A 144,179-nucleotide genomic window follows, 5' to 3' on the forward strand; every position below is an offset into this window, starting at 1 on the left:
GGTTCTCAAGTCACTATTTATATATTTGATCCATGATATACTTCACCATTGAGTGTTTCTTTTTGTAACACGGTACAACTAATCGTGGACTCGATTGGGGGTTCAACATCCTTTTCTTCCCCCCTCCCCTTCGTGAGGATCGTTTAAAGGCCCTGGCTGGGGTTTGCAGCCGCAAGCATTCACTGCTTGCCTTGGGGTAAGCCTCCAATCTTTATCACATCGTGGTAGTGGCTGTTTCATCTCCTTTTAACATTTGTCCACCTTTATATGAACTTTATTTGGTGCGGGCATATTGAGACTTTTTCATACAGCTTCCCATTAATTTGGGTCCACTGGTTTAATTTTCACATATATCAATCCTTGTTTATATTAATTAATCATCAGCGCAACTTCTTTTCCCTCTGTTTCTATTTACCATTACCAACCAGGGTGTCTGCAGCTGTCCAGGCATGCTGGGAGTTGTAGTTTTACAACAGCAGGAGACACAATGTTTGGGAAATACTAAGATCTGATCTTATGTACTAACTTTTAAACTAGTCTAAAATGCAGTTAAAGATAATGAAATAACAGTGGTGATTGGTGTGAATACTTACACTGATCAACAGTTTCTCCTCACTAGGTGAAAAATTACTCCCCACCATTTTTTTCGCTTCGCAGTGCAGCTTAAAGTACATGCGAAATTAGACTGGCATAGATCCAGGAAGTGCTCTCCGTTTCCGCGTGTTGTTCGCGCGTCTGCGCATGCACAAGATCGCAATAAATTCGCATTTGCGAAATTTCGATAAAATATCAGGAATATTCGATTTCAGAATGATACAATCAGAGTGCTCCTACAGCAGTTGTCGAAATTCCGCAATAAATTTTGCATTTGCGAAATTTCGATAAAATATCAGGAATATTCGATTTCAGAATGAGCCAATCAGAGTGCTCCTACAGCAGTTCTCGAAATTCCGCAATCAATTTCGCATTTGCATTTTGCGAAATTTCGATAAAATATCAGGAATATTCGATTTCAGAATGAGCCAATCAAAGTGCTCCTACAGCAGTTCTCGAAATTCCGCAATCAATTTCGCATTCGCATTTTGCGAAATTTCGATAAAATATCACGAATATTCGATTTCAGAATGAGCCAATCAGAGTGCCCCTACAGCAGTTGTCGAAATGTCGCAATTATTTTCGCATTCGCAATAGCGAAATTTCGCAAAAATTTCATTTAGAAAAAATATCACGAATATTCGATTTTAGCGAATATTTCTCAAATATTCGGCTATATATTCGTGATTTATCGCGAAATCGAATATGGCGTATTCCGCTCAGCACTACTCGCAACCTCCTTCCGAATTCCTCTTTCATGGCGGCTGGTATCTGTACCTCTCCTCTCCTGCTATCTGAACCTTGGATCCAGGTGGAGGTTGGATGTCTCCGACTGCAGGAAGCATCCCGCTGCTAGCCACCAATGTAACGGAACGTCCCACACTCCGATTGAGTGCTTCCGTCATATACCGCTTCCTATTAGTCTGGATATAGATATCAGGTATTCCAGCTACCCCCAACACACAACGAGATGAGACTTGTTTGTGTGCTAAACATGGATAGCCAGATTCATAAACACTTACGACGGCGTATCAGTAGCTAATTCAGATACAATGGCGCATCTTTACGCCGGTGTAGCGCATCTTATTTCCGCTACGCCGGACCAGTGCGGAGAGGCATGTACTGTATTCAGAAAGATATTACTCACCAAGATGCACCAGCGGGTCGCATTTTCGACGGCGTAAGGCGGCGTAACTGTAAGTGGGCGTCACCCCATGCAAATGATGGTCCGACCGTGTCGCAGAGAGATACGTCGGGCGTATCTTAAACGGCGCATGCGCTGTGACGTCACCGGACTGTCTGCCCCCATCTGCGCATGCGCACAACTGCGCCCGGCATAACCCCTAAGATATGCCAGCCCACTGCCTACGCCCAGTGCATTAATACGCCCAGACATGCGCCCGTCAAGTGCAAAATTACCCAAGCATTTTTTGTTACTGCTAGGTCTTTTGCATCTTGATTTTTGGGGGAAGTATGGCTGCAGCAGAGTCTTCAGGTGACCGGAGGATGTCAAATTTCAGCCCAGAGGAGAAGGCTGTTATTATAGATGGGCTCTCCCAACATGGTGCCCGCCTCTATAGGCCACAGAGTGGCACACTGGCAGAGCAGTCAAAACCCGCATCTATGCGGAGCTAACCACACAGGTTAATGCTCTCTGTGTGGCGGTGAGGGAGTCGAAGCATATCCGCAAAAAGATTAATGACCTGCGGAGACAGGTTAAAGGCAAATTAGTGCCGATGAAGAATCATGCCAGTGGCATAGGTGGAGGACCAGCCACAAGGATCACCTTGATGCCAGAGGACATGGTCATGGCCAGGTTCCTGGATAGGGAGCTGGTGGAGGGCCTGGAGGGCTTTCGATTCTGGGGATCAGCCCTTGAGGACAGGTAAGTGTGTTTTATCTTCTTTCTGGTGTGTAGCATGTGTGGGGGGGACATGTGACAAGTGTGTGGGTCCACCAACATGTGAATGTTTTGTTTCATCCACAGATGTGCAGGATGGAGTTGGGCCGTCATCGGCTGCAGGGCGACCCACCCCATCCATGGTGGAGAGTGCCCCTACCTCAATACTTGAGGAAGTTGAGGAGGAGCACGTCGGGGTAGAGAAGGATGCCGTTTATTTGATGGAGGAGACCCCCATACCTGGCCCCTCCCAAACCTCCCCCCCATGAGAGTTACCCCCTCACGGGTCTCAATCCCTATCAGGGATTCCCCATCAAGGGACGCCATTCCCCTCCAGGGATTCCCCATCAAGGGACACCATCCCCTCCAGGGATTCCCCATCAAGGGACACCATCCCCTCCAGGGATACCCCATCAAGGGACACCATCCCCTCCAGGGATACCCCATCAAGGGACCTCCCCTCCAGTCGGCCTCAAGCCTCTCCGGCCCCTAGGAAGGCTAGCAAAAAAAACGTGTGGAGTCCTTGAGGAGTTTGAGGACCATGTGGCGAGGGACCAGATAAGGCAGACCCGCCATATTGGGTGTCTTGCGGGGGATCTGCATAGGGTCGCAGATAGCCTGGCCTCCTCGGCCGAGAGCCAGGCTGCCTGCACTGTGGCTGTGCAGGAGGTCATCACCCAGCAGGCTGGCCAGAGTCGGGACATTAATGAAAGCCTGCAGGACATGGTTGGGAACGGGGCAGCCCTTCTGTCCTGTCTGGTGGACCTGCAGGCCACAACATCTGGCCTGGTCTCTGAGGTCCGGAGCCTGGCAGCTGCTGTCCGAGAGGAGGGGAGGCTGACACGGCACCAGCAGCGCAGCAATACAACCCGCAGGCTGCGACAAATTCATACCTCCACCGGCTAGCCGTGGCAATGGAGGGCAGCCAGGCAGCCAGGGAGAAACTGGGGGAGGTTCCACCACCAGCCCCCCCAGCCCCCCACCTGAGGCTCGCCCCAGGCAACTGCACCCAGGAGCCTAGGGACAAGACGCAGCCCATGACAGAGCCGTTGATTTTTTTAATATTTTCTTTGATAATGAGTTTTATTTATTTTTATACTCAGGTTATGAGTTTTCTATTTTCTTTTATACTCAGGTTATGAGTTTTATTTATTTTTATACTCAGGTGATGAGTTGTATTTATTTTTATATCCCTGCACACGGTCAGTAGTGCAGGCTACAGTGTGAATGGTGTGTGAATGTGGGGGGGGTGACACTCCTGCCAGTAAGGTTTGTCACCCTCAGTCGTTGGGGAGAAGTGATCCCCACGACCCGTGTGAATGGTGTATGAATGTGCAGCGACATAATTGGAGCCTTGGCGTGGCGTTGCTGCTCCCAAGTACCGTGCGGTGTACTTTGGTCTAATCCAATTTGATGTGGGGTGTGTGTGCTAGGGACCACAGTGGTGTGCATGCGTGCATTCTCATTGTGCCATGATGAATGTGAGTGTTTAACGTGAAAAGAAGCCTACCACGAGGCATCTCCTGACTGCTCTTCCCTCAGCAGACGGGGTACCCACGGGCAGGGGGGGACTGTGTGGTTCGGGGGTCAGGTCATCACGTAGGTCAATCTGCAGGCCCCTTCTCATGGCGAAGTTGTGCAGAATGCAACATGCCCCGATGATCTGGCACACAAAGTTTGGGGAATACAACAGGGTACCCCCAGACTTATCCAGGCATCGGAAACGGGACTTCAGGAGGCCAAATGTGCGTTCCACCACTCCACGGGTACATGCGTGTGCTTCATTCTCTCTCCTGGGGTTTGGGGGTTCCGGAATGAAGTCATGAGATGGGGTCCAAGTGCATATGCTGCGTCACCTGGAAGGGAAAAGACAGGAGGATGTTAGTCGTGCATGTGCCCCTCGTGATGTCTGCATCATGGGAGTGGACAGTCATGTCTGACACCCATGTCACTCACCAACCAGCCAGCTGTCCCCATACACGTTCTGTTCAAATTCTGTGGGGATGTTGCTTTGACGGTATATGAAGCTGTCATGGCTGGACCCTGGGTGTTTGGCACGGACGTGCCATATGAGGCATTGGGCATCTGCTATCACCTGTACGTTGATGGAATGCCAGTGCTTCCGATTACAGTATATGTGCTCTGTGTCACAGGGGGGCCGTAGTGCCACATGTGTGCAATCAATGGCCCCCACGGTGCGTGGGAATCTGGCAATTCTGTAGAAATCTGTCATTGCCTTCTGCCGCAGGTCCTCCTGGGTGGGTTTGATGAAGTGGTGGGACATGCGTCTAAGGATTGCGGGGATAACCTGGTGCACACATCTGCTCATGGTGGATTGTGACAAACCACTCCACTTGTTCTTTGAAAAGATCCACTGGCGAGGAAATGCAGTGTTGCCAGGACCTTGACCAGTGGCTGCACTGTATGTACGCGGTGTGTCTTGCAGGTGATGTCATCCTGCAGGGTTGTGGTTAATTCCATGATGGCTTCAGGGCTGAATCTGAAGATGTGATACACCTCCAAATCACCCATGCCAAAGACGTCAATGCGCGTTCGGAATATCCTCTCCCGTGCCCTCCTACGTGCCCATCGACGCAGTAGTGCTATGACCACTACTGCCCCTGGCATATTGGCATACAGATGTGTTGTCCTGCAAGTGGGGTTGCTCAGGTCGTCTGTAACGGTGCTGCTGTAGCTGCTCTCCAGCTGACCTGTGCAACTCTGGTGCAAAGTTATCCCTGCTTTTTGAGGGGTAACTTTGCGCCGGAATTTCCAGTTACACGCACCGGGCGTAGCCTGCGCCGGCCAAACGTACTTTTCTGAATCGGTGTATCTCCCTCATTTGCATATTTGAATACAAAATCCATGGGCGCGCCAAACCCGTCCAGCGTTATTTACCCAGACTAGGCGACTCAGATATGACCTTTCAGAGTAGACGTCCTGCCTCCGCTCACCTGCTATACAATACACATTATCATAAGTATAAACACAGGACATCTTCACACAATAGCAGGGTCAATTAGCATGTAACAGTATGTGTCCCCACATGATGAATGAGTCTCTTACAATTAACCCATTGAGTTCAGAATCAACAAACAGTAAAAAGTTATTTAACGATATCCTGGAATATATTGTGGATAATCATTACTGCCCCATCTCAGGTAGTCCAAGATATAATTTCTCAGTCATCCTATGCCCCTAGTGGACATAGGATGATTTTAGACATCAGATGGTTCGGGGATGTGCCAGGTGAGTCTGTCACAGCCCTATCCTAACTGACTTGGTTCTTTCCCCCCCAAAGTCAAACAGTACTCTCTATAGCAACAAGGAAGAAAAATGTAGTTCCCTATGGACTTCTTGAAAAGGGAAAACAAATCCCTATAAACGAGTTCTGCCAGTTTTTTTTTTCTTTACGAATAGAACCGAGGATTTGGCAAAGTAAGGGTTTTTCCCTGGTCATCAAGGGTAGTGATTGAGTAGACCCGGTCATCCTTTCCAGGCCTCTGGATAACCACCCAATCCGAATAAATGTGGCGACCATAGCTCTAGCATTCCCGACATCCCTCAAACCGGTGACGGTGAGCCCTCATGAAAGAAAAACTGACATTACGGAATGGCTTAGGCACTTTAAGATAGTCCCAAATGGCTTCCTGATACCATTTCTCATCATTTTCATCAATCTCCTTCGTGGTAGCTTCTGGCACATAAGGGAACTCCCACCCATAGTCAAAAGCACCCCTTTTCATTAGAATCGTCTGCAGCGTAGCAAGTTTAGGCAAAGTGAGTGAGTGAGTGAAAAACTTATATAGCGCTGCACATGCGAACTTAATCGCCTCTGGGCGCTATGGTAGACCATTTCTCCTTTGACCTCAAAAGAGATGGGTTTTGATCAATCTCCTAAAGGCCAAGTGGTTCTCCTCCAACCGAATGGAGGTTGGTAAAGTGTTCCAAAGTCGAGGGCCTTGGACAGCAAATCTTCTTTCTCCTTTGAACTTGTATCTGGTTTTGGGGATTTGGAGTAGATTTTGGTTGGAGGATCGCAGAACGCGATTGGGGTTGTAAGCCTTTAGTTTTTCGCATAGATATTTGGGGGCATTTCCCAAAATACATTTATAGGTCAGACAGAGCGCTTTGAAAGTGATTCTGTCTTTCACTGGTAGCCAGTGAAGGCTTCTCAGTGAGGGTGAGATTGATTCCCATGTTTTTTTCCCAGTCACAAGTCGCGCGGCCGTATTCTGAACGACCTGCAGGCGAGTGATTTGGTACTTTGGGAGTCCGAGGTAAAGGGCATTTGCATAGTCAAGTCTGGAGTTAACAATTGTTCCCACCACGACTGCTATGTCTTCTTTAGGAATAAATGGAATAAGTCTGGGAAGTAGGCGCAGCAGATGATGCGATCCACTGACTACTGACCCTATTTGTGCATCCATTGTCATGTAGGTGTCAAAGATGACTTCGAGTCTTTTGACTTTGGTGCTAGGGGTGATGATTTTACCCAGAATGGGCAGAGGTGTCCAGGTTATTGCAAGTTGATTCTTTCGATTGGCGTGAAACAGGAGAAGTTCTGTTTTCAAACTGTTGAGTTTGAGATAACTTTTTGTCATCCAGTTCTCTATCAAAGAGAGGCAATTCTCTAGACCGAGATGATGATCCTTTTTGTTGCAGATGCGAAAGTACAATTGTGTGTCATCTGCATATGAGTGGTAGAGCAGCTTTTGGCTGCTGATGATTTCAAAAAGAGGGCGGAGATAGATATTGAACAGCACTGGCGACAGAGGGGATCCTTGAGGGACTCCGCATGACACCGTGCGTTTTTCAGAGGTGAATGGTCCCAGTTTCACTACTTGTGATCGGTTTTTCAAAAAGGAGGAGAACCAGGATAAGTCACATTCCGCGACTCTGGCTACTTCAGCTAGCCGAGTCAGTAATAGTTTGTGGTTTACTGTGTCAAAAGCTGCGCTAAGGTCCAACAGTACTAGAAGACAAGATTCTCTTTCGTCTGCGGCCTCGAGAGCATCATCCCATACTTTGAGCAATGCTGTTTCCATCCCATGCCCTGGACGGAAACCCGATTGAAAAAGATCGAGCAAATTATGGGTGTCTAAATGCTGTTGCAGCTGTTGTACCACTACTTTCTCCATTACCTTGGAGAAGACGTTCAGGCCTGTTATGGGATGACGGTGTTCAGGGTCCTTGGGGTCAAGGGTGGGTTTCTTTAAGATGGGTTTGATTATGCCTTGTTTTAACAGGGCGGGCACTATGCCTTCCTTGAATGACTGGTTTATCAGCTGCTTGATAGGTGGTGCCAGAATATCGGCACATTCCTTCAGCAGTTTGGTAGGGATAATATCATTAGGTGCTGTGCTATTTTGCAGGGCGCTGATGATATTTTTTGTGGCGTCGATGGAGATGGGTTTTAGAGTAAACATTGTTGATTGCGGCTGATTTCTGTGGGAATCGGGCAGTTGACTAAGGGGGGGTTGAGGGGGGTACTGTTTTGCTGAATGCTTTCACGGATCCTTTCAATTTTGTTAACAAAATGATCCGATAATTCATTGCAAAATTCTTGGGTATCTGAATTAGGGGCTTCCAGACAGACTGGATTCATGGTCTGAGTGACTAAGTTGAAGAGTTCGCGGGGACGGTTTAGGGCATTGGTGATGATCTTGGAAAAAAGTATGGGAGTGTCCCAGTCCCGGCATCACACAAGCTTCCGGGGACCTTTTCAAAACAGGCATATTGGTTGAGGCACATCTTTTCCTCCTATAATGATTCCTGCATCCATCACAACCTCCCAATTCACACCCAGGGTTTCCGCCCGAGGTGTTGTGTTTCTCGAGTCCATGGGAGAATGTTTCCCTGAACTACGGGAAGCGGCAGCTTTAAATCTCTTATCCCATGTTAGTTCAGGTAACCCCAAATCAAACCAATGATCGTCACCGGCATCGGACAATGAATCCAGATCGGAGTCTGCATACTCCTCTGTGGGCAAATATGTACGCACAACTTTTATGACATTGTTCCCATCCCGCTTACCAGTTCCCTGTCTCCACGAGGGCAGCATCTTCCTTGGAGTCCGGTCCCAGCAAACACTGGGGGAGGCCTCGACCACAGCCGTGGGAAGCCTCCACGTAACCCACCTTCTTTCTGGCAGGCATGGCAGGTACGACCTCTGTACAAACATTCTCTGTAGTCACTTCTGCTGATGGACCAAAAACATTTTAATCAACAAGAGGCATGGCAGGTGTAGTTAGCAGTAGTAGTAGTAGTTGTAGTAGTTACAGGCCAAGGAGTAACATCCTCCAAAGTGATGGCAACTGTAACCCAGTCCAACCGATATACACGGGGTGATTTGGTGGGCTGGTCCACCACAAATAAACACTCTCCACACTGTAAGCATCGGCCAAAGGGTCGGATTTGTAGGCACGACACACCAAATGACTCCACATTAGTGATGGACGAACACCTTATGGGGCGGTTCGCGAACACTAACCGCAAACTTTGTCAAATGTTCGCGAACGGCAAGTTTTGCGGTGGGCCCCATTGACTTTAATGGCAGGCGAACATTAAAAACTTGCAGGTCATATGTGCAGCCACAAAATACTTACTAGCTGTGCACAAATAGTCCCACAACATGGACACTGACCTACCAAAAGTATTAAGCGAAAAACCGGATACAGAAGTAAGTGTCGGCCATCATAGGCCCCAAAAATTAGCCGACAGGCGTTCACCTGACAGCAAACAACTTTGTATTCTGTGGCTGGTGGTACATTAGGCATTCACTGGATACAGAAGTGCAGGCCCCAAAAATTAGACATTCAACGAACATAAAAGGCCTTTTATGCCGCTGTATTTACCTAAGACAAGGACCATGAAGTGTTATTGGTGGTGGCAGATATTTGTGGCCTGTCATGAGAAATTTGAATCAAACATGGTCTACTAGTCACATGTGTTGAATTCCACCGAGATCCATTCCTCATTCATTTTTATAAATGTGAGGTAGTCAACACTGTCGTGAGCTAGGCGAGTGCGCTTATCGGTCACGACCCCCCCTGCTGCGCTGAACGTCCTTTCGGACAGGACACTGGACGAGGGGCAAGCCAACAGTTCCATTGCAAATTGTGCAAGCTCTGGCCAGAGGTCAAGCCTGCCCACCCAGTAGTCCAGGGGTTCATCACTTCTCAGTGCATCCACATCGGCCGTTAACTCGATGTAGTTGGACAACTGTCGGTCTAGGCGTTCCCTGATGCTGGATCCGGAGGACAGCTGTCGATGGGTCGGCTGAAAGAATGATCTCATATCATTAGTGACCAACAGATCTTCAAACCGCCCTCTTCTTGCAGGCGCTGTTGGATTGGTACCGGCAACTGTTTCTCTGTGAGTTGAAATTCCTCTGCCAGTGCACGCAAAAGCAGAATTCAGCATTTCCCCAAAGCAAGGCCTGGAAGTGCTGCATTCTGATAGCCCTCTGTGATGGTGGTAACATTTCCACCATGTGTTGTTTGTACCGGGGGTCTAATTACGTTGCCACCCAGTACTGGTCCTTGCCCTTTATGCTTTTTATACGGGGGTCCCTCTTAAAACACTGGAGCATGAAGGCCCCCATTTGCACTAAACTGGAAGCAGTGTAGTGGCTTCGCTCCTGCTCATCATCCAGGATAATATCGTCCTCGTTCTCCTACCCCCATCCACGGACAACACCAGGGATCCCAGAAAAGTTTAAAGCATGCTCTTCTTGCTCCTCCTCATCCGCCCCGGCACCATCCTCCTCTGACTCCTCTTCAGACTCCCGTTGTCGACTTGTCTCAGGTGGAGTAGCCCCCCCTGGGAATTCATCCAGCATTGTGTCTTCCTCATCTTCCTGCTCCTGCTCCTCGACGGCTTGATCAATGACACGATGCAATGCAAGCTTCAGAAAGAAGGCGTAAGTTACGATGTCACTTATGGCGCCCTGGCTGCGACTGACCAGTTTGGTGATCTCATCAAATGGCCGCAGAAGTCTGGATGAGTCGCGCATGAGCAGCCACTGGCGCGGTGAAAAAAAACAAGCTCCCCAGAACCTGTCCTGCCGCAGAGTTCGTACAGGTAGTCGTTAACTGCACGTTTCTGCTGGAGCAGCCTATCAAGCATATACAATGTTGAGTTCCATCGCGTCGGGCAGTCACAAATAAGACGTCTGACGGGCAGGTTGTGTCGCCGCTGAATGTCAGCAAGGCGAGCCATGGCCATGTAAGATCTTCTGAAATGGCCTGAGATATTCCTGTCCTGGACCCCACTTTACCAACTGTCAAATTGAGCGGTCTTAGCCTCTGATCTGCCTGTGAACGCAAAGCTAAAAGGAGTGCAGGACCAGTGTGGCTCTTGTCTTCCAGGCACAACAGGCGTAGCACAGCATGGCTTAATGTTGATAAATGTAAAGTTATGCATTTGGGGGCTAAGAATATGCATGCATCATACATACTAGGAGGAGTACAACTGGGGGGATACAAAGTGAAGAAGGAACTGGGGGTTTTAGTTGATCATAAGCTCAATTATGGCATGCAATGCCAAGCTGCGGTTTCCAAAGCGAGCAAAGTCCTTTCTTGTATTAAGAGAGATATGGACTCCAGAGATAGAGATATCATTTTGCCCCTGTACAAATCATTAGTAAGACCTCATCTGGAATATGCAGTCTAGTTTTGGGCACCAGTTCTCAAAAAGGATATCGGGGAACTGGAGAAAGTGCAGAGAAGGGCAACCAAACTGATAAGAGGCATGGAGGGGCTCAGCTATGAGGAAAGATTAGAAGAACTAAATTTATTCACTATTGAGAAGAGAATAATAAGGGGGGATATGATCAACATGTACAAATATAAAAGGGGTCCATATAGTGAACTTGGTGTTGAGTTATTCACTTTACGGTCAACACTGAGGACAAGGGGGCACTCTTGTACGGAAAGGTTTCTTCACAGTAAGAGCTGTGAAAATGTGGAACAGACTCCCTCCAGACATGGTTCTGGCCAGCTCAGTAGATTGCTTTAAGAAAGGCCTGGATACTTTCCTAAATGTACATAATATAACTGAGTACTAAGATTTGTAAGTAAAGTTGATCCAGGGTAAATCCGATTGCCTCGCGGGGGATCAGGAAGGAATTTTTTCCCCTGCTGTAACAAATTGGATAATGCTCTGCTGGGGTTTTTTGCCTTCCTCCGGATCAACTGTGGGTATGAAATTGGGTGTATGGGATTGTACTGTGTTTTTTTTTTTTGTGGTTGGACTGGATGGACTTGTGTCTTTTTTCAACCTGATTAACTATGTAACTAATTATGTAACTATGGCAACGTCTCACCTGGCATGTCGAATAGGTTCTGGGGATCTTGGGCGGTGCAGCAGAAGAGACGGTAGCATCGGAAAAGGAGGAGTCAGCCGAGAAGGAGAGGGAGGATGGAGTAGGAGGAGGAGGAGAAGAGGCAGGCCTGCATGCAATCCGTGGCGGAAAAAAAACAAATCTACATGGGTGCCACGGGTTACATGCTTGACGGCCGTCAGAAGGTTCACCCAGGGGGCAGTAAATGTTATATACCTTCCCTGCCCGTGTTTGCTAGACCACGTGTCTGTGGTCAGATGTATCTTGGCACTGACACTGTGTGCCAGAGATACATTCACTTGCCGCTGAACATGGCCATATAGCTCTGGGATGCCCTTCTGTGTAAAATATTTCCTTCTTGGGACCTTCCATTGTGGTGTTCCAATGAGCCACTCAACCAAGTCTGGTGCTTCCTTTGACATAATCGAACGCACCTTGTGCCACTTCCAATTTGGCTCCGGCCTGGTGCTCCTGCCCTACCCCTACCACCCCTGCAGAAGGGCCTGCCTCTTCCTCTGCCTGTCATTTTTTAAATGACCCTGTGACAAAAGTGGAAAAAGGGGCACCGGAGGATAGGATGGTAACGGCTGCTAGTACCTTAAACCAAAAATAACTATCACCCGGAAAATAATTTAATATGGACTTTCTTTGTACTGATGACACAGATAGATACAGTAAAAAATTCATTTATTGTACATAAAAAAATATAGGCCCGAATTCACAAAGCACTTATGCCGACGTATCTCGAGATACGCCACGTAAGTGTAAGTATGCGCCGTCGTATCTATGCGCCGTGCCCATAAACTGAGATACGCCTGAAAATAGGCTTCATCCGACCGACGTAACTTTCCTACACCGGCATATCGTGGGCGCATATTTACGCTCCCATTGATTTTATATGCACATATGCAAATGAGGGGATATGCCGATTCACGAACGTACTTGCGCCCGGCGCATTATATACGCGGTTTGCGTAAGTCGTACGTCCGGTATAAAGTTATTCCCCATATAGGAGGCGCAACCCATGCAAAGGTATGGACTTAGGGATGAGCTTTATGTTCGACTCGAACGTATGTTCGACTCGAACATTGTCTGTTCGACTCGAACATTGTCTGTTCGTACGTTCGACGAATTTCGAACAAAACGTGTCGTTCGCGCCAAATTCGAGTGACGCGCAACGGGCCATAATTCACTGCGGCATTGCGCTCTGATGATTGGTCAAGCATGCACGATGACCCTGCATGCTTGGCCAATCACAGCGCGCAAAAAACGAAGAAACATAATTGGCCAAAGGCAGGGTGGCTTTGGCCAATTATGGCTCAGGGGATTTAGTACACGCCCCACACTATATAAGGCCGCCTACAAGGCGGCTGCGTGTAGTGTGTTTCGGCTTTGTTAAAGAGAAGTCAGTCAGTCAGTTAGAGAGAGAGAGATAGAGAGAGACACAGTGGCCCGTAATCAGATAGAATTGTCTATCTATCTGCGGGCGTAACGTATCGCAGATATGTTACGCCGCGGTAAATTAAGGCGCAAGTTCCGTATTCAGAAAGGACTTGCGGCCTTAGTTACGGCAGCGTAACGTATGTGTGTCGGCGTAAGCCCGCCTAATTCAAATGTGGATGATGTGGGCGTGTTTTATTTAAATGAATAGTATTGACGTATTTTACGAACGGTGCATAGTTACGACCACGCACACTCAGAGATACAACGGTGTATCCGGAGATACGCCGGCGTATCTCGTTTCTGAATCCGGACCAGTGTCTTTTCTACCAGATAGATAGATAGATAGATAGATAGATAGATACAGTAGATAGATATATAGATAGAGCAGGCAGGCTAGTGCGTTTAGTTAAATTTACAGTGTGTAGAGGATATATATACATCCTAGCGTTGAACATATATTTATACACTGTATAGCTTAGCTAGATCAGCTATTCCTATTGTTAGGCAGTAGATTGTGCTAGCTGCAGTGCTGTTGTATTGCTTGCATGCTGTTTAGTTTACACCTAAACATAGTACTCAGTGTTAGTGGACATGTGCTATTTAATTGCACATACACATAGTTGCTGTTAGTGCATGTGTGATATTTAATTGCACATACACGCAGTTGCTGTTACTGCACATGTGCTATTTAATTGCACATAAACGCATTAGCTGTTACTGCACATGTGCTATTTATTTGCACATAAGCGCAGTTGCTGTTACTGCACGTGGGCTATTTAATTGCACATGAACGCAGTTGCTTTTACTGCACATGGGCTATTTAATTGCACATAAATGCAGTCGCTCTTACTGCACGTGTGCTGTTTTTTTGCACATAAACGCATTAGCTGTTACTGCACGTGGGCTATTTAATTGCACATAAACGCAGTTGCTGTTACTGCACGTGGGCTATTTTATTGCCCATAAACGCAGTCGCTCTTACTGCACATGTTTTTTTGCCCATAAACGCAGTCACTCTTACTGCACGTTTGCTGTGTTTTTGCCCATACACACAGTCGCTCTTACTACACGTGTGCTGTTTTTTTGCCCATAAACGCAGTCGCTCTTACTGCACGTTTGCTGTGTTTTTGCCCATAAACGCATTAGCTGTTACTGCATGTGGGCTATTTAATTGCACATAAACGCAGTTGCTGTTACTGCACGTGGGCTATTTAATTGCCCATAAACGCAGTCGCTCTTACTGCATGTGTGCTGTTTTTTTGCCCATAAACGCAGTCGCTCTTACTGCATGTGTGCTGTTTTTTTGCCCATAAACGCAGTCGCTCTTACTGCACGTTTGCTTTGTTTTTGCCCATAAACGCAGTCGGCCTTAGGGAAATCTATGCGTAACTGATTCTCAATCAGTCGCATAGTTACGACCACGCACACTCAGAGATACGACGGCGTATCTCATTTCTGAGTCCGGGTCAGTGTCTTTCTACCAGATAGATAGATAGATAGATAGATAGAGCAGGCAGGCTAGTGAGTTTAGTTAAATTTACAGTGTTTAGAGGATATATATACATTATAGCGTTGTACATATATTTATACACTGTATAGCTTAGCTAGATCAGCTATTCCTATTGTTAAGCAGTAGATTGTGCTAGCTGCAATGCTCTAACGTGTTGTATTGCCTGCATGCTGTTTAGTTTACACCTAAACATAGTACTCAGTGTTAGTGGACGTGTGTTATTTAATTGCACATACTACCAGATGCTGTTACTGCACGTGTGCTATTTAATTGCACATAAACGCATTAGCTGTTACTGCATTTGTGCTATTTGATTGCACATAAACACAGTTGATGTTAGTGCATGTGTGCTATTTAATTGTACATACACGCAGTTGCTGTTACTGCACCTGTGCTATTTAATTGCACATAAACGCATTAGCTGTTACTGCACATGTGCTATTTATTTGCACATAAACGCAGTTGCTGTTACTGCACGTGGGCTATTTAATTGCACATAAACGCAGTTGCTGTTACTGCATGTGGGCTATTTAATTGCACATAAATTTAGTTGCTCTTACTGCACGTGTGCTGTTTTTTTACACATAAACGCATTAGCTGTTACTGCACGTGGGCTATTTAATTGCACATAAACACAGCCGCTCTTACTACACGTGTGCTGTTTTTTTGCCCATTAACGCAGTCGCTCTTACTGCACGTTTGCTGTGTTTTTGCCCATAAACGCAGTCGCTCTTACTGCACGTGTGCTGTTTTTTTTGCACATAAATGCATTAGCTGTTACTGCATGTGGGCTATTAAATTGCATATAAACGCAGTTGCTGTTACTGCACATGGGCTATTTAATTGCCCATAAACGCAGTCGCTCTTACTGCACGTGTTTTTTTGCCCATAAACGCAGTCACTCTTACTGCATGTTTGCTGTGTTTTTGCCAATAAACACAGTCGCTCTTACTGCACGTGTGCTGTTTTCTTTGCCCATAAACGCATTAGCTGTTACTGCATGTGGGCTATTTAATTGCACATAAACGCAATCGCTCTTACTGCATGTGTGCTGTTTTTTTGCCCATGAACACAGTCGCACTTACTGCACGTTTGCTGTGTTTTTGCCCATAAACGCAGTCGCTCTTATTGCATGTTTGCTGTGTTTTTGCCCATAAACGCAGTCCCTTTTACTGCACATTTGCTGTGTTTTTGCCCATAAACGCATTAGCTTTTACTGCACGTGGGCTATTTAATTGCACATAAACGCAGTTGCTGTTACTGCACGTGGGCTATTTAATTGCCCATAAATGCAGTCGCTCTTACTGCACGTGTGCTGTTTTTTGCCCATAAACGCAGTCGCTCTTACTGCACGTTTGCTGTGTTTTTGCCCATAAACGCAGTCGCTCTTACTGCACGTGTGCTGTTTTTTGCCCATAAACGCAGTCGCTCTTACTGCACGTTTGCTGTGTTTTTGCCCATAAACGCAGTCGCTCTTACTGAACGTTTGCTGTGTTTTTGCCCATAAACGCAGTTGCTCTTACTGCACGTGTGATGTTTTTTTGCCCATAAACGCATTAGCTGTTACTGCACGTGGGCTATTTAATTGCACATAAACGCATTAGCTGTTACTGCACGTGGGCTATTTAATTGCACATAAACGCAGTTGCTGTTACTGCACGTGGGCAATTTAATTGCACATAAACGCAGTCACTCTTACTGCACGTTTGCTGTGTTTTTGCCAATAAACACAGTCGCTCTTACTGCACGTGTGCTGTTTTTTTGCCCATAAACGCATTAGCTGTTACTGCACGTGGGCTAATTAATTGCACATAAATGCAGTTGCTGTTACTGCACGTGGGCTATTTAATTGCACATAAACGCAATCGCTCTTACTGCACGTGTGCTGTTTTTTTGCCCATGAACACAGTCGCACTTACTGCACGTGTGCTGTTTTTTGCCCATAAACGCAGTCGCTCTTACTGCACGTTTGCTGTGTTTTTGCCCATAAACGCAGTCGCTCTTACTGCACGTTTGCTGTGTTTTTGCCCATAAACGCAGTCCCTCTTAAGGGCACATTTGCTGTGTTTTTGCCCATAAATGCAGTCACTCTTACTGCACGTTTGCTGTGCTTTTGCCCATAAACGCATTAGCTTTTACTGCACATGGGCTATTTAATTGCACATAAACGCAGTTGCTGTTACTGCACGTGGGCTATTTAATTGCCCATAAATGCAGTCACTCTTACTGCACGTGTGCTGTTTTTTGCCCATAAACACAGTCGCTCTTACTGCACGTGTGCTGTTTTTTTGCCCATAAACGTAGTCGCTCTTACAAACTAAACTGCGTTCATGGGCAAAAACACAGCAAACGTGCAGTTTGCTGTGTTTTTGCCCATAAACGCATTAGCTATTACTGCATGTGGGCTATTTAATTGCACATAAACACAGTTGATGTTAGTGCACATGTGTTATTTAATTGCACATAAACGCAGTCGCTCTTACTGCACGTGTGCTGTTTATTTCACGTGGGCTAATTAATTGCACATAAATGCAGTTGCTGTTACTGCACGTGGGCTATTTAATTGCACATAAACGCAATCGCTCTTACTGCACGTGTGCTGTTTTTTTGCCCATAAACACAGTAGCAATTACTGCACGTGTGCTGTTTTTTCCCCATAAACGCAGTCGCTCTTACTGCACGTTTGCTGTGTTTTTGCCCATAAATGCAGTCCCTCTTACTGCACATTTGCTGTGTTTTTGCCCATAAACGCAGTCACTCTTACTGCACGTTTGCTGTGTTTTTGCCCATAAACGCATTAGCTTTTACTTCACGTGGGCTATTTAACCACTAGCCGACCAGCCACCGTCATTATACGGCGGCAGGTCGGCTCTCCTGGGCGAGAGCCCGTAGCTATACGTCCGCTCTTCGAGCGGCCACTAGTGGGCGCGTGCGCGCCGCCGGGGGCGCGCGCGCCCCCCGCTCGCCCCCGACTCCCGTGCGTGTGCCCGGCGGGCGCGATCGCCGCCGGGCACACGCGATCGCTCGTTACAGAGCGGGGACCGGGAGCTGTGTGTGTAAACACACAGCTCTCGGTCCTGTCAGCGGGGGAAATGCTGATTTTCTGTTCATACAATGTATGAACAGAAGATCAGTGTTTCCCCTAGTGAGGCCACCCCCCCCCACAGTAAGAACACACCCAGGCATACTTAACCCCTTCCCCACCCCCTAGTGTTAACCCCTTCACTGCCAGTGGCATTTTTATAGTAATCCAATGCATTTTTATAGCACTGATCGCTATAAAAATGCCAATGGTCCCAAAAATTTGTCAAAAGTGTCCGAAGTGTCCGCCATAATGTCGCAGTAACGAAAAAAAAATCGCTGATCACCGCCATTACTAGTAAAAAAAATATATTAATAAAAATGCCATAAATATACCCCCTATTTTGTAAACGCTATAACTTTTGCGCAAACCAATCAATAAACGCTTATTGCGATTTTTTTTACGAAAAATATGTAGAAGAATACGTATCGGCCTAAACTAAGGAAAAAAATTTTTTTTTATATATTTTTGGGGGATATTTATTACAGCAAAATGTAAAAAATATTATTTTTTTTCAAAATTGTCGCTCTATTTTTGTTTATGGCGCAAAAAATAAAAACCGCAGAGGTGATCAAATACCACCAAAAGAAAGCTCTATTTGTGGGAAAAAAAGGACGCCAATTTTGTTTGGGAGCCACGTCGCACGACCGCGCAATTGTCAGTTAAAGCGTCGCAGTCCCGAATCGCAAAAAGTGCTCTGGTCTTTGACCAGCAATATGGTCCGGGGGTTAAGTAGTTAATTGCACATAAAAGCAGTTGCTGTTACTGCACGTGGGCTATTTAATTGCCCATAAATGCAGTCGCTCTTACTGCACGTGTGCTGTTTTTTTGCCCATAAACGCAGTCGCTCTTACTGCACGTGTGCTGTTTTTTTGCCCATAAACGTAGTCGCTCTTACAAACTAAACTGCGTTTATGGGCAAAAACACAGCAAACGTGCAGTTTGCTGTGTTTTTGCCCATAAACGCATTAGCTATTACTGCACGTGGGCTATTTAATTGCACATAAACGCAGTCGCTCTTACTGAACGTGTGCTGTTTTTTTTTCCATAAATGCAGTCGCTCTTACTGCACGTTTGCTATGTTTTTGCCCATAAATGCAGTCACTCTTACTGCACATTTGCTGTGTTTTTACCCATAAACGCAGTCGCTCTTACTGCACGTGTGCTGTTTTTTGCCCATGAACGCATTAGCTGTTACTGTGGGCTATTTAATTGCACATAAACGCAGTTGCTGTTAGTGCACATGTGTTATTTAATTGCACATAAACGCAGTCGCTCTTACTGCACGTGTGCTGTTTATTTCTGATTTTGTCCTGTGCAGGCCATTAAAATGTCTGGAAGGACAACAAAGAGAGGCAGAGAGTCACGAGGGCAAGCAGGCTCTGCATCTAGAGGCAACGCTGGTGGTGGACACGGTGCATCCTCTTCAGCACGTGGCCGTCTGACATGCTCGTCCTTCTTTTCGGGAGCTGGCTGTGTTGAGCCTCAACATGCAGAGAAATTAGTAGAGTGGATGACCAAGCCATCCTCATCCTCCTCATCCTCTCTCACCCAGGCTGAGCTTAGTTTGTCTGGCAAAGCAGCTGCCAAGGCGTCCTCTTCCCTCTGCACAAAGGCATCACACAATCCTTCCCTAGTTCTACCATGTCCTCCTGAGGAGTTCCCCGAACTGTTTCAACACAGTGTTGGATACATGCTACATGAAGATGCGCAGCGTTTTGAAGGCTCCGATGACGGAACACAGATAGAGGAAGGCATTGATGTGAGCCCAGAGAGAGCGGGTGCCCGAGAGGGACAGCAATCTGGCAGTCATGTTCCCTCAGCTGCAGCATACTGCCAGGTTTTTGACAGTGATGAGGAGGGAGGGGATGATGAGGTCACTGACTCGACGTGGGTGCCTGATAGGAGAGATGAGGAGGAGGAGGAGGAGGAGGAAGAGGCAGAGGCACATCTCCAAAGAGGCAGGATGCCCTCCAGGGGCCAGCTTAAGGGCAGCACACCAACTGCATTACATTGCAGAGCTACGCCTGTGCAGGGCACTGCTGTGTCTCAACGATACTGCAAAAGTTATTTGGTGTGGGCCTTTTTTGAGACATGTGCATCAGATCGCACAGTTGCTATTTGCAACATATGTCTCAAGCGTATCTCGCATGGCCAAAACATCACCCGCTTGGGCACCACATGCTTGACCAGACATATGTCGACCTGCCATGCAGTTCATTGGCAAGCATACCTGAAAGACCCACACCAAAGAACAAAGCGGACCTCCCCTTGCCCCTCATCAGCTGGGAGCTCCAACCCCACTAGACTCTCAGTCCTCTCTGAAGCCTGCACTGATAGAACTGAAGGTGTAGAAATAGGTGTGTCACAACCTAGTAGTAAATGCTGGAAATCTACTGATGGTAGCAGACAAATTTCCGTGCCCCAGCTGCTGCAGCGCCGAAAGAAGTACTCTCCCAGCCATCCACATGCCCAGCGGTTGAATGCTAGCTTAGCGACATTGCTAGCACTTCAACTGCTACCTTTTCAGTTGGTGGATTCTGCCCCCTTCCGTGAGTTTGTGGAATGTGCGGTACCTCAGGGGCAAGTATCCAATTGCCACTTTTTCTCATGGAAGGCGATTCCCGCTCTCTACCGGCATGTGGAAGGCAATGTCCATGCCTCGCTGGACAGGGCGGTCAGTGGTAAGGTGCATCTTACCGCTGACTCATGGTTCAGCAGGCATGGACAGGGACGTTACCTCTCTTTCACGATGCATTGGGTGCTGGCAGTTGGGAAGGATGCAGGGCAAGGTACAGTAGTGTTGGAGGTTGTTCCGCCACCACGCCTCCAAAACACTACTACTGTTTGTGACACACCTCTCTCCTCCACCCCCTCCTCTTCTTCTTCCTCTGTGGCCTCTTCCTGTGCTGATGTTTCCTCTGAACCAGCCGTGCTCCATAGGCGTACGAGGGGCTACACAGAAATGCAGGCCAAGAGATGCCATGCGGTGCTAGAGCTGGTGTGCTTGGGAGACAGGAGCCACACTGGGGCAGAGGTTCTGTCAGCTCTACAGGGGCAGGCTCAGAGGTGGTTGACGCCACGCCAGCTTAAGCCAGGAATGGTGGTTAGCGACAATGGCACCAACCTCCTCTCTGCCCTGCGACAGGGAAAACTGACCCATGTGCCCTGTTTTGCTCATGTTCTCAATTTGGTGGTTCAGCGGTTTTTGGGCAGGTACCTGGGCTTACAGGATGTCCTGAAGCAGGCCAGGAAAGTCTGTGTGCATTTCCGAAGGTCATACAATGCCACTGCTCGGCTGACAGACCTCCAAAGGGAATACAACCTGCCCAAGAACCGCCTAATCTGTGACATGCCCACCAGATGGAACTCTACATTGACCATGCTGCAGCGGCTGCACACGCAGCAAGAGGGCCATCAATGGGTACCTGTGCCAATATGGCAGCAGAACTGGGTCAGGGGAGCTTGGGTTATTTTCCCCACGCCAGTGGGCCTTGATCAGGGATGCATGCACTGTCCTGTCACCATTTAAGGAGGCCACGAGGATGGTGAGCAGTGACAGTGCATGCATCAGTGAGACTGTCCCTCTTATTCACCTGTTGGAGCACACGCTACATGGAATAATGGACAGGGCCCTTGAGGCAGAACAGAGGGAGGAAGAGGAGGACTTCCTTACCTCTCAAGGCCTTCTTTATCCAGACAGTGGTCCTGCATGCCCGCCTAGCACACAGGAAGAGGATGAGTAGGACGAGGTAGAGGAGGAGGAGGATGATTGTATCAGCAGCATGGAGGTGGAGCCTAGCACTCAGCAGCAGCAGTCTTCAAGGGATCACTAAGGCCCCGTACACACGATAGAATCCATCCGCGGATAAATCCCAGCAAATGGGTTTCAGCGGATAGATCCTATGGTGTGTACACTCCAGCAGATCTGTTTCCGCGGATATTCATCCGTCGACTCGCTTTTCAGCAGATCGAATATTTGCTGACATGCTAAACAAATCTATCCGCTGCGAATCTATCCGACGGACAGATCCGTTGGTTAGTACACAATATCCGCGGATAAGAACCACGCGCATGCTCAGACAAAATAAGGGGATGGGAGCACTCGTTCAGGTAAAACTCTTGTTTGTTTGTGATATGGCACATTCGTCCTTTTAAATATCTAGTGTGTCGTTTATTGCCTCTTGTTTTTTCAGCGTTCTCTTGCTAGAATAAACCCGTTCTCTTGCTGATGCTATCTATCCAGATGTTGGAACTTTGGGCCAAATTCTCAAAAGAGATACGCGGACTTAACTAAAGTTTTCTAAATTTACACGGCGCGTATCTTTGCGCCCGATCTTCAAAACGAGTTAAGCCTAGATTTCCGGATTTTCAGTCCTACCTAAAATAGTTACACCTGCGCATCCCCGGGCGCAAATTACGCTAGTCTCGCCGCTGTTTTTGATAGGCAAAGATGCAAATGAGGGGGTTAGGGCGATTCTCAAAATTAAGTGTGTGCGGCGTATTTTCCGCCCTGTGCGCACCTGTTAGTTTCCCTGTGTAAATTTCCACATTATAAAAGCAGCCCTAATTTTACACATGCCGTGGAAGGGTTTGCTGAAGGTAGTGACTAGAGCTATAGTTGTGAAGGATCTGTCTGGAAAAATGCCTGGGACATCAATGATTCTGACGGCACTTGCCACCTTACAGGCACAAAGGAGGAGGAGGGCACAGAGGAGGAGGATGAGGGCACAGGAGAGAGTTTATCAGCCACGGCGTGATCTGTTTCAAATGCCAGATTATGAGGTGTATGGCAACTACAGGTTTGATAGGGAAGCCATCCTGGAGATCACCCAACTACTTCAGTAGGATCTTATCACCCCAACCAGATGCTCCCATGCCCTGACACCTCTACATAAAGTGATGGCAACCCTCCATTTTTTATCCAGTGGCTCATTCCAGCGTGCATCTGGAGGTCTGGCTGGGATGGTGCAGTCGACAATGAGCCAATGTGTCCATCAGGTGGTCCCTGCCATACTGCGGCGCATGATCAACCAATTTGTCAAGCCCACCCAGGAGGAGCAGCGTCTGCAAGCCATGACTGACTTTTACAGCATTGCTGGCTTCCCAAGGACCATCAGGCGATAGACTGCACCCATGTGGCACTATAGCCCCCCCCATGAAACTGAACACCTGTTCAGAAACAGAAAAGGGTGGCATTCCATCAACGTCCAGATGATTGTAGATGCCCATGGCCTCATCTGGCACGTTTGTGCCAAGTTTCCAGGGTCGTGCCACAACAGTTTTATTCTACGGCAGACCAAGATCTACCAAGACTTGGAGATGAACGTTTATGGAGACAGCTGGCTGATTGGTGAGTGACATTGGTGTCAGGTATGCCCCCCCCATGATGCAGACATCACAAGGGGCACATGCATGACTAATATCCTCCTGTCTTTTCCCTTACAGGTGACTCTGGATATGCGTTGGGACCCCATCTCATGACCCCTTTTAGGAACCCCCAAACACCCGGAGAACGGAAATTCAACGAGGTGCACATCCAGACCCGGTCAATAGTAGAGCGGACATTTGGCCTTCTCAAGTCCAGATAGAGAGGCCTTGACAAGACTGGGGGTACACTCTTGTATTCCCCAGACTTTGTCTGTCAAATTATTGGGGCATGTTGCATCCTCCATAATTTTGCTCTGAGAAGGGGCCTGCATGTTGAGATATGTCCTGACCTAACCCCCCACCCAGGCAATCCCCCCCCCCAACCACCTCTACCCGGTCTGCTGAGGGCCAGGCAATAAGGAGACAACTGGCTGAAGGCATCTTTGCCCAGTAAATGGACCTTAATTATCTTTATTTTTTTGCTTTGCCAACAAAAAATCACAGAGATTATGTGACCTTTAAACATTTACTTTGCACATAAAATGCACATTACTTATATGACAATGAGAATGTCTTTTTTTATACAAAACGCACATTAATTATCTCACAATGAGAATGCATGAATGCACGCCACTGTGGTCCCTAGCACAGACACATCACATTCACATCGAATTGGATTAGATCCAAGTACCCCCCCCCCCTTTGGTACGGGTCTGGTGCACATCCAGACCCGGTCAATAGTAGAGCGGACATTTGGCCTTCTCAAGTCCAGATAGAGAGGCCTTGACAAGACTGGGGGTACACTCTTGTATTCCCCAGACTTTGTCTGTCAAATTATTGGGGCATGTTGCATCCTCCATAATTTTGCTCTGAGAAGGGGCCTGCATGTTGAGATATGTCCTGACCTAACCCCCCACCCAGGCAATCCCCCCCCCCAACCACCTCTACCCGGTCTGCTGAGGGCCAGGCAATAAGGAGACAACTGGCTGAAGGCATCTTTGCCCAGTAAATGGACCTTAATTATCTTTATTTTTTTGCTTTGCCAACAAAAAATCACAGAGATTATGTGACCTTTAAACATTTACTTTGCACATAAAATGCACATTACTTATATGACAATGAGAATGTCTTTTTTTATACAAAACGCACATTAATTATCTCACAATGAGAATGCATGAATGCACGCCACTGTGGTCCCTAGCACAGACACATCACATTCACATCGAATTGGATTAGATCCAAGTACCCCCCCCCCTTTGGTACTTGGGAGCAGTAACGCCCCGCCACGGCTCCAATTATGTCACTGTGCATTCATATACCATTCAGGAACCTGGGATGACTTCTCCCTGGTCCTGGGGATCCCTACTCCACCAAAACTGAGGGTGACACCCTTATGTTATCAGGAATGCCACCCCCCCACATTCACACATCATTCACACACATAAACCAAATCATAAGTACAGTATAATAAAAAAAAAAAATCAAAAGTACCCCTGCAACTTACTGATGTTGCCGAGTGCTCCTTCTGGGCTGACCACGGGCACGGGCACGGGCACGGGCACAGCCGACTGGGGGATCTTCATGGGGGGGGTCTGTGCAGGGGAGGGAGTATCTTCACGGGGGGGTCTGTGCAGGGGAGGGAATATCTTCACGGGGGGGTCTGTGCAGGGGAAGAAGGAGCCTCCCCTGGTGTCTGTCCTCCTGCTGGCCTGCCCTCCAAGGCCACGGCTATCCTTGTCAGACAGGCAGTCATGTCAGCCGTATTAGCCTGGCCAGCCCGGGTATTGGCCTGCACAGCCCGAGTATTGGCCTGCACAGCCTGGGTCAGGGCAGTCACCTCCTGGGCCACGCCTGTTGTGGCGTTCTTCAGGTCCCACAAACACATGATATGCTTCTCTGCCACTGTAAAATTCACCCGAAAAACAATCAACAATACACACACAACAAAGAAAAAAAAAACAAGCAAAAAAAAAAAAACACAAACAGACAGCTACTATAAATTCAAAAACAAACAGGCAAAAAAGGGAAAGAAAAAACAATCACACACCAAAAAAGAAACACTTATCAAAAACAAACAGGCAAAAAAGGGAAAGAAAAAACAATCACACACCAAAAAAGAAACACTTATCAAAAACAAACAGGCAAACAATCAAAACAAATACCAAATTATCAAAAACAAACACCAACTATACTCTACAACTCCTCAACAACTTTTCTCACAAACAAATCTTACCAACAAACACTGACAAACGTTCAAAGCAGAAGCAACTTGCTTTAGGAAGGGAACACAGGGAAATACTTTTGCAAGGGAAGTGTGTTTGACTGGGGCTATTTAGACACAGGGCGATCCTCAAACTAAGTACGCTTGGCCTTTTACCTATCTCACTGATTGCGATGAGCAAAGTTCTGCACATGCCCAGTGAGGTCCAGATTCGTGCGCGCATGCGCAGTACGGCCGGCCCTTCATTTGCATGGGGTCACGGCTCATTACAATGAAGCACGCCCACTTCATTCCCACTTGCCATAACCACGCCTTACGCCTTGGAATTTAGGTTAAGGATGGCGCAATTTTGTACGCAAATGCGCTGAGGATACGGCACTTACGACACCAACTTAGGGCGCCGTAACTTAAATGACATAAGTTAGGTAATACTAAATTTGCACAGCTTTTTGAGAATTTGGCCCTTTCTTTTTGTCCTCCACATGTCAATGTTTATATTTTTTGGTTTTTAATTTAATGTTGCTTCTTTTTTTTTCCTTTTTTTTTTTTTTTTGTGCAATTTATGTCACCATTGTTTTTTCTTGCATTTTTTTTTTCTTTATTTTTTTTGTGCAAGTTATGTCACCATTGTTTTTTCTTGCACATTTTTTTTTATTTTTTTTTTGTGCAATTTATGTCACCATTGTTTTTTCTTGCACTTTTTTTTATTTTATTTTTTTGTGCAATTTATGTCACCATTGTTTTTTCTTGCACATTTTATTTTTTAGATTTTTTTGTTGTGCAAGTTATGTCACCATTGTTTTTTCTTGCACAATTTTTTTTTTTTTGTGCAATTTATGTCACCATTGTTTTTTCGTGCATTTTTTTTTTTTTTTGCAATTTATGTCACCATTGTTTTTTCTTGCACATTTTTTTTTATTTTATTTTTTTGTGCAATTTATGTCACCATTGTTTTTTCTTGCATTTTTTTTTCTTTTTTTTTGTCAAGTTATGTCACCATTTTATTTTGGCGTGTGTTTTTCCTTTTTTGTTTTCCCAAGTTGGTACGCCAAATGTACCCCCCCCCCCCCAAGGAGTTGGTGTCCTTTCTAAATGACACATATTATTTGCTAAAATGTTTCATGCCTAATCACCACAGTATTAAAACACAATAGACAAGGTATTTCAGTAAATCAAATAACCATTTATTTTGGCCATAAACAAAAATAAATTACCTAGAACGGCAGCACTTGATGAGAGTGCTCATCAAGTGCTGCCGTTCTAGGTAATTTATTTTTGTTTATGGCCAAAATAAATGGTTATTTGATGCAGACTTGTGTTCCAGACTGCACAGGCAACATAGTCAAGGAGAAAATGGCAAACCTTGAGGACCACATACCGAGAACTAAAAAGAACAACCACAAAAACAAAAACCAGGAGCAGCAGCAAGTGAGCCAATGGAGCCCAGGCTGTGGTAGTCCAAAAAAAAACAAAGTTTTTGGGGGATCAAATGGAAGGCCGGGAATCATCTTCTCCTGTTCCTTGTAACCCTCCTTGCAGCCTGCATTGCAGCAGATCTTCCACGGACCCATCCACGGCCCCTTGCAGGTCGGGATGATGTGGCAGCAGGAGGAGTTAGCAGGTGTTGGGCAGGATGGGCCGGGTCACTCAGCTCTGTGTCATTGGTCAGCCAGCCCTGGTGCAGCCATAAAAGCACCTGGTTCACCAGGTTCCTGGCACGCCTCTGACTGGCCTCCCCCGCTTGGGACAATTCGTGTGCCACATAGGCACTGTAGGCCTCAGTGGGGTTGAGGGGGGCCCTCATTAAGGCGCTAGCCTCCCGAATCATCTCGAGGCTCTCATCCTCCACTTGCCTCCTGCGCCTCATTAGGCCTGTTTGCCTGACCCGTGGGGGAGGGCCTTGCCTGGTGGTGCTGACCCTGGGCCTGGGGCCCTCCTGACTGGTGCTGGGCCCGGCCTCCTCCTCCTGGCTGCCAATGACCCCTTCCTCCTGGCTGGCATGCATCTCAGCATCAGTAGCCGAAATATCATGGCAGCTCCCTTCTTCCTGTGGCAAAAAAAGTGACATGTTTTACAATTTGGCACAAGCAAATCACACACATTTTCATGCTCTAGACTGGTTTGTTTTATCTTACTTTAAACTTGAATAGACTCTCCTTCTGATCCCTGCACTTGGCATCCATGACCCCTATTTTTATGCCCATGACTTTTATAGTCCATTTTTTGTTTTGGGATTACAATATCAACTCAATAAACAAACAAGAATTAGCAGCCCAATAAAATTGATAAAAATACTCTACCTCATCAGAAGTGGAGAGTCGCAGATTTTCATGCCTGCCAGCCAGCCCCTCACCGTCCTCCTCCTGGCTGTGGTGATCCGTGGAAGGTCTGCTGCGATGCCGGCTGGAAGGAAGGCTTGACATTGATCGCCGGCCCTCCATTTGATCCCCCAAAAACTCAAGCTCTTGGTAGTACCACAGACTGGGCTCCGTGGACTCGCTTGCTGCTGCTCCTGATCTTTGTTTCCGTAGTTCTCTTCTTTTGGTTCGGTATGCGGCCCTCAGGTTATTCATTTTCTTCTTGACCATCTCGCCTGTGCAGCCGGGAACTCATGTCTGCATATATGTAGCTATCTCATCAAGTGCTGCCGTTCGTCGGTCCCGCTTAGAATACAGGGGATGTTTTGAATTTTTGATGTTTTGAAATTATGTCTTTTCCCACGATGTGTTCCATTTTTTTTTTCTTTGTCAAATTTCAAGATTAACACTGTTAAACAAAAAATAATTAAGCATTAAAAAATGCACAGCATTCACATTGTAATAATATGTGGCCCCATATTTATCAAGTACTATGCAAACACAGTGTCTCCTGCAGCTAAAATGCTGGCCAGCTCTTCCCATTGTTGTGACCAAAAATGAGTTCACATGCAGACCCTTTTTGAAATAAGTTTGCTAAATACGTGTAATCTAGAACCATCCACAATTTTTTATATTTAGACCTTTCCTCAAGGCACTATTTCATGTGTACCTAGCATGCCCCTCATCATTCCTGACATATAAATACACTTCCTAATAACCTCTGGCCAACCAGCACAGAACAATACTTGCATGATCACAATACACCTGGCAAAAAATACAAATAGGTAGAGCATTCTTCACATCTAGATTTAAGTGATGTGTGAAAGCATTGTGAGAAGTAGATACCGTTTTGGGGACACAAGAAACATAAGTAGCGTTAAAAGGGTGCAAACAACAGACAAAACCCCAATCCCATGGCTCTCAAGTTTCTAGGCCTCTGCTGATCCCATGTTGTAATTTCTTACCTTATTATCTCTAGCTCCTCGTGAAGCACGATCAAATAATCTCCGCGTAACCTACGTAAGCACGTCGGTTCCCTTTTATACACTCCGCGTGTGCGTGACACACCGCCTTCGTCTCCATTGCCATGCCCCCTAATCAATGTTAACTCAAAAAATATGGCGTTAACTGTGTAACTTCTGTCAAATGTTCTAATAATCTCCGCGTAAGCTACGTAATCACGTAGGTTCCCTTTAATAGACTCCGTGTGTGCGTGACACACCGCCTTCGTCTCCATTGCCATGCCCCCTAATCAATGTTAACTAAAAAAATATGGCGTTAACTGTGTAACTTCTGTCAAATGTTCTAATAATCTCCGCGTAAGCTACGTAATCACGTAGGTTCCCTTTAATAGACTCTGTGTGTGCGTGACACACCGCCTTCGTCTCCATTGCCATGCCCCCTAATCAATGTTAACTCAAAAAATATGGCGTTAACTGTGTAACTTCTGTCAAATGTTCTAATAATCTCCGCGTAAGCTACGTAATCACGAAGGTTCCCTTTAACAGACTCCGCGTGTGCGTGACACACCGCCTTTGTCTCCATTGCCATGCCCCCTAATCAATGTTAACTCAAAAAATATGGCGTTAACTGTGTAACTTCTGTCAAATGTTCTAATAATCTCCGCGTAAGCTACGTAATCACGTAGGTTCCCTTTAACAGACTCCGCGTGTGCGTGACACACCGCTTTTGTCACCATTGCCATGCCCCCTAATCAATGTTAACTCAAAAAATATGGCGTGAACTATGTTACTTCTGTGAAACGGGCGAATAATCTCCGCGTAACCTACGTAATCACGTCTTATTCATTCTCTACACTCCGCGCATGCATGAACCGCCGCCCTCGTCCCCGCCCATGACGGGACATTTCCTGTTTTCCACGCCCCTAATCTCTGTGGGAAGGAAAGATGGCGATGTCACACAAGCGTGCACAGAGCTCTCAGGCCGCAAGTGAGGTGACAGAGGCAGGAACGTCGCGATCCAGGCCAAAACGTTATAAGGCCACTAATATGTCTTTCGACGAAATGGTGGAGCTTGTAGACATTATGCGGAGGAAGGACTATGATGGGCAATATGGGCCATACAAGACCCCAAACCGCAGGAAGGGGAAAATTATGGAGAAGGTGGCAAGGAAAATGCAGAGGATGTTCGGGATCACCAGGTCCAAGGAGCAGCTACGGAAGCGGTGGTCCGACTTAAAACTCTGTGAGCCACATCAATTGAAGAAAATCAAAAAAATTCTAAAAAAAGTAAGTTCTTTTTTTGTTTGTGGGGGGGGGGGACAATTTTATTAGTTTAATGTTTGGTCAGGTACATTTCTACATCTGTATCCTTGGCCTGGTTGTACTTCTGAACACATGTTGAAATAGTATTTTTTCTAAAAATATAATTTGCTTGGCCAACGAGTGTTAATAGGAAACCTTGTTCACATCAGATTGCTTCTCACCAATACGATGTTGGCCCAGGAACAACACACCTGGACATGCCTCTCTGGCCAAAAACATTGTTTGTGAACATTGTGTAAAAATATAATTTTGTAAAATTTGAATCCTAGAATGGGAAATGCAAACAGTGCTACTAAGCAGGTGTTTTCATATCTGTAATCCAGAGCACCTGTGTCTCCCCCAAAATATTACACTAAAATTTGTATGGTCTCAGAGCCAAAATTTTAAGGGGGGGACATCCATGTGTGTCACTTTGCTAAAAAGGGACTAAATCAGAGCTTGGCATAGAAGTCATCCAAAAATTTAGGTTTGGGGTGATAAGACACCAAAACTCAAAAAAAAAAGCCTCGAAACTTCTATGCAATGTGTGCGATTTCTGCTCTACAATATCTGTGTGCTGATGAGTATACCTTTTTTTTTGTGTTATTTATAGGGGAAAGAAGACGCCAGCATTTCGAGGAGGCAGAGAGGGCCAGACACGCAAGAAATGAACCATCTGGCCATGTGGAGGAGGAGGAAGGAAGAGAGGAGGATTTGGAGGAGGAGGATGTGGAGGAGGAGGAGGAAGGAAGAGATGAGGATGTGGAGGAGGAGGTGGAAGGAAGAGAGGAGGATGTGGAGGAGGAGGAGGAAGGAAGAGAGGAGGATGTGGAGGAGGAGGTGGAAGGAAGAGAGGAGGAAGGAAGAGAGGAGGATGGAGTAATTTTAAATCTGGTAGTTGTGGAGGATGAAGATGAAATTGAAGAAGATGATTTTGAAGATGGTGGATTGGTGGAAGAAGAAGAAGGAGGAGTCGTGGAGGATGAGGGGGAAGTGGTTCAAGAAGGAGGAGTTATTGAAGATGGAGAAGTGGTGGAGGAGGAGGAAATCGGCACATCAGGTCAGTGTCACCCCAGCTTTATAGGGCAAAACAGATGTAGATAGGGTTGCCACCTCATCCTTTTAATCCCGAACACATATGGATTACACATGTTCTGTGGCTAATGTAATGCAGATATGGCACCAGGTGAGTTAAATTACCACCTTTTAATCAGCCACAGAACCTGTGTAATTAATATGTGTTCTGGTTTAAAGGGATGAGGTGGCAACCCTAGATGTATATAGGCCGGTAAAATTGGTAATTTTATATTTTTGATTCATTTTGTAGGGGATGAAGATGCTGTTCCACATTTTTCTCGCGCAAGTGCGGGAATAATTATCCAGCAAGTGATGGAGTGCAGCAGTGAAATGGAGAATATGCGGCAACAGATGGTTCTCATGGAACAGAATGTGAGAAATGTAATTGTGGAGTGCTGCACCGAGCTGGACACTATGCGGCAAAGAATGGTGGTTATAGAACAAAACTATAAAAACATCATTGACATGATGGGCCGTGTCAAAGACTGAACACCCCCCCCCGCCCATCCCCCAACCTGTTTTAATTTTTGACTCAGCAACACGCCAAAATTTGAAGATGCACACACATGGGGGCTGATTTACCAAGCCTTTACTCCATGACTCATGGAGTAAAAGCAGGAGTAGCAGCCGTTTGGTGATTTACTAAAGAAATACGCTGCTAGTGCAGTGTATTTCCCTAGTTACTTATGTGCTCCGTGCGCCCAGGAGAGGGTGCATTGTGCACCAGTACAGACCTGGCGCACGGCACATTAAACTGTAAATTGCGGGGGTTCGGGCGGGAGTTTATTAGGGGGGGAGGTGGGGGGATGCAGGGGAAGTGAAGTGACATGTGTTTTGAAGTGTTTGGCGGGCCGAATTGAAAGGGAAAGTGTTTTTTGAAAACAGATCCCCGTACGCTTGCACAGTGCGCCTGAACCTCGGGAGGTTCATTTGCATACTGGGCATGCGCAGAGAGAAAAGTCAGGGATTCCCGTGCGCCTTGTCAGTACGCCGTGAAAATCTTGGTAAATACCAAGCGGCGTACCCGTGAATGCGCTGCGTGACGCGGCGCACGGGAATCTCCGAGCTGTTTTCAGCCCTGAAGGGGAACTCCGCGCCAAATTTCAAACTTGAAATCGGCGCGGGTCCCCCTCCAGGGCTACATTAGGCTCTTAGGCTTGGTCCGGAACGTGAGGGGTTAAACCCGCGCCGAATTGGCGCGGGGGTCCCCCCCAGATCCAAACCAAGCCCTCATCCCAAGCATGCAGTCTGGCCCGGACAGGAATGGGGGCGGGGACGAGCGAGCGCCCCCCCCCTCCTGAGCCGTACCAGACCGCATGCCCTCAACATGGGGGAGTGTGTGCTGTGGGGGAGGGGGGCACTGCCCCCCCACCCCACAGCACTCTTGCCCCCATGTCGATAGGGACAAGAGCCTCTTCCCGACAACCCTTGCCATTGGTTGTCGGGGTATGCGGGCGGGGCTAATCGGAATCTGCGAGCTCCCTTTAATAAGGGGGCTCCCAGATGCCGGCCCCCCACCCTAAGTGAATGGATATGGGGTACATCGTACCTCTACCCATTCACCTGGGGGAAAATGTAAAGTAAAATAAAACACCACACAGAATAAAATATTTTATTAATCTGCTCCGGAGCCCCCCCTTTCTTCTTTAGCTCTCTTAGAAGGGGGGGTTTCTTCTCTCCCGATCTTCTGCCGGGACCCTGGGCTTCTGTGATTTCTGCCGGGGGAGGGCGCCATCCCTCGGTCCTCTCCGGAGCCTTCCGCCGGATGCCCCCACCCCATTTAAGCTCTTTTTCATTAGGGAGGGGCATCCGGACTTCGGGGTCTTCTGCCGGGGGATGGCGCCTATCCCCCGGTCTTTCCGGTGCCTTCCGCCAGGGTTCCGGTCTTCCTGGTCTTCTGCCGGGGGTGCGCCAACTCCCCGGTCTTTTCTCTTCTGTCTTCTCTGCTCCCTCTTCTGCCTGGCTCCCCCGCGGAGCCAGGGCTTTCTTCCGTCTTCTTTCTTCTCTCTTCCTTCTTCTGCCTGTCTCCTCCGGGAGCACAGGGCTTGTCTCCGCTGTCTTCTTCCTTCTCTTCCATTGGATGTTGACACGACGAGGTTCCGCGCTGACATGCCGTGTCAGCGGCGGGCATGGACTTATATAGGGTAATGCCACCATGTGACCTCAACCCATGTGACATCACATTCCCTGGGCATGATGGGAATGTGATGTCACATGGGTTGAGGTCACATGGTGGCATTGCCCTATATAAGTCCATGCCCACTGCTCAGACGGCATTCCAGCGCCGGACCTCGTCGTGTCAACATCGAATGGAAGAGAAGGGAGAAGACAGCGGAGACAAGCCCTGTGCTCCGCGGAGGAGACAGGCAGAAGCGGAAGGCATCGCAGAAGCCCGGAGAGTGGCGCCCTCCGGCGGAAGACACCGTACAAGCCCGGGACACTCCCCCAAAGGCAGGAGCCTCCCTGGTGAAGGGGGTCCCGGTGAATTACGTCGCTGAAGACGGGGGTGGGGTGCCAGTGCACCCCCCCCCCGCAGAAACCGTCGTGGAAGCCCGGGACCCTCCCCCAAAGGCAGGAGCCTCCCTGGTGAAGGGGGTCCCGGTGAATTACGTCGCTGAAGACGGGGGTGGGGTGCCAGTGCACCCCCCCCCCCCCGCAGAAACCGTCGTGGAAGCCCGGGACCCTCCCCCAAAGGCAGGAGCCTCCCTGGTGAAGTGGGTCCCGGTGAATTACGTCGCTGAAGACGGGGGTGGGGTGCCAGTGCACCCCCCCCGCAGAAACCGTCGTAGTAGCCCGGGACCCTCCCCCAAAGGCAGGAGCCTCCCTGGTGAAGGGGGTTCCGGCAGAAGATGGCGAAGCCCGGGGCCTAATGGGGTGGTGGTGGGGGGCCCCGGCAGAAGACCCCCGGCTGACTAATAAATTAATTTATTCATGTGTGGTGTATTATTTTTTTCCCCAGGTGAATGGGTAGGGGTACGATGTACCCCATACTCATTCACATAGGGTGGGGGGCCGGAATCTGGGGACCCCTTTATTAAAGGGGTCTCTCAGATTCTGATAAGCCCTCCGCCCGCATACCCCGACAACCAACGGCCAGGGTTGTCGGGAAGAGGCTCTTGTCCCTATCGACATGGGGACAAGAGTGCTTTGGGGTGGGGGGGGCAGTGCCCCCCTCCCCCACAGCACACACTCCCCCATGTTGAAGGCATGTGGTCTGGTATGGCTCAGGAGGGAGGGGGGCGCTCGCTCGTCCCCACCCCCATTCCTGTCTGACCAGACTGCGTGCCTGGGATAAGGGCTTGGTTTGGATCTTGGGGGGGACCCCACGCTATTGTTTTTGGCGCGGGTTTAACCCCTTATGTTCCAGACCAAGCCTAAGAGCCTGGTATGCACCTGGAGGGAACCCACCTAATTTTTTTTGGGGGGGTCTGGAGTTCCCCTTCATGAACAGCGATCTGTCATTTACACATGTCAGTCCCACCCCCCCCTACAGTTAGAACACACCCAGGGAACATATTTAACCCCTCCCTCGCACCTAGTGTTAACCCCTTCCCTGCCAGTGGCATTTTTAGAGTAAGCAATGCATTTTTACAGCACTGATCGATAGAAAAATGCCAATGGTTCCAAAAAAGTGTTCGATGTGTCCGCCATAATGTCGCAGTACTGATAAAAATCGCTGATCGCCCCAATAACTAGTTAAAACAAAAAAAAAAATATTTTGTAGACGCTATAACTTTTGCCAAAACCAAACACTAAACGCTATTTGCGATTTTTTGGAACCAAAAAGATGTAGAATACGTATCGGCCTAAACTGAGGGTTTTTTTATTTTTTAGAATATATATTTTTGGGGATATTTATTATAGCAAAAAGTAAAAATAATTTTTACATATGTGGGCGGGACTTACGCAAGTCCCGCCCACATATATAAACATCGTTCAAACCACACATGTGAGGTATTGACGCGTGCGTTAGAGCGAGAGCAATACTTTTACCACTAGACCTTCTTTGTAACTATAAACTGGTAACCTGGAAAAAAAATAAAAGGTCGCCTATGGGGATATTCACGGAATTCATTTTGGCCCCATTGCAGGAGTTTTTCCAATAGTAAAGCGTGACATGTAAGGTATCTATTTACTCAGTGTAACATCATCTTTCACATTATCCCCAAAAATTGGGCTCACTTTTGTGTTTTGTTAATTTTTAACCACTTGAGCCCGGACCATATTTCTGGTCAATGACCGGGCAAGTTTTTGTGATTCGGCACGGCGTCGCTTTAACTGACAATTGCGCAGTCGTGCGACGTGGCTCCCAAACAAAATTGGCAACCTTTTTTTTTCCACAAATAGATTATTAAATGTGCGTGTTTACTTCTGTCTTTAACACCTCCCCTTCAGGCTGGAAAGCATCAGATCAGGGGAAACAAAAAAAAAAAAAGCTCTCATTCCATTGCAGCTTGGTTCCTACATGTGTGATGAACTGAGCATGCTCAAACACTTAGAAAAAAAATATCCTTTCTTTTTAAAAGGTGAAAAACACTCCTTGGATGCTCATAGAGCGTGGTTTGGGTTAATTGCAGGTGTGCCCAATTACAAGCTCACCCAAACTAGAGACTGCAATTTGTTCATGTGATTTCAATTGCTTCATTACTAGCACTGTTATAAAAAGCTTGGATCGATCAGTCCTCAGCTGCCCTCAGAAGGGGCAGGCTGGCAGAAATGCTGTTGCTAAACACAAATGTGGTTTGTTGCATGGGTTTTGTTTTATTTTGCCAATGGTTTTGGTTTATTTTTAAATGATGTTCACTTTGATGTATTTGTCTATGTGGCCTTATTTTATGAAAAATGTGTGAAGCTATGGTTATTTAGAATTTTGAAATGTATTTTTGTTTGTGTTTGTTTGTTTGTCTTTTTTCGCTTTCCTTGTTTTGTTGACCAATAAAAATTACTTTTGTTACTTTTTCATGCTACATATGTTGACAGCTGCAGCTGAAATCGGTTTGGGCCTAACAAATTATGTGTGTCTAAGCTTCTTTCCTGGTGTGCAATCATGAAATGTTTGCCATGTTTATTCTCCATGACTTTAAAGACAAAACTGGTCATTTTATTTTTTCTGCAGTGGTCCTCAGCCCTCAAGTACCCCCGACAGGACATGTTTTGGGGATTTCTCTTATCAAGAATTGCTGTCCAGACTGTATTTTAAAGCACATGTGCAAGATGAAGGAAAACCTGCAAACATGGCCTGTGGGGGGGTTTGCTATTGGACAGGCTTGACGTGCTGATTTACAGCACTGTGCTTAAATCTAGCACAAGGCAATCCTATTCAAATTGTGGGTGTTTGAGGGAAGCCAAGTGAGTGTTAGAACCCCTGCTTTGTGTTTTTTTATTTTTGTGTTGAGCTTTGTGTCCCTTTTCTTAAAATTGGCTTCACTTCCTGTCACACAGCTGAACAGGAAGTGAGGTTAAAACCCTACCAGTGTCATTTCTTGGGGACACAGGTCAATCTAACTAGTGTCCCCATTAAGCAAATTGCACTCCAGCACTGCTGTGTACACCCCAAATCATGGGTCTTCAAACTACGGCCCTCCAGTTGTTCAGGAACTACAATTCCCATCATGCCTAGTCATGTCTGTGAATGTCAGTGCATTACAAGGCCTCATGGGATGTGTAGTTCTACAACAGCTGGAGGGCCGTAGTATGAGGATCCCTGCCCCAAATGATTATTTAGTTTGGGGTTTAGTAAAGGCAAAGCCACTCTGCAGTACAAGCATAGTTGCTGAAAATCAGAGAGGAAGCACTGATGGTTTTAACATCCAATCCTGTAGAAGCAAAGTTGTTTTGTTTTCTTTCTTCCTTGCTTTGCACTTGTAGTGCAAAGTGGATTTGCCTTTTGGACCCCAAAGTCCAAGATCCCTAATAATTTGGGGTGTACACAGCAAAATGCTAGAGTGCAATTTACATAATGGGAAACTATTTAGATTGATCTCTGTGTCCCCAAGAAAAGATATTAGTAAGGTTTTACCCTCACTTCCTGTTTGGCTATGTGACAGGAAGTGAATGAATTAGAAAGGGTGAAGACACCTCACAAATGTTGTCACTATCAGGGGTGCAGACATCCCCAAAAAAATTAGCAGATAATACTTATTTGCAAATTAATAATTTTTTAGTTAACATTGGGTGGGGTGCTCTAACACACACATTCATACATATTAGCCACGCTCTATCCTGGCCTATTGGCATGGTTATATTTTCTTAGGGCTCTCAATAAAACTCTATGAAATTTGTGCTTAAACTAGAACCAGGGGCGGACTGACAACTCATGGGGCCCCTGGGCAATAGAAGATTATGGGGCCCCTCTGGCTTACAGATGACCACCACGCCAGGAGGTAGTGCAGAGGCGGGCAGCTAAAATCTTGGGATATTCACATTAAAAGCATGTCATTTTCGGACATATCAGGGACAGATCTAAAAAAAACACAGATTTTTACATACTGTCCCTGGTTTTACTGAGCCTGGCAACCCGGATGGGGCCCCCTAGTGGCATGGGGCCCTCGGGCAGTGCACGAGTGACTCAATGGTCAGTCCGCCCCTGACAAGAACTATAATCAACAAGTTTTATTTTCTTTAATTTTGGATAGTGAGGAAGGGTTATAGGCCCTGTCAGTTTATTTTGTATTATCTGTGTCCAATTGGGGAGATTTGCCTTCACTTCCTGCCCCATAGCCAAACAGGAAGTGAGAGAAAAACTATGCAAATTAACCACTTCCCGCCCAGCCTATGGCCGATTTACGTCCGGGAAGTGGTTACACAATCCTGACAGGACGTCCTGCAGGATTTCATGCCGCGCGCGCCTGTGGGGGCACGCAGCGCGGCGATCGGTGATGCGGGGTGTCAGTCTGACACCCTGCATCTCCGATCTCGGTAAAGAGTCTCTCACGGAGACAGACGCGAGTACAGGAGAGCCGATCGGCGGCTCTCCTGACAGGGGGCGTTCGCGCTGATTGTTTATCAGCGCAGCCCCCCCTCGGATCACCACACTGGACCACCAGGGATGCCCACCCTGGACCACCAGGGTGTGCAAAAAAAAAAAAATATAGAAAAAAAAAAAAAAAGCATTAAAAAAAAAAGAAAAAAGATGCCAATCAGTGCCCACAAATGGGCACTGACTGGCAACCTGGGAAAATCAGTGCCACCCCACAGTGTCCATCAGTGCCACCCCACAGTGTCCATCAGTGCCACCCCACAGTGCCCACCTATCTGTGCCCACCTGTGCCACCCATAAGTATCCATCAGTGCCACCCATAAGTGCCGCCCATAAGTATCCATCAGTGCCACCCATAAGTGCCGCCCATGAGTGCCCATCTGTGCCGCCCATGAGTGCCCATCAGTGCCGCCTATGAGTTCCCATCAGTGCCGCATAGCAGCGCCGCCAATCAATGCCACCTCATCTGTGCCCGTCAGTACTACCTCATCGATGTCCATCAGTGCCATCTCATCGGTGCCCATCAGTGCCGCCATATCAGTGCCCGTAATTGAAAGAGAAAAACTTATTTACAAAAAAATTAACCTAAAAAAATAAAAACGTTTTTTTGCTTTAAAATTTGCAGTATTTTTTTAGTTGTTGCGCAAAAAAAAAATTGCAGAGGTGATCAAATAACAAAAAAAGAAAGCTCTATTTGTGGGGGAAAAAGGACGCCAATTTTGTTTGGGTACAGTGTTGTATGACCGCGCAATTGCCATTCAAAGTGCGACAGTGTTGAAAGCTGAAAATTGGCTTGGGCGGGAAGGCGCGTAAGTGCCTGGTACGGAAGTGGTTAAGGGAATCCAGTGCCCCCCCAGAACTAGTGTGTGGGTCCCCTGAAAATTACTGGGCGGGTCATACAAAAACAGGGTGTGGCTTTGACAGGAAGGGGTGGGTCATTTTTCTATTAGGAGGTGCAGATATGTAGTCAGGCCTAGGGCAGAACAAAACCTAAATATACTACTGCATATTAGGGCTTATTTAGACCGGATCTGATTTACAGCGTGTTTTTATATTGTGGGAGGAAACCCACGCAGGCACAGGGAGAACATGCAAACTCCATGCAGATGCTGTCACGGGCGGGATTCGAACCAACGACTCTTTTGCTGCTAGGTCAAAGTGCTATACACTACACCACTGTGCTGAACGAACATGATTGCAGCTGAAAGCATGAGAACTTTTATTTTTTTTTTCAATACCATGCTTTCCAGCCTTATTGACCCCGCCTCTCTCCATAAAGAGGACCTGTCACACACTAGTCCTATTACAAAGGATGTTTACATTCCTTGTAATAGGAAGAAAAGTGATCCAAAATCAAAAAAAGTGTCAAAAAAGTGCAAGAATAAAAATATGAGGTAAAAAAAAAAAAAAAATAACGCCCCTGTCCCTAGAAGCTCGCACTCAGAAGCAAATATGCATGTAAGTCCCGCCCACATATGTAAACACCATTCAAACCACACATGTGAGGTATTGACGCGTGCGTTAGAGCGAGAGCAATAATTCTAGCCCTAGACCTCCTCTGTAACTCTGAACTGGTCACCTGTAAAAAAAAAAACAAGCATCGCCTATGGATATTTTTATGTCCCGAAGTTTGGCGCCATTCCATGAGTGTGTACAATATTAAAGCGTGACAAGTTAGGTATCTATTTACTCGGTGTAACATCATCTTTAACATTATCCATAAAAATTGGGCTAACTTTACTTTTTTTTTTTTTTTTATTCATGAACCGTGTTTTTTTTTTGGGCCAAAAAAAAGTAGTTTGAAAAATTATTGCGCAAATACCGTTGGAAATCAAATAAAAAATGACCGCTAACTTTATTCCCTAGGGTGTCTGCTAAGAAATTATATATAATGTTTGGGGGTCCTGATTAATTTCCCAGGAACAAAATATAATTTTTACATGAAGGAGAGAAGTGCCAGAATAGGCGCGGTATGGAAGTGGTTAAAGTGAAATAATAAAAGTGAAATATTCCTTTAAATTTTATACAGGGGGGGAGGGGGGGTACAAGCATGTTTCCCGTGCTTAGAACTGTCCCTGTACAAGATGTCATTTCTGAAGTGAAACAAAAAAAAAGGAAGTTTAAAGTACTCATGGCTATAAAGAATACAGTCATTGCTCATTAAAAAAAAAAAAAAAAAAAAAAAAAAGGGGGTCCCTCCAAATTAAATTACCAGGCCCTTCAGGTCTGGAATGGATATTAAGGGGAACCCCGCCGTAAAAACCCCCCCAAAAAATGGCGTGGGGTCCCCCCAAATATCCATACCAGACCCTTCAGGTCTGGTGTGGATTTTAAGGGGAACTCCACCCCAAATTGAAAAAAAAAATGGCGTGGGGTCCCCCCAAATATCCATACCAGACCCTTCAGGTCTGGTGTGGATTTTAAGGGGAACTCCACCCCAAATTGAGAAAAAAAATGGCGTGGAGTCCCCCTAAAAATCCACACCAGACCCTTATCCGAGCACGTTGACCTGGCCGGCCGCAGAAAAGAGGGGGGGACAGAGTGCGGCCCCCCCCTCTCCTGAACCGCACCAGGCCACATGCCCTCAACATGGGGAGGATGTCCCCATGTTGATGGGGACAAGGGTCTCATCCCCACAACCCTTGCCCGGTGGTTGTGGGGGTATGCGGGCGGGAGGTTTATCAGAATCTGGAAGACCCCTTTAACAAAGGGGACCCCCAGATCCTGACCCCCCCTGTGTGAAATGGTAATGGGGTACATTGTACCTCTACCATTTCACCCCAAAAAAAATGTCAAAGTGTTAAAAATGACAGTAGCCGGTTTTTGACAAATCTTTTAATAAAATCTTCTTTTCTTCTTTCCTTCGGGTTTCTTCCGCTGCTTCTTTCTTCTCGTCCACATCTTGCCCGACGTCTTCTTCTATCTTCTCCGTCCGTCCTTCAGCCTTCTGGTCCCGCATCTTGCCCGTTGTCTTGTCCTGTCTTCTTCTCCGTCCGTCCGCCAGCCTCCTCGTCCACATCTTGTGTCTTCTGCGGTCTTCTTCTCGGTCCGCCAGCCTTCTCGTCCGCATCTTGTGTCTTCTCCGGACCCAGCGTTTGAATTTGAATTGGCCGCCGTCTTCCCGCTCCTGGGACCCGCCCCCCTCTGACGCCACAAGTAAACTCCTTAGAAGGTCATGTGCGTCAGAGGGGGGCGGGGTCACATGAGTGTGACACGGCGGGAACTTCTTCTCCGGGCGGCGCGATTGAAATTGAATTCCCCCGCTGTGTAACGCTCTGTGACCCCGCCCCCCTCTGACGGCCATGACCTTCTAAGGAGTTTACTTGTGGCGTCAGAGGGGGGCGGGTCCCAGGAGCGGGAAGACGGCGGCCAATTCAAATTCAAACGCTGGGTCCGGAGAAGACACAAGATGCAGACGAGAAGGCTGGCGGACCGAGAAGAAGACCGCAGAAGACACAAGATGCGGACGAGGAGGCTGGCGGACGGACGGAGAAGAAGACAGGACAAGACAACGGGCAAGATGCGGGACCAGAAGGCTGAAGGACGGACGGAGAAGATAGAAGAAGACGTCGGGCAAGATGTGGACGAGAAGAAAGAAGCAGCGGAAGAAACCCGAAGGAAAGAAGAAAAGAAGATTTTATTAAAAGATTTGTCAAAAACCGGCTACTGTCATTTTTAACACTTTGACATTTTTTTTGGGGTGAAATGGTAGAGGTACAATGTACCCCATTACCATTTCACACAGGGGGGGGTCAGGATCTGGGGGTCCCCTTTGTTAAAGGGGTCTTCCAGATTCTGATAAACCTCCCGCCCGCATACCCCCACAACCACCGGGCAAGGGTTGTGGGGATGAGACCCTTGTCCCCATCAACATGGGGACATCCTCCCCATGTTGAGGGCATGTGGCCTGGTGCGGTTCAGGAGAGGGGGGGCCGCACTCTGTCCCCCCCTCTTTTCTGCGGCCAGCCAGGTCAACGTGCTCGGATAAGGGTCTGGTGTGGATTTTTAGGGGGACTCCACGCCATTTTTTTTTTCAATTTGGGGTGGAGTTCCCCTTAAAATCCACACCAGACCTGAAGGGCCTGGAATGGATATTTGCCGGGAACCGCACGTCTTTTTTTTTTTGTTTTTTACGGCGGGGTTCCCCTTAATATCCATTCCAGACCTGAAGGGCCTGGTAATTTAATTTGGGGGAACCCCTACACATTTTTTTGTTTGTTTTATGAATGAATCCCTTTAGAATTGTCAGAGCCGACAATTCATTATAGCCGCGTGTGAATTTTTAAATGACTTTTTTCCTTCTGAATGTCATTTTGTGCAGGGGGAGTTCTAAGTGCGGGAAAAATGCGCTATTTCACACGCTGACATTACACCCCCCCTAGGTATGAAATTTAAAGGAATATTTCACTTTTATTGTTTCACTTTAAGAATTATTAATTTCACTGCTCCCGAAAAAACGGCCGTTTTAAAAAATAAAAAAAGCATTGATACATGTTCCCTGGGACAGGACTGAGGTCCCCAAACACTTTTTAGGACAAAACTAGCAGATTAGCCTTTAAAATGAACACTTTTGATTTCTCCCATAGACTTCTATAGGGAGTTTGGCGCGGCTTTACATATTAGTTTCAATGCGCCGGCTGCTACGCTGGTTCATGCGCCCAATTAAGCCTCCACCCGGCGCACTAATTAACGCATGAACCAGCGCAGCGCACAGAGCATAGTAAATCAGGCCCAGTGTGTCAACATGTGCTATCTGCCATCACAGAATATCGAATATCTGTGCTTTGTGGGTACAACCCCCTCCTCGATTGTCAATTAGTTTTCGAGGAAGGGTTTGCTCCCAGAAAACACAGACATTGATCACCCATGATGGCAGATAGCACATGTCGCCCTTTTTCTGTCTTTCTATGTTGTAGAACTGACATTTGGCGAATTGCACTGAATGTGTGCATCTTCAAATTTTGGCGGGTTCAGGTGTGAAATCACACCATGACTGTTATTGTGAATGTAAAAGTGACACATTTGTGTTTTTAAGTTTTTGGACATGTTTTATTTTTTGTAGTAAAAAAATGGCTTCCAATCAACAAGCCTAAAAAATCATAAAAAGTTAAAAAAAATATTTTAATAAACAAATTAGTTTTAAAAAAAAAATGGGTATATATCCAAAAAATGTTACCAATCTTTTTTTTTTTACAAAAAAAAAATATATAATTAATAAATAATTATTCAACATTTAATTAAAATTTTATAAAAAAATATATAAAAATAAAAAAAAAAATAAAAAAATTTGTTAAACAAATATATTAAAAAAATGGTAGCAATATTTTTGATAATAATTACCCACAAAAATTTAGAAAAAAATAAAGAGATCAAAAATCTCAAACATATTTTGGGAAAAAAAACAAAAATTATTAAAAAAAAAAAAAACATTTGGTTAAGTTTACACTTGGTAAATAGAATATTTGTGTGAAAAATGGTACAATTGTACTACATTGTTTGTGAACACCAAAAAAATTTAAAAAAATTGTTTGGACAAAAAAAAAAAAATGAGAAAAAAAAAAAAAAAAAAAAGCCTTGCAAACTAAAAATGTTGGCATGTTTATTACTAAAAATCTTCTTAAAAAACAAGGAAAATGAAAAAGCTGAAAATAAAAAAAGCTTTTCCAAAATCCTAAAAATGAGTGGCTTTATTCTTTTATATGCTGGATACCCAGTTTGGAGATGAGTGAATAATGTGCAATTGTGTTTATTTACTAAAACCTGAACCATACATTTGGCACTAGAAGTGCACTATTTTTGGTGATAACCAGGAAGACAGATAAAAAGAGAAAAAGCAGTAATGACAAACAACTGTATAAAGTCCAATGGTCTAATTATTTATTAGTTCTGTGAATATTTCTTTCTTTTGGGGGCCGAATTAGAAAGAAATATGATCTGGCGTAGCAATGGCCCCCCGACCCATGAAGTACTCAACATATTTGTTGCGTACCTCACGAGCTGATTGGGTGGCAAAGCCAGCGCGACCAGTGTCCAGCCCAGGGAGAGGATCTGAGAGTAGTCTTGCCTCAGAAACGCTGTCGGGTAGGTACGTCTGGGAGTGCCTGCGTAAAAAGTTGTGCAAAATGCAGCAGGCCAATACAATGGTGTTCAATTTATATTCCGCCAGATGTATCGCTATCAGGAACAGGCAGAACCGGTTGGTGAGGATCCCAAAGGCATTCTCGACTACCCTCCGAGCCCTGGCCAACCGAAAATTAAACACCCTCCTCTCTGAGGTGAGGGTCCTCTGGGGAAAAGGCCGCATTAGGTGAGGTTCAAGCCCGAAAGCTTTGTCCGCTAGGAACACAAACGGAAGTCCTTCCACATTATCTTCATCTGGTGGCAATGCCAGACCCCCAGTTTGTAGACGATCGTAGAATTCAGTCCGTGAGAACACTCCCCCATCTGACAGCCGGCCGTTCTTCCCCACGTCCACATATAGAAACTCATACTGTGCCGACACCACCGCCATCAACACAATACTATGATAACCCTTGTAGTTATAATAGTAGGACCCCGAGTGGGGTGGGGGCACAATGCGGACGTGCTTCCCATCTATTGCTCCACCGCAGTTCGGAAAATCACAACGCTGGGAAAATTGGGAAGCCACAGACTGCCATTCCTGTGGTGTGGAGGGTAGCTGTGGGGACAAACAAATAAAGAGATTTAGTACTTTGGCACATAAACATTGCAAACAAAATACAAAAACCATCATTGTGCAACATCAACAACAGGATTCACATTTCCTACAAGCATTGTGAAGTGAGTATTTCTTTACAAAAATATAGGCCCACTTAATTATCAGACTCCACATCCCTCTGATGATAGAGCAATAAACAATTTTCGGGGGGGAGGAGGGGGGGGGGGGTCAGAGCTACAATGGATTAGCCAAAAAAACACCAAAAAATTGGCTAGGTGTGTTTGGGCCTAGGAAAGCATGCTGGACAGGTTTATGGTGGGTAAGGACAAAATATGCAGGTAGGCCCAAAACAAACATGTAAAGGTTAACAACATGCATGGGGAGAAAAGGGAACATCCAACACACAGCATATTACAATCTCATGGTTATTAAGGAAGAAAAAAATATTAGACTTTCTCACACATTTAAAAAAAAATACATTGTGAGGTTAAAATGAGTGAACTTACCTTAATATACTCCTCCTTCAAAACACGTATGATGGCAGTACACGTCTCCGGTATGATGACCCCAAGCGACTGGGGAGAGATGCCTGTCGAGAACTTGAGGTCCTGCAGGCTCCTCCCAGTCGCCAGGTACCGCAACGTGGCAATAAGCCTCTGCTCGGCCGTGATGGCTTGGCGCATCACAGTGTCCTGCCTCGTGATATAGGGGGACAGAAGTTCCAGCAGACGGTTGAATACGGGGTCCGTCATGCGGAGAAAATTCCTAAAGTCATTAGGATTATTCTCCTGGAGTTCCCTAAGCAGAGGCATATGAGAAAACTGGTCACGCTGGCGCAACCAATTCTTGGCCCAGAAACGCCTCCTCCCAATGTTCCTGGCCAATAAACAGGTTCGCTGGACATGGCCAGAAGCAATCCCATAACCAGCACCAATTCGCGAGAATCGACGCTGCTGCTCCATCATGGCTTCAAACCGGCCGGCTGGTCAGTCAAGAACACACTCCAACAGAAAGCACCCCCAATTCCAGCACAACCTGCTAAGCCCGCACGACAAACAGATACGAGCGCACAGTACGCAGAAACGTGCTGAAAGCCTGTGCCCGAATGCCAACTGCAAACCCGCAAGCAAACGCACTGAATCAGAGAATACCTACTATCAAAACGCGGAGACTGAAAAGCACGAATCGGCTCTAACCAAACCTTGACTAGCACGCGGTAACACGGAACTAGCAAAAGCGGAACAGAGGGCGGCGCCGTTGACTTTGGTCTTCCCCTTTATAGTGACGTCTTACGTGGTTTACGTTGCATACGTTCTGGTTCGCAGGGATTTTTTGGCGCTAGTGTGTACGTTCCAGCGGACCAACAGATAAATCCGCCGATCCGCTGAAACCGATCCGCGGATAAATTTCAGCGGATGGATTCTATCGTGTGTACGGGGCCTTAGAGTCCCAAGGAACCCGTGGACTTTTATGTGGCTGGGATGAGGTGGCTGCGGATCCTGTCGTCCTCAGTGACAAAGAGGACTGTGCCCCGAATGCCTCAGCAAACCTACGCTGCAGGGCCTCCCTGATCCTGCAAAGCCTGCGTAAGGATCCTCGTGTTCGTGGTTTCAAGGAGAGGGATCATTACTGGCTGGCAACTCTCCTTTATCCACGTTACAAGCGTAAGGTTGCGGAGCTTATCTTGCCATCGCAGAGGGAGCAGAAGATGAAACGTCTTCGGGAGGCCTTGCAGAAGGGTCTGTGCAACGCGTTGCCAGAACCTGGGGGATTACCAAATCCTGTTCCTGGACAAAGTGTTGCTGAGGCTTCGGTGAGTCACAGAAGGAGCGGTGGAGAAGGTGGCCATCTGACCGAAGCGTTCAGACAATTTTTTAGTCCACAACCCCAAGGTATGACCAGTTCCAGCAACCATCGCCAGCGTTTGGTTTACATGGTGCGTGAATACCTAGGGGCAAGATCAGACTTGGACACCTTCCCCACCGAAAATCCTCTGGCTTACTGGGTCTTGAGGATGGATCACTGGCCAGAGCTTGCACAGTACGCAATTGAGCTACTGGCTTGCCCTGCATCCAGCGTTCTTTCAGAACGCACATTCAGTGCTGCTGGAGGCTTTGTGACCGATCACAGGGTGCGCCTCTCCACCAACTCCGTCGATCGACTGACCTTCATAAAAATGAATCAGGCTTGGATCAACACTAGCTACCAAGCACCTGATGCTGATTTAACTGAATAATTTTTTGGAAATGACAGATCCCTTGGAGACTGCCTATGCTGATGCCGAGTGACTGTCCTGTTATGCTGCTGACTGAATATCCTTTTCCTCCTCACTGATCTTGCTGATAGCTAGTAAGAATTTTTTTCTGGGCTCCCCCACCAGTGCCTAAGGCCCAATTTGTATGCCCCTGTTTAACAGGGGCGTCTAATAACAATTTTTGATGCAATACTTTGCATGTGGCTTTTTGCTGTGCTCCAATTACAGTATCTGTGAGGGGTTGCAGTGTTGTGTTGTGCCTAAGGCCCAATTTTTATGCCCCTGTTTAACAGGGGCGTCTAATAACAATTTTTGATGCAATACTTTGCATGTGGCTCTTTGCTGCGCTCCAATTACAGTATCTGTGAGGGGTTGTAGTGTTGTGTTGTGCCTAAGGCCCAATTTTTATGCCCCTGTTTAACAGGGGCATCTAATAACAATTTTTGATGCAATACTTTGCATGTGGCTCTTTGCTGCGCTCCAATTACAGTATCTGTGAGGGGTTGCAGTGTTGTGTTGTGCCTAAGGCCCAATTTGTATGCCCCTGTTTAACAGGGGCGTCTAATAACAATTTTTGATGCAATACTTTGCATGTGGCTCTTTGCTACACTCCATTTACAGTATCTGTGAGGGGTTGCAGTGTTGTGTTGTGCCTAAGGCCAAATTGTTTTGCCCCTGTTTAACAGGGGTGTCTAATAACAATTTTTGATGCAATACTTTGCATGTGGCTCTTTGCTGCGCTCCAATTACAGTATCTGTGAGGGCTTGCAGTGTTGTGCTGTGCCTAAGGCCCAATTGTTATGCCCCTGTTTAACAGGGGCATCTAATAACATTTTTTTTCCATTTAAAGATGTTTATTAAGAATTTTTTTTAACAGAGTACAAGTATGTGAGTAAACACAAGAAAGAAAAAGTAAAAGGTATTAAAAAAATAAAAAATAAAAATAAGCAACAACAAATAGAAGCACATAGTCAGAGCGAAAGTTGTTATGCATCTAAAGTCATTAGAAACTTAAGAACCAATACATTCAGATATTCAGGCAGTATTAAGGTTGCTAGTCCAGATATCCCACAGATCGTCGAATTTACTACATTTGAGCGAGTTAATAGCTAAAAGTCGTTCGAATGTGTAGTTCTGGTGGACTTTTCTAGTTACATCAGTAAGATTGGCTACGCGGGTGTTTTTCCAATTTTGAAGTATCAAGGACCTGGTAGCTAGTAGGATGTGAGATACCACATGCCTCATAGTGTACGGAAAGTTTTCCAGACCAATATGCAGTATGGCTAGTAATGGGTTGGGGGGTGTGAGTATTCCCATAATGGATGAAATAAGTTTTAATACTTGATTCCAGAGGCTAATTAAGCTGGGACAGTCCCAGAGCATGTGAAGGAGGTGGCCTTTGTGTCCGCATTCTCTCCAGCACAGAGGTGAGGAGGTGGGAAACATTTTTGCTATCCTACAGGGTGTATAATGCCAATGATTTACAATTTTTATCATTAATTCCCAATTGTTAATACAGTGTGATGTGTGTTGTATAGTTTGAAATGCAAACTTCCATTGTTCATCTGTAGTATTAGTGTCTAGATCAGTGTCCCATTTCATGTGTACAGCTGATTTTTTAAATACCCTTTTTGTTTTGAAGTAGATTATAATATAATGATATACCCTTATTGTGTAGAGAGCCACTGGTAAGGCCCTGTACACACGAGAGGATATCCGATGGAAACGGTCCGCCGGACCGTTTCCATCTGACATTTCTGCTCCGGATTTTGATCTGATGGCTGTACACACCATCAGATCAAAATCCCCGCGGTAAACATCCGCGGTGACGTGGCCGCGACGATGATGCGGCGACGTGCGCAACCCTGGAAGGTAAATACTTCCACGCACGCGTCGAATCACTTCGACGCATGAGAGGGATGGGGATCGGTCGGACTTATCCGGTGAGTCTGTACAGACGACCGGATAAGTCCGACGGACTGGTTTCCAGCGGATGGATTTCTTAGCATGCTAAGAAATTTTTATCCGCTGGAAAACGGTCGGCTGGAAAAATGTCCGCCGAAAAATGTCCGCTAGGCCGTATACACGACCGGCTTTGTCTGCTGGAACTGATCCGCGGATAAATCCCAGCGGACAGATCCGGTCGTGTGTAAGATGTCGCCAAACTGCAGTTGGTAGGTAAGTAATAGGGGGAGAGTTCACTCGCATAAAGTGAACCACTCGCATGCATGTGAAAAGCATGTGATTGGGAACATTAAATTCCCTCTTTAAACAGTCCAGTGATTTTGGGCCTGTATTGTGGAGCAAGTCTCGCACTGTGGTTATCCCATGGGAGGGGAATGAATTTAGGGACAACATTGGTATATTAGCTTCAATTATGCTTAGAGGGAGTTTGAAGTCTATCTTTTTGCAGTTGCTAAGTTGGCGGGTGAGGAGGAATCTCCAGGCCTGCAAGGAGATGGAGATAGTGGGGGATGTTTTCCTGGTGTCCCAGGGTATCCAAGAGTCTCCCATAAGGACCGCTGGGAGATCCGGTATAGGAGCCAGGAATGTTTCAATTTCCACCCAAAGCGGTGTGTCAGTGGAGGAAAACCAGCATTTAAGTTGGTCGAGTCTAGTAGCCCACATGTAATCATGGATATCGGTTAGTCCCGCCCCCCTGCGCTTTTGTGGGGAATTGGGTTAGTCCGTGAGCATCTGGCTTTCTTAGTGCCCCATAGGAGTCTCCATTGAAGATTGGAAAGGGCCTGTAGGTACTGTGCTGGGACGGCCACTGGGAGCGCCCTGAAAATGTATAAGATCTGTGGCAAGATAAGCATTTTAAATGCTGCCAATCTACCCATCCAGGACAGTTCATGTTTGGCTATGTTACTGGTTTGGGTTTCTATTTTGCTAAGAAGGGGTTTTAGGTTAGAAACCACTAGCGAGCTAGTGGTACTAGTTAGGATGATGCCCAAGTATGGTAGACCCTTTTCAGTCCATGAGTATGGAAGTGATTGTTGTAACTGGAGGCAGTCTTTGGATGGTACTCACAGATTCAAGATGAGGGATTTGGCGAATAGGAAACGTCCCCGAATGATTTCAATACGTCATGTGCCATAGGAAGTGATACGAGTAGGTTTGTTAACAGCAGGATCACATAATCTGCAAACAGGTTTATAACGTGGGAGTTAGAACCAAAGTGGAAACCTTGAATGCTGTCATGCGTTCTGACGGTTTCCGCCAGGGGTTCAATCATGAGGTTGAAAATTGTTGGGAGCAAGGGACAACCCTGGCGGGTTCCATTGGTTATCAGGAACGGGGTGGAGAGCATGCTGGACGTGTATACCTGTGCTGAGAGACAGGAATATAGGGCTAGAACTGCATTCGGTATGTGACCACAAAATCCGAACTTGGACAGTGTCATTGACATGCATTCCCAATGCACTCTGTCAAACGCCTTCTCTGCATCTATGGAAAGAAGTAGAGAAGGCTTTTTGTTTTTTTTGAGCATGGTGAATTATATTAATAAGTCTCCTGGTAGCATCTGAGGTTTGTCTCCCCTTCACGAAGCCCATCTGGTCACTCTGGATAAGAGATGGGATGAAATCAGCTAGTCGTTTGGCTAAGATTTTGGCATAAATTTTTACATCTGTATTCAACAGAGAGATGGAGCGAAAATTGGGTGGTGTATTGGGTTCTTTGCCCCCTTTGGGGAGAGTAACTATGTATGCTTGTAACATTTCTGGGGGAAAAGACGCAGTGTCCGCTGCTTTAGTGAAGACTATTTGCATATGAGGTGTAAGGCATGAACTGAATGTTTTAAAGTATTCATTGGAAAATCCGTCAGGTCCGGGCGACTTGCCATTCGGTAATGAAGCTATGACCGCTGCTATCTCAGATAAGGTGAATGGAGAGTTTAGTGAGAGAATTTGGGTCTCCGAGAGAGAAGGTAGCTTTAGTTTCTGTAGGAATGCCTGGATATATTTGCAGTTGTGGGCTGATGCGTAGATGCTATTATACAGATTACTATAATACGTAGCAAATTGGTTCGCGATTTCTTGTGGGTTGACGATTTTGTGTTTAAGAGTGGGGTGTATCAAGTGGGCAATTCTTGTTCTAGTGTGTGCTGCCTTGATTCTATTGGCTAAATATTTGCCTGCTCTTTTGGCATTGGCATACAAATTCAGTTTCAGGCGCCTTAGGTGGTAGTCATATTGTTGGGATAGAAGTGTTCTTAGTGTCTCTCTTAGTTGGGAGAGTTTTTGGGATAGGGTATGGGCAGGTGCTTGTTTGTTCTGAGTTTTTAGGGCATGTATATCAGTTAGGATGGAGTTGATACGAGAAGTGTGACGTTTCTTTTCTCTCGCACCGATTTGTATTAAAATGCCCCTCATGTATGCCTTATGGGCATTCCAGAGGGTAAAGGGATTCACCACAGAGTCCTTATTGTTTATAAAAAAGGTGTTAAGGTGTTGGGAGAGTGATGCAGATATTTTGGGTTCTTGCAATAATCTGACATTGTTACGCCAGATGGGTGGGGAAGAGGAGACAACCTGATCGTTAATAGCAATAGTAACAGCTGCGTGGTCAGACCACGTAATATCATGTATCAACGCAGAGGATATTATTTGCAGCAACCATTTATCCATTAAGAATAAGTCAATGCGTGAGTACGAACAGTGGGCCAGATTCATGTAGATCAGCGGATCTTTAGATCCGCCAGATCTACCTGTTTTACGATCCGCCGGTGCAATTTAGCGAGGCTAGTGCATGATTCATAAAGCACTTACCTCGCAAATTGCACCGTCGGATCCTAACTCCCCCCGGCGGAATGCAAATTCCGCGGCTAGGGGGAGTGTACAATTTAAATCAGGCGCGTTCCCGCGCTGATTTAACTGTGCATGCGCCGCCGGCGAAAAAGCCCAGTGCGCATGCTCCAAATGACGTCGCTAGGACGTCATTGTTTTCGGCGGCTAGGTTACTTACGGCCATCCGTATTCCCGACGTACTTACGCAAACAACGTAACAAATTAAAAACATTAGCTACCCCTCATATTAGCAGGGGTAGCTCTCCGCCGGAAAAAACCGAACGCAAACGACGTTGAAAAAGAGCGACAGGCAGGCGTACGGACGTGAATCGACGGTTCTCCTCATTTGCATATGCAACGTTTAAAAAAAAGCGACGACACCTAGCGGCCAGCGGGAGATTACAGCCTAAGATTCGACTGGTGTAAGTCACTTACACCAGTCGGATCTAAGGGAGATCTATGCAGAACTGATTCTTATGAATCAGTCGCATAGCTCCGACCGTGGGATCTCACAGATCCGACCGTCGGCTCTCACAGATACGACGGCGGATCAGGAGATCCGCCGTCGTATCTCTTGATGAATCCGCCCCACTGTCTGTGGGAAAAAAAGTGTAATCCCGTGCATTCGCATTCAGACATCTCCAAACATCGAACAATTCCGTGTTATGTATAGTTTTGCTCAGATAAGAGGAGCTATTCGTTTTGTGTGTAGATGTATCCATTTGCGGGTCAACGATGAGATTGAAGTCACCACAGACAATAAGATTGCCATATTGTTGAGACTTGATCTTCTTCATTAGTCGACTAAGGAAACGGATCCGATGTGAGTTTGGAGCGTATAGAGATACTAGCGTGTACGGACGTGAATTGATATCTTCCTTCAATATATGGATCAAAAATGGTTTCTTTATGTTGAAAGGACAGGGTATTCCTCAATGCAATCAGCACTCCTCCCTTTTTGTGGCCCGGTGTGCACGCCAAAAATACATAAGGGTAATATTTATGTGAGCATTTTGGAGCTTTGGTTCCTGGAAATGAGTCTCCTGGACACACAGAATGTCTGCCCTGTGTTTTTTTGCTTCTGTCCACATGGATAGTCTTTTTTCAGGATGGTTCAGCCCCATAGCATTGATAGACAGGCAGTTAATGGGCATAGGAAGGGTTGTGAGAGGTCTGCAATGTCATGTAGTGTGTATACTCACTGTGACCATGTTCAATAACCGGGAGGGAGGTATTCATTCTGGTTTCATTCAGGGTGGAGTAAAAGTTCACTGCTGATCGCCGTGCTTCAAACAGAAAACAAGCAAAACATAAATCATAATAAAGAGAAAACAAACTCAATGATGCATATTCAAAAAATGCAATAAGAAAAGGATCAATGAACCGATCCATGTGCAGGCGTAACTGCTATGAAGAATCTAGGGGGAGAAAACAGGGATTACAACTGGGAACCCCTGTGTCCGGAGAGAAATTAGTGATTTCAGTTGCAATAAACTCACACTTTACCACCGGTGCTTTTTTTTTAAGAGCGTTTGCGAGAGACCACCTGCCAGTCCTCTGGTATCGGACTAGGATTCGGGGCTGGAGCAGTTGGCGGAGCGTGATCGGGTAGAATGTCCCATCTGCGTAATGCTGCGATACCTTCTTCCAGCGTTGAGATGAGGACCGACGTGCCATTGTGGGTAACCGATAATTTGGCGGGATATTTCCATTTATGGAGAATGTTGTGGTTCCGCAGAGCCTTAGTTATCGTCGCTAGGTTGCGACGTTGTTGTAGCGTGTGCTTTGAGAGATCCGGGAGCAGTTGTATTTCCGCATATTGCGGGTGTTTGTTTTCGGTTCTGCGGAAAGTTGTTAGGATTTGCTCCTTAATGTGGTAGTAGTGTACCCTGAGCAGCACATCTCTGGGAGTGATGTCAGGGAGGAAGAAAGGTTTGGGAATGCGGTGGATACGGTCCACAATGAGGTCTTGTGGTGACAGGGATGGCAGTAACGTTGAAAATAGTGCCTGAGCAGGTACGGTTTCAGGGATCCACCTGATCTTAACGTTGTTCCTTCTGGAACGATCTTCTAAGTCTGAAACTTTGTTTTTAAGCCACGATATCTCCTCACTGTGGTTGCTATGGGCATCCACCATTGTGTTAAAGGATGAGGTAAGGTCACTCATGCGCTGTTCAATGTGGTCCACCCTGCTGCCCAAGGCCTGTACTTCTCTTTGGCAGTGATTTATTCCATCAGTCATGTCAGCATGTAATGAGGCTTTCAGGGCTTTCATATCTTTAAGGACTGTTTCAGACACTGGCCTGTCAGAGGTTGGGTATTCAGCCATAGGGTCCTGATCCCCGTGTGGCTTTGTCACCTCAGTAGCACCATGCGCGCTTACCTCCATGACATGTTCCATCAGCTGCCTGTCAGGTGAGGAAATCCTTAACTTTTGTTCGGCCGGGCTCCTGGTGGATGGGCTGGCGGTCCCCGAGGAGGACCCGCTATGTAGTAGCTCCCCCTGAGGGTGGTTAGACAGGCCGGATCGACCGTCAGATGTGCTCGCTGCCCGCGGCACTGTACTGCTCTCTGAGGCGCCGGCGCCATTTTGTTGGTGTCCGCTCGCCGTGAAGAAATCCTTGAGCTTCTGGGGATTCTGCAGGTTTTTCCGCTGGTGAGTCATCTCGGCAGATGCAGCGGGTCTCGGTGGGTCAGCGGCTGCTCTTTGATGAGCAGTTGGCGCCGGTGGCGGTGTACGGCGGTGAGTTCTCTCCGGCGGCCGAGCGGAGCTCTCTAATCAAGCGTCCATGACAGAGCTCGGTCACCACGCCCCGTCTAATAACAATTTTTGATGCAATACTTTGCATGTGGCTCTTTGCTGCGCTCCAATTACAGTATCTGTGAGGGGTTGCAGTGTTGTGACACCGCCACCAGTGCCTAATTTTTCTGCCCCTGTTCTAGTACTTTTCTTTGTTTGATTCTTTTCTAATTTGAGTTCATTCTAGCTTTCTCCTACGTTATCATAGTGTCATGTTTATTTTCCTGTACTAAATACTCATCATTGTCAATGTAAACACCACAAATCTAGATTTTTTCTTTTAGGCAGCATTGATATAATAAGAAGCCACACATTGTTGAGTATCCAAAAATATTTATTGTGTCACACTTGAAATGTGTCATTTTAATTTTTTCAAAAAATATCTTAATTTAAATTCTTGAATTTTTTTTGTCAAGAAATATATTTTTGCTTTTAAATACTTGTCTACATCTATATATTTTTAAATTTTTATATATATATATATTATTTTTAAACCCTCCCCAGCACATCAATGAGATTCTTGAGGTTTTGGTCCACCTTTCGGTTTTTCTTTATAATCTTCTCTAACGCAAGGTTTGTTTCCTCTATTTCTGCCCTGCAGGACATGATCTCCCCAATTAGGATATGGGCACTGTAGGTGTCTAATCCGCCCCCAACAGCTCGAACACCTCCTGAAATTTGGAAAAAAAAACATGTATTACAATTATGCAGGCCTACATGTATTACCTGAAGCTGTGCTGTATGACACTGACCTGATGTGGTGGCATTTTGCACTTCCTGCACATCCGGCGAAGGCGGGGCTTGGCTCTGTGTGGGGTTGGTCGGGTCCACTGCTGCAGCTTAAATTGCGGCCTATGAGATTGTAAAAAAGGGATACATGAATCAAACGATTAGAGACCTGAAAGAGGAATATCAATCATTCTTTTTAAAAAGTGTGGTACAATTGTCTGTTTTTACAATCCTTCTAAGCTTAACACAGGATTTTATCCATTACCAAAGCTGCTGCATTTCTCTATCTTTGGCCAAGTCTCCTACATGGAAAAACAACAAGTATACACTGGATCACCTCTGTGTGACACCCTAACTAACTAGTTTGTTCTTGTGGCCGATCCTGACCTCCCTGTGGCCCGAAGCAAAATGACATGGCACATTAAAAATGAGAAGGGGGGGCGCTGACGACAGTAACATGTCACATTAACCACTTCCATACCAGGCACTTGCGCACCTTCCCGCCCAAGCCAATTTTCAGCTTTCAGCGCTGTCGCACTTTGAATGGCAATTGCGCGGTCATGCTATACTGTATAAAGAAAAATTATTCAGCGCTGGAATGTAAATATAAACTAAAAAATGCGAGCCAGCACTAAGGTAAATTCAAATAAAACACCTCACATTGACATAAAATAATAATAGTGCAGCGCAAAACAAACAATTTTAAACTATACATACAGAAAGTTAAAACATATGATATATGATATATAATTAAAAATTATATAATAGAGTCCATATAAAGTGCTCAAGTGCAAAAAGATGATCCAAATCGGAATATAATAGTGCAAAAATCCAAAGGGTGATATCCAGAAGGAACCTCCACCAAATAGCAGGAATGGCCTCTCACCTTACAACTTCGACCTGCAATTGGTCACAAAGCATAACCAGAGAACCACCTGTTCTCAGAGGACAGCAAGCAATGCAGCAGTAGAACCACGATATCAGTCAGACTCAGGATCAGGACATGGCAATCAGGGCATAAAAAACAAAGGAGAGGAAATCTAGTGCTCTCTGAAGCCAAAATACATTTATTTAAGAATAAAAAACGAATACACTCACTGTATAAGCACTCTCAAACGAGTGCAGCGAAACAGCATAAAACATCCATAAGAGCATGGGTTTCAGTCTAGGTCGGCGATCGCGGGTGACGTCACATGTGGCCCCTTCCCCTCGTACGACGTTACGTCCCTATGAGTGGGACTTCATCAGCGTGGGGTGAAAAAAGGCAGCATGCAAACGTCCCGCTGTCTAGGTATAAGAAGCCTGTGGCTGCCATGACACACCCACTAGTAATCAAGCCCTCCCATTAATCCTAATTAGACAACAAAGACTGTGCGCAAAGGAAGGCACAAACTGCACCATGATGGAAAAAAGTGACAGATTCGATCATAATGGGAAAAAGGAAACACATTTGATCGGAATACTATCAAAGGGCAGACTCCTAAATACCAAAAGTTATATATATGCAATAAGGATAGAAATCCTCAAAGGCAAAAAAGACCCCTTTAAAAAGAAATCTTACATAAAAAATATAAATGACGTCAGCCACGATCGCACACCCAAATTACATAAAATACATCAAAAACACATATGTAAATCCTTATATATTAACCCATTAAGGTCTCGAAAAGGAACACTACGTGTAACAGATAGATACTGGACATAAATGTTAAGAATATTAAAAATAAAAATATTAATAATATTAAAATATATATATATATATATATATATATATATATAAAATATAATATATACAAAATATAATTAAAAATATTTAAAAATATTTAAAAATATACAGATACATAAGAAAGGGGGGATTATCTATTGGAAATGAAACAATTAAGGTCAAACTCTACATTTAAACCAGCTGGCGAGGATACTTTAGTCTCATATATCCAATAAGACTCACGCCGACTCAATTGGCGGATGTAATGTCCCCCTCGCCAATGTTTTGTAACTTTTTCAATGCCCCAGAATTTTAACCCTTTGGGATTCCTCTGGTGACACTGCCTAAAGTGTTTAGATACACTGTGACACCTAATACCCCTTTTGATATTGCTGATATGTTCCCCCACTCTCACATGCAATGCCCGTGACGTGCGACCCACATACTGCAAGCCGCACTCACACTCAAGCATATAAACTACGCCGATAGTATCGCACGTAATTAATTGCTTGATGGGATACTCTAACTGGGTCACATTGGAACAGAAAGACTTCCGTTTCTTAATATGCTGTTTGACATGCTTGCAGGTCGCACAGCGACCGCAAGCATAAAATCCAGATAGGAAGTCAAAAAGTTTTGGCTGTGCAACAACTGGCGGGTCAATTTCACCAGGGGCTAGACTATCCCTCAGAGAGGGGGCTTTTCTATAGATGAATTGTGGCCGATCCGGAAGGGCCGGACCCAAAACAACATCGCCCTTCAAGATGGGCCAGTGTTTGGCCACTATTTTTTCAAATTTCTTATACTGAATGTTATAGTCAAGCACCAGTCGCAGGAATTATCTAATCGATTTGTGTCCAAAGGTTACTCTCGCCCCTTGATTATGCAAGAAATGGAAAACGTTAGGCTGTTAGAGAGGAGTGTTATTGTAGCTGACAAACCACCCATTACTGATAAGGAGCCATCTAACTTCAAAATGGTGCTTGACTATAACATTCAGTATAAGAAATTTGAAAAAATAGTGGCCAAACACTGGCCCATCTTGAAGGGCGATGTTGTTTTGGGTCCGGCCCTTCCGGATCGGCCACAATTCATCTATAGAAAAGCCCCCTCTCTGAGGGATAGTCTAGCCCCTGGTGTAATTGACCCGCCAGTTGTTGCACAGCCAAAACTTTTTGACTTCCTATCTGGATTTTATGCTTGCGGTCGCTGTGCGTCCTGCAAGCATGTCAAACAGCATATTAAGAAACGGAAGTCTTTCTGTTCCAATGTGACCCAGTTAGAGTATCCCATCAAGCAATTAATTACGTGCGATACTATCGGCGTAGTTTATATGCTTGAGTGTGAGTGCGGCTTGCAGTATGTGGGTCGCACGTCACGGGCATTGCATGTGAGAGTGGGGGAACATATCAGCAATATCAAAAGGGGTATTAGGAGTCACAGTGTATCTAAACACTTTAGGCAGTGTCACCAGAGGAATCCCAAAGGGTTAAAATTCTGGGGCATTGAAAAAGTTACAAAACATTGGCGAGGGGGACATTACATCCGCCAATTGAGTCGGCGTGAGTCTTATTGGATATATGAGACTAAAGTATCCTCGCCAGCTGGTTTAAATGTAGAGTTTGACCTTAATTGTTTCATTTCCAATAGATAATCCCCCCTTTCTTATGTATCTGTATATTTTTAAATATTTTTAAATATTTTTAATTATATTTTGTATATATTATATTTTATATATATATATATATATTTTAATATTATTAATATTTTTATTTTTAATATTCTTAACATTTATGTCCAGTATCTATCTGTTCCACGTAGTGTTCCTTTTCGAGACCTTAATGGGTTAATATATAAGGATTTACATATGTGTTTTTGATGTATTTTATGTAATTTGGGTGTGCGATCGTGGCTGACGTCATTTATATTTTTTATGTAAGATTTCTTTTTAAAGGGGTCTTTTTTGCCTTTGAGGATTTCTATCCTTATTGCATATATATAACTTTTGGTATTTAGGAGTCTGCCCTTTGATAGTATTCCGATCGAATGTGTTTCCTTTTTCCCATTATGATCGAATCTGTCACTTTTTTCCATCATGGTGCAGTTTGTGCCTTCCTTTGCTGACAGTCTTTGTTGTCTAATTAGGATTGATGGGAGGGCTTGATTACTAGTGGGTGTGTCATGGCAGCCACAGGCTTTTTATACCTAGACAGCGGGACGTTTGCATGCTGCCTTTTTTCACCCCACGCTGATGAAGTCCCACTCATAGGGACGTAACGTCGTACGAGGGGAAGGGGCCACATGTGACGTCACCCGCGATCGCCGACCTAGACTGAAACCCATGCTCTTATGGATGTTTTATGCTGTTTCGCTGCACTCGTTTGAGAGTGCTTATACAGTGAGTGTATTCGTTTTTTATTCTTAAATAAATGTATTTTGGCTTCAGAGAGCACTAGATTTCCTCTCCTTTGTTTTTTATGCCCTGATTGCCATGTCCTGATCTTGAGTCTGACTGATATCGTGGTTCTACTGCTGCATTGCTTGCTGTCCTCTGAGAACAGGTGGTTCTCTGATTATGCTTTGTGACCTATTGCAGGTCGAAGTTGTAAGGTGAGAGGCCATTCCTGCTATTTGGTGGAGTTTCCTTCTGGATATCACCCTTTGGATTTTTGCACTATTATATTCCGATTTGGATCATCTTTTTGCACTTGAGCACTTTATATGCACTCTATTATATAATTTTTAATTATATATCATATATCATATGTTTTAACTTTCTGTATGTATAGTTTAAAATTGTTTGTTTTGCGCTGCACTATTATTATTTTATGTCATGCTATACTGTACCCAAACAAAATATGCGTTCCTTTTTCCCCACAAATAGAGCTTTCTTTTGGTGGTATTTGATCACCTCTGCATTTTTTTTGCGCAACAACTAAAAAAAAGACAGAAAATTTTGAAAAAAATTACGTTTTTTTTTCCCTGTAATTTTTTTTGTAAATACGTATGTTTTCTCTTTCAATTACAGGCACTGGTATGGCGGCACTGATGGGCAGCGATGAGGTAGTACTGATGGGCACCGATGAGGTGGCACTGATTGGCGGCGCTGGTATGCGGCACTGATGGGCACTCATAGGCGGCACTGATGGGCACTCATGGGCGGCACTGATGGACACTCATGGGCGGCACTGATGGGCACTCATGGGCGGCACTGATGCGCACTCATGGGCGGCACTGATGGGCACTCATAGGCGGCACTGGGCACTCATAGGCGGCACAGATGGGGGCTTCCCTGGTGGTCCAGTGTGGCAATCCGAGGGGGGGCCGCGCTGATAAACAATCAGCGCAAACCCCCCCTGTCAGGCGAGCCGCCGATCGGCTCTCCTCTACTCGCGTCTGTCAGATGCGAGTCAGGGAGGGGCAATAAACGGCTCTTCCTGTTTACATCGTGATCAGCCGTGATTGGACACGGCTGATCACGTAGTAAAGAGCCTCCGCCGGAGGCTCTTTACCGAAATCGGAGATGCAGACTGACACCGTGCATCACCGATCGCCGCGATGCACGACCTCACGGGCGCGCGTGGCATGAAATCCTGCAGGACGTCCATAGACGTCCAGTCAGGATTGTGTAACCACTTCCCGGATGTAAATTTCCCATTGACCGGGCGGGAAGTGGTTAAAGAAAGTTGAGAAGTGGGGGGAGGGGGTGTTCTGCTGTCGGAAATTACATCTTACATTAAATTGAGAAGCAAGGGTGCTGACTTCTTGCCTCTTCTCCCATGCAGCCAGCAAGTTGAGAAGCGGGGTGAGGGGGCGAAAATGGCTTCTTACCAGACGGGGCCTCTAGTTATTTGGGGGGCCCTTCGCAGCTTTGCGGGGCCCTAAGCGGCTTGCATAGTGAGCCTATTGGGCGGATCGACCATGCCAACCATTGTGCTACTGAGTCCATATGTGTAATCAACTGCTGTGCTGAGCATACTCTCCTTTTACTGTATATTGACTTAAGTTGGATTATTTAAATCTAGTTAATAACACATCTACATTAAATAAAAAATTGGTCTCACATAAAATGATCATAAATAGAATGAACAACCGATTATTATGCCCACAAACATGAACCTTGAGACATCTATTCTTGAACTGTATATATACACAACCTGAAAGAAAAAACACATGCCGCAAAATAATAAAAACAAATAATCAGAGTACACATTAAATTACTTACGTCTTCTGAGGACTCTTTGAATACTCTCCAGCTGCTCCGGCTCTCTTCTTTTGAGGTCTGACCACCTCTTCCTCAACTGCTCCCTTGACCTCTGCACCTTGAATTTCTGATGGAGAGTCCTCTGAACACTCTCCATTATCTTGGCCTTGACCTTCTTGGGGTTCTTGTAAGGCCCTTTCTCACAATCATAGTCCTCCTTTTTGAGAATGCAGCCATCTCCACCATCTCATCGAAGGTCATGTTGGTGGCTTTGTACCTCCTCCTGCTCCTGGTGTGTGCCTGGCCTTGAGGTTGCAGCTTCCTGCCTTAGAGGTTGCAGCTTCCTGTCTCTCCTGAGTAAGGATGAGCTCCGGCGTGTTCGCATAGAACACGTGCAGAGCCCGCCAGGAACTCGGCACCCACGCTGCGCTAATCACAGCCAGGCAGACATTGTCCGATGCTCGGCTGCAGAGATCGGGAAATGTCTGCCTGGCTGTGATTAGCGCAGCGCGGGTGCCGACTTCCTGGCGGGCTCTGCACGTGTTCTATGCGAACACGCCGTTGCTCATCCTTACTCCTGAGTCTCCTCCATAGTGTCTTCAGTGAAGTGCATTGACCCACCGAAAAGGGGCATGGCAATTACTAGCACGATCGTCATGGCGGGAATACGTGCAGAGCTTCTTGCATGCGCAGTGTATAAAGGGATATTGCGTGAGTGAGAACGTCGTTCGCAGTCGGTAGAAAACGATCGTGCAGTACGACGATACGAAACTTGATTTTTGGACTTAATGATTTTTTGCTAAATTTTGACTTGCAGAAATAATGGAGGCCTTCAGAGAACAGAAGTTCTTCACAGAATTTGTTCAAAGGGGGCCCTGGATGGCTTTTTTCTAGAATTTTTCTTTCCCAAAAAAATAATTTATTCAGCCAAGATCTGGCATTGTAGGGCCCCCCCACCCCTAAAATAATCGACATATTGTTGCCACACAGCACGTGCGCTTTGGGGGGCCAAGCCTGTATGGCCACAGGCTCACGGGCCACCACTGGAACATCAATGGCCTCATTACCAGGCACAAGTGTCATGTAGTTTGTTGAGGGTCTCTTTAGGAAATTGTGCAATATGCAGCAGCAAAGTATGACATGGTTCAGATTCTACTTAACAAACCTACAGTCCTTGTCTTGTTTGCACCACCTGTATACTGCTGTTCAAAGTATATAGGGCCAAAGGGTCTTGTCAGGGCCGATCCTCCCTATAGGCTCACTATGCAAGCCGCTTAGGGCCCCGCAAAGCTGCAAAGGGCCCCCCAAATTACTAGAGGCCCTGCCTGGTGAGAAGTCATTTTCGCCCCCTCACCCCGCTTTTAAACTCGCTGGCTGAGTCATTTCCGACAGCAGAACACTCCCTCCCCCCGCTTCTCAACTTTCTTTAATGTGACATGTCACTGTCGTCAGCGCCCCCTGCTTCTCAATTTAAATGTGCCATGTCATTTTGCTTAGGGCCCCAGGGAGGTCGGGATCGGCACTGGGTCTTGTAATGACCTGGGGGGAGTGGTGGCGGGGAAACTCATGCTATTTTTTTCAATGATTTTTATCCATATTGCAGGGACCAAACATTACATTAAAGCCGCAAGCAGTATTAAATTTATTTTTTCTTATAGTAATCTCATGTTGTACAGGGACATTTCTAAACACGTGTCACTACTATAGACACCCAGCAGGTATGATATTTAAAGGAATTTTTGATTTTTTTTTTCACTTTAAGCATCATTAAAATCGCTGCTCCAGAAAAAAATACAGTTTTTAACGTTTTTTTTCCATTGATACATGTTCCCTGGGGCAAGACCCGGGTTCTCAAAGACGTTTTCCAACAATAACTTGAATATTGGGCTTTAAAATTAGCACTTTTGAATTCGAATGTTCGAGTCCCATAGACTTCAATGGGGTTCTAAATGTTCGCGCGAACGTTCGGTCCGTTCGAAAGTTCTGGTGCGAACCAAACGCGGGTATGTTCGGCTCATCCCTAGTATGGACCAGGGAACACAAGCCGTCGTATCTTTTGTCGTTTACGTTTTACGTGAATATGACACATCGTAGGCAGTGATCCGGCGTATCTTAGGGAGTAGTTCCGGCGTGATTCTGCGCATGCGCACTGGGATGCGGCCATGGGACGGCGCATGCGCCGTTCATTTTAAGTACTTCTATGGCGCTTGCCCCATCATTTGCATGGGTTCACGCCTCATTTGAATGGCTCACGCCCACTTCCACCTACGCTGGCTTACGCCGATGAAATCCAGCGTATCTTTAAGAGCGAGAGAAAGCAAGTGCTTTGTGAATCCAGTGCTTGCCTCTGTGCGCTGCGTCGGCGTAGCGTATATTAGATACGCTATGGTGGCATTAATTTGCGCCGATGTATGTGAATCTGGGCCAGTCAGTTTAAAAACAGCTATGACAATCAACCTCACACTAGTTACAGCAGTGGAACGTAAACGGAAATCCGTAAGGTATCTGGTAGTGAGGTGAAGTCAAAAGTAGACCTCTACCGGTTTTGCGGATGACCGCTTCTTCAGGAGGTAATCTGTACAACAAATAACATCATATCATGACTAGCAAAAAACACAAATGATAACAAAATAACATTATTGTACTGTAAGGCCCCGTACACACGACCGAACATGTCTGCTGAATCTGGTCCGACGGACCAGTTTCAGCAGACATGTTCGGTCGTGTGTACGGCCGACCGGACAATTGTCCGGCGGATCGGACAGTTTCCAGCGGACAAATGTTTCTTAGCATGCTAAGAAACATGTCCGCTGGAAGCCTGTCCGTCGGACATGTTCGGTCGTCTGTACAGACTCACCGGACATGTCCGCTCGGCCCAAAGCCCTCGCATGCGTCAAAGTGATTCGACGCATGCGTGGAAGCATTGACCTTCCAGGGCTGCGCACGTCGCCGCGTCATCGTCGCGGCGACGGTGCGGCACGTCACCACGTATCCTGCCCGAGGGGATTTCTGTTTGATGGTGTGTACAACCATCAGACAGAAATCTCAGAGCGGACATGTCCGCTGAAAACGGTCCGGCGGACCGTTTTCAGTGGACTGTCCGCTCGTCTGTACAGGGCCTAAGATGTCAAGTATGCAAGAACTGACATGGAGCGCGCCGGATAAAATCCCTCAACGGCGGACAAGGGGGAAAAAATGTGTTCTCTGATAGAGTAATAATATTTAGAGGTAAGTAGTCTTAATTATTGTATAGGGAGGAGGGCACCACGTGAGTGAAGGAAAGGTAGTGTGTGATGAGCAACACCAAAGGAAGGCAAGGAAGGGGGAGGGGGGAGGGAAAGGGGAGGGAGGGGGAGAGGAGAGGCGAGAAGGAAAAAGGGGGAAGGAGGGAAGGGGGATGGGAATGGGGGGGGGAAGAGGCAAGGAAGGGAAAAGGTGAGGGAGAAGGGATAAGAAAGAGAGGGAAAGGGGGGGAAAGGGGGAGAAGGGGAAGGGAGAAGGAAAGGAAGGGGGAGAGGGGGAGGGAAAGAGGGGGGGAAAAGAGAGGAGGGGAAAAGGGGAGGGAAGGGAGAAGTGGAAGAGGGGGAGGGGGAGGGAAGGGGGAGAAGGGGGGACTTGAGAGAAGAGGGAAGCAAGGAGGGGGGGAGGGGAGGTAAAAGGAGGGGGGAAGGGGGGGAAGGGGGCGAGGGAAGGAGGAGGGGGGAGAGGGGAAAAGAAAACCGGGAGGAGGGAGGGGGTAAGGCAGGGAAGGAAGAGGGAAGAAACACCCATGTACCAACATAGCAACTGCTATTAACACCAGGTAGTGAGGTAATATGATACAAAAATGTGGTTACAAATCTAACTGACTCCTGAGTGGTTTGAGGTCTTGGGGGTTTGAAGAGCAGGGAGTGTCTTGAGTGTGAATATTAACCACTTAAGCCCCGGACCAATATGCAGCTAAAGGACCAAAGGTGTTTTTACAATTTGGCACTGTGCTGCTTTAACTGGTAATTGCGCGGTCTTGCAATGCTGTACCGAAACAAAATTTGCGTCCTTTTCTTCCCACAAATAGAGCATTCTTTTGATGGTATTTGATTGCCTCTGCAATTTTTATTTTTTGCGATATAAACGGAAAAAGACTGTAAATTTTGAAAAAAATTATTTTCTTATAACAAAAAGTAAAAAATATCGAATAAACTAAATTTTAGTCAAACATTTAGGCCAAAATGTATTCAGCCACATATCTTTAGTAAAAAAAAATCGCAATAAGCGTATATTTATTGGTTTTCGCAAAAGTTATAGCGTCTACAAACTAGGGTACATTTTCTGTAATTTACACAGCTTTTATTTTATGACTCATTTCTTGAGGTGCTAAAATGGCAGGGCAGTACAAAACCCCCCAAATTACCCCATTTTGGAAAGTAGACACCCCAAGGAAACTGCTGAGAGGCATGTTGAGTCCATTGAATATATTTTTTTGTCCCAAGTGATTGAATAATGACAAAAAAAAAAATGTTACAAAAAGTTGTCACTAAATGATATATTGCTCACACATGCCATGGTTATATGTGGAATTGCACCCCAAAATACATTCTGCTATTTCTCCTGAGTACGGGATACCACATGTTTGGGACTTTTTGGGAGCCTAGCCGCGTATGGGGCCCTAAAAACCAAGCACCGCCTTCAGCATTTCTAAGGGTGCAAATTTTTGATTTCACTCCTCACTACCTATCACAGTTTCGAAGGCCATAAAATGCCAAAATAGCACAAAACCCCCCCCAAATGACCCAATTTTGGAAAGTAGACACCCCAAGCTATTTGCTGAGAGTCATGTCGAGTCCATGGAATATTTTATATTTTGACACAAGTTGCGGGAATATGACAAATTGATTTCACTCCTCACTACCTATCACAGTTTTGAAGGCCATAAAATGCCAAGATGGCACACAACCCCCCCAAATTAACCTATTTTGGAAAGAAGACACCCCAAGCTATTTGCTGAGAGGCATGTTGAGTCCATGGAATATTACATTTTTTTGCCCCAAGTGATTGAATAATGACCAAAAAAAACAAAATTTACAAAACGTTGTCACTAAATGATATATTTCTCACATATGCCATGTGCATATGTAGAATTACACCCCAAAATACATTCTGCTGCTTCTCCTGAGTTCGGGGATACCATATGTGTGGGACTTTTTGGGAGCCTAGCCGCGTACGGGCCCCCGAAAACCAAGCACTGCCTTCAAGATTTGTGTGAGTGAAATCAAAAATGTATGACCTTAGAAATCTTAGAAAACCATGGCATGTGCGAGAAATATATCATTTAGTGACAACTTTGTGCAAAAAAAAATCAGTTTGTCATATTCCCGAAACTTGTGTCAAAATATAAAATATTCCATGGACTCGACATGCCTCTCAGCAAATAGCTTGGGATGTCTACTTTCCAAAATGGGGTCATTTGGGGGGGTTTTGTGCTATTTGGCATTTTATGGCCTTCGAAACTGTGATAGGTAGTGAGGAGTGAAATCAAAAATTGACACCCTTAGAAAGCTTGAAGGCGGTCCCGTACGTGGCTAGGCTCCCAAAAAGTCTCACACATGTGGTATCCCTGTACTCAGGAGAGGCAGCAGAATGTATTTTGGGGTGTAATTCCAAATATGCCCATGGCATGTTTAAGAAATATATCATTTAGTGACAACTTTGCGAAAAACAAATATATATATTTATTTTTCCCGCAACTTGGGTCAAAATATAAAATATTCCATGGACTCGAGATTCCTCTCAGCAAATAGCTTGGGGTGTCTACTTTCCAAAATGGTGTAATTTGGGGGGGTTTTGAATTGTCCTGGCATTTTATGCACAACATTTAGAAGCTTATGTCTTCAATCTAACCACTTGAAGACAAAGCCCTTTCTGACACTGTTTGTCTACATAAAAACATTTTTTTTTTGCAAGAAAAATAAGTTGAACCCCCAAACATTATATATTTTTTTAAAGCAAAGGCCCTACAGATTAAAATGGTGGGTATGACTTCCGGTTCCGGCGCCGTATGTAGGAGACGCTAGCTCCGGAGGCTCCGCACTCACCGCCAGATAATTCTGCCTACAAAGCCCCGGCATAGCCCCGGACCACAGAACTATACATCCCCACATCCCGCGGGAACCCCGGCGGATGGAGAGATACCTCACTCAAGCCCGAGCGGCCAGAGGACCGGGCGCCACGGACCCGACAGTGGAGGCCTCGACTCTGGGCAACATGGCCGCTGCAGAGATCACACGCGGCACTACCTCGACACACGGAGGCCCTCAGCCAGGCTCCTTCAGCCCTCAGCCGGACAGCGGACCACAACCAGAAGGTATGGACACCTCACTCCCCGCTATGCCTGACCACGCAAGCACCCATGAACGGATTGCAAAGGCAGTGGCTGCGCTGCTCTCACCCACCATCACAGCGGCGGTGGACAGGGCGGTAGCGGAGGGCATACAACAGCTCAGGAGAGAGCTGGGAGAGCATTCCACGAGGCTGGACACAATAGAACACCGGGTGTCCTCGGTAGAGGAAGATCACCACAGCATGGAGACGGCCCTGGAGCGATTCACCCAGGACCAACAAATCCTACACGAACGTATGGAAGACCTCGAGAATCGCTCCAGGAGAAATAATTTGCGTATAATAGGCCTCCCTGAGTCACACAAGCAGGGCTCCCTGATGGACATTTGTTCAGAGGCTTTGCCGCAGATTTTAGGCCTTAATCACAGATGCGTGGTGGAAAGAGCGCATCGCATTGGCGCGCAATCGGAAGACCAGGCCCGCCACAGACCCGTTATTGCCAAGTACCTAAACTATGCTGACCGAACGGAGATGCTCCAGGCCTTTCGCAAATCCAGGTTGCTGGAGTTTGAGGGTCACAAAATTCTACTATTTGCTGATTATTCGGCAGAGGTATCGCGCAAAAGAAAGGACTTTCAGCCTATCTGTGCAGATTTGTATAAAAGAGGTCTCCGCTTCACGCTGGCCTACCCAGCGGTGCTACGCCTACAAGCTCCGGATGGAAAACAGCTCACAATTCAATCGATTGAGAAGGCCAGAGCATTCCTGCAATCGCTGTCCATCGTACAAGAGCCATCAAGCACATACGCAGATCGAGTGAAACAAGGCCCAAGAGATCAGAGAAGCCCGCGTAAGGAACCACCAAAATGCCTCAAGCAAACGCAGACATCTGAACATCAAGGCTCCGGATGATTCTCCCCCACTCCTTCTGGGATACCAACAGATCGCCTGTATTGATCCTTTATTTGCTCTCTTTATGTCCCCACTTCCTTAAGGGGTTATTTTAATGCCAGTACTACAGGTCCATTGCGGCGCGCACTATCACCCAGATGCTCATCCTGTGGTTATCACCCTAAGCGTCATGCTGCAAAACCGGCTGATTACCTGCAGTCTGTTATGGCATTGCGATCATTAGATCATTTAATTTGTTACAGTTTTACTTTATTTTCCTCTGTTTTTATGCAATATTGTTTATCTAGCCGAGGGCACTTGTTCAGACGAACCTGCTCACCTCATAGTTTAAAGACAGGGCTAGTACTATAATTACGGCTGATGCCGAAGTGTCAGGTTTGTATAGCATTCAGTAGGGATGTACTCTCATCACAAGATAACCCGCAATCACAATTAATGGAAAACCAGTCCGAGACTAGTACACAGGCGTCGGCGAGGTTTTTCACATGAATACGGCTATGCCAGTACAATTAGCCCCCCCTACTGGCGGTGTAGCGGTACGTCCGGTGGGGAGAGTACATACGGAAAAAAGCGAAGTCAGTTGTTTATTGTATGGTTGTGATGAAGTTAATTTCTCTCTCTTCTTTTTTCCTTTCCGTCTCTCTTGACACCTTTCTTTTCCCCACGAGAAGACGGTCTTACCAATGCAAATGTGAGCTCGAAAGCTTCCTATTACCATCCACACCTGAAAACACCTCCAAGAATCAGGGTAAGAACACTATAAATCTCTACATCTTTATCCCCACACCACACTCACCATGACCCAACTACAAGTAATTTCCTGGAATGTCAAAGGGTTAAGAGCACCGACAAAGCGAATGAAAATACTCAGGCACCTTAAACGTTTAAAGGCAGATATAGCTTTACTACAGGAAACACACCTAGAGGATAAGGATTTTTTTCGAATGAAAAAACTGTGGGTAGGGAAAGTGGTGGGATCGACTTCGATCAACCGTAAGGCAGGCACACTCATTTTGATCCATAAAAACCTGGTCTATGATCTAATCTCTACCACCAGTGACACAGAAGGGAGGTATACAACTATACATCTTAGACTCCCCTCAGGAGACATTAAGATCTCCAACATCTACGCCCCCAACTCTCCTGACCAGGGATACTTCTCACGACTGACGCCACTACTACAACTACATGACCCCACCCCCCATCTTGTGGGGGGTGATTTCAATTCAACTCTCAATGACCAGGAAGACAGGTCCGGACCTAGACTACAATCTCGATCAACCCATTCCTCCCGACCCACCCCACTATGGCACATGACACAGGCAACGAACCTTATTGATACGTGGAGGTTGCAACATCCCATAGACACGGGCTTCACTTTTTACTCACCGGTCCACAAGACTTTTGCAAGAATTGATTACTTTTTGTGCACACACGCTCTCCTACCGCGCATACACGACACGATCATACATGATTTGGTGATCTCTGATCACTCCCCAATCGCGATTTCACTCAACTATCATAGGCCAACTACTTCTCCCCCTCAATGGAGATTCCCAGCTTATCTAGCCCATGACGATGGTCTTAAAGCTATGCTGACCGCGGCTTGGGTGGAATACTCACGAGACAATGCCCAACACATAGACAACCCTAACCTATTCTGGGAAGCGGGTAAAGCTTACCTGAGAGGTAGGATTATCTCATACGCAGCGGGATACAAAAAGAACGCACAAAGACAATTTGTGGCAGCTAATAACCAACTGCGCATGGCACAGCAAAACCTAAATAACAACCGCACAGACAGCAATTTCAAGGAATGGGTAACAGCCAAAGAAAAATTTGATAGTTGGGCGGAAAGAGTGGAAAAGATAAAACAATCAGCAACACAATTACTCTTCCACAAATTTGGGAACAAAGCAGGCAAACTTCTAGCCAGACTCACTAGGGGCCCCTATACGCCGACACACATTGACAAGCTCAGGAATCCCGACGGCTCTTTATCTACAACACCCAAAGATGTCAATAAGACACTGGAAAGCTTTTATAGCACATTGTATAGCGCAGAACCGGTGAATAGGGATCTGGCCGAAACCCTGTTAAAAACCACCAAACTTCCCTTGATAGACCCCGAACAGCTAGAACAACTAAATGCGCCCATATCCCTAGCAGAAATCAAACGGGCAATGGGTGGTCTTTCCAATGGAAAAGCGCCTGGACCAGATGGGTACACACCCGAATTTTACAAACTCCTAAACCCAGACCTTTTACCCACCCTCCACACGGTTTTCAATCACATTTGGGCAGGGGGACCATATCTTCCTACGGGCCATCTGGCCAACATCAAACTTATTGCAAAGAAGGGGAAAGACCCACTAGACCCAGGATCCTTTCGCCCCATCTCACTACTAAATATAGACTCCAAGATACTATCTAAGATTATAGCCACCAGACTGGGAGACATTATGCCATCACTTATACACAACGCCCAATCAGGATTTACAAAAGGCAGATCCGCCGCGGCCAACATCCGCAAAGTACTGATGGCCCTCGAATACGCACAGACACACCCCTCTGACGATACGGCAATAGTTACCCTTGACGCGGAGAAAGCATTCGATAACGTTAGTTTCGAGTGGCTTTCTCTGGTTATGCAACGTTTGGGTCTGAAGGGATCATTTTATTCCTTCATCCAAAACATATACTCAGCCCCCTCCGCCACGGTCACTGCAGCAGGCTTACAGTCCCCACCCTTCCGTCTACACAGAGGAACGAGGCAGGGGTGCCCTCTTTCCCCTCTGCTCTTCAATCTCGCTATAGAACCCCTATCTCGCCTCCTTTCGCTATCCCCCCTGTTGCATGGTCTTCACATAGGGCAGGAGGAACTAAGAGTTGCTCTCTTCGCAGATGACATACTAATATTTACATCATCTCCCCACACGGACATACCAGCCATACAAGATATTTTTGAGAACTTCCGTAAGTGCTCGGGACTCAAAATTAACTTTTCGAAGAGCGAGATTCTCCCCTTAGGTATTACCCCCCAGCGCCACGTCCACCCCCCCTCTTCTTTAAGAATAGCGAAGACATATATAACATACCTAGGCTTGCGAATTGGCAAAACACCGTCTTCTCTATACACTCTGAATTATCCTCCTTTGATTGATAGGTTAGTGGGTGAACTTGAAACATGGACGGAGCTTCCTCTCTCTCTCTTCGGGAGATGCGCATTATTTAAAATGGTCAGTTTTGCCCGCCTACTATATCCCCTACAGACATTGCCCCTACTGCTGAAACATAAAGATATCCAAATACTAAACAAAGCCATAACCAAATTTATCTGGAAGAGGGCCAAGCCGAGAATAGCTCTGACCAAAATGTTTCTCCCGAAGAGTGAGGGTGGAGTGGGCCTCCCCAATATACGGCTATATAATTTGGCCTGCCTAATGAGGGTCGGGCTGGACTGGATACTGGGTTCCTCTAAATACTCTAACTTTAATCTTGAGTCATCACTGGTCAGGCCTTCTGGTCTAGCGGCTATACTTCATAGCCCACTTCAGAAATTACCAGTGTCAATCAAACACAACCTGCTCTTCAGAGACACCCTAGTGGCCTGGCGAGAAGTCAGAAAAAAACTGGGGCTACCTCCACTATTCTCTAAGCACCTCCCGATTTTTGGGAATCCTATGTTTACACCCAGTCTCCAGTACGAACCCTTCTCTAAATGGAGGGACAAAGGTTTAGAGAAGATTCACTCCCTTTTCCAGGATCCCTCAGGCACTATCAAATCATTCTCCCAGCTGTCACTGGAATTCCACCTTCCCCAAAGCCACTACTTCCCATACATGCAATATGTAGCCTTTATAAACAAAATATGCCCGAATAAAACTGTTCGCCTCCGAGCATCATTCATCGATACCCTTGTTAAAAATGACACCTACTCAATTTCGGACATATACACTCCACTGCTTGGTAAACTCTCAGTACCCCTACAAAAAACCTCCGTGTCGTCATGGGTCAAAGACCTGCCAGGTACCGTGGAAGTGGAGGACATTATACATGGATACAATCTTACCAGGTCCATCATTCAAAATGAGTCTTGGAGAGAGACCCAATTTAAGATCATCCATAGGGCGTACTACCCTTTTTCCGCAGCAAAAGCACCTGACATAGGCCCGGCCTGTCCCTGGTGCCTAACTATCAAACCAACGCTTCTACACAGACTCTGGAACTGTCCAACAATAGTGCTGTTCTGGACGTCGGTTATTCGCCTAGTAACCAAAGTGACTCAGTATTGCCCCGTGATGGACCCGACACTCCTACTTTTTGGTTGCCCCCCCCACACGGAACCACACTCTTCCATATACCACCGCCTGCCCAGACACACGCGGCAATGGATGCTCCTAGCCCTGCTCACGGCTCGCAGGACGATTCTCCAACACTGGATCACTTCAACCCCTCCCTCTATACTAGCCACGATAAAAGAACTGAAAATATTGCTACTCAGAGAAAATATGGATACTCTCTCCTCCCCCAACCACTCCAAACTTCAGTTTGAACTAAAATGGTCAGCTTTCATCATGCATTGCCTATCTATATCAGAAAGAAATGCTTTATCCTTAGGTTCCTTTGCATTTACAACTCCTCAACCTACGTGAACACCCCTCAGCCGAGGTGCTATGATATCATAATGTGATTTTCCTCCCCTCCCCCCATTGCCCTCTATTTCTGACTAATGAGCCAATTTTATATATGGTGCTTCAAGGTGTTAAAGCTATGGTTCTCACTATGGTGTATCTAGAATGTATAAAGATCTCTGCTTGCTCTCCTCCCTCTCTCTACTTCTTTCTTTAGCCTTTACTTACCTTTATCTTTACCTTTGCCTCTCCCTGGAGGTCTGTCTTATAGTCCTAAACTATTCCAACAATCAAACAAGTCCGTGAAATATCTTTACCCATATGTTAACGCTGTACACCACTGGACTATGTACAATTCTTTGTGGACTAGTCATTGTACCCTAGTTCTTTTGTCTTTGTTATAAGATTTTCCTGTAAAACCAATAAAATATTTTGGAAAAAAAAAAATGGTGGGTATTGCATTTTTTTTCCACACAGTATTTGCGCAGCGATTTTTCAAACGCATTTTTTGGGGAAAAATACACATTGTTTTTATTTTAAAGCACTAAAACACACTATATTGCCCAAATTATTGATGAAATAAAAAAGATGATCTTAGGCCGAGTACATGGATACCAAACACGACATACTTTAAAAATGCGCACAAACGCGCAGTGGCGACAAACTACATACATTTTTAAAAGCCTTTAAAAGCCTTTACAGGTTACCACATTAGATTTACAGAGGAGGTCTACTGCTAAAATGACTGCCCTTGATCTTCCCTTTGCGGTGATACCTCACATGCATGGTGCAATTGCTGTTTACATATGACTCCAGACCGACGCTTGCGTTCGCCTTTGCGCAAGAGCAGGGGGGACAGGGATGCTTTTTTTTTTTGTTTTATATTTATTTAGTTTTTTTTATTTTATTTGTAAACTGTTCCCTTCCATTTTATTTACTTTTTACCATTTTTATTGGGTAATGTAAATATCCCTTATGATAACAATAGTTAGATCTTTCCTCTGCCCTCAAAGCATCTGACCACACCAAGATAGGTGTTATAAAATGCTTTCCCAATTTCCCAATGGCGCTGTTTATATCTGGGGGGGGAATTCCCTCCCACTGAATGTACAAGCAGTCTAGAGGCTAATTAGCCACTAGGACTGCTTTTACATGAAAGACGACCGCTGGCTGAAAAGAATGATACCAAGATGATACCTAAACCCACAGGCATCATTCTGGTATAACCATTCAAAGTCCAGCAACATACCAGTACGTTGATCGTTGGACATGTATTGTAATCTTTTTTTTCATGCAGCCTGTTGGCTGAACGAAAAAAAGATTGATCGGTGGGTATGCCCACCATTAGAATACCTCCCTTCATCCACCCACTTCTAATGATGGGCATACATGCACCATTTATATATGCCGAAGCATGAGGGCATCCTCCCGCAAAAAAATAATGCCGCATACACACGGTCGGACTTTTCTATGCCGTGTACACATGGTCAGACTTTTCCACAGGAAAGCCTCCGAAGGAATGTCAACCGTATGTACGCGGCATTAGGAGGAAAATCGCTCCTCCGCCCCTAATGCCCCCATGCTTCGGCATATATATGCTCTTTTTTTAACTGTGGTGGTGAAATCACCTCCTACAGCGTTGGAGTCGCTGCTTTATATATCGTGGGAGCAAACGCTGTTGCTGTCACGCTAAATAAATCCGCGCTGCAACTGCTACCTGCTAAGCAAATGATGGTTAGCATTAAAACAAAGTAACATTACAGTATAACAGTAAGATCATACCATTCCTGCAAAGCAAATACCAAAAAAAAACATAGTAACAAATAAAACATTTTTTAACGCAACCTGTGCCTAAATATATATATGCCGAAGCATGGGGGCATCCTCCCGCAAAAAAGTTATGCCACATACACACGGTCTGACTTTTCCACGGGCAAGCCTCCGTAGGAATGTCGACCGTATATACGCGGCATTAGGAGCAAAATCACTTCTCCATCCCTAATGCCCCCATGCTTCGGCATATATGCTCTTTTTTTAACTGTGGTGGTGAAATCACCTCCTACAGCACTGGATTCACGGATTTATATATCGTGGGAGCAAACGCTGTTGCTGCCAAGATAAATAAGTCCGCGCAACAGCTGAATGGCGTACCTAAAAACAGTAAAGTAAATTACATGAAAAGAAAGCATGAAAAAACATAACAACAATAAAACTTTGCAGAATAGAATACAGTAAAAAAGAGCAGAACAATAGAGAGAGAATAGAGAGGGAGAGAACAATAAAACGACAACTATTTTTTTTTTTTTGCCTCTCATGCAGTCGGCTTACTGTATTTGGTAGGGGATGGTGAGGTGCAGAACCGCCTGGATACAGGAGTTCTGTGATGATCTCCTCCTAGAAGTCAAGGAAGGATCCATTCCGTCCTGAATAGGGTTGAGCGAACCCGAACTGTAAAGTTCAGGTTCGGTATGGACTTTTTTTTTTTTTTGTACCCAAACCCGAATAATTGGAAAAAGTTCAGGTTCGGCATTTGTTTTACTAGTGTGACTAGGAAGCCAGCATGTGACCAACCTCTATATCAGATAGAGGCACACAACACAGTCGTCACTCTGCTTTAGCTAGTGTAGGGAGAGGCTGCTGCTGATTGAGGGACAGTGTCAGAAATCTACTCCACCACTGTTTATTTCTGTGAGATCTGCATCTTACCGTTTAGGGACTGTGCATTACATCGTTTAGGGCTCGTCAGTCTGCTTTAGCTAGGGTAGGGACAGGCTGCTGCTGATTGAGGGAGAGTGTCAGATAGGATTATCCTGCTTCACAAATTTACACTAGCACGGTTTATTTCTGTGAGATCTGCATCTTATCGTTTAGGGACTGTGCATTACGTTGTTTAGGGCTCGTCAGTCTGCTTTAGCTAGGGTAGGGACAGGCTGCTGCTGATTGAGGGAGAGTGTTAGATAGGATTATCCTGCTTCAGAAATCTACATCAGCACTGTTTATTTCTGTGAGATCTGCATCTTATAGTTTAGGGACAGGTTCCTGCTATTTGCTATAGGGACAGCAATATATAGGCGACTCTCTGCATATTTCACCAGCACTGCACCTGTCACCTGTGATATACTGTGTGTGTCCAGTACATTGTTTAGGGACAGGTTCCTGCTATTTGCTATAGGGAGAGAAATATATAGGTGAATCTCTGCATATTTCACCAGCACTCCACCTGTCCCCTGTGATATACTGTCTGTCCAGTACATTGTTTAGGGCTAGGTTCCTGCTTCTTGCTATAGGGAAATAATTATATAGGTGAATCTCTGCATATTTCACCAGCACTCCACCTGTCCCCTGTGATATACTGTCTGTCCATTACATTGTTTAGGGCTAGGTTCCTGCTTCTTGCTATAGGGAAATAATTATATAGGTGAATCTCTTCATATTTCACCAGCACTCCACCTGTCCCCTGTGATATACTGTCTGTCCAGTACATTGTTTAGGGCTAGGTTCCTGCTTCTTGCTATAGGGAGAGAAATATATAGGTGAATCTCTGAATATTTCACCAGCACTCCACCTGTCCCCTGTGATATACTGTCTGTCCAGTACATTGTTTAGGGCTAGGTTCCTGCTTCTTGCTATAGGGAGAGAAATATATAGGTGAATCTCTGCATATTTCACCAGCACTCCACCTGTCCCCTGTGATATACTGTCTGTACAGTACATTGTTTAGGGCTAGGTTCCTGCTTCTTGCTATAGGGAAAGAATTATATAGGTGAATCTCTGCATATTTCACCAGCACTCCACCTGTCCTCTGTGATATACTGTCTGTACAGTACATTGTTTAGGGCTAGGTTCCTGTTTCTTGCTATAGGGAGAAATATATAGGTGAATCTCTGCATATTTCACCAGCACTCCACCTGTCCCTTGTGATATATTGTCTGTACAGTACATTGTTTAGGGCTAGGTTCCTGCTACTTGCTATAGGGAAGGAATTATATAGGTGAATCTCTGCATATTTCACCAGCACTCCACCTGTCCCCTGTGATATACTGTCTGTCCAGTACATTGTTTATTTTTTTTCATTTTTTTACTTACTTAATATTATGACATGACTAGTCTCCTTTTTGCTTACAATTCCTCCAGCAGAGCTCTGAGTTTTTTGGATGGATTTTACTCATTCTTAATGGGGTCAGGTGCCATCGAACCATACACTTATAATTTGCTTCTATGGTAGTTATATCTAAGGCATGATTGTAAACTGCACCTATCATTTGTGATTTGTCAATCCTTTTACCCAAATCGCTTTCCCATTTTTCTAAACAGGGCAATGTTTCCTGGGTCTCGAGCTCCGTTAATATTCCATATGCCTTTGATATACCATGTATCAGAGGCTTATCTGTATTGCATATTTTTTCTATTGGATATAATGTTTTATCTTCCCTAATCCGCTGTGGTAATGTGCTCACAAAGTGATTTAACTGTAGATACTCCCATTCACTCATCAGTTGATCCCCTTTTTATGTCCTGTCTTGCTTTTATTTTTCCCCGTGTGACAATATCTTTTAATTTTTTCTCACCCAGTTGCTTTCCAAAACGTGTTCCATTGCCTGGTGGGAAAAAATTTGTGCCTGCTAATGGGATTAATGGGGAGTTATACTCCCATTTTTCCCATCTAAATACTGTGTCCCATATTTTAAAAACATTCTTTGTTATACTATGTGTGTTTGTGCCCAGTTTTCTCATCTTCGGTGGTATCCAAATATTTCTGTTTAATTGTGTCATACTTAATATGTCTTCCATACGTGCCCATTTTTTTTTTGGTGGGTGTGTTTGTCCATTCTACTAACCTGGCTAAATTTACGGCAATATCTTTTTATGTCGGGGAGCCCCAACCCGCCTCCTTTTTTTTTCATGCTCAGCTGTGTATAGCTTATTCTAGCCTTTTTACCTGCCCATATATATTTCAAGATTACTGTTTTAATTACCTTAAAAAAACTTTGCGGTATTTTTATTGGGAGCATTTGAAGTTTATATGTTATCTTCGGTAGTATCATCATTTTAAACGCATTAATCTTACCGATCCAGGAGATGTGTTTTCTTACGAGATTTTTCAAGTCTTGGTTAATGTCATTAATTAAGGGGACAAAGTTGGCCAAGTAAAGTTTTTCAACTGTTGGTGTGATCAGGCCTTTTTTTCAGGGGGAACTTGAGGGAACTCAGTTCCACCACCTCTGGCTCAGACCTTTTGGTGCCCGCTCACCACAATCACTTGTAAACACAGAAGTCTGGTTTCTGTGTTTACAAGTGACAGCTCTGCACTCTGTGTGTAACCCCCTGAACTCTGCACTCTGTATGTAATGCAATCCTGGTATTTAATGCCCCTTTTAATACCCTTCTACTGTTTGTGAAATCTGAACGGGGTCGTGAGTTGAGTTCCTGCACCTATTTTCTGAGAAAAAAAGCTCTGGGTGTGATCTTTATTCCTAAATATGTTATAGCTTCTTTTTCCCATGTAAATGGGAAATCTTTCTGCAGTTCTTCTGCTTCTTTTTTTTCTATCCCCAAATTCAGGATTACTGTTTTTATCGGGTTTATTTTAAAGTTGGAAAGTTCACTGTATCTTTTTATTTCCTTTATGACGTTAGGGAGGGAAACTCTAGGTTTGGTCAAATATAGGAGTATGTCGTCTGCGTACGCCGCCACCTTGTTTTCATCATCTCCCACTCTCACCCCCCTATGTCCGGGTTTTCCCGGATTTTTGCTAACAACGGTTCCAGTGCTATTACATATAGGAGGGGTGAGAGCGGGCACCCCTGTCTGGTTCCGTTTTTCATTTCAAACGCAGACGACATACTCCCATTGACCTTCACCCTTGCCGTCGGGTGGCTATATAGATTCTTTACCCATTTCATAAACTTTGGTCCCAGACCTATATTTTGTAAAGTTTCCATCATAAACCCCCAGTCGACTCTGTCAAATGCTTTTTCAGCATCTAAAGACATGAGTACGACTGGGGGTTTCTTTTTTGGATCTTGTTGTAATAACAGCAGGGTCCTTATCCTATTATCTCTCCCTTCTCTGCCTGTTACAAAGCCTGCCTGATCTGTATTTATTAATTCCGGCATTAAACTTTTTATCCTAGTTGCTAATATTTTCGCATATACCTTCAGGTCTGCATTTAACAATGCTATTGGTCGGTAATTAGAACACAAAGTTCCATCTTTTCCTGTTTTAGGGATAATAGAAATACTTGCAAGCCGAGATTCTTTTCTTATTTCCTCTTCCTCTCCTATTTTATTAAAGTAGTTACACATCTCTGGGACCAGAAGTTCTTTAAATTTTTTATAATATTTGATCGGCAAGCCGTCAGGGCCTGGACTCTTACCACCCGGTGTTTCCTGGAAGGCTCTATAGATCTCATCCTGAGTTATAGAGGCCTCCAAGGATTCAATATCGTTTTGTGATATTTTAGGTAAATTCACTTCTTTTAAGTATTCCTTAATTTTCCTTTTTCTAATATTTTCTTGCTCTTTAGTTTCTTTGATTCTTATTGAGTATAATGTGCTATAAAAAGTCTGAAAAGCTTCCGCGATTTCAGATGTCTTATATTTCATAAGGCCGTCTTGATTTTTTATTTTTTCAATGTAATTTTTTTTTTTTCCCCTAGATATTCTGGCTAAATATTTCCCTGGTTTGTTCCCCCATTTATACCTCTTTTCTGACATTTTTGAATATGTTCCTTGTTTCAACCTTCATCAACTCTCTGAGCTGGGCCCTCTTTATCACTATTTCTTGATATACATCGTTTTCTCCTCGCTCTTTATGCGTTTGCTCCAGTTCAAATAACTCAGTTGTTAATTTTTTCATGTTTAATTTTCTTATCTTTTTTTCCCCTGCTCCTATAGAAATTAGTTTCCCTCTAATGTATGCCTTATGGGCCTCCCATACAGTAGCCATCCTTACTTCAGATGTGTTATTAAGAGTGAAATATTGTTCCAAGTCGATTCTTACTGTGTTGTTTATCTCTGTGTCCTCTATGAGTTCTTCGTTTAAATTCCACGTTCCTTTTCTTTGCTCTATCTCTTTGAATCTTATTTTCACTATTACCGGAGCGTGATCTGAAATTGTGGTTACCCCTCTTGAAGTTTTAACTATATCTTCCAATAACTCGTGGTCTACCATTATATAATCCAATCTTGAGTATGTTCCGTGCACAGAAGAGTAATATGTATAGTCCTTTTTGTTTGGATATGTAATCCTCCAAGGATCTATTAAACAGTGGCTATGCATTTTTTTTCCCAATATTCTAAGCTGTTTAATATTTCGCCTCTGTGCACCGGACGTACTATCAAGATGATAGTCCATTGAAAGATTGAGGTCTCCTGCTAGTATTACATGACCTTGTTTGAAATCCATTAAAGCGTTCAAGATCCCCCTCAGATATTTATGTGGTTGTCTGTTTGGGCAGTATATGTTTGCGAGCGTATATTTTTTCCCTTGGAGTTCCCCTCTCAGAAACAAATAGCGTCCATCTGGGTCGACTTTCCTATCTTCTACTGTAAAAGAGATGTTCTTCCCTATTCCTATGGTGACCCCCTTAGCTCTCTTCTTTGGAGAGTCCCCGTAGTACCAAGTGGGGACTGCCCGAGAATACAGTCTAACATTAGAGTCCAATGTTATGTGTCTCTTGCAGAAAAACTATTTCAGCAGAGTACCTTTCAACCTCTCTTAATACCATATGCCTTTTTTCCGGGCAACTGAGACCTCTTACATTGTATGTTATAAAATTTATATTTGTCATATCTTTCTCTTTTTTTTTTTAATCTTTCTCAGGTAGGTGTGTTTTTTTTCTGTTGCATGACACACAGATCTAAGTCCCCTTCCCCCCTCCTAATCTTCCCCTCCCCCCTCTCCCCCTTACCCCTCCTCCCTTCTCCTCCCCCCCCACCCTCCCCTCCAATCGTACTTTGCCCCTTTGGTCTTCATGTGGGGCTTTCTCCCCCCCTCCCCCTCCCCTCCTTCCCCCTGGTCAATCCTTGACCCTATGGTTACTTGGAGCTTTTTTTTTTCTATTTGGCGCTTTTGGCGCTCTTTTGCTTCTCTGGCTATGGTGGAGTTCTATTTTAGCCCGGTCTCTTATCCCCCAATACTGGGGAACTGGTGAAGGAGTACTCTCCGGGTCCCCCCTCTCCCCTATCCCCAGCTGGTTGCTTACTATATTGACCCCTCCCATCCCCCCCCACCCCCCTCAAAAAAGATTCCTCAGGCAGCCAAGATCATCAATATTTTTTTGGTATTGGGATGCCTAAACTATTACAAAATTCTGGTATTTCCTCAATAAACCTCAGTCTTGCCGAAATCCCGTTTTTCCTCCCTATTAAGCACGCTGGGAATCCCCAGTTATACTGAATATCGTATTCCTGCAGGATCCCCAACAGTGGTTTTAAGCTTCTTCTTCTTTTTAATGTCTCTTGGGACAGATCTTGGTAAATTTGAATATTATGTTGATCGTATTCTAATGGTGACTTCCCTCTCAGATTTCTCCAAAGTTGGTTTTTCTCTTCCCAGCTTTCAAATCGAACAATAATGTCTCTTGGGTATTCCTGTGGTCTCTCTCTGGATCGTCTTATCCTGTGCGCTCGTTCTATTCTTAAAGGGGCAGTTGTTTCTCTTTCTAATATTGGATTACAAATTTTCCTTATTATTTCTGGCAAGTCCTCAGCTTGTGTTGTATCTGGAACTCTGCGTATTCTAATATTCTTCCTTCTGTCTCTATTTTCCTGATCTTCTAATTTATACGCCTGTTCTCGTTGATTCATTTTTAATGCTTTTATTTCATCTTCTAATTTTTTAACTGAGGTAACATTATAGTCGACTTTTTTCTCTACTTCTTCCACTCTTTCCAATATATGCCCCATATTTCTCTCCATTCTTTCCATTTGCGATTTGAGTGATCTTTCTAAGGCGGCGAACATTCCTTCCATTTCCATTTTTGTTGGTAGAAGTGTCATGTCCTGCGTTTCTTCCTTGTTGCCCTGTTCTAGTTCAATTTCTCCGTCCTGGTCAGTTCTAGTCTCTGAGAATGTTTCTGAGAGTGTTTCTAAGTCTGCCAGTGTATTAGTGGCCCCCTTTTTCTTGTCCTTTTTCTTATCTTTTTCTGCCTGGCCTCCTCTACCAGTTAGTGGTTTTTCAACGGGCTGGCTATCTCCATTTTTCCCGTGTCACAAATTTACACATCGGGCCTGGGCTTTGGCTTAACCGGGGGACCTTTGGGGTTGCCCCACCTTTCGCTCCCTTTCCCCTTGTGGTTATCTTTCACCCCTCTTGGTCTTACAATAGTCTTATTTACCCGTGCTTCTTACCGTGCCCAAGATATGACTACCAAGGATTTATGGACATTTTATAGTGATTCCGTTTTAAGCCTGAGGGGGCATGCCAGCCTATATGTACACCCTTTCTCTCTCTTTCTCTCTCTTTTTTTTCCTTCCTTCTCTCCTCTTCCCCCTCCCTTCTCCTCCCTCTTCTGTCGCAGTATATAAAAAAAAAAAAAACGCACATCAAAATAATACACAAAAAAAAAAAAAAGGGGGGGGAGAGAAGAGGACAAACAGAAAAGAGCTCCAAATGGCTTTTCCTTTATATAAAGTTACAGGGCCGGCAGGGAAGTTCTGGGAATAGCAACCCAAGAGGATCCCGCTGGGTTTGTCACTCGAGTAAGCTACCTGCCGGCAAAGCACTTTTGTAGCTGAAATGAACTACGTTTTTACCAAAACTTATCAGAGCATTCTCCTTATCTTAGTACTGTTCACTGCCAGGGCCTGGGTGCATTTCCTACAAGGGGGTATAGCTGTGAGCCATGCGGCTTTACATCCCACTGGCAGGCTTTCAAGCGTGTTCTCAAAAAATCTTGAATACCACACGCATAAACTTCCAATATGCAATTCAGCTGATAAAGTTGCCTATAGCATCTATGCGCGAGTGTCCACTGCTGCCTGTTTATGTACAGCCTGTATGTAGCTTTCTTTAAAACTTCTGTCCAGTTTCTCTTTGATTTTTACTCTTAGGTACTTTTATTCAGCGTGCTCTCCCTTTTGGTGTTTTCTCATGACACAGATTAAAGTTGCTATGATATTTCTGCCCTTACCATTGAGTTGGAGATATTCAGGGCACACAGATGCTGACCCCTCTTATTTTATACCAAAATATAATATAAACTAAGAAAAACATCACAGTCTTCCCGGGGGGTTCCACGCATGTTCCACATGTATTCAAAATAAATCTCACTGTGTCTTAATTAATTATCCCAATAGAAAAGGAAAGATAGCAAGGGAGGGAGCCGCCAACAAACAATATGGTTACGCACACTGGGAGTAATCTTAATAAGCACATATCCCTTATGTCACTTATTACTTATCTTCATTCCAGTCCCGTAAGAATTGTTAACTCCTCTATTGCAAATGTCCCATTAATATTTATTTTTTCCATTAGTTCCTGAAAAAGCGTTGTACTCACCACTCTGATAAATGCAGTGTACTCACCATTCTGTTAGTTTTCAAAAGACCAAATAGAAACTGCTGCAATTAGTTTCTGATCTTACCCTCCTGTTGGTAGTACTCGTGGGGACAGTAACAGATACAATCTTCTCTCTTTTGGTTAGCTTAGGTTACTTAGGCTGCAAGGCTGCGAGGTGCTGGATCTCCCTCTCGTCAGCCTCCGCTCCCCATGTGGGGACGGTGCTGGCACCCACACGCCACGGTCCACCACAACACAGCGCAGCCGCCCGCACACTCCGCAGAACCGGGGGGCTACAGAGCGCCACAAACTGCTTTGCTGTCACGGAGGGCTCGGACCCCGACTCGCCTCACTTCAGCCTCTCCCGCTCTGTACGTCGAGACGTCCCCAAGCGCCGTCCTCGCTATGCTACACGCCACCTCCACTGCTCAGCTGGTAGAGCCGCACGTGCTGCGGGTATTGAGGATCTCAGGCAGACCTGACCGGGAAGAGGGGGGTGAAGTTTCGGCACAGGAACAGCATCTCCGAGCCGGGGGGGGTGATCAAGCGGGGAGAGGGAGAGGTTCTGGCCCTTCACTTCACATCACGTCTCCAAAATCAGCGCAGGGTTGGAGAGCAAGGGCTCCCGTCTAGCTGCTCCTCCACTCCGACCGCACCATTCCAAGACTCCTCCCTTCCTGATTGCCTACCTTCCTGCGAGTACATTGTTTAGGGCTAGGTTCCTGCTTCTTGCTATAGGGAGAGAAATATATAGGTGAATCTCTGCATATTTCACCAGCACTCCACCTGTCCCCTGTGATATACTGTCTGTCCAGTACATTGTTTAGGGCTAGGTTCCAGCTTCTTGCTCTAGGGAAAGAATTATATAGGTGAATCTCTGCAAATTACACCATATTACACTATTGTTGTATATTAAAAAACACCCATTTAGGGCAAGATCCTACATTTGAGAAATATGTGGAAAACGTCAAATAAGGGACGTGGCCGTGGTCATGGTGCTGCTGGTGGAGCTCTTGTTAAAGGGAGAGGACGTGGTCGATCTGTGCCAGCTACACGCACAAGTGAAACACCTTTCTCAGGTGTGAGTAGGCGACAGAGCCTGCAGCGGTATTTGGTCGGGCCTAATCCAGCTCTACGAATGTTGAGGTCAGGAGCAGAACAGATTGGGTTGCTGACAGTCCCTCCAGTTCCTTCACATTGTCTCCCAACCAGTCTTGTGCTGAAAGTTCAGAGTTGGCGCCTGCAGCCGATGTCCACCATCAGTCTTTCACCCCACCCCCTTGCAAATCAGCCGAGCAGTCTGAGCCCCAAATCATGCAGCAGTCTCTTCTTCTTTTTGATGAGTCTGTTAGCATGTGTTCCCAGGGCCATCCACCTAGCCCAGCCCCAGAAGTGGAAGAAATTAAGTGCACTGATGCCCAACCACTTATATTTCAAGATGAGTACATGGGGGGACCATCACAGCACATCTTGGATGATGATGAAACACAGTTGCCAACTGCTGGTGCTTTTGCAATTGTGCAGACCGACAAGGAGGGCAGTGGTGAAGACTGGGTGGAAGATGATGTGGAGGACCATGAGGTCCTCGACCCGACATGGAATCAACCTCATGCAGGTGACCCATGTAGTTCGGAGGAAGAGGCGGTGGTCGCACAGAGCCACCAGCACAGCAGAAAGGGGGCAGGGTGCCAAAGCAGAGCGTCCATCCCCTAGACAGTACGCCTGCTACTGCCCAACGCAGCAAGGGACCGAGCACACCAAAGCCAGGTCCAAGGAGTTCCCTAGCGTGGCAGTTCTTCACACAATGTGCTGATGACAAGACACAAGTGGTTTGCACGTTGTGCAATCAGAGCCTGAAGCGAGGCATAAACGTTCTCAACCTGAGCACAACCTGCATGACCAGGCATCTAAGTGCAAAGCACGAGCTGCAGTGGAGTAGACACCTCAAAAAACAAGAAAGGTCTCTGGCTCCTCCTGCTTCCTCGTCTGCATCAGTCTCGGGCCTCTCGGCCTCTTCATCCACCTCTGTAGTGACCGTGCCACCTGCCACCCCTCAATTAGAGGACCGGCAAGCAACACTACCACCTGGGTCACCAAACATCTCCACAATGTCCCATGGAAGCATTTAGCTCTCTATCTCCCAAACACTGGAGCGGAAGAGGAAGTACCCCCCTACCCACCTGCGACCCCTGGCCCTGAATGCCAGAATTTCAAAATTACTGGCCTTTGAAATGCTGTCATTCCATCTGGTGGAGACGCAGAATTTTAAAAGCCTGATGGCATTGGCTGTCCCACAGTACGTTGTGCCCAGCCGCCACTACTTTTCCAGGTGAGCCATCCCTTCCCTGCACAACCAAGTGGGGGACAAAATCAGGTGTGCACTGCACAACGCCATCTGTGCCAAGGTCCACCTAACTACGGATACGTGGACCAGTAAGCACGGTCAGGGACGTTATATCTCCCTAACAGCGCACTGGGTAAATGCAGTGGTGGCTGGGCCTGAGGCGGATAGCAGTTTGGCGCATGTCCTTCCACCACCGAGGATTGCAGGGCGCTTCAGTTTGCCTCCTGTTCCTAACTCCTCCTACTCCGCTTCCTCATCCTCTACTGCCTCCTCATCCAGTCAGCGTAACAAATTCACCACCAACTTCAGCACAGCCATGGGTAAACGCCAGCAGGCAGTTTTAAAACTTTCCTGTTTGGGGGAAAAACCACACACCGCGCAGGAGTTGTGGAGGGACATGGAACAACAGACCGATGACTGGTTGGCGTCAGTGAGCCTCAAGCCAGGCCTGGTGGTGTGCGATAATGGGTGAAATCTCGTTGCAGCTCTGGGCCTAGCCGGTATGACGCACATCCCTTGCCTGGCACATGTGCTGAATTGGGTGGTGCAGAGGTTCCTGAAAACTTACCCCGATATGCCACAGCTGCTGCAGAAAGTGCGGGTCGTCTGTGTGCACTTTTGGCGTTCTCACCCTGCTGCTGCTCGCCTGTCAGCGCTGCAGCGTAACTTCGGCCTTCCCGCTCACCGCCTCATATGTGATGTGGCCACAAGGTGGAACTCCACCTTGCACATGCTGGCCAGATAGTGGCGATAGTGGAGTTTCAGCTGCAGCATGCACGCGTGAGTCGCTCTGCGGAACAGAACCACTTCACCACCAATAACTGGGCCTCCATGCGAGACCTGTGTGCCTTGTTGCACTGTTTTGAGTACTCCACCAACACCAACCAGTGCCGATGACGCCACTCTCAGCGTGACTATCCCAGTTCTATGCCTCCTTGAAAAAATGCTACGAGCGATGATGGAAGAGTATGTGGCACAGGAGGAGGAGGAGGAATCGGGATCATTTCCAAGGCTTTCAGGGCAGTCATTCACAAGTGGCTCCGAGGGTGGGTTTGTGCACCAACAAAGGCCAGGTACACAATTGTCCAGCAAGAACACAGTTCTGGAGGATGACGCGGTGGAGGATGAGGAAGACATGGAGGAGGAGGAGGAACCATGTTCACAGCAGGATGGCATCCAGACCAGCTCATGGCCATCACTGGTGCGTGGCTGGGGGGATACAGAGGACACAGATGATACACCTCCCACAGAGGACAGCTTTTCGTTGCCTCTGGGCAGCCTGGCACACATGAGCGATTACATGCTGCAGTGTCTCCGCAACGACCGGCGTGTTGCGCACATTTTAACAGGTGCTGATTACTGGGTGGCCATGCTGCTGGATCCCCGTCACAAGGACAATGTACCGTCCTTAATTCCCTCACTGGAGCGTGATCGCAAGATGCGCGTGTACAAGCGCAAGCTGGTAGACGCACTGCTGGTGCAATTCCCACCTGGCAGCGGGGGCACAGTGGAAGCAGAAGGCGAAGGCAGAGGAGGAGGAAGAGGTCGCCAACGCAGAAGGGGCACCGCCAGCACCTCAAAAGGCAGGGTTAGCATGGCCGAAATGTGGAAAAGCTTTGTCAGCAGGCCACAACAAACAGCACCACCAGCTGATATGGAACGTTTTAGCAGGACGCAGCATTTCAGCAACATGGTGGAGCAGTATGTGTGCACATGCCTACACGTACTGAATGACGGCTATGCCCCCTTAAACTTCTGGGTCTCCAAATTGGGCATATGGCCTGAGCTTGCCCTTTACGCCTTGGAGGTTCTGGCCTGCGCTGTGGCCAGTGTATTGTCTGAACGGGTATTTAGCATGGCAGGGGGCGTTATCACAGACAAGCGCAGCCGCCTGTCCAGAGCCAATGTGGACAAGCTCACGTTCATTAAAATGAACCAGGCATGGATCCCAGAGAACTTGTCCATACCTTGTGCAGAATAGACACCGGGCTGGCCTTACCCAGCCATTGTTTTTTTTCTGATCTTTCTAGGGATCTCATCCCTTTAAAAGCAAAAACATATTAATTACACAGGTTCTCTGGCTGATTAAGGTGCTGCTAATTAAACTCACTTGGTGCCTTATCGACATTAAATTTGCCCCAGAGCCTGTGTAATTACTCTGTGTTCAGGTTTAAAGGGATGAGGTAGCAACCCTAGATCTTTCTCACTCTTTTGGGGTTTACCTAATTTAAAAATAAATCAATTAAAAAACAAAACCTGCTGTGTTGGCTACCTCCTCCTCCTCCTCCACCGCCGCTTCCACCTACACCACCACATCCACCTCAACCTCCTACTACATATGGACCTCGTCCTCCTAGGTCAAAATGATTTTATTTTTTATTTTTATTTTTTTTTAATTATTTCCCTATCCACATTTATTTCCATAGTACTTGCCATGCTCTTCCCGACATTTTTTGTTTACAAAAGTTTATTTGTATATAAATGTGGATAAGCAAACACATATTAAGAACATATGGACAGTACATATTTCAGCATAGTTTCATTGAAAATCAAAACATACAACAATATGACTTAGTCAAGTAGTGCCTATGTGACATGAAAATAAGTACTTGTTACTTCATAAAACACAAGGTTAAATATTTAAGAGACATCGGAGATGTAGGGGGCAAGAGTTATGGGAGAAGGGGTGGTAACCGAGTGTAGGTTTATTGACCAGAGGGCCAACTAGACCATTTAGAGTCAAATATTTGTAGACTATCATTGAGGGTATGAAAAATTCTCTCAGTAAGTTTTAGGATCTCCATCCTATCTAACACCTGTTGCCAAGATGTGTTATTGGATCTCCAGTTCAGTGCAATCATCCACTGCACCGAACTACATAGGGAGTGTAGTAGTCTAAGTTGTGGGGTGGGGATGTCAGGGACCTCAGCATATAGAATGCAGATTTGGGGAGTGAGGGAGATTTTATGACCACTTGTCTCCTCAAATTTCTCTGCAGTAGTTCTCCAAATTTGTTTGAGGAGTGGACAGCTCCAAAATGTGTGTAGCATAGTGCCCTGTTCAGAGCAGCCTCTGAAACAATTCGGGGAGACAGATGGATAGAAGGAGTGCAGTTTATGGGGTGTGAGGTACCACCTAGAAAATATTTTAATCGGTGTTTCCCTAAAGGAGACAGCCTTATTGCATTTCCGTAAGTTTTCTGCCATGGTATACCACGTTTCCGGGGGGAAAGTGACTCCCAAGTCCGATTCCCAATGTAGCATTTGTGGAGATTTTATCTCCATTCTAAGGTTATTAATATAACTGTATATCAGAGAAATCATCCCTTTGTCCCGAGATGAGGATAGACATATTCTCTCAAATAACGTTTTGTTAGGGAGGGTGGTTAGTGAGAAATGGTCTGCATAGAAAGTTTTTATGAGTTCGTAGCTTCCTATTTCCGAGCGGGGGAGACCATGGTCCCTTTGAATCATCTCAAAGGTTTTAAACTTCCACTTAGATTGTAGTGAGGCTAGGGTGGTTAGGTTTTTATCCAGCCATAGTGAAAAGTGCCTTCTGTTAGTGAAGGCTAAGTTGAGTCTAACGTCACCTAAAAAGGAGGTAAGAGGGGATACAGGGGAGGAGAGCAGGAAGGGGATCTTAATTTTAACCCATAGTTGGAGTAGGTGTGCTACTACTAGGTTCAGTTTGGAGAGTTTCTTATAAAGGACGTTGTTTGACCACAGGATACCTTGAAGGTGATATGGGAGGACAGAGGTGGTTTCAAACCTCATCCAGGGTATGTCCTGTTTAGGGGAAAACCATTGTGATAGTTGGGAGATTTTTGTGGCCAGATAATAGTGCCAGAGGTTGGGAAGGCCTATACCGCCCTTTGATTGAGGTCTGTGTAGAAGTGCGTAACTATACCTGGGTTTTTTACCCTCCCATATGAATTTATTGATTGATCTCTGAATGCCTTCAATTTTAGTTTTGGGTACCAGTATGGGAAGGGAACGAAAATAGTATAAAAGTTTAGGAATTATGCTCATTTTGATAGCACAAACTCTTCCCAGGAAAGAGATGTGATGGGAGGACCAGGAGTTCATGAGGTGATCGATACGTGCAATGATAGGGGGGTAATTTGCCTTGTACAGTTGTGAGTATAAGGAGGTGATATTAACTCCCAAATATTTTAATGAGTGGGGGTTCCAAATAAACGAGAAATTATTGCCCAATCTGGTCAACAAGTCAGGGGGTAGGTTTAGTGAAAGAGCTGAGCACTTATTTGGATTAACCTTTAGACCAGAGACTTCGTGAAAAGTCTTCAGGGTATTTAACAATACTGGGATGGAGAGGAGGGGTTCGGTGAGGAACACCAGCGCATCGTCTGCGTATAAACTAATCTTGAACTCCGAGTCCTTTATAGGGTATCCGCGTATGTCGCTATTGTGTCTGATCGAATGTGCTAAGGGTTCAATGGCTAAGGCGAAGAGGAGAGGGGATAGGGGGCATCCCTGCCTGGTTCCTCTGCTCAGGGGGAAGAATTCTGAGTTGTGGCCTGGAATTTTGATGCGTGTCTGTGGGGCATGGTAAAGGGCATTGAAACCCTGTAAAAATTTGCCTGTGATACCAAATTTGGGAAGAAGTTTATTTAAGTAGGACCAGCTGACGCTATCAAATGCCTTGTGAATATCCAAACTCAAGAGGCAAGCCTGTTTCGAGTTTAGATTAGCATCTTGCACTATGTTAGTCACTAGCCTTATATTGTCTACTATCTGCCTACCCGGGATGAAGCCAGATTGATCTTGGTGTATTAATGGGGAAATAACATAGGCAAGTCTGTCGGCAAGAATTCTACCAAAAATCTTGAGATCATTGTTTAAAACTGAGATGGGGCGGAAATTTTGTGGGAGAGTGTGGTCCTTATCAGGTTTGGGAATTAGGGAGAGGTTTGCCAATAGCATCTCGTCTGGGAATTGATTACCTTCTAGGACATAATTAAAGAGTTTCATAAGGCCGGGTGCTAGCTGGGTGGCAAATTTCTTATAATAGGAGGTTGTAAAACCGTCTGGGCCTGGGGCCGTTGAAGTCTTGAGGGATTTAATTACATTGGCTATCTCCTCTGTAGTACAAGGTTTGTTCAAGGATTCGGACTGGTTGGGATCAAGTGAGGGGAGTCTAATGTCATTTAGCCACGAGTCTGCAATTGTATTTGGATTTGTACCTGGGTCCGACAGCAGTTTTTTGTAGAAGTCTGTGAATATGCTAAGTACTCCTTTGGGGTGTGTCACCATGTTACCCTGGGTGTCACGCAATTTGTAAATATGGGTAGGATTGGTGTCTTGGGTTAATTTTCTGGCAAACATTGCCGAGGGAGAGTTACTGTGTAACAGAAATTTAGCTCTCGAGAATCTCAGGGACCTTTCTGTGTTGGTTGACAATATGTTATCTAGGGTCTTACGTTTGGATTGGATCTGTTGTGTGATCTCAGGTGAAACAGAATGATGTAATTTGTGATATAGTTGATTTAGGTCATTTGTCAGTTGTCTTATAGTCGCCAGTCTTTCCTTGTTTTTTGTAGCAGCTATCTGAATGATTTGTCCCCTAAGGACTGCCTTATGAGCTACCCAAACGGAGGAAGGGGGTGTGATTTCATTATTGTTGTCTTCAAAGTAGTTGTCTATATGGGATGCGATCAAGTCTCTATTTTTCAAATCTGTTAGTAGGGCATCGTTGAGTCTCCAGGTGTATGTCGAGGGGGCGAGGCCTATGTGCGAAGTATCAAAGGATATAATGTCGTGGTCTGACCATGGGCAAGGGTGCATATGCGCGTGTGAAGAGTTGGCCAACAAAACAGGGGTGCAGTAGATATAGTCTATTCTGGCATAGCACTCATGCGGGTGTGAATAATGGGAAAAGGCCTTAATTCCTACATTGTGGGCCCTCCAAGTGTCAATTAGCTGATTATTATTGAGCAGCTTATTAATAGTTTTCGAAAATGATTTCGAAGAGGGTGAGATTTTGCTTCTATCTAATACTGAGTGTGCTGTTAGGTTAAAGTCACCACCCAGGATCATATGTGGTGAGTGGTATCTATCCAGAATATTGAAAAAATTTGAAAAAAACGTCGTTTGGGATTCGTTTGGGGCGTAGATAGAAGCAATTGTTATCCCTTTGTTGTTAATGGTGCCTTTAAGGATAATAAATCGGCTATCTGGATCTTTATAAATTTGTTGAACGTCGAAAATGATTGAGTTTCGAATAAAGATTGCGACCCCGCGTGTTTTGTTAGAGTGGGTGGTGTAATAATGCTGGCCAAATGTTCTATTGAAAAATGTGGGGTGGTTAGCCGTGGCAAAATGAGTTTCCTGGAGTAGGATAACGTCTGCTCCAATTCTCTTGTAATGTTGGAATGCTTTTTTCCGTTTGTGGGGTGAATTAAATCCTTGTGTGTTGTGGGAGACTATTTTAAGGACCATGAGACCATAATAAGAGGACTATCAGCTGGGCGTATCCTATTAGGACAGCATGCCACAAAATAATGTTGTATAACAATTTTGTTATATCACACTGACAATTGCCATTATGGAAAGATGTATGTTCATATGGAAAGGGTGAGTTTAGGTCTTTTGAAATATGTGTAGCTGAGAAGTCACAAGAGGCACGATGTGACAGCAAGAAACCAGCGTAAAAAAGGTATTTAGATGACTGTCTCTGAACAAGCTTATCTGAAACAAGTAAGGCCCTAGTGGCCAACAATATGCATAATATAGTTATCACATTAGTAAGATACATTTTGGGGACAGGAGATGTCCTGTCAAACATTTTACAACAAATAGTTGTATAAGGTGGGACTGAAATGTCCCTGGACCACAAACTGCTCGGGTGATGTCCCATCCGTGGATGGAGCAGCAATCGAGAACAGCTGCGGAAGTGGGGTCAATCTAGCGACGACGGATGTTCTAGGCATCTTGAAATAGGTGCATATAAAAAGAAAAAAAGATTACTAGAGAAAAAAAACAATGGTGCATTGTTAGAATACAAAATTATCATATGACTGGGAGAAGCGGTCAAGAAAGGGAAAAAAAAAGAAAAAAATTAATACAACATGAGAAAATGAAAAAAATAAATTGTTTCTCCCTTTCAAAAAAAAGGTTGTGAAGGGCGGGAACCCCCCTCCTACCATCATGTGCTGTTGAGCGGAATGTTCCATCCAGGACTAGTTATGTGGAGACAAAAGGAGTAGGGGAGTGCGTGTAGTCCCAAAGGGGCAACCTGGCCACCGCAGATTCACATGTAGGTTATGACAGGAATAGAAAAAAAAAAATTATATATATATTTGCCCGCAGAATAAGTGGGTAAAAAAGAAAAACGAAAAATCCTATTATTGTAAGGACTTAGTTAGTCAACAATACGCAGCGGTCCAGAGTTCCTTGAGCACGTCGAACATCTGGAGCAGCGGAACGGTATACTGTCGGTATACAGCGTCGGCTGTGGAGGATCATCTGGATTCAGAATGTGTCAAGCTTGAAAGGAATGGATCAGTCTCCTCTGGTCCCTCTGGTTACGTCTGGTAGGCGGGGTCGACCAAATGGGTGAAGGCCTGGGTGTTGCAGGTGGACGGGCAGGGGTGTTTTGGGTGATCAGGCCCAGCTTTACCAGGAGCTCCTTCCCTTCAATGACATTGTATACCGTGTATGTCGATCCGTTATGTGGGATCGTGAGCTTAAAGGGGAAACCCCAACGGTATCTAATTCTGGCAGCCTGCAGCACAGTGGTAACTTCCTTCATCCTGCGCCTCCTGTCCAGGGTTGCAGGTGATATATCTGGGTAAACCTGGACCCTCTTGCCATCCATATGTAGGTTGTGGGAATTTCTGGCAACGCGCATTATGTCCTCTTTAATCAGAAAGTCCCTCATACACATCACTATGTCCCTGGGGGGGCCTTCCGGGGGAGGTTTAGGGCGCAGTGCTCTGTGAATTCTGTCACAAATAAAGGCTGAAGGGGGTTTATCCGGTAGCAGTTCTTGAAAAAATTTTGCGACTGCAGGCATCAGGTCTGTGACTGTCTCAGGGACCCCACACAGCCTAATATTATGGCGGCGATTTCTATTATCAAGGTCCTCGACCTGTGCCTGCATAAAGGCAAAATTGTCTGCTAAGTTTTCAAAGTCCCTCCTGAGATCATTGTGAGCAAGGGAGAGCTCATCATGCTTTGTCTCTAGCATGTCTGTACGGCTGCCTATGCTAGCAATTTCCTGAGATAGAGCCGCTGTGGATTTGTGAACTTCTTGTTCAATTTTATCCACCAATTTATTAAAAACCGCGGTCAGGCTATCATCTAGGTCCGCCTTGGACAACGGTGGATTGTACTCACTGTCACGAGGGCGAGCAGAGGTTGCCTTGGATGGATGGTCCTCTGTGCAGGGCTGTGTCCACATGTGCTGGTCGGCGCCATCTTGGGACGTCTGCTTGCTTCTCTGCTCCATGGTGAGGAGAAAGTTTGTTAAAGTATGCCCTGAGTGCCGATTCCGCTTCTTCCTAGCGGATGGCATGCACTGGATGTTCCCGCAGGGGTGCTGGGTGTATTCGCTGCTGAAAGGGCTAAATTGCCCTGGGGAATCCGCCTAGAAAGCCCGGGTCTCTCGGAGCACGGCTCAGGCCAGTCCGGTCAGCATCGCGCCGCGCATGCGCCCCCTCTTCCCGACATTTTGCTGCCATTTGCAGCCCTTCAACCCTTTCCCTTAATTTTTTAGAGACATTTTAGTAGTCAAAAGTCCGGGTCCCCATTGACTTCAATGGGGTTCGAGTTCGGGTCCCGAACCCGAACTTCTTTTTTCAAAGTTCGGGTTCGGGTCCGAACCCGAACATCCAGGTGTCCGCTCAACTCTAGTCCTGAAGCTTTGTATAAGACAAAAGCATTCAGTAAAGTCAATTGAAATAAATATTGAGACACTTTTTTGTACCAGCGTCTCGCCTTACGGGCAATATGATACGGCGCACCCCTCTCATATTTTTGTTATATTCGTGGACACAGAGGGGTTTCTCCACAACACCAGTCGCTGTACGAATTTGTACTGTCGTGTCTGCGTGAAGGGTGGTAAGAACGAAAACATTCTTATTGTCCCGCCACTTCACAGCGAGCAAATTATTACACCTGCAGCAGGCTCTCGCCCCCAGCCTAAGAGGGGAATCTACAAGCGCTGGGGAAAGCCCCGGCGATTAGGTTGCACGGTGCCACGATCAAACAAGTGACTAAAAAGTGACACGCTGCTGTAGTAATTGTCCACATACAAGTGGTACCCCTTTCCGAATAAGGGTGACACCAAGTCCCACACGATCTTGCCAGCGCTCCCTATGTAATCTGGGCAGTCCTCCGGCTCTACCTGACTATCTTTGCCCTCATAAACCCTAAAGCTCCATGTGTAGCCTGTTGCCCTGTTACAAAGCTTATAGAGCTTGACCCCGTATCTGGCACGCTTGCTGGGTACTGCTTGAAAGACAAACGGGCAGAAAATTTAATCAGGGACTCATCAACGCATACAACTTGCTGGGGATTAAACAAGGCTGCATAACGTTCGTTTAAATGGTTTATGAGGGGCCGAATTTTGTAGAGCCGGTCAAATTCAGGGTCTTTACGCGGAAGACAAAGTGCATTGTCACTGAAATGCAAGAACCGCAGGATCGCCTCGTATCGATTCCTGGCCATGTGAGCAGAGAATATGGGCATATGGTGAAGTGGATGTGTGGACCAATACATCCGCAACTTCGGAAATTGGTGTATGCCCATGTTGAGGGTAAGGCCCAGAAAGGTCTTAAATTCGGAAACCGTAGGTGGTTTCCATTCTCTGGCAAGGAAGGACTGGGGATTAGCGGCGATGTATGTACCAGCATATAAATTACTCTGGTCCACAATAGATCTATAGAGATCTTCCGTGAAATACAGCGAATAAAAATCAAGTGACATAAAATTAGCTGTATCCACCTGAATACTGGGTTGGCCAGTGAATGGGGGAAGTACGGGTGCTGCAGAAGTGGTGGGGACCCAATCAGGATAGGCAAATTCTGCAGGAAGGGCACTATGGGCACGACCAGCCTGTCTTTGTCTTCTTTTTCTTGGTGGCAGCGGGACACTACTTGTGCTTGCCACCTCACCAGCTTGAACTGCACTTATGGGACTCGCCACGTCACCATGTGATACTGCAGTGCTGGATGAACGACCAGGGTGTACTAGGCCGCTGGTGCTTGCCAGTTCACCAGAAGGAATAGCGGCGCTAGTACTTGACTAGTGTAGTTTCAATGTGCCACTCTCTCCTATTCCCCCTCCCTCCATTACATAGCTCCCTTTATACCACCCCCCATTTTCCCCATAACCATTTCAACCCAGTAATGAGACCAACACAGTAAATTGGAGTAAAAATTGGCCACAACAGCCATTTTTTTACTTTATAACCAAATAAATATTTAACCAAATTTTAATGATAGGAATTTCCAACAATTCCCACTTTAACTATTAACAACTTTTTACCAAACACTTTTAATATTTAAAACCAGTCCCAATTGGTCTTAGACAGTAACCCCCATTAACCTTTTCACCACCACACTGCGGTACCATTACCATACCCAGGCCTCCAGCCGACCCAGCTCTGAGACACCTTTTTAACCCGCAGTGCACCGTACCGTATTGCAGCAGACACCGTTCCACTGCAATAACCCCCATAGGGGGCCCATCCCACCGATGAGCCCCCCAACCATTTCCATTCCATCAGTTAACTGTCACCATCAAAGACCAAGGACACCACCTCCGCTGTCGTGACAACCCTTCCTTTGACCTGAAAGAGAAGAACACAGACCGACCACACAACATAAAACAAACAAGGGAGGGTGGGTGGTAAATCCTGCCTCCCTGCGTTCTCCCTCTGCCTGTGTGGTTTTTGGTGCCGCTCCCGCCCCCTATATATATCGCTCCACCCCCTCCACTGAACTTCATCTACAGCCACTCCCCTGAGAGCTCTCCTGTAACCTTAACCCTCCGTTGCCCAGATTCCACTCCAGTCATGCCAGCCCTACGTTAATTCTTTTTGTCCTGTCACTCCGGGCTTTTCTTGACTAGTGTAGTTTCAATGTGCCACTCTCTCCTATTCCCCCTCCCTCCATTACATAGCTCCCTTTATACCACCCCCCATTTTCCCCATAACCATTTCAACCCAGTAATGAGACCGACACAGTAAATTGGAGTAAATATTGGCCACAACAGCCATTTTTTTGTTTTATAACCAAATAAATATTTAACTAAATTTTAATGATAGGAATTTCCAACAATTCCCTGTTTAACTATTAACAACTTTTTACCAAACACTTTTAATATTTAAAACCAGTCCCAATTGGTCTTAGACAGTAACCCCCATTAACCTTTTCACCACCACACTGCGGTACCATTACCTTACCCAGGCCTCCAGCCGACCCAGCTCTGAGACACCTTTTTAACCCGCAGTGCACCGTACCGTATTGCAGCAGACACCGTTCCACTGCAATAACCCCCATAGGGGGCCCATCCCACCGATGAGCCGCCCAACCATTTCCATTCCATCAGTTAACTGTCACCATCAAAGACCAAGGACACCGCCACAGCCCGGAAGGGAAACCCCCCTTTTTCTTACGGGCCCCTCCACACCAGCAGGGCCCTCTGAACCCCCTCCTGTACACCCATCATCCACAAATCTGTACCCACATCAGTCAGGTGAACACCATCCCGGAGCAGGTACAGACCCACATTCAACTCCAACTCCCTGTGTCGCACCACTAAACCTCCATGTTTAGCCACAAACCTCCCCAGTACCTTGTTTACCTTCACCCTTCCCTTATTGACCCGATCCACTGACCTTGCCATGCGCCACGTCGTTCGCGCGACAATGTCCGACCAGATGAACAACATCCTGGGAAAAGATGCCCGCAGCGTCAAGATGTCCGCCTTAACTGCCGTCATCAAGTCCCCTATAGGCCGAATCCCCAGGTTGTTCCCCCCAACGTGTAACAGCAACACATCCGGGGGTCGGTCGAGCCGAGCATAGCGCTACACTTCAGACAGCACCCTGCCCCAACCCATCCCAGGGATACCCAACCACCGAATCGCAGCCTCCTGCCTGGAAATCCCCAATTGCCTTCCCCCTGGCCTAGCATCCACTCTCCTGGCCCCCCTACAGACAAAAGAATGCCACATGATCCACACGAGGCGCGCCTGCCTTCCACCTGAAAAACAAAACAATAATCATGACTATCATAACTCACCCCACACAGAACATCCCGGCATCTCAGGCAAGCTTCCCCCACCTTTGTATTAATCCATCACCAAATGCGGGCGAACATAAGAACGGAATCTCCTCGACTCCCATCTCCCAATTCGTTTTACTGCCGCCTCATCCAACCCTCACCGGGCCGCCTCCGTCGCCGCCCCGATGCGGAAGGAGTGTGAGGCAAACAGCCGCTCGTCTAACCCCACTGTCTTTAAACATTTTCTAAAAATCGCAATAAATTGAAAATGCAATACAAAAGGACCATCCACATATACCCAAAACGCCCCCCCCCAGGGCGTCCCTCTGCATATTCCCGTACCACCCTTACCGGACACATCTCCGAACCCGGCATAGAGTACAAAATTACGTCCATCCCCTTTCCCCTCTGATCCGTCTTTGACCGCCTCAGCCGAAAAACCCCCCTGTCGTCCGCCGACCTTACGTCTTCCGACAAAAAACCCCCGGCCATCCGTTTTGAGGGACTAACTAGCTCCCCTACCCGAAACGCCCCAAAAAATGCCACCGAAAAAAACGCCCGAAACAACCGTACTTCGTATTCCGATGAACAAACATCCCCTAAAACCCCAAAAATCCTGCGCAATATTGAGAATGACACCGGCCTCCGCACATCCTTGCTCTGGCGCCCCTTTTTGTAACCCTTTACCACCTGTTTTACCCCCAAAAAAATTGTGAGATCATTCTTACCCTCCAATTTAAACCAAAATGCCAAGGCTGACAGTTTTTTCTCCAATGAAGACACGGACCCTCCCCTCTCCATGTGCCTAACCACAAAATATACCACCAACCAACCCATTTCTCCCTCCCCCAGCTTGGCGTCCGCCAGCCGTCTGAAACTGGTCCATTCTTCCCATACCTTCGAGTACGCGGCCCATGTCTGCCCACTCACCGACCTCCTGATCCAGTCTGCCGCGACTCCCTGAACCTGTCCCACTGAAATCGAGAAAAGGCATCAGCGAGTCTGTTATCCACCCCCGGGATGTGTACAGCATACAAGAATATGTTCCACTGCAAACAACGCAACACGAGATGGCGCAGTAATCGCACCACCGGTACTGATGAACCGGAAATCCGATTAATGACCTGCACCACACCCATGTTATCGCAATTTAACCTGATCTTCAAATTCCTGCATTCCTCCCCCCATAGCTCGATTGCCACCACCACCGGGAATAGTTCTAGCAGCACCAGGTTCTTTTCAAAACCCGCAGCCACCCAGGACTCATGCCACGCCTCTGCACTTCACTGTCCCTTGAAAAAGGCTCCATAACCCGTGGACCCGGCCGCATCTGTGACCAAGTCCAGGTCAAAGTTGCTGACGGGCCCTGACATCCAGATTGCCCTCCCGTTATACGTTTCCAGAAACGTGTGCCAGATATGCAGATCCGCTTTTAGCTCTCCCGTCAAGCGCATATAATGCTTAGGAGCCTTCACCCCCGCTGTTGCTGCCAACAGCCGTCGGCAAAAGACCCTCCCCATAGGGATGATGCGGCAGGCGAAATTCAACTTGCCCAACAACGACTGCAAGGACCGCAGCTGAACCTTGTCCCGCCCCAGCATCCCCCGAATCTCCATCCGAAGATTCTCCACCTTGTCCACTGGAAGCCTGCATTCCATAGCCTCGGAATCAATCATGATTCCCAAAAAACTCAATGCCATTGCTGGACCCTCCGTCTTGTCGGCTGCCAAGGGCACCCCAAACTTTTCCGCCATGTGCTGCAACATTGACAACAATATTGCGCACACATTGGACGATGGAGTGCCCACGCACAGGAAGACATCCATGTAGTGAATAACTGAATCCGCACCTGCCACATCCCTGACCACCCACTCCAAGAAAGAGCTAAACGTTTCGAAAAACGCGCAAGAAATCGAGCAGCCCATCGGCAAACATCGATCCACGTAGAACTCATCCCGCCACCAACAACCCAACAGCCTAAAACTGTCCGGGTGAACTGGCAGTAAGCGGAACGCGGCCTCAACGTCCGACTTTGCCATCGGGGCCCCCCTTCCATACCGCCGCACCCATCGTACTGCCGCATCAAACGACGTGTATGATACCGTGCATGCCTCGGGATCTATAGCGTCATTCACCGACCCCCCCTTCGGAAAGGACAGGTGGTGAATGAGGCAAAACTTGTTCGGTTCCTTCTTGGGCACCACCCCCAGAGGCGACACCACCAAATCTGGCAGCGGCATCTCTGTGAACGGCCCCGCCATCCTACCCAGCTCAACTTCCTTTGCCAATTTTGCTGACACCACCGCCGGGTTCTCCAAGGCAGACCGCAGATTCCTAGCCAAGGGTGGCGCCTTCGACAAGGAACAGGGAATGACAAATCCCTCTGAAAACCCGCCAGCGAGCAGCCGCGCCGCCGCCCTGTCTGGGTACCTATCTAGAAAAGGCCCCATCCTTTCCCCCCTCACTGGCGTTGTCCCCCTTTCCAACAGCATCCCCCGCCCGCTTCCCCTTTTTAAAGCAACGCGACAAGGGGTGAGGCCCCCCGCATCCGGAGCACTCGTGTTTAAAACGACAGGTTCCTCCAAATTTGCAGGAACCCTCATTAAACTTCCAGCACCCCCCCATCTTTTTCCGGCCGGTGATCCGGAGGAGGGAGTACCCCCGGCCCCGCCCTGAAAAAACGGAGTATTAGTCCGGGGCGCGGAAATCATCCGCATCCACAGACTGATATCCTTGTGGTCCCAACGTATAGTAGGACGCACAGCCCGCCGCTGGCGAAACTGCTCGTCATACCTCAACCACCCTGTCCCCCCATATACCCTATACGCTTCACCTATCGCGTCCAGATAGCAGAACAGCGCAGAACAGTGTTCCGGGCTCTTCTGCCCTATGACGCTGGCCATGATTGCAAACGCTTGTTACCAATTGCTGAACGTACGAGGAATCAGCCTGTACCTTCGCTTTTCCTCGTCGTCCTTTTTGGAACTGTCTGGCTTCACCCTATCCAGGTTAAACTTCTCTAGCGGCAAAAGGGAAAAAATCTCCACATACTCACCCTTCTCGATTTTTTTCCCTAACCTCCCGCTTCAGATGAGACCCCAGCGGCCCTTCAAAGCAGACATATACTTCACCTTTAGCCTCATCAGCCATCCGGACCACATCCGTCCTGACCCCCCCCCGTTTTCTCACCCCCCGTGTCACTACCTGAACTGCTGTCCGGCACCACCCCCGTGCTCCCCCCCCACTGGGGCAGGTACCCCCCCCAGCCACAGGAACCCCCCAGCCGACCCCCCCAACCCAGGGTGCAGCCTGAGGAGTGCCTCCCTGCGTTCTCACTCTGCCTGTGTGGTTTTTGGCGCCACTCCCACCCCCTATATATATATCGCTCCACCCCCTCCACTGAACTGCACCTACAGCCACTCCCCTGAGAGCTCTCCTGTAACCTTAACCCTCCGTTGCCCAGATTCCACTCCAGTCATGCCAGCCCTACGTTAATTATTTTTGTCCTGTCACTCCGGGCTTTTCTTCTCTGCTCCATACAAGGGTCCTGCGGTTCTTGCTGCTCAACAACATCAGAACAGGGTCGGGTACTCCTGGCCTTAGCACGGACCACAACTTCGTCGTCAGAGCTATCTAGCATGGAGCCGCTGTCGTAAATAGGATCGTATTCTGAGCCAGAATCTGACAGATGCGTGACCTCCTCTTCACTATCTGTCATGCTCAAAATCCTGAAGGCCTCTTCACCACTGTACATTCGCTTTGCCATTTTGGGCTCTAAATTTAGTGGTACAGTGGTGATGATTCACAGGTAAAAAAGCACCTGACTGTAGAAAAGCAAATGTAGAAAACGCTTCCAAAAAAAACTGTTAGCGATCGCAGGGATCAGGCCTGTCTCTGCAAACGCTGCAGTTATGTGTGTTGTGTTTTTGAAGTTACAGTGATCGATCGATACTGCACTTGGGTGGGCTGGGCTGGGCTGGGCTGAGGGGCAGGAGCTAGCGGGTATCTGGGCTGATCCCGCTAACAATGCGTTTTTGGGAACCCTAAACTGCTGGGTACGCTAGTATAGATCTGATCAGATCAGATATTGATCTGTTCAGATACTATACCACTAAGGGGGGTGTATGCTTTGCGAGTTGGTGTAAGCGTTACTGGCACTAACCAAATGCTAAAAAAAAAAAAAAGGCAAGGAGAGAGGCGCCTCTGGGTGTAGTAGCTTAAAAACAATTTAATGGTTAAAAACAGATACATGTGGTTGTTACACTCACATTTGAGCAGTATGGAACAGGCATGTAATGGTTTCTTTAAGCTGGGTGAGCAGTCATCCGAGGAGGTGAGTTCCTTTTCCAGTCAGAGGGAGCGCTGTGCGGGGAGGTCACTGCTTCATCAGAAGGATGGCATCCATGGGGATGTAGATGGTTCTCAACCCGAGGTCTGGAGCGCACGTGGAGGGTTGGCGAGGGCGGATGACGTCACTGGTATGCCTAGGCAACATGGTCTCTGTTCCCCTCTGATGGCAGCCCTGGAAGTGTTTTACCCATCTCAATTTTAAACACAGACTTCCTGATCAGTTTATCCCAAACTGTCACCTTCTGACTTTTATTACCATCTCCCGCTACCTCATATTTGATATTTATGCTGTATCTGATACCTAAGGTTTATGTGTACCTATGCGCATTATTTACTTGTTTCTGTTCTTTCACTAACCAAATGCTGCCTGGGGCGACGCAGACCCTGACTGACGCTAAAATTTAATTGATATCACCCGCCGGGCGATCAGGGGGTTAAACCTTTATTGGGTTATATACGGCAGGTGCCCTGATGCTATAAACAGCAAACTAACTAACCAGCGTCAACTGTAACACTTATACGGTGATCACTGGCGAAAGGGTTAACTAGGGGGCAATCAGGGGGTTAAAACCTTTATTAGGTAATATATGGGGGTACCTGACATTTTCTAAAAACCTGGCGGCGAACCTAAAATAACTAAATAACTAACTGGCTAACCTGCGTCACCAGTGACACTTATACGGTGATCACTGGTGAAAGGGTTAACTCTAGGGGCAATCAGGGGTTTAAACTTTTATTTATGGGGATACCTAACGCTATAGAAACCTGGCAGCGAACCTCAAAAAAAACTAGCTACCTAGCGGCAACAGTGACACTAATACAGTGATCAGAAAACCGATCGCTTAGTGACACTGGCAATAGGGGGTGAAAGGGTTAACTAGGGCGGTGATCAAGGGGCTACCCTGGACCTAAAGGGGCCTAAAGCTAACTGCCCTAACACCTTTTTCTGTCACAAATGACACTAAATGCAGTGATCAGAAAATAAATGATCACTGCGACAGGGGGCTGGGGGGGGGTGATCGGGGGGTGACTGGGGGGGTTGGTGCCTATGTGTGACTGTGTCAGTGTACTGTTAAGTGCAACTCACAGTTCTGATGTCTTCTCTCCTCAAGCGTCGGTCAAAAAGACCGCCACGAGGAAAGATGACATCACTTCCCCCTGCCTGTGTTTACACTTACACAGGCAGGGCGGACAGAGGCGGCAAATGATTCGCTGGGAGCGATCGCAAGGGGATGGCTAGAAACTAATAGCTGCCCCCTCATCCCGGATCGCTCCCAGACGATTACCGATCGCCGCATGTACCGGGGGGGTCCCGATCGGACCCCCAACCCACGTCTAGGCAGGGACGTACCGGCACATCCATCTGCCTGTACATGCCATTCTGCCGACGTATATTTACATGGTTAAGTGGTTAAAAGCTTTTTTCAAGTTAGTAGCCTACTAACTTGAAAAAAGCTTTTAATAAGGCCTATTCACACTCAAGACACTCCCTGCTCTTCAAACCACCAAGACATCAAACCACTCAGGAGTAAGTTTGATTTGTAACCACATTTTCGGCACATCACAGTACTTTACATTCAATACTTGCCAATCACTGGCATCTCTTGACAGACCATAATATCTTGTGTAAGCATGTCAAATCCAATCCTGAATTGGTCTTTCGTCGAGCATATTCTTTACGTGACCGCCTGACCCAGAGTCACTATGCACCCGATACTGCTCTGAAGGTGGGACTTAACGGCACTTTCAAATGTGACGGATGCCCTCGTTGTCCGTGGGTATTAGAGGGTGAACAATTCACTTTACCGAATGGAGAAACCCTTCGCCCACGGGTGCATGCTGACTGTGATACAAGGGGTGTTATCTATTTAATGCTCTGTCAATGCCAAGCTTTTTATGTCGGCAAGACCATTAGACAATTCAGGCAGTGGATTGGGGACCACTTATATGACTCTGGTGGAGGCAAACTCACGACCATCGGGAGACATATTGTTCTATATCACCGATATGATCTGTCGGTGGTCCGCTTCCTAGTCCTTGAGGTGGTTCCTCCGAGTCCGAGGGGGGGTGATTGGGATAGGACAATTTTGCAGAGGGAAACACTCTGGATTGAACGCTTAAATGCCACCACCCCCCCTGGACTCAATGAAATGATCTCTTACAGACCTTTTCTGTGAATATGAGATGATATGCGATTTTTCTTGTGGTCCTGACATGATTACGTTTTTCTCCTCCCCCCCCCCCCCCCTCCCTTCCCTCCCTTTTGCTTGTATTCCGTTCTTTGTTTATCCCCCTTCTTTTTAATTTGTAAATTGGGTAATAGACCTATTGTCTTCGCATCTGCTGCAAAATGTCCCTGTCTTAGTTAATTGGCAATGGCCCTTCAATGTCATATAGGAGGTGTAACGGTCACCACCGTTTATGACCTTCCATCAACCCACGACAGCTCATCTGACGCTCCAACCATCCAACAGACATCAGACATCCCATTTCCCAGAATAACGAGACTTGCTCTGTGTTCTGGTTTCAAATGCAAGACAACTTTAATGGTTAGCTCTCAAGTTTTTATACAGTTGAAGCATGAAAGGAACAATCAAACTCTCCACCCACACATCACACCCTAGGGGGGCTTCAATACACCTCCAGATGGCTAATTGCTAAACATTCCAGACTTCTCGGTCTATAATTAACATGACATAATCACTGCACCTGAGAAGTCACATTCCTTCATTAACAGAATTCAAACAAAACACCATCACACAATGATATCCCCTCAATCCCCATCTTTAGACAGACGGTCCGTCTCCGACAGAAAGGTATTCACACCTCTGAGCTTCAAAAGGCTTTAAACAGTGTTATCACACAATGAAAGGCCTTTCAAGAGCCAGCCTCATTTAACATGTCAACAGTCTACATGGAGAGATGAGTCATAAAATATTCTTTGCAGACATTAAGGAATATACTGTAGATCACTGTCCACGCCAAAATAATCCAACATATGTCCCCCATCTCCTGGCTCAATCTGTGCCTAAAAGTCACTCCTGTTACATGGCTCCCTCCTTGTGGAACACTCCGGCAGACCCGGCTTGATCCTTTTCGAGTCAACTTGGGGATGTCTGGAACTAGGAGGTCGGGATGACGTCTGTTTGCCGGGATAACTCATCAGCATTGCCATCTGGCTTACCAGGTCGGTAGCTGATGGTGAAGGTGAATAATGGAATTCAGTTCTGGAACAGTCACTTGCTTTGCTCTCTCAATGGCTCCCAAAACCTGTTGCTCATGCTCTTGGGAGAGATAAGGCACAACCTGAGCGCAAATTCCATTTAACCTTTTGACAATTTCAGCCTGTTTGTGCATTTCAATATTCAAGCCACTGGACATCTCATAATACATGACGTAGTGTCGTTGCATCTCCGATTTCTCACTGGCCAACTTGTCACATTCCCATTTTAGAGTGTGATATTGTGCCGGATCTACAGTACATGTCGGGGAAGGTAGTCTTACCCGGGTCTCAGCAGCAAGCGAGTTGGTTCCAGCAACGCGGGTCGGGGCACAGGTAGTTACTGTGTGGGCTTCAGCGGGGCATATCAGGGCGTATGCAGAAACAAGGGGGGCCAAATCATTCCCTAGTAGTATATTGGCTGGCAAATCCTTCATCACCCCCACATTCACATGTCCCGAACCAACCCCCCAATCCAGGTGAACCCGGGCAACGGGTAGCCGGAAGACGGTGCCTCCCGCTACTCTTACGGCTACAGTGTCTCCGGGGTGTGCTGGCTCTCTGGGATGAGTTTCTTCTGTAGCAGTGTCGTCATGGCCCCAGTATCACGTAGCCCATTGGCTACCTTTTCATTGACCCAGACCGTCTGCCTGTGTTGCTGCCTGTTGTCCTGGTTAGCTGCTTGTATCGGATCTGCCTCGTGGAGAACGCCTCAATGTTCTTCCTCCTCAACGCAGTGGGCCACAGGCATGGGTGTGTGGGGGTTCCCCCTTTCTAACTGCCTCCATGACTGTGACTGCCTGGGTGGATTCAATGGACAGTCTAGCTTTCTGTGTCCTAGCTGTTTACACCCAAAACACCTGAAGGGCTGTGAGTAGTCCTGGGAGTTGAACCTGGGCTGCTGAGGATAAGTGGCTGCTGGAGGTGGTGTTGTAGGACGGTCCGACTGGGGTTTGTAGGCAATAGCCGGCGGGGGTGCCGCTGATCGATAATCCACCCGAGCTGTTGTCTTGACCACAGAGTTGTCCAGTTTGTGGGCGTCTGTGTATTCGTCTGCCAGGCAAGCTGCTTCAGACAAGGAGAAAGGGTTTCTGTCCCGGACCCACTCTCTGACTTCTCGGGACAGTTTGTCAAAGAAGTGCTCCAGCAGGAACACCTGCAGCACCTCTTCCCCGGATTCTGCTTGGCATCCATCGACCCAGTGGGATGCTGTGCGGTGTAAGTGGCATGCCCACTCGGTATATGAGTCTCCAGTCTGCTTGCTCGTCTCTCGGAACCGCCTCCGGTATGCCTCTGGTGTGACGGCATACCTGGCCAAAAGTGCTTCTTTTACCAGTCCATAGTTCATAATATCCTTGTATGGGATGGCCCTGAACGCTTCACTGGCCCGGCCGGACAATTTCCCAGACAAAATGGTAACCCATTCCTCTGTGGGCACCCGGTGTAGGGCACATTGCCATTCAAAATCAGCAAGGTACCCATCAATCTCCCCTTCAGTTTCAATGAAGTTCTTAAAAGCAGCAAAATGTCTTTTTCCTTTCAGTTGGTGCTGCTGTGACTTCTGCTGCTGCAGAACCTCTTTGCCGTAGCCAATTTGCGTCCACAGCAGCTATAACTCGGTCTATGATCTCCAGTGGAGGGTTAGGACCATAGTGTGCCAGTCTTAGTTTGACGACCCGATCAAAATTTGCCTCCTCCGGGGTCCTGTCTGTTACGCTGGGCCTTTCCGTTAAGTTGGGTCTTTCAGATCCATCCATTTGGACAAGTTCTGTGATCACGTCCATCTTCTTATGGTTGCTGGCCGGTCTGCCACGGTTCTCCAGTAGTCCTTGTAGCTGTCCTTTAAACAATGGAATTATCCCACCGCTGCCACCACTTGTAACAGTCATCACCGTTTACGACCTTCCATCAACCCACGACAGCTCATCTGACACTCCAACCATCCAACAGACATCAGACATCCCATTTCCCAGAATAACGAGACTTGCTCTGTGTTCTGGTTTCAAACAACTTTAAGGGTTAGCTCTCAAGTTTATATACAGTTTAACCACTTGACCACTGGGCACGAAAACCCCCTTAATCACCAGACCAATTTTCAGCTTTCGGTGCTCTCACAATTTGAATGACAATTACTCAGTCATACAACATTGTACCCATCTGAAATTTTTGTCCTTTTTTTCCACACAAATAGAGCTTTCTTTTGGTGGTATTTGATCACCTCTGCGGTTTTTATTTTTTGCGCTATAAAAGAAAAAAGACTGAAAATTCTGTAAAAATAAAAAAAAAATTCTAGTTTCTGTCATATTAGCAGGTTATTTCTCACACACATCATATGCATACTACAAATTACACCCCAAAACACATTCTGCTATTCCTCCCGAGTATGGCGATACCACATGTGTGAGACTTTTACACAGCGTGGCCACATACGGAGGCCCAACGTGCAGGGAGCACCATCAGGCGTTCTGGAGCACCCAGGCCAATTTTGACATTTCTCTCCTACATGTAAAAATCATCATTTATTTGCTAAAAAATTACATAGAACCCCAAAACATTATATATGTTTTTTTTTCAAATACCCTAGAGAATACAATGACGGTTGTTGCAACTTTTTATCTTGCACGGTATTTTCGCAGCAATTTTTTGAACGCGTGTTTTTAAAAAAAAAACTGTTTTGTGCTTAAAAAAAAAAAAACAGTAAAGTTAGCCCAATGTTTTTGCATAATATGAAAGATGAAGTTACGCCGAGTAAATAGATACCCAACATGTCACCCTTCAAAATTGCACACGCTCGTGAAATTGCGCCAAACGTTGCTACTTAAAAATCCCCATAGGCGACGTATTGCAAGGTATTGGAGTATTGAGGGTATTGCGGAGTATTGGGGGGGTATTGCAGAGTATGGGGGGGTATTGCAGAGTATGGGGGGGTATTGCAGAGTATGGGGGGGTATTGCAGAGTATGGGGGGGGTGGTATTGCAGAGTATGGGGGGGGTGGTATTGCAGAGTATGGGGGGGGTGGTATTGCAGAGTATGGGGGGGTATTGCAGAGTATGGGGGGGTATTGCAGAGTATGGGGGGGTATTGCAAAGTATGGGGGGGGTATTGCAAAGTATGGGGGGGGTATTGCAGAGTATGGGGGGGGGTATTGCAGAGTATGGGGGGGGGGTATTGCAGAGTATGGGGTGGTATTGCAGAGTATGGGGGGGGTATTGCAGAGTATGGGGGGGGTATTGCAGAGTATGGGGGGGGGTATTGCAGAGTATGGGGGGGGGGTATTGCAGAGTATGGGGGGTATTGCAGAGTATTGCACTTTACTTTACTTTATCATTTTTTTTTTTACTGCAGAGTATTGCGCAGGGATGGCTGGATCTGTGACTGCAATTGTCACAGATCCAGCCCACAGTGCGGCGGCTGCTGCTGCCGCCCGATCCCCCCCCCCCCTCCCTCTCCTCTCACACTGTACCGAACGGTACAGAGAGGAGAGGGAGGAACCGGCGTCATTACATGACGCCGGTTTGTTTACAAGTGATCGCGCCGTCATTGGACGGCGCGATCACGTGGTAAGGAGCCGCTTCCATTGGCTCCTTACCGCGATCCGTGTTGCTGCGGGTCCCGTGGACCCAGCGAGCGCCGGTGATCGCGTGTGCGCGCCCGCTCGGGCGCGCAATTCCGACTCTCTGGGAGGACGTATATTGACGCCCTCCTAGAGTTAGGGAACCGCCTTGTAGCCGTATTTCGGCTATAGGGCGGTTACCAAGTAGTTAAGCATGAAAGGACAAATCAAACTCTCCACCCACCCATCACACCCTGGGGGGGGCTTTAATACACCTTCAGATGGCTAATTGCTAAACATTCCAGACTTCTCTGTGCCGGTCTATAATTAACATGACCTAATCACTGCACCTGAGAAGTCACATTCCTTCATTAACAGAATTCAAACAAAACACCATCACACAATGATGTCCTCTCAATCCACATCTTTAGACAGACAGTCTGTCTCTGACAGAAAGGTAATCACACCTCTGAGCTTCAAAAGGCTTTAAACAGTGTTATCACACAATGAAAGGCCTTTCAAGAGCCAGCCTCATTTAACATGTCAACAGTCTACCACAGAGAGATGAGTCATAGAATATTCTTTGCAGACATTAAGGAATATACTGTAGATCACTGTCCATGCCAAAACAATCCAACATATGTCCCCCCTCTCCTGGCTCAATCTGTGCCCAAAAGTCACTCCTGTTACAGAAGGTCCTTGTGTCTTTTACCTCCCAATTAGGATTGGGTCTTTGATCCCCCTTTATTCGTGGCGATTCTCAGACCTGGCTCTCCCAGGTCTGAGGCTAAATAATTATTAACCTATTTTAATTCAGCAAGTTTAAATCACTGACATTTAAAAAGAATATTCTTCATGTTATGTGTTTTACATGTTCTCTATTACTGTGATTAGGTCTGGCTGCAATGTGGGTTCTCTACCTGCAGAGGTTGCCTGGCTGCTGGGGCTGGCCGTTTTTCCTTCCCTCCCATTGGTGGACAAGTACTCACTTCTTGGCTGGGATGTTGGTTTTGACCAATCCCAGCGTGCCTCTGTGGACCAGGCCTCTGGCCAATGGCGCTTCTCGAGGCATTTGATGCAGCACTGAATGGTGTCTGGCATCACAGGGGTGTGTTGACCCTGTGACATCACACGTCGCTCCGTCCGAGCGGCGTGCAATGACGGCGGGGTTGGGGAAACACATTTAAGGGCTCCGGCTGGAGGCCATTGTGTGAGCTCTCTGACTCTCCATGGGCTGTATTCCTGGGATCTGAGAGTTGGGGTAAGTTATTTTGTTCTGTGCATTGTGTTTTTTTAAGCTGCCGATTTACTCCCCTTATCTGATCCTTTGTTCCTCACTTTTGGCTCCTTAGTGCGGTCCCTGCTTGTAATTAGTCCTCACACTGTAAATTAACCATGCAGTGTTTTGGGACTTTACTGCGTTGATGACCCTCAGCTGATTATCCTCCGCTGCCCTGTCACAACAGACTTGCCCTTACACTTGTTGTAACGCTCACATCCCAGCAGCCCTAATCAAGTGCTGTTACCGGCCTTGGTAAGATGTCTGAGTTTTATTTATTTTTGTATCATATTACCTCACTACCTGGTGTTAATAGCAGTTGCTATGTTGGTACATGGGTGTTTCTTCCCTCCTCCTTCCCTGCCTTACCCCCTCCCCCCCTCCCAGTTTTCTTTTCCCCTCTCACCCCCTCCCCCTCATCCTTCCCTTGCCCCCTGCCCCCCTTCCCCCCTCCTCCTTCCCCCTTTTCCCTCCCCCTCCCCCCTCCTTGCTTCCCTCTTCTTTCCCTTCTATCAAGTCCCCCCCTTCCCCATTTCCATCCCCCCTCTTCCCCTTCTCCCTTTCCTCCCCTTTTCCCCTCCTCTCCTTTCACCCTCTTTCCCTCCCCCTCTCCCCTTCCTTTCCTTCTCCATTTCCCTTCTCCCCCTTCCCCCCCTTTCCCCCTCTTTCTTACCCCTTCTCCCTCACCTTTTCCCTTCCTTGCCTCTTCCCCCCCTTTCCCATCCCCCTTCCCCCCTTCCCTCCTTCCCCCTTTTTCCTTCTCTCCTCTCCCCCTCCCTCCCCTTTCCCACCCCCCCTTCCTTGCCTTCCTTTGGTGTTGCTCGTCACACGCTACCTTTCCTTCACTCACGTGGGGCCCTCCTCCCTATACAATAATTAAGACTATTAACCTCTAAATATTATTACTCTATCGGAGAACACATTTTTTCCTCCTTGTCCGCCGTTGAGGGATTTTATCCGGCGTGCTCCATGTCGGTCCTTGACCCTCTAGTGGTAAGCAGATCTATGTCAATTTGCATACTTAACCTCTTAGGCCTTGTACACACGGTCGTTCCAAACCAATGAGAATGGTCCCATGGACCGTTTTCATCGGTTCACCGCTGAAGTGGCCTGATGGTCTGATGTGCGTACACACCATAGTTCCAAAAACCGATCGGGTCAGAACGCGGTGACATCAAACACATGACGTGCTGAATAAAACAAAGTTAAATGCTTCCAAGCATGCGTCGACTTGATTCTGAGCATGCGCGGGTTTTGAACCGGTGCTTTTCTGTACTAACCATCGGTTTGGACCTCTAGACCTCCTCTGTAACTCTAAACATGTAACCTGTAAAAAAAATTAAAGCATCGCTTAGGACAGTGGCCATCATCCCTGTCCTCAGGACCCACTAAGGCCTCGTACACACGACCGAACATGTTTGCTGAAACTGGTCCGTGGACCAGTTTCCGCCGACATGTTCGGTCGTCTGTACGGCCGACCGGACCGGATTCCCGGCCGAGCGGACAGGTTTCCAGCGGACAAATGTTTCTTAGCATGCTAAGAAACATGTCCGCTGGAAGCCTGTCCGTCGGACATGTTCGGTCGTCTGTATGACTCACCGGACATGTCCGCTCGGCCGAAAGCCCTTGCATGCGTCAAAGTGATTTGACGCATGCGGGGACATCACCGTGTATCCTGTTCGCGGGAAATTTGGTCTGATGTTGTGTACAGCCATCAGACCAAATGATCCCAGCGGACATGTCTGATGAAAACGGTCAGCGGACCGTTTTCATCAGAGAGGTCCCGTTGTGTGTACGAGGCCTAACAGGCCAGGTTTGCAAGACACGATGTGTTTGGGTGGGTAATTGCATGAGTGCTCATGTGTATATAAGGGGAGCCCTTGGAAGGGTCTAAACTGCTTGGGCTCTGATGAAGAGGTCCTTGTAGCCTTCGAAACGCATCAGCCGGCAGTGACACACCTTTATCCCCCCTATTTGGAGTGTGGTTTGAGGGGTATCCATCACAGCGTTGTCGATAACCTACTATGTTGCTCTCCTTGTGAGTAGTTTTTTATTCTCTTTTTTTTTTATTCTATTTTTATTCTATTAAATTGTCAACGGTAACACACTAGGCTGGGGCGCCTTTTTTTTCTCTTTTCTTTTGTTTGCTACCAGGATATTCCCCATCCATGAAGGGCAGCAAGGCCACTGTTACCATTATTGGCATGTTTTCCCATGGAACATTGACTGTTGGATAAATCCACTTGTGCGCAGGAGTTTTTTTGTTTTCTGTGTTCAGGTTTGCAAGATAACTGAAATACATCACAGGTGATATAATTTGCTGCTCAGTGATTGCAGTATTCTAGTCTGCAAGGTAATTCATGAAACCTGGCCTGTTAGTGGGCCCTGAGGACAGGGTTGGTGACCACTGGCTTAGAATACAAAATAAAAACGTGCTAACTTTAGTGTTTTTATATACTGTGTATGTATATATATATATATATATATATATATATATATATATATATATATATATATATATATATATATATATATATATATATATATATTGTAACAGAATGACCCGGGACAAACAGAGACTTTGTAAGGATGAGGGGTACTCCTGTACCGGCGTCACCAAGGAGTCTTATGTCTAGGGTCACCTTATGTCCGATAGGGCCATAGGGTGACTGAGAAATTATATCCTAAATTACAGGACAGGGGACATCACTGATAGTTCATATTGCAGGATCTTGAGATATTGCAAGTTGTTGGTTAATTGTGACCCAACCAGTCAATAGTGACTGGTTTCTATGATTAGCCCTGGCTAGTGACATGCTAATTGAGTCTGCTTCTGAAAGACCTCTCATTGTGTGATGCTGCTTTGTGTGAATTCTATTGATATAAGATGTGTAATGGAACTTGCCAAGCTGTATGCGGAGACAGAACGTCTGTCTAGGGATGTGGATTGAGAAGAGATCATTGTGTGATGGTGTTTTGTTTGAGTTCTGTTAATGAAGGAATGTTCAGTGATTAGGTCATGATAATTATAGCCCGGCACCGAGATGTCTAGAATGTTTAGCAATTAGCCATCTGAAGGTGTATTGAAGCCCCCCAGGGTGTGGGTGGAGAATTTTATTGTTCATGTGCCTTGAAAACTGTATAAAAGCTGAGAGTGAACCATTAAAGTTGTCTTCATTTTGGAACAAGTAGACAGCTGCGTGTCTCGTCTTGATTCTGGGGAAATGGGATGGATCGAGTCCTGTTGGTTGGAGTGTCGATAAGCTGTCTTGGATGTGATGGAAGGTCGTAAACGGTGGTGACCGTTACATATATATATATCATCCTATCAGTTTGTGCTGCAGAGTGTGTGTGAGCTTGTATTTAAACTGGCCGCTCTGTATGTAACTTATGACAGGCTGCGCAAGCAGCCCCGTATCTCCAGAACCATAAATGATAGGAGCCCCACATGACGAGTGGTGGGGTGGGTCTTCAGCTTCATACCCCCCAAATGTGGGGTCTCTGTGACCCCTGGTCGCAGAGCTACAATCCTCGAAGTCGATCTTTTTTTTTTTGTGATTTTTTTTCTTTTTTGGGAAAATGGGCCTATCTTGAGGAAGGGGCCTGGAGCTACAGCTCCAATAGCCCCTATGTTAATCCGGCCCTGTCTCCCCAGGCTGATTGTCCCCGGCCTTCGATTCACTTGATTTCAGTTCTTCAGTCATGTAGGCACAGCATCACATATGGGCATTACCTATGGTAAGGTGACCAGATTTTTAAAATGAAATCCGGGGACATATTTTTTATTTTCTAGTAATGGCAACAATCAGCGACTCTCTGCCCTGTCGCCGCCCGCCTCACAGCCTGTCAGGTCTTACTCTTTGGGCCCCGGCTACTACTGGATGGGAAGCGGAGGAAGATCACTCGGCCAGGGAAGGCAAGGAGATAGGCAGGTGGCTGGCCAGGATTTGAGCCAAGGCAGAAGAACATGCAAGCAAAGTTAAATGGGCATGCGCCCGAAACTGAAGAAATATTCCCTCTGCTCTGACCAGCACATGATCATCAGAAAAGGGCACAGATATTGGGAAAAATACAACCCCCCTATGCTAGTAAGCACGGCGGAGCAGGGGTGTCTAATTTTTTTATTTTAATTCTGCACTGATTGGCTTTGAAATTGCCCCTGCCCCCTATTAAATCCAATCTGGGAACAAAACCAGGGACAGACTTGGTCCGGTGACAGTGTCCTCAATCAGGGGACTGTCCCCTGAAACTAGGAAAAACTGCGCCAAGAAGTATAAATAAGACACAACAACAGTAGTCCTTGTGAATAAAGAGTATTAGTCCAATAAACTGATGCTTGAAACAGACAACACCCAGGTGCTTGCAAGATCCAGTGAACCACCACCACATGGACAGAGGCTTACCAAAAGGTAATGAAGTATCAGCATAAATATATTCCACAGCCGTTCATGGATCACAGGCAGATGACAGCAAATTCAATCCAGGAAAACAGCCACATAGAGAGTCCTCAGTACTGGTACAGGTTAACATCAGCTCATAGACGAAGGTAATTTCGGTCGTATAAAAACAAATGCCGGCCGGCATAGAGAGGAGCCCTTCCTCGTAGCGTCGAACGCGGTGACGTCACTGCACGCTGTGTACCCAGACGCGTTTTGTCATAAAATGAAGTTCTCAATGGGGATGGGCTCTGCAGTGATCCACCGCTATTTAAATACCCAAGCCTCGCTTTGGATACCAGGAAACAGAAATACCAAAACTCCATTTTGGAAGTGGGAAACTAACAGAGAGACCGCCACATATCAGCAGCAGACTCTGTGAAAAGTGAGGCAAAACGTGAAATAAAATAGAAGAACTTTGGGGTATTAATCCAAAGTTAACATATTAGAAAACTAAAATAATCTAAACGTATATATATAAATTACCGAATTGATGATCATTACAAGTTAATATAGGTTTATAAAGATACGATAGTGGCCTCCCAAACGATACCTAACAACAAGAAAAAGTAATTATTGGGTTTAAAATAACTATATATATATATATATATATATATATATATATATATATATATATATACTAGAAATTATATCCACTTAATGGACACAATATAAGGACATAATGGACAAAGTATAATAAATATCAAAAAATATATTAAATATTTTGAATATGAACAAGGAAAAAGATTTTATGTTTTGTTTTTACAGTAATTGATACTGGTAAGTGAAAAAATACTAAAAATAGACATTCAAAAATATTCTTAATTGATCTCTATCCTGGTATATCAAACCAAGACTTGTACACATAGGAATATATTAAAACTTTACACAGAAGACATTATATTACAAAAAGGATCAGGCATTATTAATAAAAGCGTTGACATCGGTTTCAATGTTTAAACCATAAGGCGTGTAACATTTTAAACGATGAATCCAAGACATCTCGAGTTTAGAGATTTCTCTCACTAGAGCACTACCCCTCCAATGAGGCTTAAATTTGTCGATACCCAGAAACAGTGTTTTTGAGGGATCCTTATTATGCTTCAAGAGGTAGTGTTTTGACACTGAATGGTCTTTAAACCCATTAATAATGTTGGTAATATGTTCATTTAACCGGACTTGTAACGGTCTTTTGGTCCTGCCCACATACTGAAGACCACATGGGCACTGTAAGAGATAAACAACACCGGTAGTCTTACAGGTAATAAAAGGTTTTATACCATGTACTTTACCCGTAGATGAAGATGTGACCACAGTAGTTCTTCTATTTCTACAAGATTTATTAGAACAAACTCTACAACGTCTGCATTGATAATAGCCAGTTATTTGTTCAAAGAAAGATCTACCAGCATCACGTGGAGGGTTCAGAACATTGGGTGCAATAAAGTGGCGTAATGATGGTGCACCCTTAAAGATTACCCTAGGTCTCTCAGGGAGAAGATCTTTTAGTACAGGGTCATTCCTAGCTAAATGCCAGTGTTTGTTGATTAGCTGCTTTACGCCTCCATGTTGAATGGAGTATGGGGTAACAAAAGGAATGCCTACTGGGAATAGATCACGCTCCTCAAAAGCACATTCTTTTAAAAGATCGGTTCGTGGAACGGAACTAACCTTCCTCAAAGTCTCTTCGTATCCCTTTTCCAGGAACCTCTCAGTCAAGACTTTGGCCTGTTCAAAGAATTCAATCAGGTCAGAGCAATTCCTCTGAAGCCTTAGGTATTGGCTCTTAGGGATAGCTCTAAGCCATTGGTTATGATGGCAACTCCTTAATGGGATAAAGGAGTTGCGATCCGTCACCTTAAAAAAGTGGATGTGTTAAACCCATTATCCCAAATCTTTACAGTGAGGTCTAAATAATGAACCTCAGATTGGCTAGTTTCAAACTTTAATTTAATCCCTCTCTGATTGAGGTTCAGATGAGCCATGAAACTCTCCAAACTGGCAAGGGGGCCATCCCATAGGAGGAGGATGTCATCAATATACCTGGCCCATGGGGGTGTGGTTTGGAGCGCGAGCCGGATGGACGCGTGAGACCGGAGCTCCGGACCATCGGGAACAAGAGCAGCATCTAGCAGCCCGTACGAGGCCCACATACACCTCCCAAATACCTGGAGAACCTGCCCGGGAGATCCGCCGCTATGACCGGGAAGCGTCACACGGAACGAAAGCCGCAGAGGCTTACCGACTTCTTCGTCCCGCATGGAAGAGCCGGAATCCAAGATAGCGCTGGGGCCTGCTCGCCTGCACATACATCCTCGCAGAAGAAGACACCTAATGCAGGTACCCGCAACCAAATCTTGCTATCCCCAGACGCTACACTATCTGCTCCCTTGACCCCGACCACCCGTAGCCCAGCTAAATCTAGACCTAGGCTGGATGAGGGGGGATACGACAAGGCCGCAAGCCTGGAAAGGAGCCAGGCCTCAGACTCTGGGGATGACACGCGGGATTTACCCGACTCTATAGTCTCCTTTCCCACACAGAACCAACCTGTAGGCGATACGGTTTTAAAGGACATGTTAATATCATTGAGAAGCACTTTACAGTCAGACATGGCTTCCTGCATGCATCACCTTGGTAAAGACATACAAGAAGTGGGCAGGAGGGTGGATCACATTGAGACTAAAATGGAGGAGTATGCCACAACTATAAATGATCTGGTGGATGCGAATGAGGGCAGGGACGGTGACTCTGAATGGGTTAAAGCGAAATTTGCGGATTTGAAGGACAGATCCAGGAGGAAAAACCTGAAAATTAGAGGGATCCCAGAATCTGTGTTGCAACCTGACCTGGGTCACTATGCCTCCACCATGTTTAAAGCCCTCATACCAGAATCACAGGATCATATACCGCTGGGGATACCCAACTAAACTCTCTGTCACTAAGGACAACCGCACCTTCATAATTCCGTCCTTAGAAAAGGGCCTTGACCTGCTCAGAGAATGGGGTATTCTGCCTGAAAATGGTGAAGGGCCTGCCTCAGACCGCAACCCCCGCCGGATAGAGCTCGAATGGAGACAAGTTACAGCCAGGAATGGTAAGTCACACACCTGATGTGGGCCAGGGTCTCTAACTACACCTAGGTTCCTACTACCCGGAACCGACTCAGTCTGTTCTAACTTTCCCCCCGTTGCGAATAGTGTTGCTCAAGAATATTCGCATTGCGAATATTCGTTACGAATATGGCATATTCGAGTATTCGCGAATAACTCGAATTTCGCGGCCAATATTCGCTATTCCGAATATTCGTATTTTTTCAATTTTATTTTTAAAACAGATCACATCCTAGTGATCTCCATCGACGTCTAAAAGCATTGCTGGTATGATTAGAGACCCTGGGCCGAGTAGCTGAGGCGATCCTTTTATATTGCCGAATATTCGCAATGCGAATATTCGGCAAAAGGAATATTGCGCGATTATTTTCTCCGCCCTTCTTTTGCATCAGAGCCAATCAGAGATCTCCTACCACAGTTGTCAGAGGTTAGCAACCTCCATAGCAACCAATAGGAACCTGCCTGCACGACCATTATATAAGATCACTCCCAGCAGTATTTCAGTGCAGATTCACAAGGTGGCTAGAGAGAGTGGAGTGTTTCTGTGTGATCTTACAGCTTACAGCATCAGCATTGTGCTTCACTAGATTTCAGTTCAGATTTTCCAGCTTCTAAACTGCTTTTTTCAAAGCAAAAGACCCAACAGCTTTTTTAAAAGCTCAGATTTGTGTTGTTTTGTCCAGGTTAGTGTAGCTTAGTGTTAGATAGATTTCTGTGTAGTTAGTGAAAGTGTACATAGTGTAAGTGTACATTTCTTTAAGGTAGCTTAGTTTAGTGTGTGTTTAGTGTCTGTGTTTTGTGTAAAAAAAAAAAAAAAAAATAGCTTTAGTTTAGCCATATAACTTTGTGTAAGTAGTTAGTGTTTGTTTAGTGCATATTAGTTTAGTATTTGTAGTCCTCGTCTTTGTCCTTGTCAGTCAGTGTAAAAAAAAAAAAAAAATTAGCTTTAGTTTAGCCATATAACTTTGTGTAAGTAGTTGGTGTTTGTTTAGTGCATATTAGTTTAGTATTTGTAGTCCTCGTCTTTGTCCTTGTCAGTCAGTGTAAAAAAAAAAAAAAATGTTTAGGTGTAGTAGTTTTATTATAGTTTAGTAGCTGTCTACGTCTTTGTCTGCGTCTTTGTCTGCGTGCCTGTCTTGCTAAAAAAACAAACACTCCTTTCTCACATTCCCCCCCCCAATAAAGTTTACCCCCCCCCACATCAGCAAGTATGAGCAGCATACGTGGCCGTGGCAGCAGGGGTAGGGGAGTTACTTCCAGTGCTGGGTCGCTGCCAGCACGGGGTACCTCTCGCGCCCCTACTAGTGGTAGAGAATCAGGTGGAAGGGGAGTCCGCCTCATCCGCGATTTTTTTCCCTCGGGCAGCCGCCCGATATTGCCTTCTCAGGCTCCAGTAGTGGTGGAGTATATGGGGCACAGCAGTGACACTGAGTCGTAAGTCCCGACTCCCAGTAGCACCACCAGTACACCGGTGCCTTTAGTACCCAGCCCCCAAGAGTCCAGCCTCGTACTGTTTGACAGCGACAGTGAGAGGGATATCTTGGGGGAGGCCCTGCATCAGGCAGACATCCAGTTCTGTCCTGATGGTCAGGACCTTTTTGAAGGGATGATGGAGGAGGAGGATGGGGTACCTGCTGTCAGTATCCCAGAGACATCCCTTCCAAGTGGTGCTGGTGTTTTTGTGCAGGAAACACCCGCACCTAGTCAGACCCAGGCGTCGGTGAGGGGACAGCGGAGCCAGGCTAGCGGCTCCATGTCAGCTGTTTCCCTCAGACCACCACATTCCAGCCCTGGGTCTGACATATCTGGGGGCGAAGATGATGGTGACACAACATGGGTGCCACCTGCCAGTGCCTTGTCGGTTCACAGCAGCAGTGACGATGAGGAAGGTAGGCACCCTGGGGAAACGGTGCGCCAGGTCACCAGGGAGACCAGCGTCAGGGTCTCCACTGGTGATGGCAGCAGGAGGTGTCAGCAGCAGCAGGCAGCTCCACCTGTGTGCACCGAGTCCCAGCAGGTGCAAGTCAGCGTCACCCCATCTGACAGGAGGGCAGCGCTGAAGTCACCTGTCTGGGCCTACTTCACCCTGGTAGCAGATAACCATACTGTAGCCATCTGCCAGATCTGTCGTGCCAGGGTGAAGAGAGGGAAGTGCATGGCTCGGGTGGGTACCATAGCTCTCAACCAGCAACCTGAGAATTAACCACTGGCGGGAGTATGACCAGATGAAGCGTGGTGGTGGTAGCAGCGCCACCACCACAAGTGAGCAGGGTACAGCAGCCCCTGCCACAGCTTCATCTGTTCCCAGCAGGTCATGCCCCCCCGCTCCCTCTAGTAGAGGTACTGGTACCGGCAGCCAGACCTCTACTTCCACAGCACCCTCCTCGTCTGTGTCCTGCACTGCAGTCCTGCGCCAGGTGTCGCTTTCCGACGCCTTCGAACGCACCACTCCCTTCCCCCCTGTAGACCGACGTGTGCGTTCCCTCCATGGGCTCCTGGCAAGGGTTATTGGAGGCCCAACCCCAATGGCGTCTCCCCAGCTGCCATTTCTTTGCCAGGACTGGTGTCCCTGCCCTACACCAGCACATTGTGCAGAATGTAACCCTGTCGCTGGATCACGCTGTCAGCGACAGGGTGCATCTCACAATGGATGGCTGGACCAGCAGGCATGGGCAGGGCCGGTACATCAGCTTCACGGCCCATTGGGTTTCCCTCCGAGGCGCCGGGGAGGGATCAGCGGCATCAGATTTTGTGGTGCCGCCCCGGGGTGTCCAGGGGAGAACTGCTGGTCTCCGTCAAGCCACTGTCTCCGCAGCTGCTGAGCCTCCCAGCAAGCGCCCCCGTAGCTACTCAAGTGTGGGGCACGTGCGCTGTCAGGCCGTGCTCCAGCTTGTTAGTTTAGGGGACCGGAGACACACTGGACAAGAAGTACTGACCGCACTTCAGGCTCAGGTCCAGAAGTGGCTGAAACCCCGAAGGCTCCAGGCAGGTATGGTTGTCTGTGACAATGGCAGCAACCTACTCTCCGCCCTCCAGGCTGGCAGTCTGACCCACGTGCCCTGTCTGGCACATGTCCTCAACCTTGTGGTGCAGAAGTTCCTGCGCACCTATCCCGGGTTGAGTGACATTGTGCTAAGGGTGCGTAGGATTGCCAGCCACTTCAGGCGCTCCCCAACCGCTACCGCGTCCCTGTCCAAGTTGCAGCGGGACAAGCGGGACAACAGCCTGCCCCTTCACAGGCTGATTGTGGACAGTGTGACGCGGTGGAACTCCACCCTCCACATGCTGGAGAGGTTGTGGGAGCAGCGAAGGGCGGTGAAGGAATACCTGCTGGAGCAAGGCACTGCTGGGCCATCACAAACACTCCCGTACATCACCAGTGCGGAGTGGGGGCAGATACACCAGGTCTGCCATGTGTTGGCCCCTTTCGAGCAGGCGACCAAGATAGTCAGCAGGGAGCATGTCGGCCTCAATGACGTGCTCCCTATAGTGTTCCTGCTGGACAGGGCACTAGATCGCCTGCTCGAAGCTGGGGAGAGTGCCTTGGTTGAGCAGGAGGAGGCAACACTGCTCCAGCAAGACCAGGCCCAGGACGAGGAGGAGGAGTATGATGATGATGAGGAGGTTACTGGTGACGTCCTGGAGTCAGGGCCTTGTCAGGAGGGAGAGCCGGTGTTGGGGGCACCGATAGTCCGGGGGTTGGGCATCTCTGAGCGCGAGCAGCAGCGCCTCCAGCATGAAGAGTCGGACGTCATGGACCCGGGCAGCCATGAGGAGTCACAGCGGGTTGTGCTCTTCCCCATGGCTGCCCACATGCTGAGATGCCTCAGGAGGGACCCCCGGGTTCAGACTATCAAGGAGATGGATAATTTTTGGATGGCCACCCTTTTAGATCCAAGATGCAAGGGGAAACTGGAGCAGTTCCTCCCAGCCAGCCGGAGGCAGCGCCGGATGGAGAAACTGCAGGCACGCATAGTCAGCCGGTTGGAGCAGGCAACTCCCCGGCCTCCAGTTGTCCCCCCTCATCTCACCCAGCAGGTGGCTGCACCCAGCAGCAGCAGCAGCCGAGCAGGGGACCTAATGGGTGAGATGAGGATGTTCTTCCAATCTGAGCGACCCAGTACCAGCAGCAGCAGCAGTCGCCACCAGCGGCTGGCCCACATGGTGGCAGATTGCATGGGGTCCGTCGGTGCTTCTGACAGTATGAGCACCGATGACCCCATGGAGTACTGGGTTGCCAGATTGGACACCTGCCGCGAGTTTGCTCAGTATGCGCTGGAGTTATTGTCTTGCCCCCCCTCCAGCATACTATCTGAGCGGACATTCAGCGCGGCAGGTGGAGTGGTCACGGACAAGAGGACCCGTCTGTCCACAGACTCCGTGGACAGACTCACATTCATCAAGATGAATGAGTCCTGGATCGGCGGTGACTTTCTGGCACCCGCCGTCGGTTCAGGGCGCTGAAGGGTCCCTTGTCATTCATTCCCTGATGTATTTATACCTTTGAAACTCATAGTGGGCTTGTAGTGTTAAGGGCATAAATATTTCCATGCTGTGTCATTAAGCCACTATAAGGAGTCCTGATGCTGCTGCCACATTATTTTGAAAAGTAATTGCTCATCATGAATTTAAAAAGTCACGTATAGCATAGAAATAACGTTAATCAAACTTTTAAATTATGAGGCACTATGGTATAGTCAGGCTACAGCTACTTAAGGCCTGTGTCATTCTGCTTTTCAAATTTAATCACCATGCTACTGCAACTTAAAGCTTTTGTAATTTTGCCACCATATGGGCTCCTACTACTAATGCCAAAAGGCTGAGTGATTATGTACCGATATATTACTCATACTGCTGCTGTCACCTTTTGTCCGAGAGATTTGCCACTTTCTATTACTGCTGCTGCTGCTGATGGCACCTCTTGCCCGAGCGATTTGACACTATATTGTCTACTATTACTACTACTGCTGCTGCGCACGACACCTATGTCACGAGTTATTTGCCACTCTATACTACTATTACCACTGCTGCTGCTACTGTTCATCATGGTACCTCTTGCCCGAGTGATTTGACACTATATTGTCTACTACTACTACTGCTCAGTCACGACACCTATGTCACAAGTTATTTGCCACTCTATACTAGTATTACCACTGCTGCTGCTACTGTTCATCATGGTACCTCTTGCCCGAGTGATTTGACACTATATTGTCTACTACTACTACTGCTGCTGCTCAGTCACGACACCTATGTCACGAGTTATTTGCCACTCTATACTACTATTACCACTGCTGCTGCTGCTGTTCATCATGGCACCTCTTGCCCGAGTGATTTGACACTATATTGTCTAATATTACTACTACTGCTGCTGCTCACGACACCTATGTCACAAGTTATTTGCCACTCTATACTACTATTACCACTGCTGCTGCTGCTGTTCATCATGGCACCTCTTTCCCGAGTGATTGACACTATATTGTCTACTACTACTACTGCTGCTGCTCAGTCACGACACCTATGTCACGAGTTATTTGCCACTATATACTACTATTACCACTGCTGCTGCTGCTGTTCATCATGGCACCTCTTTCCCGAGTGATATAACACTATATTGTCTACTATTACTACTACTGCTGCTGCTCACGACACCTATGTCACGACACGAGTTATTTGCCACTATATACTACTATTACCACTGCTGCTGCTGCTGCTGTTCATGGCACCTCTTTCCCGAGTGATTTTACACTATATTGTCTACTATTACTACTACTGCTGCTGCTCAGTCACGACACCTATGTCACGAGTTATTTGCCACTCTAAACTACTATTACCACTGCTGCTGCTGCTGTTCATGGCACCTCTTTCCCGAGTGATAAAACACTATATTGTCTACTATTACTACTACTGCTGCTGCTCACGACACCTATGTCACGACACGAGTTATTTGCCACTATATACTACTATTACCACTGCTGCTGCTGCTGCTGTTCATGGCACCTCTTTCCCGAGTGATTTGACACTATATTGTCTACTATTACTACTACTGCTGCTGCTCAGACACCTATGTCACAAGTTATTTGCCACTCTATACTACTATTACCACTGCTGCTGCTGCTGCTGTTTATGGCACCTCTTTCCCGAGTGATTTGACACTATATTGTCTACTACTACTACTGCTGCTGCTCAGTCACGACACCTATGTCACAAGTTATTTGGCACTATATACTACTATTACCACTGCTGCTGCTGCTGCTGCTGTTCATGGCACCTCTTTCCCAAGTGATAAAACACTATATTGTCTACTATTACTACTACTGCTGCTGCTCACGACACCTATGTCACGACACGAGTTATTTGCCACTATATACTACTATTACCACTGCTGCTGCTGCTGCTGTTCATGGCACCTCTTTCCCGAGTGATTTGACACTATATTGTCTACTATTACTACTACTGCTGCTGCTCAGACACCTATGTCACAAGTTATTTGCCACTATATACTACTATTACCAATACTGCTGCTGTAAAGTCTTGCCCAAGTGTTTAGATGCTATCTAGTACTATTACCACTACTGCTTGTAAATGTTGCCTGTGTGATAATTACATTATATTTTAATACTACTGCTGCTGCCTTAATGCTGAGTAATGCTTCATGACCTCTCTGGCACAGCGGATCCACCGCTACAAGCTACCAGACCGGATCGTAACAGCAAGTGTGACTAAAACACTGAACTTTATGTTAAACCCTGGTTTGCGGCCTTTATACTGCAACCATTAGCCTGTCTGCAAGAGCAAATCTGCACTCTCTCTCTCTTTCTCTCTCTCTCTCTATATATCTATATATATATATATTGTTGCTTTTGTTATATTCATTTTTCAACAGTTTAGTTTGTGTTAGTCGTGTCTGTGTCCGTGTATTTTAGTTTGTCTTAGGTTTGTGTTAAATAAAATAATAGTATAAAATGTTTTTGGTTATTATGAAGTTAGATGTGTTGATGTTGATGTGTTAGATGTGAAGTTAGATTTGTTGAAAAACCTAACAATCTCAATAAGAAAGGAAACATTTTAAAAGAATAACATTTTTTATTAAAAGAAAAAAAAATTAAATGTAATTATGCATGAGCTTCTGAAGCTCAGCCATCTCGTCAAAAATCTTGCTCTGCTGTTGCTCCAGCTGTTGATTTTGGAGGTCTAGGATCCGCATTTTCCGGCGATTTGAGCAGATTTTCTCATTGTTCCTCTGGAGGAGTCTTTGTTTTTCCTCCATCTTTTTTAAAACTGTTAGGATACAAGAAAAAAAAAATAGGATTTCAAAGACCGTTACCAAATAAATAAAATATTTATGTTGCTTATTAAACAATCATTATCATGTCTATACAATTGTTATGTGTCACTGTCTAGCACATATACTTCTATCATAAATACCATATTATTGTTCTGAAATCTGACGGGTGCGCTTTAAATGCTGTCCATTTTTAGATCTACATCTTATTGTTGAAATGTTATTAATCTTTGTGCACATATTTACCCTCCTGACTGAGGCTCACAGGAACCGTCTCATCCTCCTGCTCCTCTTCTCCATCACCCGATTCACCACCAGGAGTTTGGGGGGGGGGTTGCAGCTCCTCCTCTTGCTCCTCAACAGGAGCTGGGGGTGGTGACTGGGAGGGCCCTGGCTGCTCCTCATCCCTCTCCTCCTCTGCATCCTCCTCCTGCTCCTCCTCTTCATCCTCCTCCTCCTCCTCTGCGGCCTGTCGCCTTGTGCCCTTGGTAGAGGAGCTCCTATAATAACACAATGGGCCTGATTTACCAAGCCTTTACTCCATGACTCATGGAGTAAAAGCAGGAGTAGCAGCCGTTTGGCCATTTACTAAAGAAATACGCTGCTAGTGCAGTGTATTTCCCTAGTTACTAATGTGCTCCGTGCGCCCAGGAGAGGGTGCATTGTGCACCAGTACAGACCTGGCGCACGGCACATTAAACTGTAAATTGCGGGGGTTCGGGCGGGAGTTTATTAGGGGGGAGGTGGGGGGATGCAGGGGAAGTGAAGTGACATGTGTTTTAAAGTGTTTGGCGGGCCGAATTGAAAGGGAAAGTGTTTTTTTGAAAACCGATTCCCGTACGCTTGCACAGTGCGCCTGAACCTCGGGAGGTTCATTTGCATACTGGGCATGCGCAGTACGCCGTGTCAGTACGCCGTGAAAATCTTGGTAAATACCAAGCGGCATACCCGTGATTGCGCTGCGTGACGCGGCGCACGGGAATCTCCGAGCTGTTTTCAGCCATGAAGGGGAACTCCGCGCCAAATTTCAAACTTGAAATCGGCGCGGGTCCCCCTCCAGGGCTACATTAGGCTCTTAGGCTTGGTCCGGAACGTGAGGGGTTAAACCCGCGCCGATTCGGCGCGGGGTTCCCCCCCAGATCCAAACCAAGCCCTCATCCCAAGCATGCAGTCTGGCCCGGACAGGAATGGGGACGAGCGAGCGGCCCCCCCCCTCCTGAGCCGTACCAGACCGCATGCCCTCAACATGGGGGAGTGTGTGCTGTGGGGGAGGGGGGCACTGCCCCCCCACCCCACAGCACTCTTGCCCCCATGTCGATAGGGACAAGAGCCTCTTCCCGACAACCCTTGCCATTGGTTGTCGGGGTATGCGGGCGGGGCTAATCGGAATCTGCGAGCTCCCTTTAATAAGGGGGCCCCCAGATGCCGGCCCCCCCACCCTATGTGAATGAGTATGGGGTACATCTTACCTCTACCCATTCACATGGGGGAAATGTAAAGTAAAATAAAACACCACACAATAAAATATTTTATTAATCTGCTCCGGAGCCCCCCCTTTCTTCTTTAGCTCTCTTAGAAGGGGGGGTTTCTTCTCTCCCGATCTTCTGCCGGGACCCTGGGCTTCGGTGATTTCTGCCGGGGGAGGGCGCCATCCCTCGGTCCTCTCCGGAGCCTTCCGCCGGATGCCCCCACCCCATTTAAGCTCTTTTTCATTAGGGAGGGGCATCCGGACTTCGGGGTCTTCTGCCGGGGGATGGCGCCTATCCCCCGGTCTTTCCGGTGCCTTCCGCCAGGGTTCCGGTCTTCCTGGTCTTCTGCCGGGGGTGCGCCAACTCCCCGGTCTTTTCTCTGCTCCCTCTTCTGCCACATATATAAACATTGTTCAAACCACACATGTGAGGTATTGACGCGTGCGTTAGAGCGAGAGCAATACTTTTACCACTAGACCTTCTTTGTAACTATAAACTGGTAACCTGGAAAAAAAAGAAAAAGGTCGCCTATGGGGATATTCACGGAATTCATTTTGGCCCCATTGCAGGAGTGTTTCCAATAGTAAAGCGTGACATGTAAGGTATCTATTTACTCAGTGTAACATCATCTTTCACATTATCCCCAAAAATTGGGCTCACTTTTGTGTTTTTGTTAATTTTTAACCACTTGAGCCCGGACCATATTTCTGGTCAATGACCGGGCAAGTTTTTGTGATTCGGCACGGCGTCGCTTTAACTGACAATTGCGCAGTCGTGCGACGTGGCTCCCAAACAAAATTGGCAACCTTTTTTTTCCCACAAATAGATTATTAAATGTGCGTGTTTACTTCTGTCTTTAACACCTCCCCTTCAGGCTGGAAAGCATCAGATCAGGGGAAACAAAAAAACTCTCATTCCATTGCAGCTTGGTTCCTACATGTGTGATGAACTGAGCATGCTCAAACACTTAGAAAAAAAATATCCTTTCTTTTTAAAAGGTGAAAAACACTCCTTGGATGCTCATAGAGCGTGGTTTGGGTTAATTGCAGGTGTGCCCAATTACAAGCTCACCCAAACTAGAGACTGCAATTTGTTCATGTGATTTCAATTGCTTCATTACTAGCACTGTTATAAAAAGCTTGGATCGATCAGTCCTCAGCTGCCCTCAGAAGGGGCAGGCTGGCAGAAATGCTGTTGCTAAACACAAATGTGGTTTGTTGCATGGGTTTTGTTTTATTTTGCCAATGGTTTTGGTTTATTTTTAAATGATGTTCACTTTGATGTATTTGTCTATGTGGCCTTATTTTATGAAAAATGTGTGAAGCTATGGTTATTTAGAATTTTGAAATGTATTTTTGTTTGTGTTTGTTTGTTTGTCTTTTTTTCGCTTTCCTTGTTTTGTTGACCAATAAAAATTACTTTAAAATTGTTAAGTTTGTCTTTTGTTACTTTTTCATGCTACATATGTTGACGGCTGCAGCTGAAATCGGTTTGGGCCTAACAAATTATGTGTGATTTTTGTCTAAGCTTCTTTCCTGGTGTGTAATCATGAAATGTTTGCCATGTTTATTCTCCATGACTTTAAAGACAAAACTGGTAATTATTTTATTTTTTCTGCAGTGGTCCTCAGCCCTCAAGTACCCCCGACAGGACATGTTTTGTGGATTTCTCTTATCAAGAATTGCTGTCCAGACTGTATTTTAAAGCACATGTGCAAGATGAAGGAAAACCTGCAAACATGGCCTGTGGGGGGGGGGTTTGCTATTGGTGGACAGGCTTGACGTGCTGATTTACAGCACTGTGCTTAAATCTAGCGCAAGGCAATCCTATTCAAATTGTGGGTGTTTGAGGGAAGCCAAGTGAGTGTTAGAACCCCTGCTTTGTGTTTTTTTATTTTGTGTTGAGCTTTGTGTCCCTTTTCTTAAAATTGGCTTCACTTCCTGTCACACAGCTGAACAGGAAGTGAGGTTAAAACCCTACCAGTGTCATTTCTTGGGGACACAGGTCAATCTAACTAGTGTCCCCATTAGGCAAATTGCACTCCAGCACTGTTGTGTACACCCCAAATCATGGGTCTTCAAACTACGGCCCTCCAGTTGTTCAGGAACTACAATTCCCATCATGCCTAGTCATGTCTGTGAATGTCAGTGCATTACAAGGCCTCATGGGATGTGTAGTTCTACAACAGCTGGAGGGCCGTAGTTTGAGGATCCCTGCCCCAAATGATTATTTAGTTTGGGGTTTAGTAAAGGCAAAGCCACTCTGCAGTACAAGCATAGTTGCTGAAAATCGGAGAGGAAGCACTGATGGTTTTAACATCCAATCCTGTAGAAGCAAAGTTGTTTTGTTTTTCTTTCTTCCTTGCTTTGCACTTGTAGTGCAAAGTGGATTTGCCTTTAGTAAATGGACCCCAAAGTCCAAGATCCCTAATAATTTGGGGTGTACACAGCAAAATGCTAGAGTGCAATTTACATAATGGGAAACTATTTAGATTGATCTCTGTGTCCCCAAGAAAAGATATTAGTAAGGTTTTACCCTCACTTCCTGTTTGGCTATGTGACAGGAAGTGAATGAATTAGAAAGGGTGAAGACACCTCACAAATGTTGTCACTATCAGGGGTGCAGACATCCCCAAAAAAATTAGCAGATAATACTTATTTGCAAATTAATAATTTTTTAGTTAACATTGGGTGGGGTGCTCTAACACACACATTCCTACATATTAGCAACGCTCTATCCTGGCCTATTGGCATGGTTATATTTTCTTAGGGCTCTCAATAAAACTCTATGAAATTTGTGCTTAAACTAGAACCAGGGGCGGACTGACAACTCATGGGGCCCCTGGGCAATAGAAGATTATGGGGCCCCTCTGGCTTACAGATGATCACCACGCCAGGAGGTAGTGCAGAGGCGGGCAGCTAAAATCTTGGGATATTCACATTAAAAGCATGTCATTTTCGGACATATCAGGGACAGATCTAAAAAAAACACAGATTTTTACATACTGTCCCTGGTTTTACTAAGCCTGGCAACCCGGATGGGGCCCCCCTAGTGGCATGGGGCCCTCGGGCAGTGCCCGAGTGACTCAATGGTCAGTCCGCCCCTGACAAGAACTATAATCAACAAGTTTTATTTTCTTTAATTTTGGATAGAGTGAGGGAGGGTTATAGGCCCTGTCAGTTTATTTTGTATTATCTGTGTCCAATTGGGGAGATTTGCTTCACTTCCTGCCCCATAGCCAAACAGGAAGTGAGAGAAAACTATGCAAATTAACCACTTCCCGCCCAGCCTATGGCCGATTTACGTCCGGGACGTGGTTACACAATCCTGACAGGACGTCCTGCAGGATTTCATGCCGCGCGCGCCTGTGGGGGCACGCAGCGCGGCGATCGGTGATGCGGGGTGTCAGTCTGACACCCCGCATCTCCGATCTCGGTAAAGAGTCTCTCACGGAGACGGAGACTCTTTACCACGTGATCAGCCATGTCCAATCACGGCTGATCACGATGTAAACAGGAAGAGCCATCGATGGCTCTTCCTCACTCGCGTCTGACAGACGTGAGTATAGGAGAGCCGATCGGCGGCTCTCCTGACAGGGGGCGTTCGCGCTGATTGTTTATCAGCGCAGCCCCCCCCTCGGATGACCACACTGCGACCACCAGGGATGCCCACCCTGGACCACCAGGGTGTGCAAAAATAAAAAAATATAGAAAAAAAAACAAAAAGCATTAAAAAAAAAGAAAAAAAGATGCCAATCAGTGCCACAAATGGGCACTGACTGGCAACCTGGGAAAATCAGTGCCACCCACAGTGTCCATCAGTGCCACCCCCACAGTGTCATCAGTGCCACCCCACAGTGCCCATCATGCACAGTGCCCACCTATCAGTGCCACCTGTGCCACCCATAAGTATCCATCAGTGCCACCCATAAGTGCCGCCATAAGTATCCATCAGTGCCACCCATCTGTGCCGCCATGAGTGCCCATCTGTGCCGCCCATGAGTGCCCATCTGTGCCGCCCATGAGTGCCCATCAGTGCCGCCTATGAGTGCCCATCAGTGCCGCATAGCAGCGCCGCCAATCCAATGCCACCTCATCTGTGCCCGTCAGTACTACCTCATCGATGTCCATCAGTGCCATCTCATCGGTGCCCACAGTGCGCCATATCAGTGCCCGTAATTGAAAGAGAAAAACTTATTTACAAAAAAATTACCTAAAAAATAAAAACGTTTTTTTTGTTTCAAAATTTGCAGTCTTTTTTTAGTTGTTGCGCCAAAAAAAAATCGCAGAGGTGATCAAATAACAACAAAAGAAAGCTCTATTTGTGGGGGAAAAAGGACGCCAATTTTGTTGGGGTACAGTGTTGTATGACCCCGCGCAATTGCCATTCAAAGTGCGACAGTGTTGAAAGCTGAAAATTGGCTTGGGCGGGAAGGTGCGTAAGTGCCTGGTATGGAAGTGGTTAAGGGAATCCAGTGCCCCCCCAGAACTAGTGTGTGGGTCCCCTGAAAATTCCTGGGCGGGTCATACAAAAACAGGGTGTGGCTTTGACAGGAAGGGGTGGGTCATTTTTCTATTAGGAGGTGCAAGATATGTAGTCAGGCCTAGGGCAGAACAAAACCTAAATATACTACTGCATATTAGGGCTTATTTAGACCGGATCCGATTTACAGCGTGTTTTTATATTGTGGGAGGAAACCCACGCAGGCACCCGGGAGAACATGCAAACTCAATGCAGAGTGCTGTCACGGGCGGGATTCGAACCAACGACTCTTTTGCTGCTAGGTCAAAGTGCTATACACTACACCACTGTGCTGAACGAACATGATTGCAGCTGAAAGCATGAGAACTTTTTTTTTTTTTTTCAATACCATGCTTTCCAGCCTTATTGACCCCGCCTCTCTCCATAAAGAGGACCTGTCACACACTAGTCCTATTACAAGGGATGTTTACATTCCTTGTAATAGGAAGAAAAGTGATCCAAAATCAAAAAAAGTGTAAAAAAAGTGCAAGAATAAAAATATGAGGTAAAAAAAAAAAACAAATAAATAAAATAACGCCCCTGTCCCTAGAAGCTCGCACTCAGAAGCAAATATGCATGTAAGTCCCGCCCACATATGTAAACACCATTCAAACCACACATGTGAGGTATTGACGCGTGCGTTAGAGCGAGAGCGAGAGCAATAATTCTAGCCCTAGACCTCCTCTGTAACTCTGAACTGGTCACCTGTAAAAAAAAAAACAAGCATCGCCTATGGATATTTTTATGTCCCGAAGTTTGGCGCCATTCCATGAGTGTGTACAATATTAAAGCGTGACAAGTTAGGTATCTATTTACTCGGTGTAACATCATCTTTAACATTATCCATAAAAATTGGGCTAACTTTACTGTTTTTTTTTTAATTCATGAACCGTGTTTTTTTTTTGGGCCAAAAAAATGGCGTTTGAAAAATTATTGCGCAAATACCGTTGGAAATCAAATAAAAAATGACCGCTAACTTAAAAAATTATATATAATGTTTGGGGGTCCTGATTAATTTCCCAGGAACAAAATATAATTTTTACATGAAGGAGAGAAGTGCCAGAATAGGCGCGGTATGGAAGTGGTTAAAGTGAAATAATAAAAGTGAAATATTCCTTTAAATTTCATACAGGGGGGGAGGGGGGGTACACGCATGTTTCCCGTGCTTAGAACTGTCCCTGTACAAGATGTCATTTCTGAAGTGAAACAAAAAAAAGGAAGTTTAAAGTACTCATGGCTATAAAGAATACAGTCATTGCTCATTAAAAAAAAAAAAAAAAGGGGGTCCCTCCAAATTAAATTACCAGGCCCTTCAGGTCTGGAATGGATATTAAGGGGAACCCCGCCATAAAAACCCCCCCAAAAAATGGCGTGGGGTCCCCCCAAATATCCATACCAGACCCTTCAGGTCTGGTTTGGATTTTAAGGGGAACTCCACCCCAAATTGAAAAAAAAAATGGCGTGGAGTCCCCCTAAAAATCCACACCAGACCCTTATCCGAGCACGTTGACCTGGCCGGCCGCAGAAAAGAGGGGGGGGACAGAGTGCGGCCCCCCCTCTCCTGAACCGCACCAGGCCACATGCCCTCAACATGGGGAGGATGTCCCCATGTTGATGGGGACAAGGGCCTCATCCCCACAACCCTTGCCCGGTGGTTGTGGGGGTCTGCGGGCGGGGGGCTTATCAGAATCTGGAAGACCCCTTTAACAAAGGGGACCCCCAGATCCTGGCCCCCCCCCCCTATGTGAAATGGTAATGGGGTACATTGTACCTCTACCATTTCACCCCAAAAAAAATGTCAAAGTGTTAAAAATGACAGTAGCCGGTTTTTGACAAATCTTTTAATAAAATCTTCTTTTCTTCTTTCCTTCGGGTTTCTTCCGCTGCTTCATTCTTGGGTCTTCTCGTCCACATCTTGCCCGACGTGTTCTTCTATCTTCTCCGTCCGTCCTTCAGCCTTCTGGTCCCGCATCTTGCCCGTTGTCTTGTCCTGTCTTCTTCTCCGTCCGTCCGTCAGCCTCCTCGTCCGCATCTTGTGTCTTCTGCGGTCTTCTTCTCGGTCCGCCAGCCTTCTCGTCCCCGGACCCAGCGTTTGAATTTGATTTGGCCGCCGTGTTCCCGCTCCTGGGACCCGCCCCCCTCTGACGCCACAAGTAAACTCTTTAGAAGGTCATGTGCGTCAGAGGGGGGCGGGGTCACATGAGTGTGACACGGCGGGAACTTCTTCTCCGGGCTGCGCGATTGAAATTGAATTCCCCCGCTGTGTGACGCTCTGTGACCCCGCCCCCCTCTGACGCACATGACCTTCTAAGGAGTTTACTTGTTGCGTCAGAGGGGGGCGGGTCCCAGGAGTGGGAACACGGCGGCCAAATCAAATTCAAACGCTGGGTCCGGGGACGAGAAGGCTGGCGGACCGAGAAGAAGACCGCAGAAGACACAAGATGCGGACGAGGAGGCTGGCGGACGGACGGAGAAGAAGACAGGACAAGACAACGGGCAAGATGCGGGACCAGAAGGCTGAAGGACGGACGGAGAAGATAGAAGAACACGTCGGGCAAGATGTGGACGAGAAGACCCAAGAAAGAAGCAGCGGAAGAAACCCGAAGGAAAGAAGAAAAGAAGATTTTATTAAAAGATTTGTCAAAAACCGGCTACTGTCATTTTTAACACTTTGACATTTTTTTGGGGGGTGAAATGGTAGAGGTACAATGTACCCCATTACCATTTCACATAGGGGGGGGGCAGGATCTGGGGGTCCCCTTTGTTAAAGGGGTCTTCCAGATTCTGATAAGCCCCCCGCCCGCAGACCCCCACAACCACCGGGCAAGGGTTGTGGGGATGAGGCCCTTGTCCCCATCAACATGGGGACATCCTCCCCATGTTGAGGGCATGTGGCCTGGTGCGGTTCAGGAGAGGGGGGGGGCGCACTCTGTCCCCCCCTCTTTTCTGCGGCCGGCCAGGTCAACGTGCTCGGATAAGGGTCTGGTGTGGATTTTTAGGGGGACTCCACGCCATTTTTTTTCAATTTGGGGTGGAGTTCCCCTTAAAATCCACACCAGACCTGAAGGGCCTGGAATGGATATTTGCCGGGAACCGCACGTCTTTTTTTTTTTTGTTTTTTACGGCGGGGTTCCCCTTAATATCCATTCCAGACCTGAAGGGCCTGGTAATTTAATTTGGGGGAACCCCTACACATTTTTTTTGTTTGTTTTATGAATGAATCCCTTTAGAATTGTCAGAGCCGACAATTCATTATAGCCGCGTGTGAATTTTTAAATGACTTTTTTCCTTCTGAATGTCACTTTGTGCAGGGGGAGTTCTAAGTGCGGGAAAAATGCGCTATTTCACATGCTGACATTACACCCCCCCTAGGTACGAAATTTAAAGGAATATTTCACTTTTATTGTTTCACTTTAAGAATTATTAATTTCACTGCTCCCGAAAAAACGGCCGTTTTAAAAAATAAACAAAGCATTGATACATGTTCCCTGGGACAGGACTGAGGTCCCCAAACACTTTTTAGGACAAAACTTGCAGATTAGCCTTTAAAATGAACACTTTTGATTTCTCCCATAGACTTCTATAGGGAGTTCGGCGCGGCTTTACATATTACTTTCAATGCGCCGGCTGCTACGCTGGTTCATGCGCCCAATTAAGCCTCCACCCGGAGTACTAATTAACGCATGAACCAGCGCAGCGCACAGAGCATAGTAAATCAGGCCCAATGTTCATATATGTAAAAATTATTTCTAATAACGTATGCAAATTCTGTGTACTCTGCTGTATTGTATATGAATACAAATTTATTTATATAGACAGTTAACCAATGGGATAATGTTATATTAAAGGGTCTTGCTGGCACTATAGGGGACTAAGTGTGAGCTGGGCTGCCACCATGGTAAAATGAGCTGTTTGTGTTTCCTTTGTATTATTCAGACAATCTCATGTTAAAAAAAGGGCCTGATGGATTACACGGAATTACTATGATAACCCCATGCCTACCACAGGAATTTAGTGGTAATTGAGTTATAAAATACCACCCCTTCCCCTTTAACCCACCACACCACCACTTTAATTCCATGGTTTAACTTGATGGAATAATGATAGAAAAGGGGGAGAAGGTTTCAATTCCCCCTTTTCTCATGGGAAAGCGGCAGGACTTAATAAAATTAGTAGTGACGGTTCCAAGTTCCCCTTTTGGGAACCTAATAGGGCTCTTTAGGTGTAAGATGGTCCTCACGTGGCCTAGTTAGCTGGAAAACATGTTTTTCACATTTTTTTTGGTGAGCACGAGGTGATCACGTGGCCTACACGTGCTTTTCCCGCACTTTTTAGGCCTGTGGGCCTGGTACCAGTTGGTTCTGGAAAAATTCAGTGTTAGTTAGGGGTATATAAGTAGGGTTCCGTCAGCCTTGCTCTCAGTCGCCTCAGTAGACGGGACTGTGGTGTTCCCCAACCCCCCCCCTTTTTCTTTTCTTTTTGTCGCGGCTGCTAATTATGTGGGATGGTCAGTTGGTCACCTTTGTTTTTAAAAAAATAAATAAAAAATATTAAATTATACAAAGGGGGACAAATCTGTTTAGTTTAGTTGTTGTTGGATACATTTTAAAGTTGGAATATATTTAGGTACAGCCTGAGCCGTAGTGACTAGGCTGTTTTTTAAGTTATTAAAGTATTTCTTTAAAATATATGTCTGAAATCCAATAATAAAGCAGCCTCGGCCAGTATTAGTACATTAATGGTGTGTCTTGTTTATTTAGTTTAATTATAGTTAATAAGTGTTCCTGTCTGCTGTCTCATGTCTTATTTCAACAGTACTATGAATACCTTGGGTGGTGATATATGTTACCACAACATGGCGTCTGGGTTAACAACATCTGCCCTAAGGTTAATTACATATGACCTTACATAACTGTCACCAATAACTTACCTGGATGAAATTCATCACGGATCTGTCTGACCTGGGCCATGTGGCGCCTCTTTAGGTCAGACCACTTTTTTAGAATGGTCATGTGGTCATGTGTGCGGCCATGGACTTTCTGCAACTCCCGCAATAGGGAGCAGACAATTATTTTTTTTCCTGCTGCCTCCGAATTTGATCGTATCCCTGTTGCAGGAACCTCTGCAAGATGAAGAACAAAGTATATTTTAATACTTTTGTTTAAACCCTTATGGATATATGACGTTAATGTATGGTATTCAACAATTGGAAGCATTCTCGCCTTATTAATCACTGACAGGGGTAACATGACAGATTTTATATCTTGCCATTTTGGTCGCCACCTTTTTTGCATAAATATAGCAGCCATTATCATTTGCATAATTATGTATATATGAGTAACATCACAGGATACACGTATAGGGGAGAAATGAATTGCTATTCATCTGACCGCTATAATTATTTTTTGACCCTTATACAATAGATTATTTTTTTTCATCCCTATCTTTACATATGAACAATAATATGTTAGTTTCTTTTGACTTTTTGATGAATTAATTTTGAATAAATAATGGAGTTGATGTTATTTAAAAACTACAACTACCATCATGCTCTGATACACCATGTAGCTCAACGTCACCAGCTGTACCACAATTATACTTTAACTCCCAGCATGCCTGGACAGTCAATGGCTGTCCGGTAATACTGGGGAGTTGTTTTGCAACAGCTGTAGGCTCCGTTTAGGAAACAGTGCCGTACCAGACGTTTTTCTTTTTTATTGTGGAGGGGAGGGGGGCTATGTAGGGGTATGTGTATATGTTGTGTTTTTTAATTTTTATTTAGTGTGGTGTAGTGTTTTTATGGTACAGTCAGAGGGACGTGGGGTTCACAGTAGTTTCCCACTGAGGGTTTGAGCTGCAGCGCCAAATTTGCTTCAGCTAGAAGCACACTGTAAGCCCCAGCCCATGTGAATGTACCCTGTACATTCACATTGGGGGAGAGGGAGGGGGGTTATTGCAGCCAGTTGCATGCAGGGAGTTGTAGTTTTGCAACAGCTGGAGGCACAATGGTTGCAAAACACTGCGAGTTTGTTACCTAACTCAGGGTTTCAAGACCAGTGCGCCTCCAGCTGTTGCAAAACTACTACTCCCATCAGGCATGGTCTGTCAGTGCATGCTAAGAATTTTACTTTGCTGCATCTAGAGTGCCACAGTTTAGAGACCCGTGTATTGTAGTCTGAAAAATGTGGGCCTGCAGAACTTGCAAAACTAGAAGTCCCAGCATGCCCAGGCATGCTGGAAGTTGTAGTTCTGCAACATCTAAAGGGCAATATGTATTCGAACGTCCTTGGGCCTTAAGGACCCTAAAGTCAGGACGTTTGCATACGTCCTATGTCCACAACATGTTAATTATGCTAAATAGCAAGGAAAGTGCCTAAATACACATTTACCAACCAGGGTGTCTGCAGCTGTCCAGGCATGCTGGGAGTTGTAGTTTTGCAAGAGCTGGAGACACACTGTTTGGGAAATACTAATATCTGATCTTATATCCTAACTTTTAAACTAGTCTAAAATGCAGTTAAAGATAATGAAAAAACAGTGGTGAAATTACTTACACTAATCAGCAGTTTTTCCTCACTGGATGAAAAGTTACTCCCCACAATCTTCGCTTCGCAGTGCAGCACAAAATCGCGATCCGAAATTCGACTGGCAAAGATCCATGAAATGATCTCCGTTTTCGCGTGTTGTTCGCGCGCCTGCGCATGCGCGGACGAGAATTTCGCAATCATTTTCGCATTCGCATTAGCGAAATTTCGCAATGTTGTTTATTCGATAAAATATCACGAATATTCGATTTTAGCGAATATTCGTCTATATATTCGTGATATATCGCGAAATCGAATATGCCGTATTCCGCTCAACACTAGTTGCGAATTGCAATTTGCAGCGTACCGCTGCTGAAGGGAACTATCCTTCTGTTTAGCTGCTGCTAGTACCGCAGTAACACTGTTGTGGTTAACATGGTTTTGTTTTTTTTCCTCTTTTCACGCCTTTTTGGTTCATTAACCAGTTCTTCTCTTCCTCTCTACACTGGATGCCGGATGAAGCACCACAAACTTCCCCCAACGGTCGTCACAGAGTATGTTCCTCAGACCTGTCACCAGTTCGGCCTACCCCACGCACCTGGTCATGTGAGTACTATCTTTCTGATAATAAATCCACTGTTGTGTGATAATGCCGCCTACTCAGGAATGGTTGTGGCAGATTCCGCGAGACTTTTCACTAATACCCTACGCCATCCGGTAGCACTTCCTACTCCCGAACACCATGCCACTTAACATATTATCCATGAATACTAAGGGGCTTAATCACCCAGTTAAAAGGAAGTCCCTATGGAAAGAAGGTCTTTCCCATCACTGTGACATTATCTGCGCCCAAGAAACGCACTTTTGTGCAAAGGCCCCACCAAAATGCTCCCATGGGAGCTTTCCGCATGTGTTTATGGCCAATGCGGATTCCAAAACCAAAGGAGTTATGACTGCCATCAGGGATACTGTTGCTTTCAAACTGCATGATATCATCAGAGACCCCTTAGGAAGATTCCTGATTCTGATCTGTGAATTAGATACTACCACTTACACTATAGTCAACGTCTACTCCCCTAACAAACGCCAGGTGCACTTTTTCAACAAATTGATGAAGACAGTCCAAAGGGTCCAACAAGGCCTACTTATCCTATGCGGTGACTTCAACATGACTCCCGATCCGACTATGGATTCCACTACTTCCCCCACACGCCACCTCCCAACATTGTCTCTGTCAATCACCAAGAACAACCTCTATGACGCTTGGCGTTGTCTACACGATAACGAAAAGGACTTTACTTTTTTCTCCACCCCCACTGTGTTTATACGAGAATTGATCTATTTTTAGTGGAACAGAGGGTCTTGTTTCAGGTTAAGTCGGTTAAGATTAATGATATATCCTGGAGTGATCATGCATCTTTAGTATTGTCTTTAGCTGATTTTGCTTCCTGTAGACACACTCCGGTTTGGCGACTCAATACCTTCCTGCTGCAAGACAGGGAGATTAGAGACCGTCTACGGACCCAATTAGCCAAGTACTTTGGGAACAATCTAGGCACTGTGCAAAGCCCTTTCACACTATGGAACGCCCATAAGGCATTTATGAGAGGCATATTCATCCAAACAGGGGCGAGGTAAAAGAGGCAGAGGCAGAGACGTTTTACGGAGCTTATGAGTCAAATATCAGATCTAAATAGCAAAAACAAACAGAACCCAACTAGCATAAAATCTGACCAACTTACCAAACTTCGATTCAATCTTAGACTTCATCTACTGGAAAACTTTGAGCGAGCCTCTAAGCGCTTAAAGATGACCTATTATTATGCTTTGGGTAATAAAGCAGGGAAATTGCTGTCCAGGGCCCTCAAGGGCCATAGGTATAAAATGAAGGTCCCGTTTGTAATACACCCTGACTCCGCCCAGAAGGTGTTCCACCCCCAACAAATTGCTGACGCCTTCAGCTGCTATTATAGCAAACTGTATAATCTTAAGGATGACTCGTCCACTTTCCAGCCAACCCCTGAGATTATCGGACAATTCCTAGAGAATTTAGACATACCTAGGTTGTCGAAGGATCAGCTTGATTTTCTTAATCTTCCCTTCAGCGAAAGCGAAATATCTAAAATAGACTCCCTACCTCTTAATAAATCACCTGGCCCTGACGGCTTTAGTAGCGAATACTACAAAGAATTCAAACCCTTATTATCACCGTGCTTAGTACAGATGTTTCAGTCGGCGGCTGCCTCTGCCTCTTTTCCACCAGAAATATTAGAAGCCCTCATAGTAGCTCTACCTAAACCGGTAAAGAACCCACTTCCCCGGCAAACTTTAGGCCAATCTCACTTCTCAATATAGATCTCAAAATATACGCCAAACTACTTTCTACACGTTTAGTGGACATTATGCCCACGTTGATTCACCCAGATCAATCTGGCTTCACCAAAAATAGGCAAACATCAGATGCCACAAGGCGCATGGTCAACATAATTCACTTAGCAAAAGCGCAGCAAAGGCCTTCTCTGCTCCTATCTTTGGATGCAGAGAAGGCCTTTGATAGGATTCATTGGTTGTACCTGTCCAGGACTCTAGAGTCGTTCGGATTTAGCGGCAACATACTCACAGCAGTCCTGGCCTTGTATGCTAAACCATCGGCTAAAGTGTACATGTCGGGTATATTGTCAGCTCCATTTAATATAACCAATGGTACGAGACAGGGGTGTCCCTTGTCCCCCTTCATTTTTAACCTGTTAATGGATCCACTGGCCATATCAGTAAGATCACACCCTGAGATAACCGGGTTTAAAGTCAATAAGGAGCAACATTCTATCAGTCTCTTTGCAGATGATGTAATAATGATTATGACAAATGTAGAAACATCGCTAGCAGCAACGCAGGGCATATTAGGTCTCTTCAACAAGGTTTCCTACTATAAAGTCAATGAAAGCAAATCGTATATTTTGGGTTTTGGCTTAAATGATGATTTGTCCACCAAGATTAAGCACCAATATCCGTATACTTGGAGCACTAACGGTATCAAATACTTAGGTATTACATTAACAGATGACACAGAACACCTAGTTCGAAGCCAATTACAATTCTTTCTTACTCTCTTTACCCTCTAAACTTAGGGAGCTTTCCTGGACTGAATCCTCATGGGCGGGACGTTTAGCGGCGTTCAAGATGGTACTACTGCCCCAATTCCTCTACCTGTTCAGGAATCTACCCATCTTGGTCCCAGATATATTTTTTTCCTCAGCCCAATCTCAAGTGAATAGGTTCCTCTGGCAAGGAAGGAGGGCCAGATGCGCCTTTCATAAGCTGGTTAAGTCTAAGTCTGCGGGAGGGGTCGGGCACGTGCACCTTAAAGACTACTACTCGGCCGCAATCCTAGCACAACTGAGATGCTGGTTCCAAAGCGGAACCCATTCGAGGTGGCTAACATTGGAAGTCTCCCAGAGCCCAAACCTCAGCATATCTAATTTGCTACTAGCTAGCCCGCATATGACCAAACTACCCCCATCCATTTCCCCAACTATCAGAGCAGCTCTCAAAGCTTGGGGAAAATTTATAGTGGAACCTGTGAATGATCCCAACCCCCAAACCATGCCATTCCCTATAACTCGCCTGCAACTACTAATCCCTGACCTCAACATCAAACACTGGGTGGACAAGGGTATCAAAACTGTTGCAGATATCCGAATCGGCCTGGGGACCAAGACATTTCGATCCCTACAAATAGAATATGGCTTATCCTCCAGAGATCACTACACGATTATTCAAGTAGCACATCTTCTAGAAACTACTCCGGAGCTGTCGGTTGTCGTTCCTTGGAGAGTATTCCTATACCTCACTAACCCAATTACATCCATAAAAGGCATATCCTTATTTTATGGTCTACTAGGCCAGAAAACCTTGCTGACTAAGACACCTTCTATGAGATCTTGGGAATGGGACCTTGCTAGTACATATGACATACCCCAGTGGAAACTTGCAATTTCCTCGGTGTACAAAGCTACTAGATGCGCTAATCTCTGGGAATTATACCAGAAAATCGTGTTGCGCTGGTATTTGACCCCCACATGGCAAGCAAACTTTCAAGCTCAGTCCTCTCCTTTGTGTTGGCGATTATGCGGACACAGAGGCTCGATACTGCATATACTGGGAAAATGCCCTAAGTTGAGGAAATATTGGAACGAAGTGTTTGCCCTTATCGGTTCGATCACAAACTGTAAATGCCCTCTTAGGCCCCGTACACACGACCAAACATGTATGCTGAAACTGGTCCGCGGGCCAGTTTCAGCATACATGTTCGGTCGTGTGTAGGCGCGAGCGGGCCGAATTCCAGCAAACATTTGCCCGCCGGGCCTTTTCCCAGCGGGCAAATATTCCTGGACGTGTTTTAAAACCGTCCGCTGGAATCCTGCCCGCTCAGACATGTACGGTCGTCAGTACAGACCTACCGTACATGTCCAGGCGCCCGCCGTCCCTCGCATGCGGCGAATGACTTCGACGCATGCGTAGAAGCCTTTAAATGGCAGGCCCGCCCACGTCTCCGCGTCATCGCCACGTCATCGTCGCGGCGACGACGCGGACACGCCCCGCGTATTGTTTACGCGCGGAATTCTGTACGATGGTTAGTACAACCATCGTACAGAAGCCCTCTGGCAGGCATGTACGGTGAAAACGGTCCGATGGACCGCTTTCACCGTACATGTTTGCTCTTGTGTACCGGGCCTTAGAATGGAATTGGCTATTTTGTCGTTGGGAATAGATTTATTCCCTATGCCCCACAGACTGATAGTTACACATATCCTCCTGAGTGCTAGATTGGAACTAACAAGAAAGTGGAGGTTTCCCCTGAGGTTCCTACTCTGAGGGAGGTGGTTAGATCCACAAATCTTCACATTAGCCATGAAATACTGTTCGAAGCGTCGCAACACAGGCTTAGGAAAGGGGACCAGATCAGGAAACCTTGGGTAGACTGGTACAAGACCAACGAGCATAGGTTTTAGACCTAATATGTTTCTTCTCTTTCTCGCATTTTCCCCTTTTTTTAACACACACATCGAGATGGCACATCCAGTACATGTTCCTTTCCTATACTTTTCTCTCCCTATCCTTCCTATCCTCATCCACTTTCCTTACTCTACTTTCTCTCTCCTTTTATTTTTATCTTACCTCCTATACTACCTACTCCCTACTTCACCTGCATATACAACATTCAGGTTCTTTTTTTGAATACCGTAGATGCAACTGTTGGCTTAATGTCATACTGTTTGCTTAATGTTGATACTTAGCTGGCATGGGTAAGAGTAGCTCCTTCGCTGTTAGCGCAGTTTTGTTTCCGATAGGGGCGCTGGCAGTGTGAGGGGCCCAATTCCGCTTCGATTCGTCTCGACTCGATTCGATTCGATTGAAACTGAGCTCATGAGTGTCCAAATGTTATTGAGCTAACCTAAGACTTGGCTAACTATACTTGATACATATGTTTGTTATTATATATGTTTATGGATTATCTTCTTATTAACGTCAAGTTAGAACACCTTAGGGTAACAATCAGTATTTTTGAACTGTTATGCCTTATTATGCATCTTTGCGACCTAAGATGAGATATATTTCTCACAAATGTATGCACGGTCTGTTGTATTATACAAAATTGTCAATAAAAACTATTGAAACAATATACCTGGCCCATAAGATGAGTTCAGGCATATCAGCAACATGGATGACATCCTCCTCCCATTTAGCCATAAAAAGATTCGCCAAACTCGTGGCGTACTTAGCCCCCATGGCAACTCCAGTTTCTTGTTTGTAGAACCCTCCATCAAACCAAAAGTAGTTAGACCGAGTCGCAAATTTCAAAAGAGATATAATAAAGTCAATTTGAACTGTGGGAAGACTCAAATCCAAGCTTGTGTGGGATAATAGTATAAAGTGACGTAACGTCTATAGTGGCCATCCACATACCCCGCTTAGGTGAGAGCCCAGAAAATAAGTTGATAATATGTCTAGAATTACATAGGATGGAATCCTTTTAACCAGGGGTTGTAGGAAAAAATCCACATATCTACCCACCCGAGACATCACCGAGTCAATGCCACTAACAATGGGACGTCCCGGGGGGCAGACAGGGTCCTTATGGATCTTGGGCAAATAATAGATGGTAGGG

This window comes from Rana temporaria, chromosome 13, assembly GCF_905171775.1.
Source record: "Rana temporaria chromosome 13, aRanTem1.1, whole genome shotgun sequence".
Taxonomy (NCBI): domain Eukaryota; kingdom Metazoa; phylum Chordata; class Amphibia; order Anura; family Ranidae; genus Rana; species Rana temporaria.